Source organism: Mirounga angustirostris, unplaced genomic scaffold (assembly GCF_029215605.1).
Source record: "Mirounga angustirostris isolate CCGP_5_RB_7025 unplaced genomic scaffold, mMirAng1.0.hap1 SCAF_6, whole genome shotgun sequence".
Taxonomy (NCBI): domain Eukaryota; kingdom Metazoa; phylum Chordata; class Mammalia; order Carnivora; family Phocidae; genus Mirounga; species Mirounga angustirostris.
The window spans coordinates 140,528,101-140,638,946 of NW_026991714.1; the positions used below are offsets into that span (position 1 = coordinate 140,528,101).

The 110,846-nt window shown below is 36.1% G+C and overlaps 1 protein-coding gene and 2 pseudogenes across 1 annotated transcript; 2 read left to right on the forward strand and 1 right to left on the reverse strand.

The window, feature by feature from the left end:
• Positions 1-10,784: 10,784 nt before the first annotated feature.
• On the forward strand, positions 10,785-67,122 carry CCDC172 (coiled-coil domain containing 172). Its single transcript, XM_045876304.1, has 8 exons — positions 10,785-10,863; positions 11,247-11,332; positions 34,849-34,965; positions 36,133-36,298; positions 45,835-45,936; positions 46,285-46,387; positions 66,156-66,243; positions 67,087-67,122. Exons 1-8 carry the CDS (start codon positions 10,785-10,787, stop codon positions 67,120-67,122), a joined length of 777 nt encoding a protein of 258 aa, XP_045732260.1.
• LOC123847297 (U2 spliceosomal RNA) lies at positions 45,657-45,881 on the forward strand (annotated as a pseudogene).
• A 24,302-nt stretch (positions 67,123-91,424) lies between the features above and the next one.
• Positions 91,425-107,031, reverse strand: LOC123847119 (L-lactate dehydrogenase B chain-like; annotated as a pseudogene).
• Between the last annotated feature and the right edge of the window lie 3,815 nt (positions 107,032-110,846).

Sequence of the window (110,846 nt, forward strand, 5' to 3'; positions counted from 1 at the left end):
ACAGCTAGTTTTTACCTTCCCCTACCCTCATATTGAACATAATCTAGTGAAAGCACCTTCTTTTTCTTCCTTTATAGTACCATCATTAAAAAACAACATTTTTGCCAAATCATAATTTACCTGAAATATGATTCAACATGGCTCTGTAGCTAGGTTGTCATGCAATACCTGGGATGCTTATACTAAAAAATTACTCATTGTTTATCTGACATTCAGATTTAACCGGGCATCCTGTATTTTTATTTGCTAAATCTGGCAACCCTATTTATAGGCAGGAATACAGGCCTTTGCAATTCACCTGATCACTTAAGCTTGGATACAGTATATCACAACTGATATATTGAACTGAGTATTGGTTTCCAGCATTTCCTGGTTATTACAACAAACATTTAAATGTTCCTTGTTTACACCGAAAAGTTTATTTACACCAAAGTTTTGCATACATTCATTTTTCTCCTTTATTTATTCAATGCGGAGTTCCTAGGCATGGGAACTAGCCTGGCACCATTCCGGGAGCTGGGAATTGGTGGTGCACAAAACAAATGGGTGCTTCCTCATGAAGCCAACGTTCTATTGTGGCTCCTGGCTTTCCTTTCAGGACGTTTACTCCCATTGCATACCAGATACTCTGATATACAAAGACCCATCACATATGGCTCCGCCCCCAAAAGCAGATAAACTATACTAGATTCGTTGTCCCTTGCTCATCTTAAAATTTCCCCCAGCCTCAAGTCAATCCCAAGTCGTTCCATGAACATTCAGTTACAGAAGAAATTTAAACTGTCATTTTTCACTTCCTTTGCCCTTCAGTATCCCAGATTGGGACACAGTTGACCCTGGAAGAGGGGGATATTACCTAGTGCCATCCTACCATCCATTTCTAAAATCCTGTCTTGTCCTCCCTGGGATCCATCCACTTGAAGGTCCTTGTTCTATCCTTTTCCTCTCCTGAGCCCTCACAGGAGATTCAGACAGATGAGTGGCATGCGCATTCTTCCTCTGTCTTCCTCACTCCTTCTTTGTGTACTTCCTCAACTCTTTTCTCCTTTTAACTATTTCATCCATTTGATACTGGTCACTACTAAACAAGAAAGGAAAATTAAAGGTTTGCCGTATTCTAGAAAGTTCTTGAGATATGGACCTAGCATAATTTTTTTTCTATATGAGTCAGGTTCTTTTCCCTGCATCTCACATTTTGACTGTGATGCACTTGGCTTTATTTTATGAGAGGTCTAGGTAGAGTATTATATACACTCAGGTATGATATTTAAAATGTATAACCACCATGGTAGACAAAATAATGGCCCCCAAAGATATTTGCATCCTAATCCCTGAAACCTGTGAGTTTGTCGCCTTATGTGGCAAAAGGGACTTTCAAGATGTGATCAAGTTAAGGATCTTGAGGTGGTGAGAGCATTTTGACTTATAAGCATCCTTATAAGAGAGTGGCAAAAATGTCAGAGAAGGAGAGAGATTTTAGGGGACTACAGTGCTGGCTTAAAGATGGAGGAAGGGGCAGGAGCCAAGGGTTGCAGATAACTTCTATAAGCCGGAAAAGGCAAGGAAACAAATTAGCCTCTAGAGCTTCCAGAAGGACCATGGATCCTTTGATTTTTGCCCAGTAAAACCCATTTTGGACCTATAACCTCCAGAACTGTAAGACAACAAATTTGTATTGTTTTAAGCCACTAAAGTTGTGGTGATTTGTTATAACATCAAGAAGACAATACACAGATAGACCCAGGCACTGCAAAATCAGAACTGACCCTGAGCAGGCTCCTTGAGGCTCTTTGTTAAGCTGAGTGTTACCTCTTTTTTGCCAGGTTGTAGGAGATCTGGATGGTCATGGAATTGGGACCTCCCAGTAGTGGGAGTTGGCCGTAGAAGGCTGGGGTGGTGGTTATTTATCAACCACTATGGGAGTATTTCAATATTTTTACAGTCACAATGGGTGTACTAATGGATTTCTGCTCATACACACTTATGCACAACTGAATCTGATGGATGTAGAGTGGATTCTGGCATGACTCTTGAATTTTTCTCCCCTAAAACCCTGATATTAACTCTTAATCAAAGTGGCCAAGGCAGTGATTCTAGTAGAATTCTATACTCATTTCTATGTGTCCTACACTGGGATTTTCCAGGGTGTGGATTGGGATGGCTCCTTCTTTCTCAGGAGCTTTTAAAAATGAAATTCTTAGTTGTTTGATTGTTTTCCCAACTTACTATCTGAACTTTCCATCTCTAAGTATTGAGAGGGTTCCCCCCCTTTCATCTCTCCTATTTTCTCCTTTCTTTAACCCTGCCTCTCCTCTCCCCATTTGAAAACAGGGGAAATCAGGGGAAAAGAGAGTCTGTGGCTTGCTCAAAGTCACCTAGCTAGGTATCAGCCACCCTGAGCATTAGACCTGGGTCAACACCCCATCCAGTGATGTGAAGTCACATCTCCACAAGGGAACAGTGCTTAGGGGTCACCCTCTTATTCTTAAATTGCATTCAGTCTCCTACAGATCTGCCTATGGCCTCCCCCTGCATTCTGAATACAATCTGAACTGCTTCCATTTCTTTCAGGGTCCTGCATGATGCAGCCCTGACCTCTTCACCAACCTGGTTTGTGCAGTGATCCCACTGGTCCTCTCCATTCTCAGACACCAGTTCTGTCCTGACATAGGGGCTTCGTGAGAGCCAGAATGTGTTGTCCATACTGTCCGTAGCAGGTGCTTGCCCCACAGTTATAGTTTACACTTAAACTTACTCTGTGTGCCTTGAGTTAATGAAGGTGTGTACTTTGTTGCTTGTTGCCCTGTAGGCTCCATGCATGCAGAAAGCTCATTCATCTTGCTCACTGTTGTAGCAGAGCCCATTACACAGTACTTCTGCAATGGACACTTTGTGGATGACGTTTGTGGTCATTTCTCATGGCCTCACCCTAAAGTCATCTCACCACTCTCAAGGCACGGAATTCCGAGGTTATCTTGTGAACCACCGATAAAAGCTGCCAACCAGATGCGGGGGGCCGAGTAAAAGGAAACACAAGGTGTCTGATCATTTATGTAAAATATCATAGCTGGCACTTAAAGGAAGTGGAAACTAGTTTTCTGACCTCTGCAGTAATCAGCTTACAACGTGAAGCAGGAGATTTGAATCCCCCTATCTACTTCTAGATGAGAATATTATGTCTCATTTACAGTTACAGCCTTCTGGACTGAAATATCATATTTTATGAGTAATAGCATCTGTAAGTAAGATAAAAGACATCACAAAAGAAAATGAAAGCATTTAAAATACAACAGTTACCGAAATAAAATCATCTTTAGGACATTCTTCTGACAAGTTCTCTTAGGGTTTATTAATTTCTTCTAAGAATATCACCATGAATCTTTTTTATGAGTGTTTGGATCCTGTGTGCACAATCTTTGCATTTATTCACTTGAGGCTAAGGCACAATAGAGTGCAGGATCTCAGCCTTTTCCTGCTTTTCTCTGTGTTAACATCTTGAAAAAGGAAATTGTAAAGGTAGATTATCAAAAGGTTTAAGAAACCTATTCATGTACACGTTTCATAAGTAGAATAATGAGATATAGCAGGAATGGAATTACAAGACCATCAAGTTTCAAATGATGATGTATATTACAACTTCAGTAATTCTAACATTTGCAATATCTCCTTACTTGTTTTCAGATATTTAAATTCCTTTCATTCTGTATGCATTCCCTTTAATTCTATTCCACAACTGCTTACTATTACCCATGAAATAATCAGCTTATTTCTGTTTAAAATGTTTCTTACTAAAAAAATTAAAAAATTTAAAAAATAAAATGTTTCTTACTGAGCTCTTTTATTTCAATGCTAATTAATTGTTTCCTTTAACCACCTTACAAAGTTTCCATATTCTATTATCAACACACTTGCAATGTCAAATAAAAGATAAGGTTTATGAGCCATGTAAACTATGATAAAACATTTTGAACTGTCTATGGCATCGTGAAGGGAAAATAATGGCAGTGTCTGACTTTTATAAGGTAATACTATTGTACGAAGCCCACTAAGTCATTTCAAACATTGGAAGCATAAAGTAATTTCATCCTGATAAATGAGCAATTTAGCAAATTGTTTTAAGAAGAAAAAGGATTTATGGTTCATCTACCTATATGTATATATGAGTATTACATTTTTTCAAACTTTCCAAAGAGTCGCTGTGAATAATTCATAGAAAGCAATAGAAATATTAAAATGTATCCCAAATTTCCAAATAGTCACTACGACTAATTTCCTGAAATTAATAGAAATCTTCATAGAAATTGTAATAAGAGAATATGTTAATTGTTGGTTTAAATTTGAACGTATTCAACAACTAGAGTCATTTATTTGCTGAGTAACCATGTACTTATTAGGTAGGCAAAGGCTATGTTAATGATGAAAACAAATAACTGGTAAGAAAAAAAAAAGCCTTAAATTTCTCTTTTTATTCTTTCTGTGTAATCCCAAACTACTTAAATTTATTGTCATGAAAACTACAACTTGATACAACCAGATTTTAAGGCCCTTGTTTATTCATCTTTGTAATTGAAAATTCGTATTTGCCTTACATACAGTGTCCACCCAATAAATATTTATTAAATAAACAAATGAATTATACAAGGTGAAGAAGAGTGGTTTCCAGGTTCTGTTTTATTTTTGTTTTCCAGAGCTGACAGGCTAACCTCCTGGGTCGGGGCACCTGGGGAAGCCTTTCTGGACCCTGTGCTGGGCTCCTGACTCTGACAGTGTGAAAATCCAAGTTCACCAGTTTCACTACAGCTTTTTAGTTACAAAGAGCTTGCTATTTCATGACTCCTAACGTGTTATTGGAATTTCTTCATGCAATATATTTCACAACCAAAACAAGTTTGCTTTTCTCAATCAATAATTAAGAAGTGACAGTTTACTTTCATTTCTATTATGGAAGTGTAAGACTGAGAATAAAATTGATACCTTTAAGTATTTATACTTATATATATGACTTTATCATATATATGTGTGTATTTGTATATATATGCATATGTACATATGCATGTGTGTTTTCTCTATATGTACCTATATTTATCTACCTCTCTCTTTTTCTCTTTATCTATCTATCTATCTATCTATCTATCTATCTATCTATCTATCTAATCTCCTTAATGGGGAAGGGCTCCTATAGTAGGTGAATTGCCCCAGGCCAGCTCTGAACCCCAGCTGTTATACCCTTTCTTCAAACTCTTGCTAGAAAGTTCAATATAGAAAAAAGATAAAAGAGGAGTTCTTTTAACTGAAGTAGTTGAAAGCCACTGGTGAACAAAAAAGATCTTTCATTGGAGCAGAAGGAATTAGGAAGGAGTTCTAAGCCTAGCTCTGACATTAATTGCCTGTGCCATGTTGGGGAAATCCATCAACCTCCATGGCCTCCGTGCTAACATCTATGAAATAAAAGGATTGTGCAAGATGTTTTCTGAAGTCTAAAATAAACACTAAACACTAAAATACATTGATTGTAATAGAAATAAATCAGCCACTTAAGTTTTTTTTTTTAAAAATCATAACTAGTTCCTGCAACTTAACTTTTAAAGTCTGTTATATGCATTGAATTTGTGTCCCCCCCAAAATACATTAAAATCCTAAATCTCTGGTAGCTCAGAATGTGACCTTATTTGGAAATAGGGTTATTACAGACGTTAATTATTTAAGATGAGGTCATACTGGTGTATGGTAGGCCTTTTATCCAATATGACTGGTGTCCTTATAAGAAGAGGAAAGAAAAAGACGCAGAGACAGACTAGGAGAACTCCAAGGGACAATGGAGGTAGAGATTGGAGTGTTGCATCTACAGATCAAGGAACAGCAAAAATTACCAGCAAGGACCAGCAGCTAGGAAGAGGTAAAGACCAGATTGTCCCTCAGAGCGCCCAGAAGGAACCAACCCTGCCAACATCTTGATTTCAGACTTCTGGCCTCCAGAACTGTGAGAGAATAAACTTTTGTTGTTCTAAATCACTGAGCTGTGATATTTTTGTTATAGCAGCTCTAGGAAACTAATATAAATATTAGGAATTGAATATAATACTTTGTATACAGATTTCATTTTTAGTTTTACATGTTAGACATACAGCTGGTTAAATAAGCATTTACAACGCATGATCCATTCTCAGTTATTTTTCCTTAAATCATGTTTGATTTTAATTGGTTAAACATAGATTGTGTTACTAATCCAAATTCCGTAAGTCAAAAAATATCTTCCGAAAAGATATTAACTTGTTGATGATAAGCATTTTTTTTTAGGAAATGTATCCGCTTTGAAATGAAACACAGCTGCTGAAACAGTCTTATTTTCTCCAGCCTCTAGTTTTTGGAGGCAGGAAATGAAGTAGTTAAGGATCTGCTTTAAGATTTTATCAGGGTTTAAATCCTGATTCTGCTACCATATGTGACCATGGACAAGTTACTTAGTTCTCTCTGCCTCACTTCTCCAATTGTAATGTGGAAAAAAGTAAAAGCATTGAACTTATAAGTTTACTGGGTTGGTTAAGAGAATTAAGATGTGTCAAGGTCTCAGACAGTGGATGGCATGTAGTAAGTTATTAATACATGTTAGCTGTTATTCTCTTCCTTTCTAGTGCTTCAAACCCACTGCCACAGATTGACTACAGGAGCAACTCTGACAGACCACTCACCTGCTGGAAAACATGACATGGTCCCCGTCACATATATGAAATTGTTAAAGACCGTCTAGATGTTGGCTTCATCTAACTTTCTGCTTTTTTTATTCCTTACTCGCTATCTATTGAAGTCACACCCTCCTTGAAAAGGTAGCTCATATTCTATCCCCTACTGGTAAGTCTCCCGGATCACCTACATCAGACTTATTCTTTCTCCCTCTGCCATATTCCCCTAGCACAAGGGTGAAGCTCTCATATACAGTCTGCTTAGGAGTATTTGTGCATGCTACATCCCATTTGATAGATGATGACCTCCAGGAGGACAGGGCTTGTACCTTTCAATTTTGTATCCTCCCTAGTACCTAGCAGAGATTTTTTTTTATACTTAGTAGATACTCAATAAATGGTTGTTAAACTTGGTTGAACCTACGTTTTGTTTTTCTTTTTGGCAGATGCCCTAAGAAAAACAAAATAAATGAATTACTTTTCTTCTTTTCATTGCAATATATATGCCCTGGGCTAGTGGGTATTTGCAAGCCTGGTTTAGAACCTAGGGAAGTCATCAATCTAAGAATGGAGAGGAAATGCATTTTAAATCACAAGAGCAATATAGCCTTATGTAAGGCCTTCTAGCAAAGCAATTATCAATGGCTCAATAACCCAGGTGCTAGAGTTATTATGAACAAAAGTTTGAGGTTGAGAGACAATGAGTGATCTTAACTTTTATATTCCATAGGTATGCAATTCAATGAAACATGTACAGATGGAAAGTTTAGATTTGAGAATCATGTGGGTATCATAATGCAAATAATTGGCTTTCTTTCTGAAGAACATCTGTTGAAACATCTGAAAGCAGTCGTTTATACTGATGCCAAAATGCTGAAAAATATAATAATTCTCCAATGAGGTTAGAAATATCCAGGGGAAGAAAAATAGTTTTTACGTAGTTCTGTTTTTATTAAATCCTGTTGTTGTTTCTCTAATATGGCACATAGGAGATGCTCAATAATATTTGTTGAGTGAATGTTGAATGAATAGCAGAGACTCATTAAACCGTTGTTGAATGAATCATTTTTTCAGACTTATAAGATACCGTTTTCCAAAAATGGTATGCCCTAGTTTTACCATGCCGTATACCATTTTTATTTGGCATGAATTGAAGTAATGCTACTCTTGCTCTGAATATTATAGAATGTAATCAGCATGTATATCTACAAGAATAAATATCTTACTGAAGAAAATATATGAATAAAGCTAGTATATGATAATAATATTTTAATATCCTAACATGTTACTTTTACTCCTTATTATAAAACATTTAAAATTTGGGGCGCCTGGGCGGCTCAGTTGGTTAAGCATCTGCCTTCAGCTCAGGTCATGATCCTGGGGTCCTGGAATGGAGCCCCACTGCGGGCTCCTTGCTCAGAGGGGAGCCCCCGCTCCTGCTCCCTCTCAAATAAAACAAAATCTAAAACAAAGCCAAAAAGAAAACACTTAAAATTTGAATTGTGAGCTTGCAAAATCATGTTTATTTCAACAAATAAAAGAAAAGGAAAAACCCTGCTAATGTCTATAGTGGTGATGCCTCTGAGAAGAATTGAACTTGGGATTTAAAAGCACCCAAATATTCTGTGATATGAAGACTGCAGAAGATGAAGAAGCCATTTCTCCCCATAACCCCATTCCAGAATTTCCAGCAGTTCTCTCTTGCATATGCCTGTGTGAGTGAGGCGACTGGGCTCCCGAAAGGCTGCCTAAATTCCACTCTGCCAAGTTTTCAGTACAGAAAGAACATGTTAAATAATAAATGTGAGTTTGAGTGTAACTAATAAAATTGGAATGTTAAAGAGCAGCATGCTTTTGAAAAGCAGCCTCCTTGTGAGGATGCCCCCTGTGCAAGTCCACGGGAAATAATTCTGAAGGGAGTGATATTAATTAGTAATATAATTTATCTTCTGGAAGCCCTTTCCTTTGATAGCGCCGTGGTACAGTTCATAAGCTTCCAAACAAATGCTCAAAGAAAATGGTTCAAACCACAATTTCAGTTTTGTTTTCCATCCTTGAATGGATAAAAGAGTCAAATTTATTTCAGTATATCTAAGTTTTACACATGCATCACATGATGGAGGATTATGAAGATATAAAAGTATATTCATGAAGAGTTTTCAATGAAATGGTAAAATGCTTATGATGTAATCAAAGGAAAACAGAGTGGTATCCAAAATTAAATTCATGGCCTCTGATCTCAGATTTCTTGGTTTCAGCTCTAGCTCTGCCATATACAAGGTGTATGTATACAAGGTAGGCTGCCTTGGGCAAGATACTTAACTTTCCTGCTCTCAGTTTTCTCATCTAATACTATAAAGGTAATAGTAAAAATCATTGTGTTCAGAATAGTGCCCAGCATATACTTAATAAATAACATTAATCATAATCGTTATTATCCACAATATTGTCAAACTTGTAAAAGAAAACTGCAAGGTGAGAAGGATTAGCTGGAAGGCAGTAGCCAAAATGTTATTAATACTTGCTTCTGAATGGTATGTTTATGGGTAATTCTTTTCTACAGCATTACACTTTTCTGTATGTATTGTTTTGTAATACAGTTTAAATACAGTTTAAAAATTAAGTTTTATGCATACATGGCTTGATGGAAACTGAGGTGGAAATTTGGAATAGGTTAAAACTTATAGCCCAATAAAAAAACAAACAAACAAAAACTTATAGCCCAATATACTACAGCATTAATGAAATATTAACACTCATACAGATGATGTGACAGACAGAATTCACATTTACTTTCTTTCAATTCTAGTACAATCTAACTAAAAATTATTTTTTAGGGGTGCCTAAGTGGCTCAGTCGGTTAAGCGTCTGCCTTCGGATCAGGTCATGATTCCAGGGTCCTGGGATCGAGCCCCACATCGGGATTCCTGCTCAGTGGGGAGCCTGCTTCTCACTCTCCCTCTGTCTGCCACTTTCTCTCTCTGTCAAATAAATAAACAAAGTCTAAAAAATATATGTATATATATATATTTTTTTTGAAGTTTAGCCAGTGTCAATTCTACATTCAGAAAAAAAGTCAAATGTTTATTATAATCTTACAATTTTGGCCTGCTAAAACTAAAAATGCTTTATTTTTTCATTTAAAAATCCCATGCAAAAGTCCCAAAGGTGCCTTTCATGTTTAAGCTTTAATTAGCAACCACTTTGGTCTCTGACACACATTGTGCAGATACTGAAGTGTTAATATCACTGAAGCTTGATTACAAAAGGCAATGATTAATTTTAAAGCAGACTAAAAAGATATGCCCTGATTACAAAAGAATGATTAGGACGGAATGTCAGACGTTGCACATTTATAGCAGTCTCTGCCACCGTCAAAGGATCAGACGTTGCAGTTTATATTTAGAATCACGAGTACTTGGTTCTTTATACTGCCGCGGGTTTGCGCCTCGGAGAAAGATCACCGCAAGTCCAAGCAAAGCCTTCAGACCTTTGGGGCCACGTGGCCAAAGCAAAGCGCCTGAATGCGCTTGGGCCCAACGGGGCGCCGTAGTTCAGTCCCCACCCGGCGAGGCCAGGCCCACGCACCGGCCGCAGCCCGCAGGAAGGCCTCCCGCCCGCGGTATTGTTAGCAAGTACGCGTTCTGCTGTGGGGCAGAGCATTATGAGGACCTTCTCCCTAGAGATAGAGGAGGTGGAGAGGAAAAGGCCAGCCCCGCGCTGGGGTGCTGCCCAGGCCGGCGCCGACGCCACGGCTCGCGGCCTCCATTTCTATTTGCCACCAGCACAGAAGGGAACCCCGAGAGGGCCTGGGTCCTCGAATGAGGGGAGCTGCGTTCCGCCAGCGAACGAAGGCGGAGTTTCTGTCCCGGGCAGAGAGAGGGTGCGAGGGGGGATAAACGGTTGGCTGGCTGGCTGTGGCTAGTGAACCGGGGAAACCAAGGCCGGGAGCCGGGCTGGCGCCCCGCCTGGCGCGTCCTGGGCGGAGGCCCATCCGGCGAGAGCCCTGCGCGGTCCTCCGTCCTCCCTGTGCCTTCCAGGGGCCGCGGACTCCGCCGCAGATCCTGAAGGGCGCCAGCCGATCCGCGGGAGCCCGGGCCTGAGATGAGTTTGGAGTCCTTGTTTCAGCACATCATCTTCTCGGAGCATCAGGCCGAGGAGAGTCGCCGCGTGATCCGAGAAGGTCGGTGCTTCTGTCGCCGTCTGCGGCCTCGGGCTCCTGGGGGGTGGGGGTGGGGGGTGCTCAGAGCGAAGGCAGCAGCCAAGGCGTGGGCAGAGCAGGGAGGGGGCTCTGCTGTCCACGTGCACAGACATGGGGACTTCAGAAAGTTAGAGATGGGGCGCCTGGGTGGCTCAGTCGGTTGAGCGACTGCCTTCGGCTCGGGTCATGATCCTGGAGTCCCAGGATCGAGTCCCGCATCGGGCTCCCTGCTCGGCGGGGAGTCTGCTTCCCCCTCTGACCCTCCCCCCTCTTGCGCGCTCTCTCTCTGTCTCTCTCAAATAAATAAAATAAAATCTTAAAAAAAAGAAAGTTAGAGATGTTGAAGGATTTCATTTGTATTCCAGTAAGGTCGGAGATAAACAGATGTCGTGAAGATATGAAGAAAGCAACCGAGGAGCTGAACGAAGAGAAAACCAAGTTAGAATCCAAGGTAGCTTGACATGCAGAGCATGCTCATTCTCACTTGAAAAAAATCTATTTGAACTTGGCTTTTTGAAGATATTTTACTATTTAACCAGTTGTCCTTCAAGTAGGAGGCACACTCCTGGGCGGGTTAGTGCAGTGCCATATTGCTGGGTAATATTTCAAACTCCAAATCCAAGGACACTCATTCTAATAGGCACTTGTCCTAAAGAAACCAGTTTAAGTAATAATGAATGGATTGTCCATGTTGTGGGATGGTTAACTTTTTTTTTTTTTTTTAAGATTTTATTTATTTATTTGACAGAGAGAGAGAGACAGACAGTGAGAGAGGGAACACAAGCAGGGGGAGTGGGAGAGGGAGAAGCAGGCTTCCCGCAGAGCAGGGAGCCCGATGCGGGGCTCGATCCCAGGACCCTGGGATCATGACCTGAGCCGAAGGCAGACGCTTAAGGACTGAGCCACCCAGGCGCCCCGAGGGATGGTTAACTTTTTAAAAGAGCCCGATGTCACTGGAAAAAATAATTGTTCAATAAGTAGTTGGTGCAGGCTATACGTTTTGAATAGTAAATAATTCAAGAAGTGTGCTGCGTGATGTAACAATTGGAATGTAACTTTCCAACGAGTCTCTGCCTTTTGGTTTTTTTTTTCAATTCTCTACCACATTTTGGACATTTCTTTCATCCCAAAGTAGAATTTTTTCACTAGCATCTTTCTTTTCTGCATCATTTGAAAAGTTATGTTATTTTAAGTAGAAGCAAGGAAATCCGATGGCTTCTTGAAGGAGGATTTTGAAGGGTGGGTAGAATTCTGGAAAGGCAGAAATAAGTAATAGGAGAAAAGTTATTTGGGGCAGAGAGAGGATATGAACAAAAGGGAAATATGCCCAAGGCATATTGGGAGAGAAATCTAGTCAGAGCAGAGGGCTGATTTCTGGGAATAGGAGGAAACCATTCCAGGCTTTTGATCAGGGAGTAGTGTGATAAAAGTGGTTTTAGGAAGATTTCTCTGAGCCCTGGGAGGAAGGGAGCTAAGAACATCATCCAAGTATGCCCTAATGAAGGCCTTGCCTAGGGGGGAAGGGGGGACGACAGTCATTCAAAAATATTTATTCAATACCTAGAGATAAACTAAGCAAGCTGTGTGCAATGGGAAATCTGTTTGAGGATGTCTGCTTAAAAAAATGTCTATTTTAACTTCCTAGTGTGAGGAATTTCTAGTTTTCTTTGTGAACAAAAGTAATCATAGATCCCTTCTCTACTTGGTGAGTTTCTGCTCTTCTTTCAAGTCTTACCCAAATGTCACCTGTGAAGCCCACCGTTGGACAGCTTGGAGAATTTTTTTTATTATAGTTCAGGGCACCATGTTACAATTAAACAAGAGTACTTACTTGCATTTGTGTTTGTATCCCTCACTGTTTTGGGGGCAACACATCTGGAATTTTTTTCTTAACCATCTTTTGTTTCCACAGCTTGTAGCCAGTGCCTAGCACCTAGTTTACTTTGGTGTTTGAATAAATTAAAGAGTACTAATAGTAAGATAATAGGGAGAGTGCTGTCTTATAAAATAGAATTTTGGACTGTTACTCAATGAGACCCTAGGTCCTGTTTTGCTTGTGAGTAGCAGATAAAGTAGCTGCTAACACTATAAACTAATGGGAAGGGCAGAGCATTAAGAACGTCATGATGTAGCTTTCTTTTTCTTTAAAAAGAATTGAGATACTTTAAGGATTGGTAACTGGAAGCTAATAGAAGTAATAGGCAAAACATACAATTAGGTAATGCTTAGCTGACACTTACTGAGCACTTACTGTATGCCGGGCACTATTCTAAATGCTTCACCCATATTAAGTCCTTTACCCCTGCCAGGAATCCTGTGATGAGGCACCATTATTAATCTCCTTTTATGGGTGAGGAAACATGACTTGCCCATGATATATAATTAAAAACAATTAGGCTACCATAATGAAAGTAACAATTGAGTAATGACAGCATATTTTATTAAAACAGATTTCTTGAGCTCATCTTAGATTTTTTTCTTCACGAAATCCACATATAATAATGTATCTGAAGCTTTTGCAGTTAGTTTAGGGCAGTTTTTAAAAGGTCACTTATGTAAGTTTTTATACAAAATGTATTTTTCCCGGATTGGTGAAGATATTGACCTGACAGATAACAAATGTTAAAAAAAATTTGCTCTTTATATGTCTTCTTTGAAAAAAAATAGGTTTACTCTTTGTACTATTTTCTTTTTTAGCAGCCTGTTTTGTTGAAAGTGGAAATGTAATTTGTTGCTAAATACACATACATAAAAAATGTTGACTCAAATATTTATACTTGAGAAAAGACAGAGCAAGTCCTTAACATTGTTTAGAAACATCTGCTGAAATTACTAATTAATATAGGCTCTTAAATGTGCATTGTTTTTTGATCAGCTTATATACATGGGTATCTTACTAATAAAATTAACATATGAGGTTCACAGTTCATACAATACTAATTTGTAATTGAAATAATTTGATTTATAATATAGTCAAAATGGTGTGTGTGTGTATGTGTATGGATAAAGATTTTAAAAGTGGGACCACAATTATAACGTAAATGACTAATGGGAACAACTGAAGAAGTAATCATAAATTGATTTCTTGTATCTTTTATTCTCAGAGTTAATTATATGTCTGCCAATAACAATGAAAATATATTTACTTGAATATTTGACTTGGCATTTATTGACCAATTTATCAAGTGGAAGCAGCATCGGGAGAAACTAGAACATAATTTGAATAGGCCAGTGCTTGAGCTATTTGTACAGTGATACATTCAGACAATATTTGGGGCATTTACTTTGGAAGTTGCTTGTGTTCAAAAAATGTATTTAGGAAGTACAGTACTCATTTTTTTTTCTGTTCTGTAAAACCCAGGTAGCATGTAATTAGAACTTGAATGATAGCATTTGCCTTTCAGGGCTCGATGAGCCCTTTAAAATATATGGTTGCAAAAGTCTCAGATTATATAGTATGAGTACTTTGTGCATTGGAGAGCTACAGTATGGCTGGTTAGGTTTGGTAATATGAAAACAGAAAGACAAGAACATGCCCTGGATTTGCATTAATGCTTACCAAAATACCCAAAGCTTCTGATAGTCAAGGAAAGGCTTTATAGTATTGATGACAGAGCAAATCCAAAATTAAGAACCCACAGAACATTTGTAGCTTCTTCTAAGCATCTAAAAGTTTTTTTTTTCTGTTTTAAAAATAGTATACAGTTAAAATTTGGGCATTTAATCTGTAAAAACATATAAAACCTAACATAATACCATACTGTCTCAAAAGAAAGTAAATGGAAGAAAGCTATTTTGTTTAATTTTTCTTCTCCCAATTTTACCTTATTATGTAAACATTATAACAATAATAAAATAATATGGCATGAATTTTTTTAAAAAAATTCATTATATTGAAATAAACAAGTAACTTAAGGTGGCTTTTATTTCAAAATGTGCACATTCCTTTTTTTTTTTTTTTTTTTTTAGTTGATAAAAACCCTCCCAGTTAGGGACCCTCCTAGTTAGGAACCCTCCCAGACCAGCAGACAAAGTCGTATCTGTTCGTACACTATTACCTAATTAGGGAAAGAACAAAATCACAAATTATTATCATATATAATATTGAAATGGAGTTTTGTTATGGAGATTTTTCTTTTTGTAAAAGTTGCATCAAGAAAAATTTATATCCATCTTTAATTTTATTAATTGTTACTTAAAACCATAAATAAAAGGACATTATTTCTTCGCTCAAACATTGTTTAAATAGCAGTACACGTGAATTATTTAATCCCAATTTTAGAAAATAACATGGAAATTCTGTTTATCACAATTTTACACATTCCTATATATAGGTTCATTAATTGTGACCAGGACGCTTTCGGGGGTAGTTACACTTAGTTGTTTGCACTGTCTCTGACTTTTTTACATGAAAGTCTTTTAAGCAAAATCCCTCCTGTCCTAAACATGTACAGCTGATTTTTAAAAAATTGCAGTGTAGAATTTTGGTATATTGTCTCTTACATTCACTTTGATCATATGTACAATTCCATAGCCAATCATATTATTGAGTCTGGAGTCCATTCTACAGAGGACTTTTCATTTATTTATTTATTTATTTATTTATTTATTTATTTATTTATTTATTTATTTATTTTTAAGATTTTATTTATTTATTTGACAGAGAGAGACACAGCGAGAGAGGGAACACAAGCAGGGGGAGCGGGAGAGGGAAAAGCAGGCTTCCTGCTGAGCAAGGAGCCCGATGCGGGGCTCCATCCCAGGACCCTGGGATCATGACCTGAGCCAAAGGCAGACGCCTAACAACAGAGCCACCCAGGCACCCCAGAGGACTTTTCTTTTATACTCAAAGTACTTGCTAGAGGTTTGGTGGATGTTTTTTTCACTCCCCAATGCTACTTCCAAAACATTTTTCTCCCTCCTTATGGTAGCTCATGCTATGTTCTACCATCATTTACCCATTTCTCTTTTCTGTTATCCTACTAATTCACTGGGTACTCTCCCTTGCTCTTAGAATTGGTACCTGGTCCCAGGTCCCACTGTTCTCTTATTTATCTGGATCTTGAGTCCATTTCTGTCTTTCTCGATTATTACTTGCCTATGTATTCATTTCCCTCTTTATTCTTAGATTTCATCATTGGTCATTCCACTCTTCCTCCTGATTCCTCGCTCCTTTTTTTTCACTTCCCTGGCAAGACTCCAAGTGAACCAATTACCTGCTACTATGTCAGCACTCAGGCAGTTCCAGGGGAGATTGGATCCAGTATTCACTAACGTGAGCCTCAGCTCCAACTGAGACTTCTACATTGCCTGGAAATACTACTACATTCCTTACTCTCTGTAATGACTATTTCAGCCTTCACTCTTCTACATTTTAGCCTCTCTTCTGAACTACTTAGCTCTCAGGAGGTAATTTTGCCTTTTGTTTCAGAGAAAATAGAAAACATCCACCAGGAAATTTTTTATTTTCCCACCTGCCTATCTTCAAACCTGCCTGTGTGAAGACCCATCTCCCCTTTCTTCCTGCTTTCTTGAAAGATGTCCTTCCTCCTGAAAAAGGATAGTTCTAGGTATACTTCAAATCCCATCATCTCCTGTATCGTCATTATCATTATCATCATCATTGTTATGCATGTTAGTGGGAAGGGGCCTATAGAGAGAGGTTGAAGACAAAGACGAGAGAGAAAATATAATCAAGAGTTAAAAGTCCCTGAGGAGGTGGAAGGAGGATGGGTGGGATCCAGAGCCTAAAGTAAGAACTAGCCTTCGACAAGAGGAGAGATACCTCTTCTGTTGTAAAAACTGAAAGTAAGGGGCACCTTGGGTGGCTGAGTCAGTTAAGCGTCTGCCTTTGGCTCAGGTCATGATCCCAGTGTCCTGGGATCCAGCCCTGCATTGGGCTCCCTGCTCAGCGGGTAGTCTGCTTGTCCCTCTCCTTCTGCCCCTGCCCCTACTTATGCTCTCTCCCTTGACCTCCCAAATAAATAAATAAAATCTTAAAAAAAAAACCCAAACCCTAAAAGTAATAGTATTGACCAAATCATTACTATATATCAGGCCTCATGCTAAGCGTTTTACAAACCTTAGCTCAATTAACTCTCACAAGAACCCTGTGAGATTGGTAGAATTATTCCATTATTCATTTGAGAAAATTGAGACTCAGAGAAATTAAGTACCTTGCACGAGGTCACATTAAATGGCAAGTAATAGATGGAAGATTTGAACGTATATGGGGTTAACTAGAGAGTCTCACTTTTTTTTTTTTTTTTAAGATTTTATTTATTTGAGAGAGAGAGAACACGAGCAGGGGGAGGGACAGAGGGAGAAGCAGACTCCCTACTGAGCAGAGAGCCTGATGCCAGGCTGGATCCCAGGACCCTGAGATCATGACCTGAGCTGATGCAGACACTTAACCGACTCAGCCACCCAGGTACCCCCGAGAGCCCTCACTCTTAACTGCTGTAGTAGAGTGTAAAGAACAGAATGAGGAAAGGATGAGGATATAGGAAAGTTTGGAGACAGTGACAAGAAACGAAAGGCATGGTTCACTAAAAGCCACCTAGCTTTGTTAGTTCAACAATTTTGATTAGTATATGTCTTATGTGTTTAATGAAATTATTAATAAAAATGTTTTATTTCTTTGTTCCTCTGCTTTTACAGTTGGGTGGCCTTATGCGAGCAAGGTAACACCGTGAGTTTGCAGAAGCTTCCCTGTAATCATAAGGGCTACTCATTGGTACAGATCTATTTTAGTCAGGTAGCAGGTTAGCCGCTGAGGGTTGAGACCAGTCAGAAGTACCACCCTTTCCTTAGAAGGTTCTATCAGTTTAGGGTGCTTTTGGTTGCAAATAATAGAAATTCAGTTCAAAATGACTTAAACATATTGAGAAACAATTGACTTATATATTCGAAAACCCAACCTTTGATTCAACAGTTATATCAGTTGGAATTGCATCAGGTTGCTTATAACAAAAATGTAACCATAGTGGCTTTACCAAATAAGGGGTTATTTTTTTCTATGTAACAGAAAGTATGGAGGTAGGAAATCCACAGCCATTTATTAAAATTGCTCAAGGAAATCGTGAAAGACCCCAGTACATTCTTTCTATTCCACTATCCTTAGCTTGTGGCTTTCATCCTTACAGTCACAGTACTGCTCCATCCGCAGGCATCATATTTGAATTCCAGCTGGAAGAAGAGGAGAGCATAAAAATCAAAAGACTTCTCATGTGGCTTTATCATTGTTTTGATGGAAGGGAAGTCCTCTCTAAGGACTTAGTGCTGCATCTTAAGGATTAGAATTTTTCACATGGTCAACCTTGGAAAATGGATCCTGGGAATGTAAATACTTTTTAGCTGGATGCATTACTGCTCTGAATAAAATTGGGATTTTATTAATAAAGAAGAATGGCCGAATGCTGGTTGTCCTTTTGTTCCCCTAAAAGTAAGTAACAACTCCCCTAAAAGTAAGTAACAACAACTGCTTTCTACTTCTAAATCAGGGAGAGAGAGAGAGAAGGAAGTTTGTAGACGCTTTCTCTGAAAAGCAAGGAAATTATCCTCATCGGATACCTTCTTCCATCTCATTTCCACAAATTGTAACATGTGACTATCCCTGAACCAGTAACTGTGGTCAAAGGTAGTAAATTCTTCCAAATTCAGTGAGCTGTCTAGGGATGGTACAAGTTTCCAAAAACTAATAGCTAACCAAAGAAAGGAGGAATACATGTTTGAGAGGCAACCACAGTGTCTACAACAAATATTTTAGTGGTTAAAGCCAGAATGACCATGTAGAGAGTCCCTGTCATTGGTTGAAGTATGTAAGGTTAATTATGTTTATCATTTAATCTTAGTATGATTTATCATATATGAAAGAATATAATGCAAGGTTTTCCCTTGTAAGTTACCCCTCAGGCAAGCAAGAGTTGTTTTATGTTAGAGTCCTTAAGAAGCCTTTATGTTATTACATGCACTTAAAATTCCTTTATTTTGAACAAGAGCTCGATGATAGTTTGAGATGCTTGAAGGAATCACCAGATTGAATTGATTTTTAAAAAGTAGACAAAGACATTTAACAGATTGCTAAATCTGGGAGTATGACCTCAGAATTCTAAGTGCTAAATGTCATTGTGAAAAAGCCACTTAATAATACCCCCCCCCAAAATCCACAAATCTCTAAAACATAGTATTGTGATAAAAAAGTAACCTATAGAAAGTACATAAGTATATACCATTTAAAAACACACAAAACATCTATGAGGGATTATAAATATATAGTGAACTATAATGACATGCATGGAATGATAAGTAGCAACATCAAGTAGTGATTATCTCTGATGGGGGGTGGAAGATAAATGTAATCAGGGAAGGGTATACAGGTCACTTTAGCTGTACACATAATGTTTAATTTCTTAAGCTGGGGGTGGGGACATAGCTGTTATGTGACTTTTAAAAATAAAGATACATTTTGAAAGTTACAAAGCAATGTTTTTTAGTCTATTCAGAAAGTTACGTAGCCATCACTAATTACAGAACATCTTCATCACCCCAAAAAGAAACCCTATGCCCATAGCAGTTCCCCTCCATCCCCCTCAAACTCCACCAGCCCAAAGTCACCACTAATCTACTTCTGTCTCCAGACATTGCATTTAAGTGGAATTTTATGATAGATGGCCTTTCTGACTGGCTTCTTTCACTGAGCATGTTTTCAAGGTTCATCCATATTGTAGCATGTATTCCTTTCTATGGCTGAATAATATTCCATTGTACGGATATACCTAATTTGTTTATCCATTCAACAGTTAATAGACATTGGGTTGTTTCCACATTTTAGCTATTATGAATAATGTCACTATGAATATTTGTCTACAAGTTTTTGTATGAACATACATTTTCAATTCTCCTGGGTATTCCATCCAGGAGTGGAATTTCTGGGGCATATGGTATGGATAGGTTTAACTTTTTGAGGAAATTCCAGACTGTTTGCAGAGTAGCTGTACCATCTTACTTGTCACCAGCAGTATCCCAGGGCTCCAATTTCTCTATAGCCTCACCAACACTAGTTATTTTGGGTTTTTTTATTTGTTTTGTTTTTGTGTTGTAGCCATCTTAGTGGATGTGAGACAGTATTTGGTTTATACTTTGGTTTTGGTTTATATTTCAAGTTCCTTAGTGACATTAATGCTGAACATCTTTTCAGGTGCTTATTGGCCATTTGGCACCATCTATTCTTAAGATGAGCTGCTGGATTAATGGTCGTGTCCATGGTTCCACTTCTTTTATTGGAGGGCACTGGTCTCTGAGAAGTAGTGATCTCTCTTCATACTGATAGAACTGAAATAATTACATTTCTAAATGAAGTGAAAAATATGACATATAGCATCTATTGAACTCCTTTTTCTCAACTTTGTTTTCATGATCTTAAGAAAATCCAAAGAATATCTCATGGTAATAGCAGTTTAGAGCAAATCCTGTAACAGTATGCCAGATAGCCTTTCTATTTGCAAGTCCTTATAAATCACAAAAGTTGCACACTTCCTGGCTTGGGTCCACAAAGTGGAAAATCTACTGCACTGTTTCTAATTGTATAAAATCTACACCAGTGTGCCTATTTCTTCTCTTCTCTTTTTTTTTCTCTTTTCTCTTTCCTTTTCTTTCCTACTCTCTTTCCTACTCTAAGTAAATTGTTTAGCCTGAAATGTTAGAAATGTTCTCAACAGAAAAAAAAAAAAGCTTCCTTTCCAGGAACCGAGAGAAGGGTTCTCTAATTAAAGAACAGTAAGTTTGGGGCGCCTGGGTGGCTCAGTCATTGGGTGTCTGCCTTCGGCTCAGGTCTCGGTCCCAGGGTCCTGGGATCGGGCCCTGCATCGGGCCCCTGCTCGGCGGGAGGCCTGCTTCTCCCTCTGCCACTCCCCCTGCTTGTGTTCCCTCTCTCGCTATGTCTCTCTCTGTCAAATAAATAAATAAAATCTTTAAAAAAAAAAAAAGAACAGTAAGTTTGTGGCTCAGTGTGCAGAAAGCATGAGATTACATTTAGTTTGCTAACCTCCTAAGATTATACAGCACAAAAGATTGCCCTTTCAGAGTTTGCCTTTTTGCCTTTTGTGATTTCTTAGAAAGTCAATTAACTGTGTTCCTCATTTCTAAATATCTCCAATCACACATTGAATAATTATTCATTCAACAAACATTCATTAAACAACTTCTACATTGCACTGTGAATAAGTGGAAATAAATTACATAATGACTTTCTACCTTAATTTGAGAATTAGCATCAAACAGCTTCAAGTGTATAAACTTAACTGTAAACTCAAAATTCTTGATGTTCTCCTTTCTAAAAAAAGTTTGTAATAACTTTTGATGTTTTCTCTGTGGTTCTATAAAGAAAAACTTTTCATATTTGTCACAAGTAATTAAAGCACAAAAATAGATGAGGGCACCAGATATCCTTAGAGTACAGCACTGGGCATTTTCGTGGGGGTGGTCTATTTTTCTAAGGGTGTTTGCCTTTGCAGTGGGTTCTGCTGTTCTTGAATATGCCAACTATTCTTTGACTTTGGGGCTTTTGCACTTGCTGTCTCCTCTGCCTGAAATGCTTCTTCCCTCAGCTAGGGATGTTTTGTGCACACTCATTTCTTTTAGGTCTCTTTCAGCAGGGTGGCCAACCATTCCACTGGAATGTGAGCCTTTACGTCAAGACATGCAAATCCTGGTGGTTGGTTACCTGAGGTTGCAGTTGCCACTTGAGAACTATGGTTTTTAAAGAGTGATCTGCAACCATAGGCATCCCCAGGACTCTTTCAGGAGGTCTGTGAACTATTTTCTTAATGATGCAAAGGCATTATTCGCTATTTTCACTGTGCTTGCATGCACATTGATGTAAGTAAAGGCAATGAAGAGTAAAACTTTTGGTGCCTTCGCACAAATCAAGGCAGTAGCATCCAACTGTACTAGTAGTCACTGCATTCTTCACTGCCATAAACTTACAGTAAAAAACAAAACCCACCAGCTTCACTATATGCCTTGGTTGTTTTGAAGTTGACCATTGTGTATATGAGTTTTTAATACTGCATGTGATGAAATGGGAAGTTCACATAAAGCACTTCTGTGTTCCAGAATACAATGATTGTCTCAAGGGAAAGTACTTATGTGATTGAGTTACAAAATGAACTGACTCTTTTTTTTTTTTTTTTCTAGAACACCATTTTTACTTGAACAACTGACAGACTGTAGTTATTTAAACTTGAGTACTTGGCAAAATTTTCTCAAAAATGAAGTGACCCTGACATTTAAAGGCACACAACTGATAGTAGTAGTAATATTTTGACAATGATAATATTCAACCTTTCAAACAAAAGTTAGAATTTTGGAAGACTCATATCTGTCACTATAAACTTGACAGTATTTTTCCCAATACTTAAAGATTTTTCTGATGAATTTGTTGATGACATTAATGAATGTTATTTTTTAGTATCGTATTGTGAAATGTATTAACGTTTGGAGGATCTGAATAGTTCAGTGAAGCGATAGTTCCCGAATGACCAGCACATAATGTTATGAAACCATGCATGGATAAAAGATCCTCTGAAAGCACCATAGACCAATAGGTTTTATAGTAACAGAAGGTGAAAAGTTCACTGAAATAGTTTCAGATTCCACATTGCAACTAACCTTTAAGGAACTATCATTCATATGATATGATATGAGAACATCAAGAATTTTGAGTTTACAGTTAAGTTTATACACTTGAAGCTGTTTGATGCTAATTCTCAACATTCATATGATCAAGCATACCCACAATCATTTGAAAAGGGTATTAAAATATATTGTGTGAGGCCAGATTTTCTGCATATACTTCAAACAAAAAACGTATGGAAAAAGATTGAGTAAAGAAGCAGATGTGAGAATCCAGTTGTCTTCTATTAAGCCAGACATTAAAAATATTTGCAAAAAAATGTAAATGCAACTCTTCTTATTATTTTTTGTGGGGGGGAATACTATTTTTTCATAAATATATATTTTTAAACATGCAATAAGTTTACTGTTATTCTTAATGAATTAAATGTTTCTTAAAATTTCTGTTTTAATATATTTGATACAGAAAATATTGATAGGTCTAGCTTACAAAAACAATCAAGCAAAAATGTCTTCAATAATTTTTTAAGACTGTGAAATCCTAAAGATGGAAAAGTCATGAGACCAAAAAGTTTAGTAATGGCTACTGGAGAGGATCCTCCATGACCTCCAGTATATAAAAAAGTATCACCCCATCCCATTTCTCTCTATTCACAATCCTTTATTTTGTAATACTACTGCCTCTTGACATATTTTATATCGATCTGTTTATTACTTGTCTCCCCCCAATGGAATGTAAGCTCCACAAGAAATACAAATTTATCTAGTTTGTTCACTACTGTTATTCCCAGTATCTAGAACAGTGCTTGAATTGTAGTGGGTGTTAAATAAATATTATTGAGTGAATAAATTAAAACATTTCTCATAGGATTCTGTTTTCTGTTCTCTTCTGTGAATTCTGCTTTTTTCATCTGATGGCTTTCTTATGTAATGGTGCATTTTCTTATGAGCTTTAAATTTTTCTATTGTGACCTTACCTTTAGCGGGGCTTATGTTTCCATGGGGTACCACATATTCCCTTAATAAAAAAGACGTCCCTGTGGAGCAGTTTCACCCCTGCTGCCAGGGCCTTAATTTCACTTGTTCAGAACCAGTTTTTATGTTAATTTCTGAGCTTAGGATTTCTGCAGTACATGAGTGAGAGATATAGAAATCTCATATCCATGAACCGTTCAAGCTTGGGGTTGGAGCTTCTTGGGGATGACTCCTTCTGCTCATGGCTCAATGGTGGCAGCTCATTTATATGCTGCTTCTCTAAACCAATGAATGGAGTTTTGTTATTCCTCTTGCACAGCTGGCACTTCTCAATTCCTGACTTTATCCAGTGAGCCCAGTTCCAGCACCCTCTGGTCTTGACTTTCGGTCTGATGTGGGCATTTAAAACCCTAGCCCCTAACACCTGTACCCAATCTCAAGGATATCCCTTGGGCTTGAAATCTAGCACACCATTTTTACCCTGAGTCACCTCTCTGTTTTTGGCATGACAATTTCCCATTCTTACTTTCAGGTTGGCTATGTCAATGATATCTTATTTTAAAGGTAGTTCTATTTTATATAGCATTTCTCTGTATTTGAGTAGAAAGTGGGTCCTTCCCACATTTGTTTAGACTGCCATATTAAACAGAATTCTTAACTTTTAATTCTTTAACTTTAAAATTTTTTAATGCTTCAACTTGCTCATTCTTGGGTTCTTATTTCTTTTTTATCTTTTGGTCAATCTGTATAATTGTTCAAGTAAATTTTCAGGGAAAATATGTGCATGATGGATTTTCTAAGCCATTAAGATCTTAAATTTCTTTCTATTGTTTTCACACTTGAATGAAAATGTGTCTGTATACAGAATTCTTGGCTCATACCTGTTTTTAGAAAATTATGTCGATCTAACACTACTGATTTTTTAAAAGTTTTTATTTAAATTCCAGTTAGTTAAAATATAGTGTAATATTAGTTTCAGGTGTACAGTTTAGTGATTCAGTACTTACATACACACCCAGTGATTGTCACAGTAAGTGGCACTACTGATTTTTGAAATCTATTAATGCAGAAGAGAAATATTGAAATCAGCCTGGTTTTTATTTTTTTATTTTTCTTTTTAAAGATTTTATTTATTTATTTGAGATAGAGCGTGCACATGTGCGCACAAGCGGGGGTGGGGGAGAGGTGGGAGAGGCAGATGGAGAGGGAGAAGCAGACTCCCCAACTGAACAGGGAGCCCGATGTGGGGCTTGATCCCAGGACCCTGGGATCATGACCGGAGCCAAAGGCAGACGCTTAACTGACTGAGCCACCCAGGTGCCCCTCAGCCTGCTTTTTAAAAATCCTCTTTAGGTAGCCTGTTTTCACTTTTCTTCCCTGGTTGGTTGTGCAGATTTCTTCATTCTTATAATTCCAAATCTGTTCACAGATGTACCTATTAGTTTTGTTTAGACCATGGGTGAGCCTCCCATTTTAACCTCAACTATTACTTGTGATTTCTTTTCTGAGTACCCCTATTCCTTATAAGATAAGATCTTTGTTCTTTGTTCTCTGAACCCGTGATCTTCTCAGCAGCCTTGGAGAACTCTTTATACTTTACATTACTGAGTCCATCTTTTGCAGTGTTGGTTCTGTTATTTAATACTCTAAATTTAAAAGCTGTGTTGGGCTCTTACTTTTCTTTTTTGTATTTCTTTCATTTCCTGTCTTCCTTTTTATCTCAGCTTTTTTTTTTTTTATCTTACTCTCTTATGTCCTGACTTGCTCTTGTTTTTTGGGGGACGTACCTTTGCACTCTCTTGAGGACATCACATAATTGATAAAATTTATCTCTTTGTACCCTGTAGCTGTAATATATTACAGAGATTTATAGTACTCTTTCTCTGTAAACTTTTGGGTAATTATTTTTTTATCTTCCATCACAGTATTTTTTTTTTTTGGGTGGGGTTTATGCTGTTGTTATGTGAGAACTGTCCAAACTTACAGCTTGCCAACAGATACAGTATATACATTGTTCTTTGTCTCATTCTTGTTTGCTCGACTTCTTAAAGAATGAACTGTCTTCCTAAAGCTAAAGCTGCTGGTTGACAAGTTGTTGTGAATATCCCCCATCCGGTTTCTTGTAGTATACTTGACTGAGGTATGATCTTTTCATGCTCATGTGCCAAGTTTTCTTATTATGAGGAGGAAAATTATATTTTAAAGAATCGGTGACATTTTATAGTTCTTCCATTAAAAGCAGTACATGAAAAATCACTACCTGCAGCATTCCATTGTTTCATATCCTGACAGAAGAGGAAGATGTAGTGATAGCTAAGATAAAGTACTGCCTCCTGAATTGTCAAATAGCATAGAAGTCACCTTATTTCAAAGTATCTCCCGAGTGAGTCAGATTAAGAAGTATCATTACAAATGTTCTTGGCCTATCAGTATTTGTGCATTACTGCTCTTTCCCTAATCAGATTAGTATCTAACTGCATCAGCAGTTCTTTGGAAATGGGAGTTTTATTTGAGGAAAAGGGGAAGAGTAATTTTGGAGTATGGGGTTATTTTGAGAAGGTTAGATTTAGGTTGGCTATGGAACCCGTAACACCAGATGGATTCAAAAAAGGTGAATGGAAGAGGTCAAAAGCAAACTGGCTACAGCTGTGCCTGTGATCTTGATGTTGCTGAGAACAATTCGTAGAGCCTTTGGTACTTATGTGGTCTTATGAATTGTTATTGCCTGAGTTAATATCTCAAGATAAGGTGAAGGTTGCCTACCTCAGCTTCTTTGATTCAGGCTAGTTTCGTGGCTTTAAATATAGTCCAGTTTTTCCTCGTTAAAATTCTAATTAATTCCTCCCAAGAGAAGACAGAAAAGAGGAAAGAATGAGAGATCTGTAACTGCCACCTTAGGAAAACGGATGAGATTGTTCCTCTAAAATGGTCGTCTTCTCTTCATTATGAGCTCCTTTTCCTCTCCATCTTTATTAGGAGCACTTACTTATGTTGCTACTGGAAGAGTAGGTTATATTCTCAGGAAATATAAGGGACTCCTATCATTATTTTTGATGAACATGCAGCAGACATTTTTTTTTTCTGAATTGAACTAGCTTTGTTTTAATTCTTCATAAAAGTAGTATGTGTTTATTGCAAATTATTCCAAAAATAGGAATAGGTCAAATACAGAGTGAAAACTATCCATAGTTCCACTGTATAGTTAATATTTTCATAGGTCTTCTTTAAGAATTATTTAAGTGAATGTATTTTTTTCTGAAATCATTTGCTTTTTTTCCATTTACTGTATCCCACATATATCAGTAAATACATATCTAAATAAGCAGTTTTTAATGATTGCATAGTATTCCACTCAATGGCTGTATCATATTTTAGTTAACTACTTTCCTACTGATAAATATTTACTACTACTATTAATAAATTACTATGATTAATATCACTGTGATGACAATCTTGCACATGCATCTTGGTGCACTTAGTTTTTTTAGGATAAAGTCCTGGGAATCAAATTGTTCTATCAATAGTTATATACTGTTAAGGCTTTTGATAATTTCCAAATTGTCCTCCAGAAAAGTTGTTCCAGTTTATTTTCCCATGATTTCACTACTCTTATAATTGAAATTATCAATTCTTTTGGCAAATATAAGAAAAAGTGGCATCTTTTTATAGTTTTAATTTGAGCTTTCTGTTTACTTATATTTTTATTTTTTTTCACTGATTGCTAATATTTCTGTGTGTTTTACCTATTCATATCCTTTCCTTGCCTTTTTCTTATTGACATCTAGCTTTTTATATGTTACAGATATTACCCTTTCTTTGTCATTTGTTGCAAATTTTATTATTTGTAGGTTGGCTTTTTATGACATATTTTATTTAGTCCAAGTTTAGAATGTTTGTGTTGCTAGAATTTTAATCTTTTTATTTGTTTGTTCCTGAAATCCATCTCAGGCTTGGGAAAGCCTATTCCACTCCAAGGTTTTAAACAGTGTGTTTTTCCAGTACTTTTCCAGTGTTTTTTTTTCTTAAATATCTTAAATAAAAATGACTCTTCCTCCATTTTTGCTTGGGCAGATGTCACATGATCTCCATTGACCAAAAGCACCATCTTTATGATACAGTAATGCATATATATTTGTTTCTAGATAGTCTATACACTTCTATTAATCTGTTTGTTTTGGCACCAGGATCATATTTACTTAATTATATTAGCTACTAAATATCTTTGAATCTCTGGGACGACAGTTTCTTTTTTAGAATTTTCCTGATTCTTTTCAGGTTTTTTGTTATTCTAGATAAATTTAAAATCATTTTGTCAAATTCTAACAAATAAAACTATTGGGGTTTTAGTTAAGACTGTACTACATTCATGTGATGATTTGGGAAGAATTGGTGTATTTCCATCTCTGAATCTTTACATTCAAGGACAAAGCATATCTTTCTATTTATTGGATCTCTTATGTTCTTCAGTAGAGGTTTTTTTTCATATAGGTCTCATATTTTTTAAGCTTATTTGTGTATTCTTAATTTGGTTACTGTTATGAATGAGATCTTTTCCATGCTTTTTCTATTAATTTTTGGTAACTAGAAAAGATACTTAGTTTTTTATATTTGTTACTAACCTTTTTACTGATTCTTTTTTATTTCTAACAGTTTTTCAGTAGATTTATTTGGATTTATTAGGTATGTAACAGTAGCATTTGCCTAAACAAATGAAAGAGAGTTGTGTACTAGCTTTTTTTTTGATAGTTGTATCTATTATTCCTTTTTCTTGCCATATTGCATTAATACAAACTTCCAGAACAAACTTAAATAGCAGTGGTCTTATCTGGCATCCTAATAACCTCCAATGAAAAGATGAGAGATGAGCAAAGACTTGACTGAGGTAAAGGAATGAACCAGAAGGAATCTGGGAAAAGAGATTCTCAGGCAGAGAGAACAGCCAGTACAAAGGTCATAGGAGGGAGTGCACCTGGTAGGTCCGAGGAATAACAAAGAGGCCAGTGTGGCTGGAGAAAGTAAATGAAGAGGAGAGTAGTAGAAGATAAGGTTGGACAGTGAATAAGGGAGTGCAGATCATGAAAAGTCTTATGAGCCATTGTAAGGATTAATATTTCCTGATACTGAAGCTTCCTACATTAGGATTCCTGTGTCATAATGAGTTTTCTTTTAAGTACTACATCTGGGTGTTACACACAACTGATAAATTGTTGAACATTACATCTGAGACTAATGATGTACTGTATGTTGGCTAATTGAATTTAAATTTAAAAAAAGAAATACATTTATAAAAAACAGATCTTTTTCTTTTACAAAACCTTAATATCTGTTGTTGATACAATATCCACTGATGTATTCTAGCATTTAAAATGTCTTTTATTATAGTCATAACACATTCTTTCCCCCAATTGCTATGAGCTTAAAATGTGAAATCTACATAACTCTCTTATGTAAAGTTGCCTTACACTGTGGGGTAGATCATTTAATCAGCAAAATGTCAGTTCCTAAAGTCTGAGAATATTTTAAACAACAGCAACCACAACAAAGGGTAGCTTTGTACTTTGCTTACTTGGACCTAAGCATTAATTTAGAATTCTCAGTCATTTTCAATTTTCAAGTTCTTCTGGTAGAAAAATACCTAAAGACACCCAGGCAGCAAGAATAGTGAAGAGTCACAAATCATGGCTATGCTGAAAACTGACCTAGTTGACCAGATAAGTCAGCTCACTGGGAAAACTATAAGCTCTGTTGAAAAATCAAATATCCCAAGAGGAATAAAACAGGGAAAGAAAAAAATCTTTATTGCTGAGGGAAGCAGAATTAACCAGAGTGTTGGCACTGCTATAAATTAAAATTTTCCAAAACAGCAATATTTTCTGACAAAGCTTGGCTAGTTGATTCTAGAATATAACTTTAAGGCTGCATGCAAATATTTTCTCTTCATCTGTAGTCAGAGGAAGAAGAGAGATGAGAAAGGGAAATTTGTATTACTGCTACTAGGAACCTTCTACCCTTTTCTTTTTGTTGTTATAGCCCCTTGATATTCCTGGGTAACTTAGGATATAGAGTTAGTAGTCTCTAAAGTGTTGATTTATGAAAGATGTCCAAGCTACCATGCATATAAGATAGTGCCTCAATTCAAACCTGACTGGCAAAGATACGTTCAAAAATATTTTGGGAGGTGGTTCAAGATGGCAGCATAGGAATATCTGAACTCATTTCCCACATACACACCAAATCTACAGCTACATTTGGAAAAATACCCTCTGAAAAAGACCTGAAAACTAGCTGAAAAATTCCTCCACAACAAAGGATAACATACAGGGCCACACTGAGATGGGTGGGAGAGGCAGAGACGTAGTCTCAGCAGAACCCACTTCCTACCTTGGCACAGCAAGCCATAATCAGGAGGGAGCTCACAAATATGGAGCCTCTCCCTGAGATCTCAGCACACCAGCGTCAGGCACACCAGTCCTTGGGACTTAATAGGGGAGAAATGAACCCTCAAAACATCTGGCTTTGAAAATCAGTGGTGCTTATTACATCCAGGAGATCCAAAGTGCTGTAGGGAACTAAGGTTCTGCTCTTAAAAGGCTCATAGGTAGACTCATTTGCCCCAGAACTAGTGCAAAAGCAGCAGTTTGAAAAGCACCTAGACTACATATATGTGAAGGAGAAACTTATTTGCTAATTATAAAGCATCTGTCAGAGGGACAGGGGCCTATTGGGACTGTCTCTAGAGATGGAGCTACAGATCGGTGCCATTTTTGTGCTCTTCCTCCACCTTGTTCCATTTTACTGACTTGCTAGCACCATTTTTGCACTCTCCCTTTATCTTGCTAGCAGTGGCTGGCACATGCACACAGTCACAGCACTCTCCAGGAGAGCTGCCCTGCTAATGCCAGGGAATGTGCCCCACTCTCCCGCTGCCTTCTTAAAGCTGGTGGACATACACACACACACAAAAATCTGATTTAAAAATGGGTGGAGGATCTGAATAAATATTTTTCCAAAGAAGACATACAGATGGCCCACAGGCACATGGAAATATGCTCAACATTACTAATCGTCAGGGAAATGCAAATCAATACCACAATGAGATATCATCTCATATCTGTTAAGATGGCTATAATCAAAAAGACAAGAAATAACAAGTGTTGGCAAGAATGTGGTAAAAAGGGAACCCTCTTGCCCTATTGGTAGGAATGTAAATGGTGCAACTACTATGGAAAATAGTATGGAGGTTCCTCAAAAAATTAAAAACAGAACTACCATATGATCCAGCAATTCCACTTCTGGGTATTTATCCAAAGAAAATGGGAACACGAATTCAAAAAGGTATGTGTACCCCTAGGTTCATTGCAACACTATTTATGATAGCCAAGATATGGAAACAACCTAAGTATCCATCAGTGGATGAATGGATAAAGAAGTTGTAGGTAAATATATATTGGAATACCACTCAGCCATAAAAAAAGAATAAAATCTTGCCATTTGCAACAACATGGATGGACTTTGAGGGTATTATGCTAAATGAAATAAATCAGATAAAGACAAATACCATATAATTTCACTTATATGTAGAATCTAAAAAAACAAAACATACTGACAAAGGAAAACCAAACTAACAGATACAAATAATAGATTGGTAGTTACCAGTTGGGAGGAGTTTGGGGGGTGGGCAAAATGGGTGAAGAGGATCAAAGGGTACAATCTTCCAGTTATAAAATAAATAAGTGCTTGGGTCATAATACATAGCATGGTGCCCATAGTCAGTGATATTGAAAGTTGCTAAGAGAATAAATCTTAAAAAATTCTCCTTACAAGAAAAAAAGAAAAGATTTTATAATTTTGGTGACAATTGGTAACTTGACTTGCTGTGGTGATCATTTGTCAGTGTATATAAATATCAAATCATTTTGTTGTACACTGAAAACTAACATAATGTTGTATGTCGATTATACCTTAGTTAAAATTATTTTTAAGTCTCAGTTATACATTTCTTCTAGTATCTTTCCAATTCTGATCCCCACCCATCATTTTTACATCAAAAGAGATGTTTCTCATGATAATTTATTCTGTGAAATGTCCTTGTCTTGTGATCATAGCAATATGTTCGGGGTTGTATCTGAAATTATTTACCTAAATTTTACACATCAGTAGGTCTGGTTTTCAAACACAAGAGTGTGAATAATAGTTTAAGGAATTGGTTGTGATAACAAAAAGAACAAAAGGAATAATGAGAAACACATTCTGCAAATAGGTGGCCATGAAAAGCTATTTCAGCTTTTTTAAGGGTAACAACTTACACTTGGCAGAGAGGACCTGGGAAGATCCAAAAGTCTTTGTCCTTTCAGTTTCATTAAAATATGAAAGACCTCTATTAATAATAGACCCATGTAGCTTCTGCAACCCTAACTTGCTGCTGTCTTCACCATGTGAATCATCATATTGTGGGCATCTGCTCTTACTGACTTGAGCTTTCCCAAACTCCTGCCTCTTTTTCTATTATGCTTTTTCCTTTATTTGCCAATTCCGTTTTATGTTAAATGTTTTCATCACAGATCCTAAGTGAATTTAAAAATTAGTGTTACTGTAATTTTTCTGTAGTTACTGACTCTGGACCTTTTTAAGGTTGATTTAAAGAGGAAAATGTGGAAGTAAAAGATAAAGACAGAATATAAGACAGAAAGTGGGAATGATGAGGAGAAGCAGACCAATAATAATAAAAACAACAACAACAAAGAAGCAGAAAAGACCTCAAAATGATAATTCCCATAGAAGTTTAGGGGAAGAGGAAATTTACACATATACCTTTCTTATAAAGCTTTTGAATAGTTCTCTGCTTTTCATTTGGGGTATATAGGTTTCATTTTTCAGATTATGGTAAAATATTCCAATTAAATGACAACTTGTCTAATAGTTCTCTTTAATTATTTTCTTTTTTAGGAAAGAGAACAGTGGTAATTTTAGGTCTTAGTTGGTGATAGCTGGAATGGGACACCTTAATTTTTTATTTCTTACCATAAGGCTTTTCTGAACCTGAATAATAAATTTAGTTATGACTTATTTAAAAAAATTTTTAGCCTGATAAGTACTATTTTCTTCATTTCTGGGTTTCAACATAGGTCTTTCACAACAGATCAGTGGTGGAAACAATTAGAATTCAGGAATTTTGATTCATATGCGACATACCTTATTGGATTAAACCCAAATTGATCCAGCCCAATATTTGGTCTCAAAGCAGTTTTACAGGCATTCATGGTTGCTGTCCAGAATAACAGCTCTGAGAATTAGGTATATACTGCAAGCAGCCTTCTCTCATTAAGTTCTGGTAATTTTTCTGTTTCTCAAACTTACCTACTTTCATCTTCTGCTTTTATCAGAGACTAAAGTCCCTTTTAGTTCCAGAAATATCTCTGTTACTTTGAAATAGTTCTATTCCTAATTTAGGAGAAAAGAAGTCAGAAGAGCTGGATTTTAGTCCTGAGTTTGCCTATACTTAATTATTTTACCTTTGTTAATGGATTTCACTTCTTTGGAACTCATTTTATTCTTATTTATATGATAAATACTAAATAGCTCTGAAGTATTTTCTTATTCTAAATAAATGTGATAGAATTCATGATCATACTCTTGTTTGCTGTTGTTACCATTTTCTATATGATTTCATAGATCTGGCCATATTTCTAATTTCTGTCTTCTTAGTAAAATAACTAACTGCCCCATTCTTCCTTCCCTCAACTTTAAAAGTATTTTCTGAGTTTCTTTGGTCCTGAAAATTGTATCTCTTTCATCACTCTCTATTGATGTCTTTCTTAAGATAGAGTTGATGAGAACAGCACCAAGGACTGAAGGTGTGAGCAGATGTGCCATGATATTATATATATATATGCAAGACCATATTTTCTTTTTTATTTCCATTACTTTTTTTTTCTGTTACTTTTTTAATGCCAATATTTCCAGGACTTTTTAGCCGTATCGTTTCAAAATATCTTTCAGGCCAACCCTTTGCCTCTGGACTAGACTATTCTTAAGCTCTTTACTATTCAGTATCTTCTGGGACAGAGATTTCACACCCTGTCTCTCACCTTCAGGAAGTTCTTATGGCTAACATAAATCTTACTTTCTGCAATTTAAATTGAATTTATTTTCTTTTTCTTTTCACTGTGGAGATGGGAACAGCCCCAAACTAAAAGTGATGCTTTCTTATGAGGGCCAGTACTGAATATAGAGGAAAGATTATTCCCAGTCTGACATCAGTTTTAGCTTTTATATATTAAAGCTTCCTGACTTTCATTTCAATATTCATGGTCTCAGGAGATGCTATTCTTTATGGCCCAAATGAAATAATAGTTACATATCCAATATTAATGTTTATTATGTATTTTGCTAACTAGAACCAAATGAGGTACTAAAATAAAAAATGAGTTCTGGGATGGGGTGGCTGGGTGATAGACATTGGGGAGGGTATGTGCTATGGTGAGCGCTGTGAATTGTGTACGACTGTTGAATCACAGACCTGTACCTCTGAAACAAATGCTACATTATATGTTAAAAAAAAAAAAAAGGAAGAAGAAGCAGAAAGGGAAGAATGAAAAGGGAAAATCGGAGAGGCAGACGAACCATGAGAGACTATGGATTCTGAGAAACAAACTGAGGGTTCTAGAGGGGAGGGGGGTGGGAGGATGGGTTAGCCTGGTGATGGGTATTAAAGAGGGCACGTTCTGCATGGAGCACTGGGTGTTATACGCAAACAATGAATCATGGAACACTACATCAGAAACTAATGATGTAATGTATGGTGATTAACATAACACAATAATAAAAAATAAATTTAAAAAAAGCATTTGAGGTCTTTAGCACATTTGTGTTTTTCTTAGTATAACTATAGTCATGGGATGGGGTTTTTGCCTATGGTTTGTAGATTTTATCTAATTTTATTAGTCATACTGTATACATGTTTAATTCATCCATATCTTCCTTATAAGTGATGAGAATAGAAACTTGTTCTTTAAATGAGGCTGTCTTGAAGCAGAGTTTAATATGTGTAGTCAAAAAGCTTTTGATACCTAAGCTAAGAAATGTGTTGGGTACTGTGAAGAAAAAAGAAAACACACTTTCTGCCATTGAGGGACCTATCTTATTGGGGGAAAATATTATAAAACTTGTGATGGTGAAACACTTATAAAATAATATATGATAGTACATATAAAATAAGATGTGTAATGTGGATTTTATTTTTCATTTAAGGTTAATACAGAAAATATCTTATACTATGTAGATCTGTTCTGTTAGCTAAGGCACCCTGAGTGTTTAACTAATTGTTTCATTCTGATTTCTGTTTTTTTCTCTTTAAAGGTTCAGCAGTTTTCTGAAAAAGCCTTCCTCTTACAGCTTTGGAAAATTCATGAAAATGCCTTAGAAAGACAGTGTAGTGAAATTACAAACCAGAGGAATATGCTTCTCCAAACCTTTGTAAGCCTCCAGCTACTTAGAAATATCTATTATACTAACTGTATTGAAAATATTTAGATATACTTAGGTGTACTGTTAGAAAATTATCTGTATGCATATTGGCAGATAGTCCTGTTCAGATATGGAAAAGTATTAAGTGCTATTTAAAACCAGTTGGTAGAGTAATATAGTTAGAAAGAATTCTATTGGCAGGGATGCAATACAGAAATTATTTGCAATTGTAATAAGCATAAAAAACCCCAGTGAAACTGATTTGAATTGCTCAGGCTTTGAGACCTTGGTTTTAATGCTTTTGAAAGACAGAGAGGTTCATACATAAGGCATATTTATGGATCTTGGTGAAGAGACAGATTTTGTTTATCTTTTTATCTTAAGTCAGAACCAACAAACTTAGTAGTTTTAAATGACAGGGCCAGTTTAGGAATGTGACTTATAATTAATTGACATTTCAAAGAAAATACATGTAAAAATATTAAAAATATTTATCTGAAGTCAGAACCAACAGACTTTGTGCTTATACATAACATGTCTAGTTTCTCAGTGTAGTTCACTATTAATTGACATTTCTGAGAAAAAATAGAAAAATACAGTAATATTTAGGTTCTGTCATTGTGCAGAGTTTTTGGAAATTCTTCTATCTTCTTCATGTTGATGTTTCATAAAATGTGAACTATTTTGTAGAACTGAATTGGAAATAAATATATAATTTTACCTCCTTTGTCTATATTTTAAAAGGTTTCCTTGGATTTCCTTGTTTGTTTTTTCTATAGCAGTGATTCCTTTGAGTGTAGATTTTCATTTTCACATTTGCACATTTAATTATTTTACCCAATCTTATACTGCAATGACAGAATGGCACCCATATATGGCTATAAGTTAATACATAAATAAACACAGATATAATGACGAGTAGTAGAATTTCTATCTCAATAATACTCCCAAAACATTAAGGATAAAACTTTCATGTGGAAATAGTTGGTTATTAGTATATAATAGCTTCACTTTTTTATTAATATTGCTGGAGGAATAAAGCATTTTTGTGATAACACCAGGAAGTATAATTTTATATTTTTGTTGTTAATAATTCCAAATGATTGCATTTTAAATCACTAAAGAAAAATATTATTACAACTAACATCTATATTTGATCTTTTGTTTGTTTTCCAGGGGGCTACAAAGAAAAGAGTGAGAGAGGAGGAAGAAAAATTTATTAAGGAAATTACAGACTTCAATAATGAGTATGAAGTAACAAAGAAAAGAAAGCTTTTGATAAAAGAAAATGTCAAGATTGAAATATCTGACTTAGAAAACCAGGCGAACATTTTGAAGAGGGGTATGAGTATATAGTGCCACCTCATTTATCTGTCATTAATGAAAATAACTTATTTTGAGCCACTGAATTTTCCAGAAATTTAACTTTTTCATAAGTAAATTGGTTATTGCATACTATTCTTTTGCATTTATCTTAATTATCCTAATGGAAATGTATCTTTTATTGTGAGCAGTCTCAAGTTCTTTAGAAGTAGGTGTGACATGAGCATTTAGTCATTCATTCAATAAACAAATATCTGTTACTCTGTTATGTGATAGGCATTATTCTGGGTCATGGGGATATAAAACTAAAAAGTGGAGGAATCAAATATGTAAGCAGGTATTTATAGTACAATGTGATAGAAGCTATAATAGGGGTAGGACTGGTACGATGATCCTCATTTTACCATCAATACAATTTAAACTAGGAAACAAGGTTACACAGTGGGGTGGGGAGAATTTCATTTCAGGAAACCTAGCATGCAGGTTATTGCAATCTGTGATAAGATCCTGAACTAAAGACATTGCCAAAGAGAAGACAGGGTAAATTAAAGAGATGTTTAGGAATAATGATAGGACTCTATCACTGATTAATGTGAACAAAAATAGAGAAAGTTAGGAATGACTTCCAGTTTCCATATGTCAGAAATTGGGTAGAATATGGTACCAGGAGGAAGAGCAGAGGTAGAGAAGCCTGTTGGAACTATAGCCTATTCTGGACAAAATGATTGAGTTTTGTTTCAGGTATTTTTAGTTGGAGATGTCTATGGAATATATAGGGGAAGATGCCCAGGTGGCAGGGGAAGATTTGGTTGTGAAGCTGGTAAGAGAGATCAGAGCCAGAGCATTAGGTTTGGGACTGAATCTAGAGGAGTTGGTGACATCATTCAGAGAAAACATATAGAGGGAACGTAGATGAGGAATGAAGACCAAAGCCAGAAACTGGGAAAGCATTACATTTAAGGAAAGAAAGAAAAAGAATGGGACAGAGTAGTCAAAGAAGGCAAGATAAGAACCAGCAGAGAGTAATATTTTAGAAACTAGAAGCAAAATATGTATTCCTCAAATTAGTGGAAAACAAAATAGGATATCAATTTGATAATCAGAAGATGTCAAGTGCAGTAGCATAGAGTAGAGCAGTAGTAATAGATAGGAGTCAATGGGAGTCGAAGTAGAGAATGAAAATATAAATGACATTAAATGGAAAATTAGTTTTTAATGGAAGCCTTTCTAAAATGTACTGTTACTTTGATGCCTTTAGTAAATGGAGAATAATAAACACATTTAACTTTTTTATTGACTTGGAGCTATCCATATGAATAATTTATTGTTTTGCTTTGCATATGACAACTTTACTGTAATAGTTATAGTAATAGTAATAGTATATGACACTGTAATAGTAATGACAAAATTACTATTTTAAGTAATATTTATCAGGCTTATACTATATAACAACCACCATCCTAAAGATTATAATTGCTAATATCATGTTGATTTCATTTAAATCTTAATTTTACCATTTGATAGTTGTGTGATTTGGGGCAAGATGCTAAACTTTTCTTTGGCTCAGTTTCCCCATCTGTAAAGATGGGGGTTAGTAGCCATGACCTTAACAAAGGTTGTTGTGAGGATTCAATGAAATAATACTGAAGCACATAGAATGCTGCCTGCCACATAATGAAACCCTCAAAAAATGTGAGGATTATACTTTTTAGTCTCATTTTATAGATGAAGGAAATAAGGTTCTCAGAGGTAAATTACTTTGGGTAGAGAGTGTAGGACAGAGGCACACATCTGGAAAGCTTTAAAAAATATTAAATGCTTGAGTCCCATTCAAGACCTCTTGAATCAGAATCTGTGGGAGAAGATAGGGAACATAACTTTCTAAAAATCCCTTAGGTGATATTGATGTGTACTTTCAATAACAAGTTAGAATACAAAGTTAAATAGGTACATACTTTAAAACTAATTTCTGCAAAAAATCATGGATATCACCACTTCTATCCAACATAGTATTAGAAATTTTAGCCAAATCAGTTAGGCAAGAAAAAGAAATAAAAGGCATCTACATTGGAAAGAAAAAAGTAAAATTGTCTCTGTGCCCAGATGATAATGCTCTTATTTGTAGAACACCTAAGGATACACAAAAAACTGCTAGGACTAATAAATAAATACAGCAAAGTTGCAGTATACAAAATCAACACACAAAAATAAGTTGCATTTCTATGTATGAGCAATAAGTGATCCAAAAAGGAAAAAAAAAATTCCATTTATAATAGTAATAAAAAGAATAAAATACTTCAGAATAAATTTAACCAAGGAGGTAAAAGACTTGTACATTGAAAACCATATAAAACATTACTTAAAGAAATTAAAGAAGACCCAAATAAGTGGAAAGACATCCCATGTTCATGGATTGGAAAAATTGATATTGTTAAGATGGCATTATTACCCAAAATGATGTATAGATTCAATGTAATCTCTATCAAAATCCAACAGCATTTTTTTCATGAATTGAAAAACCCATCCTAAAATTCATATAGGATCCCAAAGGATCCCAAAGAGCCAGATCTATTTTGGAAAAGAACAAAGTTGGAGGACTCAACATTGCCTGATTTCAAAACATACTAAAATGCCACAGTAATCAAAATTGTGTGGTACTAGAATAAGGATAGACATATAGAAAATCAGGATAAAATAGAGATCTTAAATATAAATCCTCGTGTATGTGGTCAAATGATTTTTTATAAGAGTGCCAAGACTATTCAATGGGAAAGGATAGTCTTTTCAACATACAGAGCTGGGAAAACTGGATACCACCCTTACCTTACACAATATATAAAAATTAGCTAAGTCTTAAACTTAAGTAAAATAACAAAGCTCTTAGAAGAAATCCTATAAGAAACACTTCATCATATTGGATTTGGAGATGATTTCGTGGATATCAAAAACACAGGCAACAAAAGAAAAAATAGATAAATTGTATTTCATTAAAATTAAGATCTTTTGGGGCACCTGGGTGGCTCAGTCGTTAAGCATCTGCCTTCAGCTTGGGTCATGATCCCAGGGTCCTGGGATCGAGCCCCATATCAGGCTCCCTGTTCCGCGGGAGGCCTGCTTCTCCCCTCTCCACACCCCCTGCTTGTGTTCCCTCTCTCGCTGTGTCTCTCTCAGATAAATAAATAAAATCTTTAAAAAAAAAAATTAAGATCTTTTGTATATCAGAGGACACTATCAAGAGAGTAAAAACACAACTCACAGAGAGAATGAGTTGTGTTTTTTATGGAAAAAATATTTGCAAATCATATCTTTGATAAGGGATTAATATCCAGAGTATTTTTTTAAGTAGTCTCTGCACCCAATTTAGGGCTTGAACTCATACCCCCAAGGTCAAGAGTCATATGCTCTACTGACTGAGCCAGCCAGGTGCTTCTAATGTCCAGAATATAGAAGAACTACAACTCAACACCAAAAAAATAAACAATTAAAAAATGGGCAAAGGACCTGAGTAAACATTTCTCCAAAGATATGGCCAATAAGCACACAAAAAGGTGCTCCACATCACTAGTCTTTAGAGAAATGGAAATCAAAACCACAAAGAGATACTACTTAACACCCATTAGAATGGCTATTATATCAAAAAAAATCCACAGTCTCCACAAAATGATATTCACAATGTTCGAGATGCAATTCAAAATTACTTGACTTCTGAAGAATCAGTGAAATGTGACCTAGTGTCAAAAGAAAACCATGAGATGCCAAACCCACAGTGATCTAGATATTGGAATTATGAAATACTTTATAGCAGCTATTATTGAGCTATGCTCAGTGAGTTAAGGAAGATGCACTTGCAATAGATGAAAAGATAGGTAATTTCAGTGGAGAAATAGAAAATGTAAAAAAAATAAAAGCATATTAGAACTGAAAAATACATTATCTGAAATAAAAATGTCACTGAATAAGCTTAATAACAGAATGGAACTGATAGGAGATCCAGTGAACATGAAGTGATAGGAAATCCAGTGAACATGAAGATAGATCGATAGAAATTGCCCAATCTGAAAGAGATGAGAAATTAAAATAAAATGAAACAAAAAACTAGAAACTTAGGAACCTGTAGGACAATTTTAAAAGGTCTGACATTCAAGTAATTGGAGTCTCTGAAGGAGAGGAAAGAGAATTGGCAGAAAATATATTTGAAGAAATGGCAGAAAATTTCTTAAATTTTCTAAAAGACATTAATTTGCAGATTCAAGAAGTTCAGCAAACCCAAATAGGGTAAATTCAAAGAAATCCGTGCCTAGCCACTTAGTAGTCACACTTAAAAAGTCAAAGAGAAAGAGAAAATCTTGAAAACAGGAAACAGTAACTCTAATGACTATGTACCTGTAGCTAGAAATGATAAAAGTCAAGAAGACAGTGGAATAACATCTTGGAAGTGTTGAAAGAAAATTTTCCCTATCCAGTGAAAATATCCTTCAAAAATGAAGTTAAAAAAAGACATTTTCAGATAAATAAAAATTAGGAGATTCCATTGCCATCATGCCTGAAAGACAAGAAATGCTAAAGGAAGTCCTCCAAGTAGAAGCAAAAATAATACCAGAGAGAAACTTGGATCATATTTAATGAATTAAAATAAGCAGAAATGGCAAATACATGGATAATTATAAATACTATTTTTTTCTCTTAACTTTAGAAGACACATATGATTGTTTAAAGCAAATAACATATTGTCTTGTAGAATTTATAATGTATACAGAGGCAATTTGTATACATGCATACCATATGCATATATGACAGCTATCACATAAAGGGCTGGAAAAGAGGACTGGTAAATGGATCTATACAGTCCTATATAACTCTCAGAAAACCAGGAATAGAAGGGAACTTTCTCAACCAGATAAAGAACTTGTTTGAAAAGCCTACAGCTAATATTATACTTAATGGTGAAATATCGAATACCAGTATCATTCGAAATGGTGACATATTAAATACTTACCCCGCAAAGATTGAGAATAAGGCAATGATGCTTAGTCTTATCACTTCCATTCAATACAGCTCTGGATGTCCTAGCCATTTTAACCTTTTCAATGAGACAAAATAAAATTGCCTCTATTTACAGATTACATGATTGTTTCCTTAGAAAATTATAAGGAATTTACAAAACAATTACTAAAATTAATAATCAATATGGTAAGGTTATAGGATACAAGGTATATATTTAAAAATCAGTTGAGGGGCACCTGGGTGGCTCAGTTGCTTAAGTGTCTGATTCTTGATTTCGGCTCAGGTCATGATCTCAGGTCTGCCCAGCGTGGAGCATGCTTAAGATTCTCTCTTTCCCTCTCCCTATACCCCTCCCCCTCCACTATCTCTCTCTAAAGAAAAAAAGAAAATCAGTTGAATTCTTATATACTAACAGCAAACAATAGAAAAATGGAATAAAAATGCCATTTAAACAGCATCAAAAAACAAAATAGAAACAAATATAACAAAAGACATGAGGGACTTCTACACTATAAGCTACAGAGCATTGCTGAGAGAAATTAAGGAAGACCTAAATAAATAGATCTATCATGTTCATGGATTAGAAAATTCAATTTTGTTAATAGATCGGGTCTCTTCAAATTTATCATAGTTTCAACAGAATCTCAGTAAAAATCCCATTAAGTTTTAGTAAGCCTTGACAAGCTGATTCTAATACTTATATGGAAATGTAAATCACTTAGAACAGCCAAAATTTTTTAAAAAAACAAAATTTAGAGATTAATACTCCCTGATTTCAAATTTTGTTGAAAAGCTATAGTAATCAAGACAGTGTGTCACTGGCTTAAAAATAGGTATATAGGTACCACTGGAATGAAAGAGTCCATAAGGTCAATTGATGTCAACAAAGGTAACAAGGCAATTCAGTCGGGAAAGGAAAGTCTTTTCAGTAAATGCTGCTGGAACAATTGGACATCCACTGCAAAACAATGATTCTTAAATCTTACTTCACACCATATTAAACATTAACTCAGAATGGACATACACCTAAACATAAAAGCTAACATCATGAAACTCTTAGAAGAAAACATAATAGGAAATCTTTGCCATCTTGAGATAGGCAATGATTTCTTAGATGGGACACAGAAACATGAACCATAAAAGAAAGAAAAAAAATACATTGGATTTCAAATAAATTAAGAAAAAACACTATTAAGAAAAATCAAAAGAGGGGCACCTGGGTGGCTCAGTCGGTTAGGCATCTGCCTTCGGCTTGGGTCATGGTCCCGGGGTCCTGGAATCGAGTCCTGCATCTGGCTCCCTGCTCAGTGGGAAGCCTGCTTCTCCCTCTTCCTCTGCCTTTGCTCCTGCTCTCTCTCTCTCAAATAAATCTTTAAAAAAAAAAAGAAAAGAAAGAAAATCAAAAGACAAACCACAGACTTGGAGAAAATATTTGTAATACATATATCTGCCAGTGTACTATTATCTAGAATATAATGAACTCTTACAACTTAATAATAAGAAGGCATCAAAACTGGTTCTAAAAGGGGAAAAAGATTTGAACTTCACAAAAGGGCATATACTAATGAGCAATGAACATATGAAAAGATACTCAATATCTTTAGTCATCAGGAAAATACAAATTAAAACCACAATGCAATATCACTGTACATGCCTTTAATTAAAATTAAAAAGACTGGTCATATGAAATGTTGGCAAGAATGTGGAGCATCTGAAATTCATATGGTACTGATGGGAATGTAAAATAAATGGTACAACCACTTTGGAAATTGTTTTGCAGTTTCTTAAAACATTAAACATACATTTACCATATGACGCAGCCATTCTACAACTAGATACACCAGAGAAGTGAAATTTAGGTCCACATTAAGTTTTTAGTAACTTTATTCACAGTAGCCAAAAACTGAACATAACTTTTAAATGTCCAGTAAGAGGTAAATGGATAAATAAAATTGGTGTATTCCATGCAGTGGAATACTCAGAGATAAAAAATAACAGATCTGCTCACAGACAACATGGTGCCTGAAAGAAGCTAGACACAAAAGAACACATACTACATACAATGCAAACTGTATGGGACATCAATGATTTGGTGCCTGAAAGAAGCCAGACACGAAAGAACACATACTACATACAATGCAAATTGTATGGGACAACAAGCAGGCAAGTGACAACAAGCTGATCAGTGTGGTTGCCTGGGTCAGAATGAATAAAGTGCAAAGGGGCAAAGGAAGCTTTTGGGATTGATAGAAATACACAGTTTCTTGATTGTGGTGGTGCTTTCACGAGTATATGTGAGAGCCAAAACTCATAGATTCGTATGCTATTAAGTGGTTGGATATAGTTCATGTAAATTATTCCTCCAAAAAAGTGATAAAGAAAACATCCTTGATACCACACATACTGTAGGAGACCTCTATTTTGTATCCTTTCTTCCAGAAATATGGATTTATTTTAATAGATTTGCTTCCATACTACCTGGTACTGTTGGTCTTTGTACTTTCACAAAGCCCATCTCTACATATATCAGAACATTTTTATATGAAACTTTAAACTGTAATGGCAGGACTTTGTTTAATGCTCTGTCTCCAATAGTATGACAGAGATAATTATGAATCGATGACTGCTGCAAAAGGAGAAGTATAAAATGAAGTGAAAACATATAATAAGGGAACTTAACCTGGACTAGGAGTGAAGGAAATTCTCCCCGAACAAGTGACTTTCAGATTGAGGTCTGAAGGGTAGCAGGAATTAACCAAATGGCAGATCTGAGTGTAAATGTCAGAAAATTGGGTATATAAGTCAAGAGCTCCGAGGAAGATTTGGGCTGGAGCTGTTAAATTCAGGAGTCACCCAGGAAAAATGAATTGAAAGAAAATAATAGAACCCTGAGGAACACCAGGGTTTTCAAAGCAAGAAGAAAAAGTCCAGTGAAGAGTGTGAAAGGTAGACAGGACACATTACTGTGTGGAAGGGAAATCACCTCGGGGAGAGAGCGTTTGACGGAGTGATCAGCCCATGTTAAATGCTGCCAAATTGTCAACCATGAAGACTAAGAAGCAGCCATGGGTGGTCCCTTGTGATCTTTAGGGAAAGCAACAGATGGAAGTAGGAAAAAAGGAAGGACAGAGGGCAGGTTGTAATGGGTTGAGTAGAGAGACCAGAGGAAATGGTGATCATAAGCGCCCACAAGCCCTTTAAGCGAAGTTTCTCTGGATGAGACAGTCCAGTAACCCAGGGGGATATGAAGTCAGGGGAGGGCTTTTAGTGGTTTATGTGTTGTCCTTTTTTCATTTCTGTTTTTTGAGACAGGAGATATTTGAACATATTAAATGATGATTGATCAGAGCCCATGGAGAAGTAGAGTTGAAAATTCAAGAGAGAAGTAAAGTTCCCAGAGAAGATAGGAAATGGTGCACCGGTGGAGGGACTGGTGGTGATTTCAGAAGAAAACAAAACAAAATAAAAATAAAATCAGGAAACAACCTACATGACCATCAATAGGGGCCTCTAATTATCTGAGTATATATCTCCCTATATTTTTGTGACTATATTTGCCTGGTAAAATCTACTAATGAAACTACTAGGTCAGAGGAAAATATTAAGAGAGTTAATGCCAAATTAGACTCCTTAAAGCACTGAATTAATTAATTTTCCTACCAACTCTATGGGAGAGTGCCTGTTTTCTTATATTATTATTCTATACCATTACCAATCTGGGTATTATCATTAATCTTTACCAATCTGACAAGCAAAAATATTATTTTTATTGTTGGTTTAATTCACATTTCTTTGATTTTGCGTGATGTTGAATTTACTTCTCTGAATTTATTGATCACTTAAATTTCTTTTTATTTTCCTGTGAACAATCTGTTCATATTCTTTGTTCATCTTTCTACATTTTTGTTCCTACTGATTTATATGAGTTTTGTAAATTAAGGAAGTTAGCTAGTTATGTAGTGTCGTGTGTTATAAATTTTGTGTCCTACTTTATTGTATACCTTTTGAAAAATTAGGAGATGAATCTTAAAGGATGAATTGGAGTTTGCTGTGGGGATAAGGAGAGGAAAGATATTTTAGGTAGAAGAAGCAATATTAGCAGTATTGTGGAAGTTTGTAGCCATATAGTGAGTACTATGCAATGTCATTTTAAACATGCTTTACTTATGAAGGATAGTTTTCTTATTATCTCATTGGGAAGCTTGTTTTACTTAGTGATGTTACATTATTTTGAATTCTCTCTAGGTAGTCTAACCATCAATTAACTAATTCTTTTGTACCTCGTTGTTTCTTAATGAATCCTAGTCAGTTTATTAGAAACAGTTTCTAGATAGCCAAAGGAAGCCTGCTGGGGCTTAAAATTGACTATATGAATCGCTTCTCAGCCTTTTGGCTAAGATCAAGTATAGTATCTGTTTTTATCAGTTTAAAATTGACCATGTGCTGCTTAAATTTTTACTACACACACACACAAAGTTAATAATCGCTGACATATTCAAGGCAAAGCCAAAGTGGTTAAAATGTGGCTTTTATTTGTCTATTTGTTTCTAGAAATGAAGTCAATGGAACATGAGAGTGGCCAGTTAAGTGAACTTCAAAAACAAAAGAGTGAATTAGTACAAGAATTACTTACTGTGCAGAGAAAACTTAAAGGTATTATCTTTATGAGCTAGTTTATTTTGCTGATGAATATAGTTACATACACATAACAGGGTTGTATTATTATTTCAAATTGCACTAACTTACTGGTACAGTGTTATTATTGGTATAAAGAAGAAATAGGTAAAACACTAAAATAAACGGTGTTAGATCTGGTAGTTTTAATGTCATAAATTTTGTCGAGATCTTTTTTATGCCTTTAATTGCTATATTAAAGTAGAAAAATACAAATCATGAGTACATACATTTTACATAAAGCACCAAAAATTAGAATATTGTTCTTATGAATGAATAAAGTTAACTCTTTATTTTTTTGAAGACTGTAAGCATTTTCTTGTTTAGTTTTTGAAGATAAAAAGAATGAAGCCATTTGTACTACCAAATACCTAGAGGCAGAAAAAGTAAAAATCAATGAAAAGCCTCAAAATGATGCTGAATGCTTAAGGTAAGAATTCCCTATTCTATTTTGGTGTAAAATCTGCTAATTTTTCAAGTTGTCAAAGCTATTTCAGCATAAAGCTAAATGTGTAGTTTTTTTAAGTTCCAGATAAAGATGTTAATTCCTTTTATTTGTATTGTGAAGTATGTTAATGAGAAAACGCTTCACTGGCTAAAAAGTGCTACGTGTAAGTTTCGCAGTGCATCGGGTTGATAATACTGAAATCAATTTTTTCTTTTACCTCATGGACTCAGTGTTATTCACATCCCAATAGATTAAGACAAAGTATTGGTTCCACAACTGTCCTTTCTGTTATTCCTAACTTTTTTTAAGATAGATTTCTTTTTTTTCCTTTTTTTCTTTCTTTCTCTTTCTTTCTTTCTTTCTTTCTTTCTTTCTTTCTTTCTTTCTTTCTTTCTTTCTTTCTTCCTTCCTTCCTTCCTTCCTTCCTTCCTTCCTTCCTTCCTTCCTTCCTTTCTTTCTTTCTTCCTTTCTTCCTTTCTTCCTTTCTCTGAGAGAGAGAGCACACAGAGGGAGAGGGGGAGGGAGAGCCTACTGCCCGCTGAGCAGGGAGCCCAATGTGGGGCTGGATCCCAGGACCCTGGGATCATGACCTGAGCCGAAGGCAGACATTTAACCGACTGAGCCACCCAGGCACCCCCTAACTTTTTTTTAATGGTTGAAATTATTTTTTATTGTTTCAGATTTCAGGGGGGAAAAAAATCACAACCTACTATTTTACTTGAAATGTATTACTATTTGTTTTATGCTGAAAGAATGAAATGTATTTTCTGTATGGGAAATTGAGCTGCTTTTTATGTATTTGGATAATGAAAGGATGGCTGGTGTTTGAAACCACATAGTCATACACACAAGGAGAAAACCTTCAGTTTGTTAATTTTACTATTGTTTATTAATAATTCAATGTTCTATTTGCTGGCTTAATTTCAAAGAAGTTCATCTACTTTCTGGGCTACATATAAGGAAAGAAACCTCATTACCGAATCTATGAGAAGCAAATGAAGCCTTCTTTTACATAAATCATATAGAAATATGCCCACTCGAGCTGAACAAATGCTTCATACTAGCAGTGTATTGCTTTAGGCCATAATTTTAGTAGATTATGAGAAAATATTTGCAATTTAATTTTATGTTAAGTTTTATAAGCATGAAATATCAATCTCTTGGGTGATATGTGTGATGAAGAATGAGTTTCTGTAATGACAGTCTGCTTATTGATTTTTTTACGCTTTTAAAAATGATAATACCCATTGGTATCATTATGGTTAGTAGTATAAGGGCTTCTGATGTGAACTCCGGTTTTGTGGGTTTATCACTCAGTCATAAAAATTTGCCCTGGGTTAAAATTAAACACACAAAGTCTCTTAGAGAGTGTTTTTTCCTTCACAGATGGTGACAGAAGAAATTTGAATAGAAAGAAACATTCGTCTATATACATTGTCCTTTTTTTGCATTTTAGCAGTTATCAAATGAAATGTCAATATTTACCAGTTCCCACTTTAAATTATTTGATATGTGTAGTTTAGTTTGCTTACTGGTATGTTCCATAAAAGTAATTTCAAGTATAAAGAACTAAGTCAAAGTACCGAATATAAAGATTTTTGGAAATAGGGCCACAAGCCTTATAATTAGTGCAATAACAAGAAGCTAATAATGGCAAGAAACGATATGACATTTATTCAGTATCATGAAGGCCAAAATTAAGTTGGTTTTATCCCTAAATTTTGGAATATTATTTTCCATCTGTGTGTTCAAATGTATACTAAATTCTGTTGCCTTTTTCTTAAATTTTCAGGTTTAACTGCTATTGGTATAGATAGCAGGGTGCCCATTTTTATAGCAGGGTTTCTCAAACTTGGCACTATTGACATTTTGGCCCATGTCGTTCTTGGTTGCAAGAGGGGAGTCCTGTGCAATTTAAGACATTTAGCAGCATCTCTGGCCTCTAAACTCTAGATGCCGGTAGCACCTCCCACCCCCAGCTTTGACAACCAAAAATGTCTCCAGACATTGCCAAATGTCCCCTGGGCAGAGCGGGGTGGGCAAAATTGTCCCCAGTTGAGAACCAGTTTTATTTTAAGCTTATTATAATTGTACTTCTACTTTTATTAAACTTTAACCAGTTAAGAAAGCAATTACAAAAAAATTAATATTAGTTTATTTCTATGAGTTTATTGTTTCTACTTCTAGTAATTAGAAAATTTTATACTGTCTATATTATTGGAATTCTTTCATAATGATTATGGTTTTCTTTTTTAAATTAATCTGCCGTGTTCAGATTATTTGTTGGACTCTATCTTGATGCCATCCTTTAGTGTAGAGAACCAGTACTTACATTCACAGTGGTTTAATGGTTTCTGCTTTAGGTAATCATTTCCTCTTTATAAATACCAAGAAGCTTACTTATTTAAAAGATTCTATTTTGAAGATTGTGGGATCATTAATTAAACATATTAAGGTAGCTAACTTGTAGACTATTGCTATGATTAACACTTAAGTCAAAGGTTGGGTTAATTCATTTTTTTTTATGTGCCAAGCATTTTATTTGTTTATTTATACACACACTGCAGTTTATATTCACTATATTACTTAAACCTCAGATATGGTAGTCTTCAATCCACATGTTATAGATGAGGAAATACGGCCTTAAAAAGTGCAATGATCTCTAGAATCATCCAGAGTTGCCTTTTTTTTAACTTTTTTTTATTATGTTATGTTAATCACCATACATTACATCATTAGTTTTTGTTGTAGTGTTCCATGATTCATTGTTTGCATATAACACCCAGTGCTCCATGCAGAACGTGCCCTCTTTAATACCCATCACCAGGCTAACCCATCCTCACACCCCTCTCCCCTCTAGAACCCTCAGTTTGTTTTTCAGAGTCCATAGTCTCTCATGGTTCGTCTCCCCCTCCAATTTCCCCCCCTTCATTCTTCCCCTCCTGCTATCTTCTTTTTTTTTTTTTAAACACATAATGTATTATTTGCTTCAGAGGTACAGATCTGTGATTCAACAATCTTGCACAATTCACAGTGCTCACCATAGCACATACCCTCCCCAATGTCTATCACGCAGCCACCCCATCCCTCCCACCCCCCACCACTCCAGCAACCCTGTTTGTTTCCTGAGATTAAGAATTCCTCAAATCAGTGAGGTCATATGATACATGTCTTTCTCTGATTGACTTACTTCGCTCAGCATAATACCTTCCAGTTCCATCTACGTCATTGCAAATGGCAAGATTTTGGGGTTTTTTTGATGGCTGCATAATATTCCATTATATATATATATATATATATATATATATATATATATATATATATATATATATATATATATACCACATCTTCTTTATCCATTCATCTGTCGATGGACATCTTGGCTCTTTCCACAGTTTGGCTATTGTGGACATTGCTGCTATAAACATTGGGGTGCATGTACCCCTTCGGATCCCTACATTTGTATCTTTGGGGTAAATACCCAGTAGTGCATTGCTGGATCGTATGGTAGCTCTATTTTCAACTTTTTGAAGAACCTCCATACTGTTTTCCAGAGTGGCTGCACCAGCTTGCATTCCCACCAACAGTGTAGGAGGGTTCCCCTTTCTCCGCATCCCCGCCAACATCTGTCATTTCCTAACTTGTTAATTTTAGCCATTCTGACTTGTGTGAGGTGATATCTCATTGAGGTTTTGATTTGGATTTCCCTGATGCCGAGTGATATTGAGCACTTTTTCATGTGTCTGTTGGCCATTTGGATGTTCAAAAGTTGGGTTAATTCATAAGAAGTTCCCATGAGGTTGTATAACTATGACTGATCTAGTTTTTTCATATAGTTCAGGGAGGATAGAAATGATAAACCTTGGGTTCTTGAGAAGCAGTAAGCATAGAGGTTAAGATTACAAACTCCTTAAAATCCCAGCTCTGCTATTTACTAGGTTACTAACCTTGTACAAGCAATTTAACTTGTCTATCCTCAGTCTCCACAACTATAAAATGAGGTTCATAATAGCATCTACCTCACAAGATTATAGTAAAAATTAAATGACTTAATATATATAAAGCCCTTAGAACAGTGCTTGGAACATAGTAAATGCTCTAAAATTAGATATAATTATAATTATATGATTACTTATGATTGAATTTTTATTTCATATTATCCATGAGGATTTCATGACTTTCAAGCTTCTTTATCATTTTTCCCTTCCACGTGCCTTTTTTTTTTATTTAAATTCAGTTAATTAATATATAATGTATTATTAGTTTCAGAGGTAGAGTTCAGTGATTCATCAGTCTTATATAAAACCCAGTGCTCATTACATCACATGCCCTCCTTAATGTCCATCACCCAGTTACCCCATTCCCCCCACCCTTCTCCCCTCCAGCAACCCTCAGTTTGTTTCCTATGACTAAGAGTATCTTATGGTTTGTCTCCCTCTCTGCTTTCGTCTTGTTTTATTTTCCCCTCCCTCCCCCATGATCTTGTTTTGTTTCTTAAATTCCACATATGAGTGAGATCATATGATAATTGTCTTTCTCTGACTGACTTGTTTGCTCAGCATAATACCCTCTAGTTCCATCCATGTCATTGCAAATGGCAAGATTTCATTTTTTTGGTAGCTGAGTACTGCTCCATTGTATATAGATATATACCACATCTTTATCCATTCATCTGTTGTTGGACGTCTGGGCTCTTTCCCTAGTTTGGCTGTTGTGAACATTTCTGCTATAAACATTGGGGTGCATGTGCCCTTTCAGATCACTACATTTGTATCTTTGGGGTAAATACCTAGTAGTGCAATTGCTGAGTCATAGGGTAGCTCTATTTTCAACCCTTTGAGGAACCTCCATTCTGTTTTCCAGAGTGGCTGCACAAGGTTGCATTCTCCACCAACAGTGTAAGAGGGTTCCCTTTTCTCTGCATGCTCGCCAACATCTGTCATTTCCTGACTTGTTGATTTTAGCCATTCTGACCGATATGAGGTAGTATCTCATTGTGTTTTCGACTTATATTTCTCTGATGCCAAGTGATGTTGAACATTTTTTCCTGTGTCTGTTGGCCATTTGTATGTCTTCTTTGGAGAAATGTCTGTTCGGGTCTTCTGCTCATTTCTTGATTGGATTATTTGTTCTTTGAGTATTGAGTTTGATAAGTTCTTTATAGATTTTGGATACTAGCCCTTTATATGATAAGACATTTGCAAATATCTTCTCCCATTCTGTTGGTCGTCATTTAGTTTTGTCGACTGTTTCCTTTGCTGTGCAAAAACTTTTTATCTTGATGAAGTCCCAATAGTTCATTTTTGCCCTTGCCTCTGGAGACGTGTCTAGCCAGAAGTTGCTGCAGCTGAGGTCAAAGAGGTTGCTGCCTGTGTCCTCCTCTAGGATTTTTATGGATTCCTGTCTCATATTTAGGTCTTTCATCCATTTTGATTCTATTTTTGTGTATGGTATAAGGAAATGGTCCAGTTTCATTCTTCTGCAGGTGGCTGTCCAATTTTCCCAATACCATTTGTTGAAAAGACTGTCTTTTTTCCATTGGGTATTCTTTCCTGCTTTGTCGAAGATTAGTTGACTATAGAGTTGAGGGTCCATTTCTGGGTTGTCTGTTCTGTTCCATTGATCTATGTGTCTGTTTTGTGCCAGTACCTTACTGTCTTAATGATGACAGCTTTGTAATAGAGCTTGAAGTCTGGGATTGTGATGCCACCAGCTTTGGTTTTCTTTTTCAACATTCCTTTGGCTATTCAGAGTCTTTTCTGGTTCCATACAAATTTTAGGATTATTTGTTCCAGCTCTGTGAAAAAGGTTGATGGTATTTTGATAGGGATTACACTGAATATATAGATTGCCCTAGGTATCATCGACATTTTCACAATATTTGTTCTTCCAATCCATGAACATGGAATGTTTTTCCATTTCTTTGTGTCTTCCTCAATTTCTTTCATGAGTGTTCTATACTTTTCTGAGTACAGATCCTTTGCCTCTTTGGTTAGTTTTATTCCTAGTTATCTTATGGTTTTTGGTGCAATTATAAATGGGATTGACTCCTTAATTTCTCTTTCTTCTGTCTCATTGTTAGTGTATAGAAATGCAACTGATTTCTGTGCATTGATTTTATATCCTGAGACTTTGCTGAATTCCTATATGAGTTCTAGCAATTTAGAGTGTAGTCTTTTGGGTTTTCCACATAGAGTATCATGTCATCTGCGAAGAGTGAGAGTTTGAATTCTTCTTTGATGATTCAGATGCCTTTTATTTTTGTTGTTGTTATCTGATTGCTGAGGCTAGGACTGCCAGTACTATGTTGAACAACAATGGTGATAGTGGACATCTCTGCCATGTTCCTGACCTTAGGGGAAAAGCTCTGTTTTTCCCCACTGAGAATGATATTCGCTGTGGGCTTTTCATAGATGGCTTTTATGATATTGAGGTATATTCCCTCTATCCCTATACTGTGAAGAGTTTTAATCAAGAATCGGGATGCTGTACTTTGTCAAATGCTTTTTCTGCATCTATTGTCCTTTCTTTTTTTAATGTAGTGTATTACATTGATTGATTTGCTGATGTTGAACAACCCTGCAGCCCAGGAATAAATCCTACTTGTCCGTGGTGGATCCTATTGGCTAGTATCTTGGTGAGAAGTTTTGCATCTGTTCATCAGGGATATTGGTCTGTAATACTCCTTTCTGCTGGGGTCTTTTTCTGGTTTTGGGATCAAGGTAATGCTGGCTTCATAGAAAGAGTTTGGAAGTTTTCCTTCTATTTTTTGAAACAGCTTCAGAAGAATAGGTATTACTTCTTCTTTAAATGTTTGGTAGAATTCCTCTGGGAAGCCTTCTGGCCGTGGACTCTTGTTTATTGGGAGATTTTTGATTACTGGTTCAATTTCCTTGCTGGTTATAAGTCTGTTCAGGTTTTCTCTTTCTTCTGATTTCAGTTTTGGTAATTTATATATCTCTAGGAATGCATCCATTTCTTCCAGATTGCCTAATTTGTTGGCATATAGTTATGCATAATATGTTCTTATAATTTGTTTGTATTTCTTCAATGTTGCTTGTGATCTCCTTTCATTCATGATTTTGTTTATCTGGTTCCTTTCTCTTTTCTTTTTTTTTTTTTTAATTTATTTATTTGACAGAGAGAGAGAAGCGAGAGAGGGAATACAAACAGGGGGAGTGGGAGAGGGAGAAGCAGGCTTCCCGCCGAGCAGGGAGCCCGATGCGGGGCTCGATCCCAGGACCCTGGGATCATGACCTGAGCCGAAGGCAGCTGCTTAACAACTGAGCCACCCAGGTGCCCCTCCTTTCTCTTTTCTTTTTGATAAGTCTGTCCAGGGGTTTAATAATCTTATTAATTCTTTCAAAGAACCAGCTCCTAGTTTCATTGATCTGTTCCACTATTCTTTTCGTTTCTATTTCATTGACTTCTGCTCTAATCTTTATTAATTCTCTTCTCATGCTGGATTTAGGCTTTATTTGCTGGTCTTTTTCCAGCTCCTTTAGGTGTAAAGTTAGGATGTATATATGAGACCTTTCTTTTTTCTTGAGAAAGGCTTGTATTGCTATATACTTCCCTCTTAGGACCACCTTTGCTACAACCCAAAGATTTTGAACAGTTGTGTTTATTTTCATTTGTTTCCATGAAAATTTTTTTAATTCTTTAATTTCCTGGTTGACCCATTCATTCTTTAGTAGCATTCTCTTTAACCTCCATGTATTTGAGTTCTTTCCAACTTTCCTCTTGTGATTGAGTTCAAGTTTCAAAGCACTGTGGTCTGAAAATGTGCAGGGAATGATCCTAAACTTTTGGTACCAGTTGAGACCTGATATGTGACCCAGTATGTGATATAATCTGGAGAATGTTCCATGTGCCCTCGAGAAGAATGTGTATTCTGTTGCTTTAGGGGATAGAATGTTCTGAATATATCTGTGAAGTCCATCTGGTCCAGTGTGTCATCCAAAGCCTTTGTTTCCTTGTTGATCTTCTGCTTAGATAATCTGTCCATTGCAGTGAGTGGGGTGTTAAAGTCCCCTACTATTATTGTATTAATATCAATGTCTTTAAGTTTGTTATTAAATGGTTTATATAACTGGCTGCTTCCATGTTAGGGACATAAATATTTACTGTGGTTAGATATTCTTGTTGGATTATGGTATAATCCCTTTCGTTACCATATAGTGTCCTTTCTCATCTCTTATTACAGTCTTTGGTTTGAAATCTAATCCCAACTTTCTTTTGATGTCCATGAGCATGATAAATGGTTTTCTACCCCCCTCACTTCAATCTGGAGGTATCTTTGGGTCTAAAATGAGTCTCTTGCAGACAACATATCGATGGATCTTGCTTTTTTATCCAATCTGATACCCTGTGTCTTTTGATTGGGGCATTTAGCCCATTTACATTCAGAGTTAACTATTGAAAGATATAAATTTAGTGCCATTATATTACCTATAAAGTCACTGTTTCTGTATATTGTCTCTGTTCCTTTCTGGTCTATGTTACTTTTGGGCTCTCTCTTTGCTTAAAGGATTCCCTTTAATATTGCAGGGCTGGTTTAGTGATCACAAATTCTTTCAGTTTCTATTTGTCCTGGAAGTTTTTATCTCTCCTTCTATTTTGAATGACAGCCTAACTGGATAAATTATTCTTTGCTGCATATTTTTCTCATTTAGCACCCTGAATATATCATGCCAGTGCTTACTGGCCTCCCAGGTCTCTGTGGATAGGTCTGCTGCCAGTCTAATGTTTCTACCCTTGTAGGTTACAGACCTCTTGTCCCAAGCTGCTTTCAGGATTTTCTCTTTGTCTCTGAGATTTGCAAGTTTCACTATTATATGTCAAGGTGTTGACTTATTTTTATTGATTTTGAGTGGGGTTCTCTTTGCCTCCTGGACTTGAATGCCTGTTTCCTTCCCCAGATTAGAGAGGTTCTTTGCTATAATTTACTCCAATATACCTTCTGCCCCACCTTCTTCTAGGATCCCAATTATTTCTAATATTGTTTCACTTTATGGTATCACTTATCTCTCGAATTCTCCCTTCGTAATCCAGTAGTTGTTTATTTCTCTTTTTCTCAGTTTATTTATTCTCCATCATTTGTCTTCTGTATCACTAATTCTCTCTTCTGCCTCATTTATTCTAGCAGTTAGAGCCTCCATTTTTGATTGCATCCCATTAATAGCCTTTTTTTATTTCAACTTGATTAGATTTTAGTTCTTTTATTTCTCCAGAAAGGGATTCTGTAGTGTCTTATATGCTTTTTTCAAGCCCAGCTAGCATCTTTATAATCATTATTCTGAACTCTAGTTCTGATATCTTACTTATATCTATACTGATTAGATCCCTGGCCATCAGTACTGCCTCTTGTTCTCTTTTATGAAGTGAGTTTTTCTCTCTTGTTATTCTGCCCAGAGAAGAATAGTTGAATGAGAGAACAAAATACTAAAATGGCAACAATGACCCCAGAGAAATATACACTAAACAAATCGTAAGAGACCTTAAATTTTTTAAAAAAAGAATATAATCAGACAGGTGAACAGAACAGAGCAATGCACTGGATCCTGTGTGTATTTAGGTCTGTTTGTTAGAAAACTAGATCCCAAAATTGTAAAGAAAAAAGACTTATATATGTACAAAAATAAAATTAAATACAATAAAAGGATAGAATGTAACTGTAAAAATGAAAATTAAAAAAGACTAGCAGAAAGTGGTCGCTTATCTATTTGTAGAATTGCAGCAATTCTTTTCTTAGATCTCTAGTTGAGTTCGTAGGTGTTCAGAATGATTTGATAGCTATCTAGCTGAATTCCTGGGACCAGACAAAACTAAGGTCTCCTACTTCTTCACCATCTTGGACTCCTTCCACCAATCTTTTAAATGCATGGGATCCCTAAAGGTTAATCACTGAATCTTCTTTCTTTATACTCTTTATGGGCTACCTCATATGCTCTAATGGTTTTAGTTATCACATATAGATAGTTTCCAAATATTTGTCCTAAATCCCTCTTTCCTAAGCTCCAGTCCTGAATTCCCAACAGTTTAATATAAACATAGATCTGAAGTGATGTTGCCCTGATTAAATAAGCAAAAAAGCAAAAACAAAAATCTTATCCGAGGCTCACAGGTCTTGTCTAGGCCAAACCACTCTGAACACACCCAATCTCATCTAATCTCAGAAGCTAAGCAGGGTCGGGCCTGGTTAGTACTTGGGTGGGAGAATTCAAAGGTCTTCATAATCTGTGCCCTTCCACTATCTCTCTGCATTTTTATCACATACCCTAAACTACTAGTGCATCAGAATACTATTTATAGAATTCTAAATATGCCACAGGACCTCATACCTCTATCTTTCTTTCTTCTCCATGAGCTAAAATCTAACTTAGTCCTTAAGGCCCAGCTCACATGTCACTTTTTATGGGTTTTGCTCAAATCTAAAAGGTAGCAGGCATCTTTGATGTATTTACAGAACTTGTCATTCTCACCCCACCCTAATCCATTACTAAGTTTTATTGCTTTTGCCTGCAAAATATTTCCTGAATCCTTCCAATTCTCTCTCCCCATTGCTAACATCCTAGTTCTAGCTACCACCCTCTCTAACCTGGATCACAGTAACAATCTGTCTTCTTCTCCCTGTTCCTCCACTTTTGCACCAGCCAATCCATTGTAAATTGAATCATGTCATCGAAATCATTCAATGGCTTCATAACACACATAATAAAACTTAACGTCTTTAGTATGGCCCTGTCACATTATGGCCTCTGACCACCTCCCTTGTTGTTATTTTCACCTGAGGGCCCCTCTTCACTCTGCTCCCTCAAGCACTCCAAGTTTTTTTCCACTTACAGACCTCTTTCTCTGCCTTTCCTTCTCTTCAAATAATCTGTTAGCCCCTCTGCCTGCCTGTCTCCTACCTACATGGATCATACCCTATCCTTTAGATCTCAATTGAAATGTTTCCCCAGAGAAGCCCTCCCTTACCCTGTGATCTAAATTTATTTTTATTTTTTTAATAACACCCTATATTTTTCCTTTATAGCACAGATTCTATTTTGTAATTACATACTTACGTACTTTATTTTGCTAGTTTCTGTCTCTGCCATGTGCTCAACAAGAGGAGAGATCTTGTCTACTTGGTTTACCAGTGTATATTCATGGTCTAAGACATTGGTACAGAGCTTGGCATATAGTAGGTGTTAAATAAATAAATGAATAAATGAATGTAATAAATTATGAAAGTTTTCCTCTACTATTCCCTTCTCTGTGTTCATAAGAGAGTATGTTTATAATTCTGTTATATCATTAATCATATTCTATGATAGTTTTTTGTGTCAATCGATCCCACTCAGCTAGAAAGTCCCCCTACTTCCTGTTCATTTTTCTATCAGTCTCATATCTAGCACAGTCAAGGGCACATGGTGTTCAATAAATATTTGTTCTACATATTGTTGATTGAGTCTACATATAATTTTATTTTGACTACAAAGAAGATACAAGTCCTTCACATATTTTCTGTGTTGTTTGCAAAGATGTGGTATATTCTCACCACTGGGATAGCCCGATGGAATTCTTTTTCCGCTCCTGATTTTTTCTTCCATGTGGAAAAAGCTTTATAGGTGTAATCCTCCCAGCCTTTCCCCAACACCCTCCTTTCTTTTCAGAAGGTGGGGAGGAGTGACTCAATCTGGTGAGTTTGGAAGGATAAACTTGAGCCCAGCCCCTTTTCTTTCCCTATTTCTTTAGAAGCTGGCCTGCCTCAGAGAGTGTATGTTCCTCTCTGCTCCTTTATCCCTTAAGTTTTAAAGTGCTAGGAATCCAAAAGAGAAAGATTGTTGCATCCAATTGTGCCTATAATGTGTGCGTTAAGTTAGTCTAATTCTGGGGTTCAATATTAGTACGCCCTTTGCTTGTAGATATAAGCCACATTCTCCAGTATCTGCTATATTCATAGTAAATGTGATATCTTCTGCTTTCCTTATTTCTCAACTGGGCAGGAAAGAAGATTGTTATATATTGGGCCCTTTCAAACTCCCAACACCTATTATTTTTGTATTATTGCCCAACACCAGGGTCACCAAAATACAGCTCTTGATCATGACTTTTTATTTGCTCCAAAGAGTGACATACCAGACAACTTGAAACATTTCAGGCATTTTCCTTACCCATGAAACTTCTTTCTAGAATGCTTTTACATTTTTTATAACCACTATTTGTGCCTATTCAATACCAACAGGAAGTTTATTTCAGAAATGAAGCTGCAAAGTCAACAGCATGGGATTTTCCTTCTGAACATTTGAAGATAGTGTGGTTTTGTGAAGAGGTATTTGCAATGGAAACTGCACAAAAGTTAATACTCACCTCCTACTGAGAGACTCTAAATGCATTTATATGAAGTAGTAAGTCAGTGCTATTGCCTTTTCAGTGAAAAAGTCATCCAGTTAAGTTGGTTGTAGAGATCGCACTGATGGTCCTTCAATTTATAAGAAGGCATAAATACATGATGGTATTGAAACACTCCCAACCTCTCTAAAAGATACACAGATAAATATGTATATTTACACACATTTACATTTTTTATTTTACCAAATGTATATAGGTGTTTTTAAATTATGAGACTAGGCTATGTTGACTGAATTCAAAATTCAAACACTATGAAAATGTAAAACATCAAAGTCTCCTCTCCTATTACCTTATGCCAGAAACGCCATGTAACCATTGTTAAAAGTTTGACATGTATCTTTTCAGAGTTTATATATGTGTGTGTGTGTGTGTGAGAGCACACATACGAGCTGTGTGTGTGTTTAGCATAAAATGGGATCAGACTTACTGGTCTGTAATTTGCTTTTTACTTAACAAAATATTATAGACACTTCCCATGTTCATTTGTGCTGATCAACTTCATTCCCTTTTAATGCCAATGTAGGGAAATGCCGCATTGATGTAGCCTTTCTCCCACTGACGGATATATAAGAGTTTCTAAATTTTCATAATTGAAAACATTTTATACATGTATCTTTAAATACGTGTGGGAGTGTTTCTATAACAGTATTTAGAACAAGCATTATTTAGTAAAGTAATAAGAATTGTTATACCGGCTGCACTGAGGAAATAGTGCCCAGGTACTTTGCAGTACTCTGTACTATCAACAAGAATGAACTCAAACTGAGTAAGTGTAATAAGATCTCAGCATTAAAGTTTCTGGAATATACTAGTCAAATAATTATATACCTGTAGCCAATCCATGCCATCTCTCTCTTTTTTTTACCATTTATAAAATATGAAAATCCCCATTTAATTCCGGGATTATTCTTAGCTATGTATTTTGTTGAATATTTCTGTTGACTCTGCATCTTTTCTAGTAAAACTTCATCATTTATTCACTAACAGAAGTGTCTCTGTAGCATTGATTATGTAGCCTTCAAGCCAATAGAGATCTCCTGTGTTGTGAATTCTTGGCACATACTATAGTTATTAAAACTTCTAAGTAAATACAAGGGAAATTTTGATGACAGAATCAACTGATTATTTTTAAACGTTATATTCTGATGTAAATGTGACTATTTGTAAATGTCCCTAAACTTTGAAATCATTTTGTTTATTGTAGAAGCCATGTGTAATGTTAAAGTAATCATTTTCAAAAATCACTCATGTCTTTAATAGAAAACATTTTTTTTCCATTTTCATATGTTTACCTTTACAAACTACCCCTTTTGGTATAGGGGGGTAGGAAGATTAGAGGAAATATGTAGTTAAAGAAGATGCCTAATTCAACTCACCCAGGATTTGAAATAATGGAATTGCTGGCAGGGCCCATCCCTCTTTTACCTCCTTCTAAGCAGGAAAACACTAGCAAAAAGTAGAAAGAACTACTTAGTAAACCTCTGGTGTGATTAAGGAAACCAAAAAGGATAAAATTAATACACTTAACATATAAGATTTAAAATTCCATGTGTCAAAGAAGTTCAGCATCATGGAATGATAAACGGGGAGAAATTTATAGTAGTTATGACAAACAAGGATAACAGCTTGCCAAATAATCAACTGATAAAAAAATCAGTCAGGAGACACTAAAATCAATAGTGTTCATTCATGTATTTACCCACCAAACATGCATTGAATGCATATTTTGTATCTTACGTTATACAAGTTAGTAAGGATACCAAGACAAATAAGTCAAATGGTAAATCAGTTATACTGTTTATCTATTAAATGCAAATTAAAACCACTGATTATCATTTTTCTATCAAATTTTGAAAGAGATTCTTAAATGACCATATCAAAATTGGCAAGGGTGTGGTACAGAGATAATTCATACATTGCTGAGGCAGTATACATTGCCTATATCTTAAATGCAGTTTGATGTACATAAATCACTGTAAGCATCTTAAAAATGTTTATGCCATTTAACCTAAAAATTACACTTATAAGCTCTATCCGAAGGAAAATAATTCTAAGTACAGAGGAAACTTGATGCACAAAGGTGTTCATAGAAATGTTATTTATGGTGGAAAAAAAAATAGGGACAACTTAATTTCTATACTATACATGAATGATTAAGTTAATTCTGGTGTAGCCGCTTGGACTACAACATATTTCTCTTATATAGTATTAATAGCATATGTAATTAACTGAGGAAAATGTAAGTGATAACATTAAGCAAAAGAAAAAAAAACTAGGAAGTAAAATTACATAATCACCATTAATGGAAACAAAAGACTATGATGAAATATACCTAAATTTCAATATCATTTGAGTCTGTGTACTAGAACTTTGGGTGAAATTTTTCCTTCTTTCCACTGAAATAGTATTTGTGTACAGCTCTATAGCTCAAATGAGTTCTTTTACTAAGTTCTTTTAATAAAATATACCTAAATTTTATCATCATTTGAGTCTGTGTACTAGGACTTTGGGTGAAATTTTTCCTTCTTTCTACTTAAATAGTACTTGTGTCCAGTTCTGTAGCTAAAAAGAGTGTTCTTTCAGTAAAGGCTTTTCTATAGCACTTAGAAGTAACTGGAAAAAATTGGAATGTGCAGGAAATCATAAAAATACACGGAACATAAGTTTTGCAAGACTAACTAGCAGTATTGGCCCATCCTCGTCATTATTTGATGATTCAGAGAAAGGTAACAATAACCAAAGCAAACTGCTCTGAGTTACTGTGCAGCAGGTGAAGGAAGTCCTTCTTGACTCCTGTAGGCAATCAGTCTATGCACTGAAGCATGATATCTGCTTACCATTATATAGCTTTGGCTAGCTGCAAATGTATTAATATTCATACCATTATTAACTAGCCTCTTTTAAAGCTAGCAACAACAATTTTTTTTAAGTGCAGATCTAAATTCTACAGCTTGATTATATGCTGAATAGTGAAATACTTCCTATAATTCGCTCTAAATGCCCTCCTTAATTTCAGTAGTCTCTCATTCTCACCGTTAGCTAACTGAAAGGGAAAGTGGTCAACCACCCAGTTCTGATGGCATGAAAAATAAATGTTACAGAACCTGCAGTTCATTTAAAATGAAAAGGAGGAGGAGCAAGAATGGATGGTATGGTGGAAGAAAGATCGCTACCATTTTATTCAAAAAGATAAATATATTCAAATGAAGCCTGAAGTACATTGTATAGCTCTCCACAGTACATTGTAATTCTCCATTTAACTTTCTACTTACTCTTTAAAAATATTCATTACAAGGCTTTTTATGCTTGTGTAAACATCTAATGCTCAAAATTAATAACTTGTTCTATTTTTCCTACTTGAGCATTCCTTCAGAATTTTTATTTACTATTAAATTCATAAAAGTTCAGAACACAATGAAGTTCACATATACAGGGTATTATTTCCTCTTCCATCCCTACAATTATTATGTTTTTCTTCAATTATGTGTAAGTTGTAAAGTGTAATAATATAATGAGCACCTGTGAACTAAACTAGACTTAAAACCAATAACTTGCATTAGCCATGGGCTCCTCCTTTATTCCATACCCTTCCTTCCAGATGTAATTGCTGTCCTACGTTGTGTAACATTTTCTTGTGTATGTGTGATATTGCATTTAGTCCATTTCCCTATATATAATTTTCTTTGTTACATTGTGATTTATTTAAAATTATGCCATATATTTATATATATGATCTGTCTGCATATTGGTTATTTTTGTTTATTTTTTAGTTCTGTAAAAATGGTATGATACTGTTTTTGGATTGTTTCTAAGACTCATCCATGTTATTGAACGTAGATGTGTGAATATATCACAATTTTTTTTCCTTTTAATGCACATTTGGATTATTTCTAGTTTTTGTTTTCACAAACAATGCTCTTGTGATTATCCTGATACACATGTGTAAGAGTTTAGGTTATATGCCTGGTAGAATTGGTGTGTAAAGGCATATGAATTTTGAACTTTACAAGATAACAACATACTATTTTCCAAAATGATTAAACCAGTTCATATTTACTTTAGCAAATTATAAAAATTCCCATTGATCTCCATCTTCTTCAGTACTTTATTTTTAGACTTACTAAAACTTTTGCCAATCTCATGGATATAAGACAGTATTTTGTGGGCTAAATCTGTATTGCCCTGACTACCCATGAGATTGAGCTTCTTTCCATCTGTTTACAGATCGTGTGTTTCCTTTTCTGTAAAATGCCTCATAATTATTTTGCAACTGGGTTGTTTGGGTATTTGATTTTATTGACTTCTAGAAGTTTTTTATTTTTAGTTTTTTCATAATTCTGGATTTTGTTTTTTACACATTGGAGATCTCTTCTCCCAATTTATGAAGCTTTTTGTTTTTGTTTTGTTTTTGGGAGTTCCTTATACTGTTATGCTTTAGTAGAGTTCCTACTTTTAATATGGTTGAAATTATCTGTCATTTCTTGTTATGGTTAGCATTTTTGTGCCTTAAGAACTCTTTACTTACCTAAGATCAAAAGGATATTGTCCTGTATTTTCTCTAATAATTTGTAGGGTTTTCCTTTCACATTTGTCTTTAGTTTATATGGCATTGATTTTGTTTATATGTACAACAAGATCTATTTTCATTTTTTTGCACATGGATAACCAGTTGTCCCAGCAACATTTATTCAATGGTTTCTTCTTCCTCTAGTGATCTACAATGTCACATCTTGTATTAAATAATAATAATAATAATAGATCATGGATATAATTCATATTCTATTTTCTATTCTGTTTCATTGGTCAATTCGTTCATTACTACTCAGAACTACTAAATGCATACTATTCCATTTTAACTATTTAATTACTGTTACTTTATAATGAGTCATGATACAAGGTGGGACACCCCCCTTTGTCTTTTTTTTTGTCTTCTCAAGAGTATATTGTCTATACTTGGCCTTTTGCTTTTTACATACATTTCTGAATCAATTTATCATATCCATGAAAATCTGTTGTGATTTTGGTTACAATTGCATTTATTATTATAGTTACTTCTGAGAGACTTTATATCTTTATGAAACTGAGACTTCCCATCTATGAACTTAGGATATCTCAATTTGTCTTTTTAAATATCTTTCAATAAAACTTTATGATTTTCTGTTTATTGATCTTGCACATCTTTGATAAGTTTTAATTTTAGGTACTTTGTAGTTTTAGATGCTGTTGTAAATGGTGTGTTTATTTTAAATGACATGTTCTAATTGTTTATTGCTGGTGCATGAAAATATAACAGGTATTTGTATGTTGACTTTATGGCCACTATCTTTGCTAAACTCTGTTTCTTAAAAGAATTATTATAGAGGATTTAAAGCACATACAAAGGTAAAAAAGAAAAATATAATGAATCATATGTACTCATCGTGCAACTTTAACAGTTATCAGCTTATGGCCAATCTTGTTTCATCTCTATCTCTGCTTGTTTTTCTCCTGTATTACTTGAAGCAAATCATATATATCATACAATTATTTTATTATGTCTCTTAAAAAATAAGAACTTTCAAAAAACATAACTAGAGTCCATTATTACACATAAAATAATTAACATCAATTAACTTGTAATTTATTTGTTGAGGAAATTAAATTTTTTATCCTGTAGAGTTTCCCTCGATTTGGATTGATTTATGGTTGATTATATTCCCATTGTAGGGTTAAACATGTTTGTTTGACTTATATATTTTTTGTAAATTGGTAATTGGATCTAAAAACTTGATCAAATTTAGGTTGAATTTTTTTGGCAAAGCTATATCATAGATGGTGGTGTTTTTCCATCAGGAGGCCTAGTGCCTCTAGTTTTTGGGGTGTTAGTGGCCTTCAATGCTCAGTTCCTGGTGACTCTTCAATTATTTTTTATATTTTTTTCTGTGACCTAGACTAAATTATGCTTCAGAAGTGAACAACCCTAAGATGTCAGTGAATAATGAGTGTTTATTTCTCACTCACACTACATGCATGTTCACTGGGAGTTAGCCACACTTGTCATCTTCATTCTGCAACCAAGTGTAAAGGAGTAGCCTCTATGGCATTTAGTCATAGCCTTGTCAAGATTTGGAATTCCTTATTTTTCATTTTAGCTATTCTGGTGAGTTTGTAATAACATTTCATTGTGTTTTTCTTTTGTTTTTCCTTGATAACTAATTAAGTTGAGCATCTTTTCCTATTTTTGTTAGCCATTGTATATCTTTTGATCTGGTAGAGGTTTGTGTGTTTGGGAAGGGTATGCCCATTTTCCACTGTGTTGTCTTTTTCTTACTGACTCATAGTTCTTTGTGTATTATGGACATAAGCTATTGTTTATTGTCTCTGCTGACTTTTATTTATGGTGGTTTGCCTTCTTGGGTGCTTGGTGATTTCTGATTGTGAGCTCATGGTTTCCTCTTGATCTGTGAGAAGCCTGTAGGTCTAAATATGTTAAACTTTCCTTCAGAGAGGATTTTCTTTTGCCTCTGCTAGTATACAGGGAATGCCACTGACCTAGAACCCCTTTCAGACTTTCCTTAAGGGTTGGAGCTCAAAAGAGGTTCAAGTCTTCACCTTGTGGCTGGCCCAGTTGGCTTAGGTTTGTGAGATCAGTGTTGCTCCCTCAGGGCAGCCTCATCCGCCTCGCTGCCCTAGCTCTCTACCTCTCCAGCCACAGTTCATGGCTTTTGCTTAAGTTTTTCTTTTTGGAAGGAATATTAGCCCTAATGCTAGAAATAGAAGACCGTTTTTTCACTATTTTTTTACATTAAATATAGACATAAAATACTTTTTTAAATTTATGAATATTCAAAGGATTAAAGACTTAATTGGAAGAAAGAAATATTGATGTTGCTTTCTCACTCTAAAATTAAAATATATTTTAATTGCATATGTGTACTATAAAGTTAATGTTTAATTTTAGTTCAAGAAGAAATCTCAGAGGTCATTTTTTCCTGTAATTAAAATTTTTCAGGTGAAGTTTAGAGAGGCTAAATGATTTAGCCAAGGTTTTTCAGCTTGTTAGTGGCTAAGACTAAAACAGAGCTCCTCAGACAGTACTATATTTTTCCCCACTAAACTATGTTGCTCTTTTAATTAATCTAAAATTGCCTATTATTTATTTAGTCTGCCTTATTTTCTTTATGGAAGTTTTGTACATCTCAGAGTTTTATACAGTCTTTATAGAAGTATAGAGAATTAGAATTTCTTTCCAAATTCTTTAGTGTTAAAATTCTGTGATAGAAGCTACAAATCTGCCGCTATCCATATAATAAAAAAATTATTATAAAAGCTTATTGCTGAACTCATAGGGTGAATTTTTCCTTTAAAACAGACTTAAAGAAGAATTAGAACTTTATAAGGAAGATGACATACAAAGTGCTTGTGAAGCTCTCCAAACAGAAATAGAAGTTTTGGAGTTGGTAAGCCACCACTGATTCTTTAACTTCTGTTCAGCATTATTTTCCCTACTAGCAAGAATGGGTTTGCTGGGATACATATCACTGAATTAGTGGTTTGCCCTTCACATGGATATTCACTAGATACAAAAAATAAAACAGCAACAATGAACAAAACTAAGGTCAGGATATAAATCCCTGAAATGTTTTGAGTTCCTGGAGAGTTAGGTGCTACATAAAGCAAATTATATTCAAAGAGAATTATGTACAATTTCAAACTAAGTTAAAAAAAAATCCAAACCTGACCTCCCAACATTCTCTTGACTGAAACAGTTATTAGAGGATTAATGCACTGAAGGAGTTTAACTATCATAATGCTTAAAAGCTTTTTGTTTTTGATAGGCATAAATTATACTTTTATTATATTTGATCCTAAAACTTTCTTATTACAGATTTTTATGATCTCAAGAACTTCAGATTCAATTATCGGAAACTTATTTTCGGATTGTGCGGGAGCACTTTAAATTGCTTTTAACCTCTTACTTTGGTTGTTTATAAAATGAATGCAGTATTTGCCATGCTCCATTTTAATGGAAGAAATATATAGCTAGCTTTAAAATATGTTAAAATGTAATTTTAATTTAGTACATTACATTTGGTTCATATTTATTTTCTGTAAACATTTCTTGTTTAAAATGTCCCAATTGCTTATGTCAGGATTTATATTTTTTATAAAAACTTTCAAAAGTAAAATTTAGAAATACCCAGTTATTGTTATTGTTGTGTTAAATTTACATGAACTTTATGGAATTCCTTCATTAGGAATTTAATTTTCCTCATGAATAATTACTATATTTTTCTTTTCAGACATTGGCACAGAAAGATCTTCAGGAAAACAAATAACTTGTGGAGAGTTGACCAAAGCTATCCAAGGTTTGATGAAAGTATCTTAGAATCAAATCTTTGTGATAGATACACGAACGATGCCCATTACAACAGATTTTTGTGGAAAATGTGAAGTCCAGAATGTTCAAAGTTGTTGATATCTAGAATTGGTATATTAGCACTTTAAAAATGTAATTTTTTCTCTTGTTACTTGCTGGAACTTTAAAGCTCCTTATGGCGTTTGATTTTGTTTCTAAAGGAAGAAGAAAGGACAGGTAGATACTGTGTTCTCTGGCTTCTTATCTCCCCTGACCCTTAAGCTGATCTGTACTTTCTGATGTTGTTCATTTTTTGTTGCAGTTTACCTTGGGTCTAATCAAACCCTGGGAGAGAGAAATGATCAGATTATTGACCCAGTTTTGTCCCTGCCATTTCCACCAACAAAGATGTTCACTTCATTTTAATCCTTCTCTCATCAGTAAGATGTCTGTTGACAGAGGTCCTAGGAGGCCTTTCATCTGCAAAAGCCAGTTTTCTCCTCTTTTCTCTAGATGTGTCTGTGGAGTTAAGTCTGGGGCACCTGAGGCCTTCACCAGTCTTTGTGCCTGGCAGTTTTTTTCCTGATGCCAATGTTGGTAGAATGAAATAAGTCATCCACTTGGGGCTGTACATAATCTCCTGAGGGGCCTCAGGATTCATTTTCACTGAAACATGGCAACTAAAACTCATGTTTGTATCAAACCTTGGTATTTCCACCAAATTCACAACATCATGTAGCTTTCTGTGGTTTGCCATCCTGTCTAGGAAGATAGGTGTATTTTCACTAGTCTCTGTAAAAGTGTATTGAAACTGTCCACCAAGCCCCTAAATTGTGGTGGGTGTGAGGAAGGAGACAAAACCTGTTTGGGGATATATTTCAAAGTACTGAGTACAAAATGTTAGGATCATGTTTTATTTTGTGGTTATAGTTGAATGAGTTTAACATCAACTATGAAATGTTTACACACATCTTCTCTCTACTGATGATAAGGTGGTCTAGTTTCAGAGCAAGGTTTATTTTGGTATAGCTTTCTATATATGTTGTTTTACACTCTTATTTTGTAAAAATTAGTAAAGTCAAAACTCTCCTTTGAGATGTGTAGCAGTTGCCATCTGTCTAAATAATTTGCATTTTCAGAAGTGATTTCTTATTTTGATTCCTTAAATATTTGATAGTAAATTACTTTTGCCTAAGAAGAAAAAAATTAATGGTACCAGGGAATTACATTCTATTTTATATGCAAATATAGAGTAGGAAATGGTTATTGGGATTAGTCATGACTTCAGTTCTGTCTTATTTTAGTCCATTTATCTAAATTCTAAGTCTCATGAATATCTACTTATTAATATGCAGTTTGAGTTTACACATAAAGCTTTTTTCAATTACCAGTAATTTTTGTTCGTTACTGGTTTTGTAGCTAAATATTAATGTGAACTACAGATCTGCCACATATTTGCATAACTAACATGCAATAACGTATATAAAGAATAAAGTCTTTACAGATACAACTATCTTTTCATATGTGTATCATATAGGATACCAGTATTAAATATTCAGTAATGGAATCAGGATTCATATGAACTGAATTTGAGAAAAAAATGGAAGATTCAGCATCTTCATTATTTTAAAATGCATATATTTTAAAACTTAAACTAATTTTCAAACAATCACATGTATGATTATTTTAGCACTACATGGTAGAGTGATATAAAGCACTACCCATGTGATACCAAGTCAAAATAACTGGGACTACTAGAATCAATGTAATCAAAGGAACAGGTTCACTGGACAAAGGAAATACAACAATCAATAGAAGTCACAGTGTACTAAACTAAGCTGCACTGTCAATATAATATATCAGCAGTAGATTTGGGTCATTTTTAGTTTTTTTAAGACCATATTCATAAACCTCTTAAGTGGGAAAAATAACTGAAATTTCTGGGTAAAATGTGTCTCAGACTGACTATAATTATTTGGGAAGCAAGACTTTGGCTATACAGAAGGACAGTTTTTAAATGAATGCTCATTCATTAAGCAAATAATTCGCTAAATTTTCCTTATACTTAGTTATAGCCAAGGCTCAAACTAACCCAGAGTAAGAGTGTTCCAAGGTTCTGGGCATACCACCATAGTTCTTTATTGTGACGGAAGTTCTTCCAGAAGCAACTTTCTAATTCTCAGCTCTCTGTTGGGGATAATATGAGGATGTATACAGGTAGTTTGCGGCATACTTTTCCTGTTGATTAATGGCTCTATTTGGCTAGGGGAAAAACAGCAACAAAATTATAGGATGTGGAGTGTGACCACTAGACTAGAAATTCCTTTCTTCCTTCCCTGACTTGATTATTGAAATGGAAGGAAAAATCAAAGAAAAGGAAAAGCTTTAAGGTATATACAATCAATAAGATTTCTATACTACTCATTGTTTTGTCAATAGTAGTGTTTTCTCTTGTAAAAGAAACAAAAATTGAGGAGCACTTTGTCTGCCTTTTTTCTCCTTGGACCCTGAAAAACCATGATGAGATTGTTAAAAGTCCAAGATAAGTTTGAAGTCATAGAATTATAATGAATTGAAATCTAGAAATGTCTTAAAAGAGAGGCAATTGGGATTGGTAATTTGTTGTGGAGCGGAAATTATGCTGTGAAAAATCTACTGAGTCTCTCACCAGAAGGGTCGTTTAGCTGGCTGGCTGCAGATGGGAGGTTGCTTGGGACAGGCCTGTTCTAAGGGTACACTGAGGACAAAGTCCCTTTCTATTTCATACCAATCAATCATACATAACTGTGTCACATTATTATGAATAAGGCATTTATTTGCAGTCCAGAAAACAGTAGCAGTTCAGTGACATGATTGGAAATAAATATGATATGATTTTTAATCCTGGGTGTACAAGGGTAAGGTGTTCTGTCATTCAAATATTTATCTATAGCATAACATTTGAAATTTGAAGTTGTTCAATGTTCTAAAAAATATTTTAATATTTGATATTTAATATTTGAAACAGATCTTTTTTAGGTCAACTTTTATGTTTCTTCTTGACTCCTCTTCTCTCCTTTGTCATCCTGAAAAACTGAAGTGAAGCAAATACATTTGCCTTTCAGAGTCTAGTTCAGAACATTTTCTGTCAAGGGAATGTTTTTTCAGGATGTGAACTAAAAAAATGAAAAATATTTTTTGTCATTAGCCTGAAGCAGGGATTAAGTCTTGGAGTTTTGTGGCCCTTTTATCTTAAGACAACAGATTTTTTTTTTTTTTTAATGGAAGAGCGGGGCAGATGAAGTTATCTTTGAAAATGTTGGAGCTAAGAATGTACAGTTAGCTGCATTTATACTTTCTAAACATTACATTTTCAAGTTAAGTAAGTTTTTGCTTGGCCTGCTAATGATCTAATCACCATGCCTTAAGAGCTTTAATTTTTTGTTTATTTTACTGACATTTGACTAAAAGACAATATTGAGACAACACTGACTAATATATAAAGGAAATAATGTAATCATTCTCCCTGTTCTATAAGGGAGTATGGGAATTTCATTTGTTTATTTGTTGTTGTTCATTAAACTGATGGTCACATTCATTAAACATGAGGAAACATTTTGCAGGGTAATGCTAGTTGTAAGAACATATTTACTTTGATTGGAGGGGAAAAAAGGAAGCATTACAAAGAAAGCCATGACTGATGATAAAATGCTCTCCTAGCTGCTGCTATGAAAAGTATCAAGAGCAAAGCTGTCAGAATTGAAAGCTTATTTAAACAACTGCTTTTGATACATAGCACATTTATCTTTAAAAGACCTTTATGAGATTGACAGCACCAGAATTCAAATGTCTGGGAAATAAAGAGTAAGTAAAAATGTGAAATTAATAACAATGACTGATATAAGTAGCTGTGCAAAACAAGGCCCATAGAGGGGAGAGAAATGATTTTCTTTCTTTCTTACAACCAGAAAAGCTATACTACTCTATTAATTCTAAGTTAATTATTTTCATACTTGTAATAAATTGTCATCCTAATTAGTTGGTAAATAAAATCTTGTTAAAATAAAATCCTCTTAATCTACATTTAATAGATGCAAATACAATTACTTATGAATATTTCTGGATATGCCTTTGTGATTGCTGAGAGCAAGTATTTGCAAATTCAAATCACCATTAAATGGGGGTGGTTGTTGATAGTTTTTGTGGACTTTAGACAAGGAAACTTCTGGTTGGGAATGGGTGACATGGGAGTAATCCTAAGGTCAGTGTAATGTCAGCCTTAAATTCTGTTGTCAATTAAAATTTGTAAAATATCAAGGTTATATCTATAAAAACAATTTTACCCCCAATAAAATCAAAGCTTTTTATTGAGATTCTAGTTGGAGTCTAAGCATAGATCCCAGAGTTTGCAGGAAGAACTGAGATTTTGATTGATGATCTGATTTGTGTGAGGTCACAGAGGGCAGTGGGTCTCTTTATTTACAGTTTAATTGCTTGGGCTTCAGTTCCAACAACCTTAAAAATACATTGCTTTTGAAAATTTGCTTATAAAATCTTACATAACAGGTAAATATTAGAAGATAAGAGAAATTTGAGAATCATTTAAATCACCCTTTTGGTACCAGAAAACATTGATTAATCAGAATCAGTGCATGTAAATCATTAACTAAGAATATCTTTTACTCTCCATGAGGAGGAAAGGGCAAATCAGTACAAAACAGACTCAAGTATTATTGAAAATTCACCTCTTGGGTATCTCTTGAAATTAATACCTATTCATCCCACTTTATTACACTTTCTACAGATGTATTTTTGTTGGTGTTACCCTGAAGGTCATTGATAATTTAAGGTGATAACCTAAGGGATGGCACCTTAAAATATCAAATAATGAGAATTATATTCATTTTTCAGTGCTTGCTAAGGCAGGATTGTGAACTAATAGAAAACTTCCAGAAAGATCAACATATAAAAGAATCTCTGATTAACCTGAAATTAGTACTCTTGTTCATTTCTTTCTGTTCCCTTTCTATTCCATCCCCTTCCTTCCATCCATTCTTCCTTCCTTCCACCCATCCATCCATCTTGGCTACCTCTCAGAATTCATATCATGCCACTCTCCTTGAAAATTCCTCTCCAACCACACTGTTTTTCTGCTCTCTAAATAGGCCAGACTCACTCTGGCCTTGGGATCATTTCAGGAACTTTATTCTGCTCCTCCTCCTGATCTCTGTACAGCTGTTTGCTCTGTCATTCAAGTGTCAGCTGAAATGTCACCTCCTCAGAGAAGCCCTCCTTTAAACAGTTGCTCTAAAGTAATCACTTGGTCACATTGTCACACACTCAAGTTTAATGCTCTTCATACTACTTGTCATTTCTGATATCTTTCTTGTTTGTTTGGTTTTTTCATTTTCTATTTCTAACCACTGAAACACAAGTTCCATGAGAGCAGGGGTGTTGTTGGTCTTACATACCACTTTTTTTCTCAAAGCCTGAAACTGTTGGCATTTAGGAAGTGTTCAATAAATATATGTTGAAATACAGCTTGAATTAACTTGTTCATTTAGCCCATATTTATTAATTGAGGATTTAAGTATAAATTATTGATTCTCTAGTTAAAGAAACTGAGTTCATTTATTGTTGATTCTTTCTTGGTTGAATTACTCTATACCCTCATTTTTTACTCTTTCTGAGACTCTGTTTACTTAGCTAAAAATTGGCAGTAATAATGTTTGCTAATTTCAGAACCTACCTTTGTGGAACAACCAATAAAAGCACTGAAAGGAAACTAGAAGAAAATAATGATCCCATATCCCTTCATGGAGAAAGTTTGTGGGTCTCTCAGTGTTTACTTACAGCTTTCTATTATCAAGCTGTTGATTGGCAGGTAATGGCTTTGAATGCTTACTTTCCACCAGCTGCTAGAATAGGAAGTGAAAATTGTAAGTTGCTTGCAAGCTATGAATGTGCATTAGAGTAGCTTAAAAGCATTATTTCTCCTTGGTAATAGAAAATTTTGAAAATGCATTTGCTTCTGACTATGATTTATTTGGTCTTTCTGGTCTGAAATACAAAGTTTAAGCAATCCTGTTTTTATTCAGCACCATATTTAGAAAAATGTATGAGTGCCATCTGCTGGATTTCTTTGGTACCACCTTGGACAAGTTGAGATAAAAATGGAGGAAGTTTGGGAATGACAAATCCTTATAAACAAGTGAGATTTCCTTCCTTTCTCCTTTCTTTCCTTCCTTTATTCCCTCCTTCCCCATCTATGTAGATATAACTTTTAAATTTCTATATATAATTTCCAATCGTTCCATATATAATTTTCAAATATGATACCAATTTTCAAATTAATATCACATGTATCCAAGAGAAAATATAAAGTTAAAGGGCTGTAAAAGTGAAATTTTAGTAATATTACAGTTTCTACTTTTGCTAATGTTAAAAGAACCTAGTTGGTTTAATCAGGACCTTTTATTTATTTTTGAGTTAAAAAATATAAGACTTTTGCTCTGAGACCACATGAAAAGTTGGTGTAAAATCATATTCTTGATTATACAACTTCTTAGTTTGTTAACCTTGATTAGTGTTTGTCTTTAGTCTTCAAAGATTCACTCGTGAACTGTTGGTCCATCAAATCACGTGAAGTCATTCTACTTAAGATCTTTGGCAATTGACCTGCCAAGCACCTTTAATCACCAGATATGTGTTTTCTTTAAAGCTTGACTTTAAACTTCCTATCTCCTTATCATTTATCATCTACAGAATTCATGTTGTTTCATGAGTTAAGTGATTGAAATATTTTCTAGCACAGTTCTGCTGATGAAGGGAAATTGGGGTGAATCTCTGTTGACTCCAAGAATATCCTAATAGTTGGATATTTGACAGTATTTCATGTGTCCAATCCATCACCAAGTCTTGTTTCTACCTTCAAAATACATGCAGAATCTGGGAGCTCCTGTCATCACAGCATGGCTACCACCATGGCATAGGCTCCCGGATACTTCCTGCCTTTCTTTTATGTTTGATTTGTCTCTTAGCACTTATCCTACTATTTTTCTTATTTATCAATTTTGTCACATTCACTATCTTTCAGACTAGAATATAAGTGTCATGAAATTGTCTCTTTCACTGCTATCTCCCCAGTACATAGAACAGTGCCTGACACATAGTATGTATTCAAATAGCTTATTTCTTAAATGAATGACTTTACTTTGAGTGATTTTCCTCTTTCTCAAATAAAATATTTTATATATTATTTAGTAGGGATATATGCTTGGTGTTTCTGTCAACTCTAAATTGTAATGTCCAAGTATGTATAATCTCTGTCATTTACATGCATGCAGATTGACTATACATCTCTACATTTTAAGGTGAAAAATGAGCACCTACTGAGCAAGAAATCATAGTTGTGATATGGGACCAAAGGTGACTAAGATGAGGTCCTTTTGGTTACAGAACTTGCACTTCTACCTGAGGATTATTAAGGGGTTGTGGGGAATGGCAAAACAATTCAGACTCAGAGCTGCTAGATTTATTCTTCAGTGAAATAGGAGATGGGTTGCATTTTGTTGCATTTTGCTGATTTTTCTGAGGGGCATCGGTTAAACTTGGCAGTGATTCTTGAGGAGTTTGGTGTTTTTCCTGACCTGTGAACACTTGACTTGTGTGTGTTTTGGTGTTAGAGTCCAAATTCAGAATTCCATTTTTTATCTCTTATACTAGGTGCTTTACATAAACCAGCTCGAATCTTCACCACTATCTTAAAAGATGGGAATGTTGGTGATTGTTTTTTAGCCAAGAAACCAGAGGCTGCGAGCCTAAGCAAATTACCAAGATAATGCAGTGACAGTTTCCAAGCAGATTTGAACCCAGGACTACCTAAATTTAGTCCTCTCTAATAAATGCTATCTTTCCCAATTCAGAATACATAGGTACTAATTTGCCTGGGTTTAGAGATGCACCAAAGAGATTTTTTTTTTTTTCATAGATGCAGAGAGCACTTAACTAGGTACCAGGGATTCTTAAACTGCCTCTTCTCTCCAGTGGTGGCCACAGCTTCCTCCTTCCCAGCAAGTGTGGAGGTAACTGGAATAAGAATATTCCTTCCATATGAGGAATTCTTAATCGCAGGAAACAAACTGAGTGTTGTTGGAGTGGGGGGTGGGGTGGGAGGGATGGGGTGACTGGGTGATAGACACTGGAGAGGGTATGTGCTCTGGTAAGTGCTGTGAATTGTGCAAGACTGTTGAATCTTAGATCTGTACCTCTGAAACAAATAATGCAATATATGTTAAGAAAAAAAGAAGAAGAAGAAGGTAGCGGGAGGGGAAGAATGAAGCGGGGGAAATCAGAGGGGTAGGCGAACCATGAGAGACGATGGACTCTGAAAAACAAACAGGGTTCTAGAGGGGAGGGGGGTGGGAGGATGGATTGGCCTGGTGGTGGGTATTGAGGAGGGCACATTCTGCATGGAGTACTGGGTGTTGTGCACAAACAATGAATCATGGAACACTTCATCTAAAACTAATGATGTAATGTATGGGGATTAACATAAGAATTAAAAAAATAATAATAACATAATAAAATTTAAAAAAAGTAAAAAAAAAGAATATTCCTTCCTTTCAGATACTGCAGCAGTGTTTCTTTCTCTGCCAAGTGTCTCCCCGTACCATCAGGCAAATTGAGGATGCCATCTCTGCCCCACTGAACCTTTACTAAATGTGCATTATAGTATTATCCAGCAGTGATATAATTATTAGCCTCCTCTGGACTGTGAACTATATGAGGACAAGAATTTTCATTTATCTTTGCACGCTGAGCTCATATCAAAGATTCTTGCACATTGCAGGTACCCAGTAAATGTGGAAGACTTCATGTATATGATTAACTTCCACTTCACATACTTAGTGGGTTGATTAAGTTCTATAGATTGGCCTGGACCCTAATAATCTTCAGTAATCTTGGTGAGGGAAGGTGATTGCTAAGATTTAAACAACCTACTTCTCCTGAAACTAATATTACACTATATGTTAACTAACTGGGATTTAAATAAAAACTTGAAACAAATAAATAAATAAATAACTTAATATTAACTTTTGAACACTAGGTACCTACAATTATTTCTTTCTCAAATTCTCGTCCTGGTGATTCCTCCCCTCCAAAAAAAAAAAAATTCAAATTTGCTCTCAGTACAACCAATTACCATTTGCCATTCACAGTTGCAACTTGATATTGTTAAAAGGGAAGTTGGGGATACTCACTACTATGGGAACATTTTAAAAGGAATTGAGTAAGCATATGGAAAAAATAGCTGATGACAGACTACCAGAATTAAAGAATTTATGTATACATACAAACCAGTGGAAGAAGTTCTTCTTAGGGAAGGACATTTGGTTAATCTGTTCTGCAAGTGTAGAAAGCATCAGAGTTGGCCAGACTACAACAGTATTATGCAATGATGATGATGTGTGAAACAGACTACTTACACATGTTTAATTCAGTTCTGATTTCTGTTTTCATAAAACCTCATTAATTAAGCTTAACTGGGAATACACTTATTTGAAACCGAAAAATGGAGTCAGTTTTTGTTCTAACAAAAACTGGTAACAGTTTCATTTTTACTGTGCACACTGTTGAGTGAAGGCTGACTGGCTGGCTTTAGAGAGTAAGATAAGACTGATGATGAGTTTACATATGTGGCCATGCCGGTTGTGTTAATTTCCCATTGCTGCTGACAAATTACCACAAATTGAGTGGTTTAAAATAACACACATTTGTTATCTTACAGTTCTGGAGGTCAGAAGTGTGATAGGGGTCTCACCGGACTGAAAGCAAGATGTCATCAACTCTGCATTTCTTTTGGAGGCTCTAGGGTAGAATCTATCGATTCTTGCCTCTTCTAGTTTCTGGGGCTGCTTACATTCTTTGGCATGTGGCCCCTTCCTCCATCTTCCTCCATCCAGCCCATCAAGCCAGGTTGTTCTCACGTTGAGTCTCCCTGGTCTCCCTCTTCTGCCCTCCTCTTCAACTTATAAGGACCTTGTAATTTTGAGGCCCACCTGGACAAACTAGGCTTATCTCCTCATTTCAAGGTCAGCTAATTAAAGATTTCACTCCATCTACAACCTTAGTTTCTCTTTGCTGTGTAACTTACATATTCACAGGTTTTGGAGATTAGGATGTGGACCTCTTTGGAAGTGGGTATTACTCTGCCTAGCACATCAGTGAAATATTTGTGCTCTCTAAGACAGGCTAAGCTTTCTTCTCTATTGTACAGCACATTTTGTGTTTGGTTTCCTAGTAAGTCCTTTTAAATTGAATGAAAAATTTAGTATTAGTTAATGACATTTTGCTTTTTATGATTCTGTAGCCTATCTCCTGGCCTGCAATCAAGTGCAAACATAATGTCATTGAGTTATTTCTCTCCTTCCCAGCAAAGTGGGTCCCGTAGTCCTGTAACAAAGATGTTTCGTGGGCAGTTCTAAGTAGTTTTTTCTTTATCTCCTTCATCTTCTTCTTATCCTCAATGTTAACATCTTTGCCTTTCCTTTCTGAGTTTCTTCCAAACACATTTTTATAATTTTTTTCCTCTTATTTTCCACTTCTACTCTTATTGTCCAGTCTTACCTTGTTTATCTGTTTTCCTGGGTTACTTTCACTCATGGATAATAAAAGAAGTTCGGTCCCCTTTTTTAGGTTTTAAAATGTGACCTTAGTCCCTCACTGAATCTCTCTTCTCTGGTAAAAATCTTCATTTGGAAGACTCCCCAAAGAGCATAAAACTTCAGAGTGACCTTTATAAACTAAAGCTAAAATATCCACCCTCAAAGTATCCTTCAGGAAAACCACTTTGTTGGTTCAAATGTGTAGAATCTGTTTTTATTTAAAAAGAAAATACTGCAAAGTAATGACAAGGAACAAAGTGTGTGTGTCTCTGAAGGCTTTTCTGTCCTGTTGATTTCCCACGGCAGAAATCTGTCTAGTGACTTACCAGACATCTCTATAATAATCTTGAATGAACTTGTTCTTGTGTATTATTCATAGAGCTATTAAATATATTATAACCATCTTCAATTTAATGACTATTAAAGTTTTGCTCTGGTGGGTGCTGTATGGGTCACACCAACACAAAATAAGATGTGGTCCAAATCTGTAAAAAAAACTTAATTCAAGAACACTGTGTTGCCTTATGAAATCAGCTTTGTGTTCAAGATAAATATTTTTATTTGCTTTTAACTCACCCAATTTCAAAAGTGGTCATGTGGTAGCTTTAGAATCCTCTTCTGGCTCTGCCCTTCCTATTTGGCCTTGGGCAAGTTACTTAATTCTTTTGGAATTCAGTTACCTAACTGGTAATAAAAGAGTAAAATAATATCCATTGTGTTGGGTTGTTGTAAAGATTCTATGAGAGAGAATATATAAAGGAACTAGCATAATTCTGACATTATGTATAAAAATCCTAGTCATTTCTTTTTAAAGATTTTATTTATTTATTTGACAGAGAGAGACACAGCGAGAGAGGGAACACGAGCAGGGGGAGTGGGAGAGGGAGAAGCAGGCTTCCTGCGGAACAGGGAGCCCGATGCGGGGCTCGATCCCAGGACTCTGGGATCATGACCTGAGCCGAAGGCAGGCGCTTAACCGGCTGAGCCACCCAGGCGCCCCCAAATCCTAGTCATTTTAATTGTTGTTGGGCAGAAGACAGTATGGAACAGATAGTGTACCTTAGCATGGTCTTAATGTTTTTAGTGTTGTTCTTTATATGCAAAGATGAACTTTCTGGTTCATATACTTGGATTTCTTGCTTTGAGTCACCACAATTTCCTATGTTTGGCTTGTATCCCAGACCCATGACACACTTGGCTATGGGAGAGGTGCAGTCTGAAGCTGTGAAACAGATTGTCCTATGCAAACATAGTTTACATCTTTTGCCAAGTCTGAAACAACTGAACTGACCAGTCTAGCAGAACTTTTGGGGATGGTTCAATTTGCTTTTGTTGTTTTTATATTCTGAGATATAATTAATCTAGGAATATCATTTGTTGGATACTAAAGACTTTTCTAACTTCCAGTTGAAGGCAGCGGATTGAACACAAATTTTTACCTCTGCTTCTTCCCCCAAACTCTACTAATATGATAGTAAAATGATTTTTTTTTTGAAAGCCTAAAGAACAAAGAGAAAATGATATAGAAGAGTTGATAGTAGTATGATTTTGGAAGCTGGAAGTAGATGGATGATTGGGAGATGACTTAGCAAACTTGAGAAAGTGGATCCCAAAATGGCAGAAAAAAAGATGAAAACCACCTTGATTTGCCCCTAAAGAATTCTCAAAACACTTGGAAACTGGCAATACTATGTACCACTGGAAGTAGAAGTGAAGGTGGGATTGAAAACAAAGGGATTGGTTGGATGTGTGTTTAAGAAACACTGAGATCCTCAGGTCCTAGTCCCCATTCAGGCTGAGCACAGCAGCCTCCCAGCTCTGGCATGAGATTTTAGGCTTATTTTCTGGGAACTATAAAACAGAAGGTCTCAGGACAGAGGGTACTGGGCACTGCTGAGGATAGAGTACAATTACTGAAAACAGAGGGATTAAGAAAAGCTTACATTCTAAATGTTGTAAGCCCAACACTTTAAACTAGGCCTTGATTTGGGCAATGAAATTTATATCCTCTAGGCCAGCCAATATTCTCAATGTATGGTCCCAGGACCAGCAGCATCAATATCGTCTAGGAACTTGTTAGAAATGCAAATTTTAGGGCTCTCTCTCAGAAACTGTATAGGTGGGGCCCAGCAATCTGTGTTTTAACAAGATGTCTAGGTGATTCTGATGTACACTCAAGTTTGAGAACCATACCACTCCAAACAAAAGATTGGAATATCCTTCTCTGAGGAATTTCACAAGTTCAACAGAAAAGACTTAAGGAAAGAAATTTTTCAATGAAACAGTCCAGCCAGATGACCTTGGAGTGAAACTCACAGTTGACAAGTGCCACCCATGTGTCCAGAAAGTTAATTTAATTTAATTTTTTAAAAGATTTTATTTATTTACTTATAAGAGACAGAGAGAGAGAGGCAGAGGGAGAAGCAGGCTCCCCGCTGAGCAGAGAGCCCAATGTGAGACTCGATCCCAGGATCCTGGGATCATGACCTGAACCGAAGGCAGATGCTTAACCATCTGAGCCACCCTAATTTAATTTAATTTTTTGAGAGAGAGCAAGAGGGCAAGTAGGGGTGGAAAAGGAACAGAGGGAGAGGGAGAGAGAATCTTAAGCAAGCTCCATGCCCAGCACAGAGCCCAAAGCAAGGCTGGATCTCACAACTCTGAGATCATGACCTAAGCCGAAATCAAGAGTCAGAAACTTAACTGACAGAGCCACCTAGGTACCCCAAATAAATTTTAAAACATTTTACAGCCTCATTCTTAAATAGAAGCAGTCAATATCCACAAGACATTTCTTTAACAAGAAGAGGGCCTATCCAAACAAATAGGGGGAAAGCAACTTGGAAGAGATTACTCAGGGAGATGAAAGCTTTTAAAAAGTATTTGATATCCTCAGAGAGATAGGAGAAGATATTTGCCATTATAAGATACAAAATAAATGAAATTTAAAATGTTAGCAGGAGGTTTTTTTTTAATGAAAGAGCAAAAAGATAAAATAGAGCTATTAAATATAACCATCTTCAATTTTCTCTCCCAGAAAGTAGAGAGAAAAAAAAGAAGAAGAAGAAAATAGGAAAGAAAGATAAGAGTCAAGAATCAGTTCATTTTGTTCAATATCTGAAGAATAGGGGTTTGGAAAGAGAGCAGAAAAAAAAAAGGAAATTTTTCAAGAATTAAAGGACCTGAGTTTTTAGATGGAAAGAATCCATTAAGGGCGTAGTGGAATCATTCAACCTGCTGTCCAACTGACATCATCACAAAATTTCAGAATATGAAGGACAAAGATAAGATCCTATGAAGTTGCAAAGTGAAAAATAGGTCACCTCTAAGGGATCAGGAGTCAGAATGCTTTGAACTTAACAGCAATACTTGGATGACTGATCTAACAATTGGTTTACCAATTCAGAAGAGAGGTAGTGAGAATCTTATAGATACGGGGAAGATAAATCCCAGGATCATAGCTGTGCACCAGGCCTAGAGAGCAACCAATCCAAATGAAAATACCTCCAGAGATGTATTCCCAAAATGGAATTGCTACAATACCTGATATGTTGGAAATATTGAGAGGAATTTTAAACAACTTGGATAGAGTTTTGGTCAGTGATAAGTACATAGAAAACTAAGCAAATAAACCACAAGAATATCATTAACTCCAGGGAAAACAAAAAGTTGTGCAAGGAAGTATAAGTAATACTAATCATAATACTAGATAGCTCAGCTGTGGATATTTTGATAATCATATTAAGCACTGACTATTGATCTAACCAAAAGTATAACACAATGTTGGAAGGATAGGAGTGGGAAGAAGTGTGTTTGTGATGGTGGCAGATGTTTTGTGAGAAAGAAGACTAAATTCATATCTTTCATGTGGGAAATCAGTAAATAGTGCCAAAACTGAAAAAATAAGCAACAGCAGCATGTTAGTGACATGAAGGCAAATTAAAAAAATGAACAGCCAAAAGAGTTGAAATTATTACTTGGGAGCACACGTGATGGGAAGAAAAGGGGAGCAGGCATGGTGATATTGATAGTCTACATTAATACAAATGATTTTTGTAAAACTATATTTTGGAACGTTTGCTTTGTTTATTGACCATAACTCTAAACATGACATGCAAAGTAGATCTTTATTTTAATATAAATCATAAGTACATGGTGTGCTAGTAAACCAGCTCACTGAGGCATTGGGGGTGGGAGGAGCCCTGATTTGTAATGTACCGTTGTAAAGGCTTCTACCGTGGCTAATTTCAAGATAACAGTAACTTAACAGCTGGCTCACAAAGTTCCTAAAATTTAATAATCGACTCATACAAGGCAATATAAATCAGCTTATAATGACTTCAATAAAAGTACATGTTTTCGTTTTTGTTTTTAAAGGAAAAAATCCTCTCTGGCTTGCGTAAAAGTATAATGTTGATATGTGAAACATATTTTTCTTTGCAGTTGTTTTTTCTTTAAATTTAAATCACTTTTTAAGATGTAATTCATATGCAATAAAATGCACAGATTTTAAGTGGATTTTGATAAGTTTTGACAAAGATAAACACCCATGTAATCACTACCCAAAGCAAGGGATAGAACAATTTCATTTATAGTTATTGACTGGATGTAATCAGTAATTTTAGTAATATTGGATATTGGGTATGGGGCCTTAATGGTGGGACTACAGAATTCAGGCTATGGTGATCCACCATGGGATGTCTTTTATTTTTTTCCAGGCAAAAATTTAATAACTGGCAAAAATTTGGGACTACTAAATGGAGAATCAGTGAGATGATCAACCCTTTATTAATTAGGTTTTATATAATAAGTTTCTATCTTTGAAAGCTCTGTTTTAATGTACATTGGAGCAAATTAACTAATTTAACTGGGAATCCATAAGGTCTCATCTATCAAGCCAGTTTATAAGTGCCAAAAACTTACTTTAATTTTCATTCATTTTTCACTATGTTAGAGCATCCATACCCAATATGGGATATTTTAGGAAAATGGGTACTATGACTATAGGAAATTTAACAAGGCTACAGTTAAAGTGAGGCATACCTATTTTTCCCTTATATTATATTTAGTTACCTTCTTAGGATTATAGGGAGCATGATGCTTACATTTAGTGGGATCTCCAGGTATAACTAAAATTTTGAGCACTAGTATTAAGCCTATGAACCTCTGTTAATTAGAGCATTTCAGCAAATGCTGAAGTTAATTTATAACCTAGGTTATAGAGATACAAAAGCCTATTGGTGCCTTATTAATGTTTTTGTTATATAAATTTTTTAGCATATAAATTTTGGATTTCCAATTAAGAAAAAGAAAGGTGTGCCAGATAGAAGACTGTCTAAAGCAGAGCTATGTTAGGAAACAGAAAGGAAGCTTGGTGCGTATAGAAAAGTTGCAATATTAAAATTACACGGGACAAGTTGAGAAGATTTACTTCAATAGATGTGTAATTTGATCATGCAGAAAAGGTAGTGAAATCACGTCGTCATAAGTTGGCAGTGCTCTAGTCATAATGTATGCTGTTTGAATATAGTACAGATTATGCAAATCTTCTGGTTATACATTAACAATAGGAATTGTTTCCTGGTGCATGTCAAGAAGAATGACATCATAATGGTTGGTTTAAGGATTGATTCTAATAGCTGAACATAGATATAATAAATGAGTTCTGTAACACTGCCTTGAATCTTTCTGTTCAGAACATGAACAAAAGACATAACCTTCTTTGAACAAAACTGGACAAATCATTCCTTTATTATGTACCATGATTCTTTTTTTTTTTTTAGATTTTATTTATTTATTTGAGAGAGAGAGAGAGAGAAAGCACATGAGAGGGGGGAGGGTCAGAGGGAGAAGCAGACTCCCTGCCAAGCAGGGAGCCCGATGCGGGACTCGATCCCAGGACTCCGGGATCATGACCTGAGCTGAAGGCAGTCGCTTAACCAACTGAGCCACCCAGGTGCCCCTATGTACCATGATTCTTATGTATGACAATTTGAGAGGTGAAGAGGAGCCTTCAGATAAGTGCCTTAAGAGGCATGAAATATCTTGCATCTATGGGCTGCTGAGAACAGGAATATATATATATGTTCCCCCATTTTTAAGAAAAGTTAAATTAAGCTGTCTAAAAGTTAATTTCCTCCTTCACTTAATGCTATTTATTCCTTTGACCTGACACCTTATCTTGTGTTTTCTGCCTGTTACTTTTGTACACATTTTAATAGTTATTTATTGAGTGCTGAGTTAGTTGGGACACTTTTACTTGTAAAAGATCAGATATCCAACGCAAACTAGCTTCAAAAAACAGAGTGTGCGGTCTTGCTTAAGTAGTTAAGTCCTGGAATACATATTGGCCTTCCTTCCGCACAGCCAGATCCAAGGGCTTTAACAAAGTAATTAGACCAGTCTCTCTCTCCACCACTAGGTCTATTTTTCAGTCTTCTAGCTTCATCTTCAGGTAAACTCTGCCTACATGGTGTCAGAGATGGCTACGAGCAGCTTCAGGCTTTTATCATCAGTGTAGCTATCCCCCATGGAAAGAGTGCTCCTCCTGTACTAGTTCTAGCAGGTCTCTGAACTGGCTCTCATTGACCTGCATGGACAAGGTCCCTGTGCCTGGAAACACTCTCTCTGGTTCTGATTGGCCAGGCCAGGCTGAGGGGCGGGGCAAGAAATGAGGTCAGCCGAACGCAAACCACTGGGAAAAGAGAAGCATATTTCTCCAGAAGAAAGCGGAAGTGTTGTTACCACAAGGAGGAAGAATGAATGATGGGCATTACCAGCAAAAGTACTTTCTCTATTCCAAGCACTCTGAATGTCCACTTATTCTTAAGGGTTCAGTTCAGGTGTCATTTTTAAAAATTTTTTTATTGTTATGTTAATCACCACACATTACATCATTAGTTTTTTTTTTATTCTTATGTTAATCCCCACACATTACATCATTAGTTTTAGATGAAGTGTTCCATGATTCATTGTTTGTGCATAACACCCAGTGCTCCATGCAGAATGTGCCCTCCTCAATACCCACCACCAGGCTAACCCATCCTCCCACCCCCCTCCCCTGGTTCAGGTGTCATTTTATCTATAAAGCCTTTCTGGACCCTTTGCAATATAGGCAGAAATGATCCTTTAACTTTCATTTAGTTTTTACATTTACCTATGTTATAAAACATAATTTTGGCTCAGTTATAATTAATAATTTTGTCTTTCTTTTTCCTCCAGGCTCTTTGAGGACAGAGATCATATTTTATTTTTGTTTGAATCCCATTTATTCATTCATTTAGTCAGCAAATATTTATAGAGTACGATGTACCAGACATGACGCTGATGCTAGCAAGATGGTGGAGTTCAATATACACTTTGTCCCTGCACTAACAAAGCTTATTCTAATGGGAAAGAAAAAAATTACAAAGTATGTGTTAAATTTTGTGATACAAGTGTTAAGAGCATCATGGTAATATACATGGAGGGAATGAAGGAGTTAGCATGATGAAGAATGATGTGGAGATGGGAGGTGACTGTTTCAGGAAGAGGGAAGGGCTGTATGAGCGTCTCGAGGTAACAGATGATACCATGAGTACTCAAGAAACTGAATCTCATACAATATAGAAATAGCATAGGCCAGATCTTGGAATGCATTTGGCTGTTTCAGCTTTTAAAATCCTTGGATTTTACTTTAAGGACAATGACTCTTTCCCCTGAGGGTGCTCTCACTCTCTCTGTCTCTCTCTCTCTTTCTCAAATGAATAAATAAAAAATCTTTAAAAAAAAATTGATGATTATGCCAGGCTCAGTGCTAGGTACTAAAAATACAAGAGTGGGAAAACACTTTTAATAAGTGGTTAATAGATGTTTGTTGAATAAATGAGTCATCACATGAACTGCTTTTGTTAAAAATTTAGATGAGGTTGCTTGAAGATGGGATAAAATATATAAGGACACACATCATTGTAAGGCTAATACTCACCCAGCTTTCTACTTTTCCTAGTGGCTGAACAATCTCAGTGATGGAAAATTGGTTTGGGCTTAATTAATCTGGGCCAGAGGAAGGTATCAATGTTAGGTAAAGGACTTCTTAGTAGAGCATACAGCAGTAATTAGAGTCTCTCACTTGAAAAGCCTTATTTCCAAGTGTAGTTAACTGTCAGTTCTCTCTCTCAATTTCCTCATGGAAACTACCACTTTTTTCATCTAGGTTCACCTAGAGCCTGTGATTCTTTTTTAAAAGTGTCCATCTTATCTAATAACACCTGCAGAAATTGTTTATATCATTGAAGACTGTCTGATGAAGCTGAGCAAGATAGCCCACTAAAATCTTTTCCTGTGGCAGAAGGTGCACAGGGAATATAGCAAATTACCTCAACATTTCTTCATTTCTTATCCAGGGTATGTTACTTCTCATCCAGGGAGCATGAGACAGAGACTACGAGGCTGATGACACCTGTCACACCTTGTTCCACTGTTTGTTCTCAAGGATGAGGCAGAAGAATTTAAATTATTTTCTGATGCTTGTCATGCAAAATGATATTGATGTCGTAGTGTGAGTTGGATTATATTAATTAAAACTCAATTTCCTGTAGAAGTTTTAAATTTAGCTAGTTTGTTACAGAATATGGGAGTAAGAAAGCGGTAGTTCTCCATGATTATTCTATGGGGGAGAAGTCTGATGTAAGTCAGAAGTGTAGAGAAAATGAAGCATTTAGCTTCCTAATGGACTTTAGTAGTACTGTCAACAAGGTAGTCTCCTAGCATCAACCAGTCACATGACAGGATTAATAATAATAGTTCTGTGCATTGGATATCTGCTCTACACTGTGCCCAACACTTTATAAGCATTCATCTATTTCTAACACTTAAAAAACACCCAACACACACACGCACAGACACATGCACACACAAAACTAGGAGAATGAATTTGCAGCAGGTGATAAGTGGAGTGTTAACATGAATAATGCAGAGAGAACCTCAAAAAATTAATAAAGAAAACTGGGCAAAGGATATCAATAATTAATAGAAAAAGATACAGGGGCAGCTATTCATACAAAAAGATGCTTAAGCTCATTTATAATTAAATGCATACAAAAACGAGATAAATTTCTTTAGGAAATTGGCAAAAATTAAACAAAAGGATGATGCCAGTATTGGTGAAATTAGGAGGAAAAAGCATACTCTTACATTACAATATTTTTGGAGACTCTATCAACATTTTAATTTCATGGTTTATAACCTAGAAGTTACTACCAAGTACCAGCATGGGTTGTGTGATGTTTGTAAACAAGAATACAAGGTTGTAAATCAAAACCTCTATGAGATACCACCTCACACCAGTCAGAATGGCTAAAATTAACAAGTCAGGAAATGACAGATGTTGGCAGGGATGCGGAGAAAGGGGAACCCTCCTACACTGTTGGTGGGAATGCAAGCTGGTGCAGCCACTCTGGAAAACAGTATGGAGGTTCCTCAAAAAGTTGAAAATAGAGCTACCGTACAACCTAGCAATTGCACTACTGGGTATTTACCCCAAAGATACAAATGTAGGGATCCGAAGGGGTACGTGCACCCCGATGTTTATAGCAGCAATGTCTGCAATAGCCAAACTGTGGAAAGAGCCAAGATGTCCATCAACAGATGAATGGATAAAGAAGAGGTGGTATATATATACAATGGAATATTATGCAGCCATCAAAAGGAATGAGATCTTGCCATTTGCAACGATGTGGATGGAACTGGAGGGTGTTATGCTGAGCGAAATAAGTCAATCAGAGAAAGACATGCATCATATGACATCACTGATATGAGGAATTCTTAATCTCAGGAAACAAACAGGGTTGCTGGAGTGGGGGGTGGGGTGGGAGGGATGTGGTGGCTGGGTGATAGACATCGTGGAGGGTATGTGCTATGGTGAGCACTGTGAAGTGTGCAAGACTGTTGAATCACAGATCTGTACCTCTGAAACAAATAATGCAGTATATGTTAAGAAAAAAAAAAGAAGAAGATAGCAGGAGGGGAAGAATGAAGGGGGGGAATCAGAGGGGGAGACAAACCATGAGAGACAATGGACTCTGAAAAACAAACTGAGGGTTCTAGAGGGGAGGTGAGTGGGAGGATGGGTTAGCCTGGTGATGGGTATTAAAGAGGGCACGTTCTGCATGGAGCACTGGGTGTTATGCACAAACAATGAATCATGGAACACTACATCAAAAACTAATGATGTAATATATGGTGATTAACATAACAATAGAAAAATTTTTTAAATACAAGGTTGTAGTTTTGAAAATTTGGAAATGGCTTAAATATGGAATTAAGGGCATATTATGCAACTATTAAAAATTGAGGAATATTTATATATTATCACTTTTGGAAAATGTCGATGATATATTGTTAAGCAAAAAAGGCAATCTAGACAATACAGTACAATAACATTTTAAAAACCTGTAATGTGATACTTTGAAAGACAAGTAGAATTGATACACCCCAACAAATGTAATCAAGAAAGAGGAAACACAAGTTACTGATATCGGGAATACAAAGGGAACCCTACTACAAATTCTGTAGACATTATAAGAATGATGTGAATATTACAAACTTCTTTATGCCAATCAATTTTGCAACATAAAATAGACAAATTTCTTGAAATACATAAATTACCAAAACTTACATAATAATAGAGCATCCAAATAGCCCCATATCTATTAAATAAATTGAATTTGTAATCATAAACCTTCCTACAAAGAAAACTATAGCACCAGATATCTTCATTAGTGAATTCTACCCAACACTGGAGGAAGAAATAAAACCAGTCCTCACAAATTCTTTCAAAAGGTGGAATAGGAGACAATATTTCTTACTTTGTTTTATGAGGCTAGAATAACCCTGAGACCTATCAATGATATTACAAGAAAAGTAAATTATAGATCAATAACTTTCATGAACATAACACAAAAATTGTAACAGCCTATTAATATACACAAAGGATAACTTATCATGGTGAAGTGGGGTTTATTCCACAAATACAAGGTTGATTTAACACTTGAAAACCAAGCCAATGGGATACACCACTTAACAGAATAAAGGAAAAAACTCACAATAGATGCAGAAAAAACATTTGGCAAAGTTCAGTACTCCATCATGATGAAACCTCACAGCAAACCAGGATGACAGCCTCCTCTGTTTGGTAAAGGGCATTACAAAACAACAGCTCACATCATACTTAATGGTGAAATGTTAAATCCTTTCCTCTGAGATTGGCAACAGGGCAAGGATGCTTGCTTTCACCATTTGTATTCAACAGGGTAAGAGGTTCTTGCTGGTGCATTGAGGCAAGAAGAAGAAACAAAAGACATCTAAATTGGAAAAAAAGTTGTAAAATACTCATTATTTACAGACAGCATCAGTGAGTATTTGAAAAATTCTATGGAATCATCCCAAAGTATAGTAGAACTAACAAGTGAATTTAGCATGAATACAAGATACACAGGCAATATTCAAAAATTTTATTCTGTATACAAGCAATGAGAATTTAAAATTAAATTTCAAAAGATACTAAATGCATCAAAAAACATCAAATACCTTGGAATATACCTTACAGATATCTTACAAAAGATGTACAAGACATCTACATTGAAAAGTGCGAAATGTTACTTAAAGAAATTACAGAATGCCTAAATAAGTGGAGAGATATGTTCATGGATTGGAAGGCTCATTAACATCTGGATGTCAGTTCTCTCCAAATAAGTCCATACACTCAATGAAATTCCTATTAAAATACCAGAAGGATTTTGTGAAGAAATACACAACCTGATTCTAAAATTTACATAGAAATACAAAGGACCCAGAATATCCAAAACAATCTTGAAAAAAAAAAAGCACTATTGGTAAAATTACACTGCCCGATTTCAAGACTTACTTCTTAAAGCTTAGATCAAGACACTGTGATATTGGCATAAAGATAAACATATAGATCAAGAGAACAGAATAAAGAGGCTAGAAATTGTTTTACATATATATGATTAGTTGATTTTTTTTGCCTCGGTACCAAGGCAATCCAGTGGGGCAAAGGAAATTGTTTTTAAACAAATATTGCTGGAAAAACTAGATATCCATATAGAAAAAAATACACTTAAACCCCTCTCTCATTACATATACAAAACTTAATTTGAGATGGATTATAGACTGAAATGTAAAACCCAGAACCTGGAACCTTGTAGAAAGAAAACATAGGTGAATATTTTAGCCACTTGGGGATAGGCAGAGTTTTTTGGATAGGGCACAAAAAGTGCTAACCATTACAAAACAAAACAAAACAAAACAAAAAAACTAAGTTTTCATCAAAATTAAAAATTTCTGTCATCAAGGGGCATCTGGGTGGCTCAGTTGTTAAGCGTCTGCATTTGGCTCTCAGGTCATGATCCCAGGGCCCTGGATCGAGCCCCACATCGGGCTCTCTGCTCGGTGGGGAACCTGCTTCTCCCTCTCCCACTCCCTCTGCTTGTGTTCCCTCTCTCGCTGTCTCTCTCCCTGTCAAATAAATAAATAAAATCTTTTAAAAATTTTTTCTGTCATCAAAAGGTGTTATTTAAAAAATAAAAAAACAAGCTACAGACTGGGAAAGATACTTGAAGCTCAACTCTGACAGAACTTGTATCCAGAATATAAAAAGAATTCCTATAAATTAATATTAAAAATGAACCAAGAAAAAATGATAAGCTAGACTTTATTAAAATTACAAACTACTCTGTGAAAGACAACGTCAAGAGAATGAGAAGACAAGCCACAGACTGAGAGAAAATATTTGCAAAAGAAACATCTATTAAATATATAAAATATACAAAGGACTCTTAAATCTTAACAGTAAGAAAACAACCCAAATAAAAAATGAGTCAAAGACCTTAAAAGAAGAAGAATACCCAAAAGAATATATACAGGTGGCAAGTAAGCATATAAAAAGTTGCTTCACAACATAGAAGAGTTAGTGTTTAAAAATTTATTTATTTATTTGAGAGAGAGGAGAGAGCCGAGCGGTGGGAAAGGGCAGAGGGAGAGGGAGAGAGAGTCTTAAGCTGACTCCACGCTGAGCATGGAGCCTGACGTCGGGCTCTATGCAGGGCTTGATCCCACAACCCTGAGATCAGGGCCCTGAGATCACAACCCGAGGGGAAACCAAGAGTGGGATGCTCAACTGACTGCACCACCCAAGCACCCCTAGAGGAGTTAGTGTTTAATGGGTACAGGGTCTTATTTGGGGGATATTAAATTCTTTGGGTGGATGGGGCTGATGGCTGCACAACAGCGTGAATGTATTTAATGCCACTGAACTGTACTTCAAAATGGTTAGAATGGTAAATTTTATGTTATTTACACTTCACTACAATAAAAAAAAACTCATTGAACACTGAAGACTTGTATATTTTATTGAATGTTAAATGTACCTTAATTTATTTATTTTATGATAGTTAATTTTATTTGTTAAGGGCTCATATTACAAACATTAAACCAAGTGTAGCTTCGATTCTGTGATCCCAGATTCACGTATTTAGGAAGATAAAAGCAAACTATGATCCATGTATATGGATGAAAAACTAAAGGCTCACAGTTAATCACATTGTAGTTTTAAATTTCACAGCCTAGGAGCCAAAAGTCACAGGTGTTTTTGGTCTTTCTGGATGTTCCACAAGGTAACTCCTGAGCTGAGTAACCTCATTACCCTTCAGCTTCTGGTTGATAACACTGGTTAATCCCCAAGCAGTCAGGATACACAGAAGGCTCAGGAAGATTTCATTCTCGATGCCATGCATTCCCTTCACCATTGTTGACACTGGACGAATCCCAGATAGATTTTTCAACAAGGATTCAATGAGATCAGCCACACTTAATCCAATAGCCCAGTTGGTATATCCTTTTAGCTTGATGACTTCGTAGGCACTTTCAACCACCATCTTAGGCACTTCCAATTTTCACTGTCATTGTCTGTCCCCATTTCTGGATTCAGTTCCTGGAGAGAAACACCTGCCACATTCACTCCACTGCACACAGCCACACTTGAGTTGCCATGTTCTCCCAAAATCCATCCACGGCAGCTGCTGGGATGAATGCCTAGTTTTGCAGCCATAAGATAGTGACATCTAGCAGAATCCATATTACACCCACTTCCATTCACACAAAATATGCCTCAATTTAAAATATTTTTAAAAGAGAGAAAAAGTGCTGAATAAACGAAATGAATAAGCAAACCAAAACTAATGCCAAGACTTTAAATTGCTCGAAATAATTCAGCTAAACTGAATATGCAAGTAAGGCTGAGAAATACTTTAATGGTTCTGGTATCATTTAGTTCTTTGGGGGAAACATTTTCCAGTTGGCCATTCCAGAGCTGTTGGCCCACAAGCACACTGTACTCTGTATTTCAAAGTTGGATTCCTCAATCTCCATGGCAGAGAAGAGCCCTGGTAACTCCACAGTTCTTTACGAAGACCCATTTGTTTAAACAAATGATTTGTTAAAAAATGAAAAGTAGGTACAACAGGTAGAGCAGCCTTTAGGATTGCGTTGTGAATTCTCAGAGTTTACTTGGAGATAACTGAAGCCAGGTGGGGCACCGTCCCCTTGTCTTCACTGGGCACGCTCTGATTTTTAATATGGGACATGCGATGCGAAACCCAGTGAGTCTTAATGGCAATCTTCTTCAGATAATCTTTGTTATCTACATCATTCTTTCTGCCTGACCATTTGCTGGAGGCAAACATGAGGGCAGTTCAAATAACCTCTTTGTTCACAGCCTGCCTAATACCAACCAAGACAAACTGATTCATTCCCTCAGACTCTGAGGCAGAAACTAACCCTATCTAGTGATCAGTCTATAGTTGCAAGTAACTATAATCGTGGCATCAAGGTCTGTTTTGTTGCTGGTGGCCCTGAGCCAAAGATAATTATTTTATTTTTTCGACCTTTGGTGGCACTCCTCTGTAGGCTGTTGTGCAAATTGGGGAAGTGTGGATTATACTGATGTATTTCTGTCAGCTGAGGTTTTTTTCCTCCCTTGTAAATCTCCAGCACTGGGTTCTCATACAGCCTTCCTGGTCTCCTTTCTATTTGGAAAAACAAACAAACAAAAATCCCCAACTCACTGGACACTGTCCTGGCCACTAAGGGACATATCCCTGAGCCTGGGGGTTCTCTTCTGGATACCTCCTCTCTATCAAGGCACTGACGCCTGACTCCATGTGAGTAAGGCTGAGATTCTCCTTGTGATTCCCGTCAGAAAGTTCAAGTCCTGTTTATCCAACCAGCCGTTTCCTACTCCCACCAGGCTTCCTCCTCGGAGCCCAGAAAACAGCTTGAAATTGATGTAAATTATATAGACATAATTGCAGACGTAATTCTAGAACTTCTTGACTCTGAGATAGGATCAAGGGCTTCCTTTATTTGGAAGACATTGTCCCTTAAGAATGCACATTTACTTCCTCAGCACCATCTGATTTCTTAATGTGAAGCCAAAGAAATTGTGGTTTGTGTTTGTTATGTTCTGGCACAAATTCAGAACTCAGTACCCGCTTGATATTCCAGAAAGCATCTCTATGCTGGTGAATTTAATATCATGGAACAACATTTTTCTAGTGGGCTATAAAATAATTCTGCAGTAATTCACATTTATTGAACAAAAATATGGTAAAAACTGAGTGCCTTGTAAGCACTAAATATGGGTGCTTAGGTTCTTATTTGATGGATCATTGGCGGCCTCTCAGAATATTCCTGTGGCTTTAGGTTTCAAACCTTTTTGTAGGGACTTGGAATAGCCTACTGGGGTTGTCTTTCACTAGTCTGATACCCCCCTTTTTTTTCTTTAATTGTTTTTGGGTTTTCCCCTTTAAAACAAAAGATACACATTTTAGGTTGTTTTTTTTTTTAAGATTTTATTGAATTATTTGACAGAGAGAAAGCACACACCAGAGGGGAGAGGGGCAAAGGGAGAAGGAGAAGCAGACTCCCCGCTGAGCAGGGAGCCTGATGTGGGGTTTGATCCCAGAACCCTGGGATCCTGACCTGAGCCAAAGGCAGGTGCTTAACCAACTGAGCCACCCAGGCACCCCTATATTTTAGTTTTTAAGTAAATTGGTGTAATGTCTGATTCCAGATAGAATTATACAGCTTCTTTCTATAAGCTCCCAGATTATATTTTAGAAAATTGGTCAATAGCTGAGGCCATATTATCAGTTTACTGTACGTGGATTTTTAATGGTGTGAATCACTTCTTTCCCAAGACAGCTGTCCCCCTGTCTGGGTTGCTGTTGCCCTTTTCTGCACTGTCTCTAACTATATCAGAAACAGTGCTCATCAGTGCAACAGACCATGCGAGGAAGTATTCACTGTTGATTGACTCCCAAGAACTACAAGGACATCACCAAGTCATGACCATTTCTAAGGGCTACTGCTCATGTTTCCCTGCCCTGAAGCCTAGGCCCTAGTGTCGACTGCCTGCGTAAGAACCTTTTATGGTTGAGATCACATGTATATTCATATCCAGTTATAGACTTTATTATAACATTACTAAGTCTTTATTAAGGTCAAATTATCTCAAAGTTGCACTTCCTGAGATGTACATACTGTATCCTTGAATTTATCAGATAAAGTTTAGATACTACATAGTCAAATCCAGATTTGGCTTGTCTCCTTGCATTCTGACACACGCATGTTGACACGTGTATTTCCTGCATTTTGTTGACTCTGTAGGCAACGGCTTTCTGCCTGGTAATATGGACAGCATTAGTATCAGGTTATGTTTCTTTACTTATTGTGGTGTTTGTTATGTGGTCTCTCTGGCTGGGGATTTTAATTGGGTGCAGTTCAGTTAGAAATTAACTTGGGAGGATTTATTGGTAATTCCACATTAGATTTTCGTCCTATGTTGTCTAAGAAATTCAAAAAATTTTAATGGTGAAATAGATATACTGGTCTTTGCCATAAGCAACATAGTTCTTGATTCTTTTTTCGAAGGGATAATCTCTGAGCAATGTCGGATGTGTGGCTCTAATAATCAGTAGTATTACTCTAAGTGAGGCAGTAATGATGGAAGGTCTTACTCAGATACATGAGCTGATCCATAAACTGCCCAGGGACATCTATTTCTTTTATGCAAAGGAAAACCATCAAGGAAACCTTGGGACATATACTGATCAACGTCAAACTCGTCAGTGTGTCCCAAAGTGTTCATTTTAAAGCAAAAGATCCATTTGAGTAACCGGATGGAGACCAGGAATATTGAGAATGAGTTAGTTAATTGTGCTTTTTCTTGTCCTGTTTCTTTTCAACAGAGTCTCACCTCTGTCTCCAGAAAATAAAAGATAAGCCAATTTTTCCATGTAGCTCTTTACCTGGTGAAAAGCAGTTCTAACCCTGCCTCATTCTAAAATATTATCATAAGCAACACAGGAATTGAAAAGGAACAAAAATTCTAATAATTGATTAAAATGGTCTTTGATATGTAAAATTTTTGTTAGTTTCTAATCCAATGGTATTTCTTTCATTCCTACTATCCTGTGATCAATCATAAACCAACCCAGCCTTTCAGATTTCAATAGATGAATACAAATTTTTGAGGGGCTTCCACTAATTATTTTCTATATTTAAAATAATCAGTAACAATGACTACTCTTACTCTTTTTGGGTGCTTACCCTACAGTCCTAGCCAATGAGATGTTGTCTTCATTTATCTTTTAAAGGGACTTACGGCTGTGGCTACACATAGAATTTTAACCATTGACCTTTCACCCATTCATTAATTCTTTCAGCACTCTTGCTAAACTCTTCCTACTTCTCTTGCACCATGCATGCTAGGTGCTGGGGGTAAAAAGAAGACTAAAACAGGGTTCTGTCCTTGAAGAACTCACAGTGTAATGGGGAAGCTAAACTTGTGCACAACTTCAGTTTTTACCAATTAGGAGCTTACAACTGAAAGGTGGGGAGAACACATTATCTTTTTTTTTGAAAATTGGCTGGATTTGGTTTAATTCCCTGCCTTCCTCTACTGCCCTTTCCCCCCTATCACCCCCACAAGGGAAAAAAAAATGAGAGTAAAATCTCTTTTGAAAAAGTCCCTCAATGGCAGCTGTGGAAAATGATATTGTTTGCTAGCGTAATAGAGAAGGAGAAAGAATGTTCCATTCTAGGTCCACACTTGATTTTGTAGTCAAAGGGAGCTAGCCAGTGAGAGCTATTAAAATTCATATTAAAGCAACCAGATATTTTCATCCTGTTCTTAAATGATGGAAGCACATTTGCTTAGAATTAGTTATTTTATATTTTATTCTCATATTTCATAAACAAATATAAGTGCAAAATGGACAGATAAACTGGATGATATGGACTAGAAACTCAAACTTTTCATTTGTGAGAATTGATGGTTGGAAAGATAATGTGAATATTTAAAACGATTTAAAATCTAACTACTTCCATGTGTCATTCTTTATTTAAAACAAAGATATGTCTGTGTAGATTTTTAGTTTTGTGTAGTTACGATAGCAGAAGTTAATGTAAGATAAGAGGACCCCATAGGCTATATAACATAATATTCTTTTTCAAGAAAAAGAAAAAAGAAAGAATCTTAGCAACAGTAGCTACGCAACACGTTAAAGATGATTTTGAAGAAAAGAGACTAGTTCATTGTTGTATGAAAGACAAAAAAATTTCAGAATACTATTATTTAAGATCAGTGTGTTATATATTGATAATACATTGCTGTTTTATTCATTTGATATTTACCTTAACTAAAAGTCTAAGTTTATCCTCCAGGTTAATGAAAGAGAAAAGGATTCCACTAGAATAAAATATCATTTTAAAAGATGTTTAGAAATATCCACATTTCTCTAGAGCATAACATCCTAAAGGTGTAATTTTCATATTTTCTTGAGATTAGGCTGGCTGAGTTCTTATATTTTTTTTACACAATTAAAATGTAGATGTTATTTTTCATTTTCATGTATTAATAGTTTGCAATCAGTTGAATACAAGATTCTCAGTTAAGAAAAAATATAGTATCAAAGTTATCCTGGTTATAGTTGATATTTCTTCTTAGAAAGCCTGTGAAGCCTAGTTTATTTTTATTTTAAGATGAGAAATTTCATTACAATGATGGCCCCTTTAAAACAAATTTGCTTTGTTAAAAGCAGGTAGGATCACATTCCTTATAAACGTTCATCATTGTAAAAAGTACTAAAATCTTTACCAGTAATGTGTTAAATTTTTTTAGGAATTTGAAGAAACTTATGTATCCCATATGTTTACTAATTCATGTGGAACTTTCAAGAAAATGTATGGAGTTGGTTCCATAGGTGATACTTGTCTCCATTTTATGTGAGAAAAAAATCAGTTTTTAAGCATGTTGCCTGGGACCAATGACCTGTTGAAGATACCACGAATAGAACTGGGAGGTTGGTTCCCTGACCTGCAGGGTAGATCCCTCTGTTCATCTGAATACTTTGATTGGTTTCAATATGCAAGTTTGGGGATAGTAGTTGTAAAGAGAAAACATTGGTCTGCATGATAGAAGGAGAAAAAGTTGGGGTTCCTGGGACAATTCAGGAGGGAGGGTGTAAAGAGATGAGGAAAGGGCAAAGAAGGGGCCAGAGAACTGGGAAGAAGCGGTGACCTTCCTTGGGTTTCTTCAATCTTCAATAATTTCTACTAAGTTTCCAAAATGCTTAGTGTTACTATTTTTTGTGAAAACAGAATTTTCCATAATCTTGATCTTCCCTGAGTACTCATTAACCCATATTCAATATTTAGGGATATGTTGCTACTTGCGAGCACTGCCCCTTAGTGCTGGGGACACAGTGATGGTGAGGCTTCCTCCTCGCCCTTGTGGAGGTTATGATCTACTACAAGGTCAGCAATCCATAGCCTGCAGGCCAAATATGGCTCACAAACTAAGAATGATTTTTAAACGATTGAAAAAAATCAAAAGAAGAGTAATGTTTCATGACATGTGAAAATTGTATGAAATTCACATTTCAATGCCATTAATAAAGTTTCATTGTAACATAACTGGGCTCATTTTTTTATGGACTATTTATGGCTGATTTTGCACCAAAAGACAGAGTTAGGTTACTTGTGACAGAGTACATCTGGCCCAAAATGTCTAAAATATTTACTATCTCGCTCTTCACAGCTAAAGTTTTCCAAACCTAGTATATAAAATTGATGTTAAATAAGAGATTATAATTAAGTATAGTTTATTATAATGGAGAATATTTAGGATTATATAGACCATATAGCTTGCCAAACAACTCAGACATAAAGAGTAATATTAGTTATCTGTACTAATCAGATGGAGTCAGGACTATTTGCTTGTTACAGAACCCACCCTAAACCAGCCTATGCCAAAATATATATATATATATACTGGTTAATTAACTAGGAAGACCAAGGAAAATTCTGGCTTTAAAAATGGCTGGCTTCGGGCGCCTGGGTGGCTCAGTCGGTTAAGCGGCTGCCTTCGGCTCAGGTCATGATCCTGGAGTCCCGGGATCGAGTCCCGCATCGGGCTCCCTGCTCAGCTTGGGGTCTGCTTCTCCGTCTGACCCTCTTCCCTCTCGTGCTCTCTGTCTCTCATTCTCTCTCTCTCAAATAAATAAATAAAATCTTAAAAAAAAAATAAAAATAAAAATGGCTGGCTTCAGCAGTTCAAATGATATTATGACCGATTTATTTATCTCCTTTCTTCATGTTTTTGGCTCTGATATCTTTCTCTATGTTAGCATCATTTGAGGTAGACTCTCTTTGTGTTGTGACAAAAATGACCATAAATAATTCTAGACGTCATGTACTTTCTGGTTGTGAGCCCCAAGAAAAGCGAGTAGTTCAACATTTAAATAAAGACCCAGAGAGGATTCTGACTGGACTGGCTTGGGTCATGTGCCCATTCCTAAACCTCAGACCAGTGGCTATGCTGCATCACATGACCTCCTGTCATTGATGGCGGATGCAGGTCCGTGTGATCGACATCCCTACCAGTAGAAAGAACCTGCTGGGATAACAAAAATAAGAGATTCACACTATGAGCTGACATTTATAATTCTTTTTTTGCAAATGTTTGAGTTGGTGGGGAATATATAGCATTCCAATCATAGTGGTGGATATAATCTCATAAAAGAAAAGTTGTATGAAAAGATCTTAATACTTTATTACAGAAGTTGCATACTGATTGCCTATGGGACTGTTTTGGCTTTCTGAACTATTCTGTCTAGTCTACTGACCTGTAGTTTCTTTTCTTCTTTTTTAATTGAGCCAATAATTTTCATCTTTTCCTTTAAAAAATCAATTATGGCAAAACTAGATCTGCATTCTTGCATGAAGATAATTAGTTACCTTTTTTTATATATATAATAGAGCAGCAGCAACTATTCCCTTAGATGGAACATTTGGTCTCTAATTAGCCACAATCACCATCACTCCCTATTGCTTCTCTAATGTTAAAGCTGATTTCAGTTGCCACTTTTGTTTGTTTCTTCTAGAATAAAGAATTATTTCTCTATATGCCTATCTCTGCTGAATGTGGGGAAAAGATGCTTGATTTAGACTCAATGGAAAAGATCATCTTTCTTTGATGAAGTGAAGAATAGTCTTCCATATATAACACACAAATAAAAGATATCCCTATTGAAAGAACCACAACATAAGAGGTTGTGAAATATGAAATAAACCGTCTGAAACAAATCATAACATTTATTACTGGTATATGGAGAAGATGAGAAATGAAAAACTTAACCTGAGACTAGGACTGAAATGTCAATGATTGTTTTTGAATATGAATAAAATATCTGATGCTCCTATAAATGAGGTTACATATTAAGTGAAAAAAATTACCCAGACAACAAAAACTTTTATAAAGGATGGCAAGTTTATAAAAGAGCATCATAGAGTACAGCAGAAATTATGTGTTCTGCACAGAGACAAGCATTTGTAAATTGAAGTCTTACTGGAAGTACTGTTGACCAGAATATTGAAGTTATGTCTTAGCTCTTGCAGAAAAGTTGTATAAAAAAAGTTAAATTGGTTGCAGCATTTTTTACTGCAGATGATGAGAGCACAGCTTTAAATAATATCACATCATCAGATACACTGAATTGGTGATACTGACAAGAATACTTATGTGTCAGAAGATGACAGGCTGTGATTGGACTCAGCAAATGACTGATCTTTGTCTGCAAGAAAATTTGCAAAATGTAAGGCAGTTGGTCAAAATCAGTCAGTGTGATTCAGTCTTACAATGGACAATGTTAATGTGAAAACTTAAATTTAGGAAGGAAACATTCCCCAAGACATAGAATTTAGGTCTCTTGGTTACAATCATTTTCTAGGAATTGCTTTGTGCCAAAGAATTTAAAATGCAACATACCATGAATGTGCCGTAATTAATACTGTGAACTGGGTAATGTTACACAGCATAAAACCCAGATATCCAAGGGCTTCTTTTTATAAATTAGATGGCTCCTATTGTGGCCTGTTGCAGTACATGGACTTACGTGGCTGAGTGCTAATATTTTTGGACGCTTTTATGTCATTTGCCACTCTACTCAGTCTCTAACAATGAAAAGTGGATCAAAGTCTTGGCCTTTTGATGCTAGAACCTATCAATTTTGAATAGTTCTCTTCAAAGACATTCACCACGTTCATCAGCTACACAAATGTATGATTCAATTTGCTCACTTGAAGTGAAATTGTGTCTTTAAGGAACTAATTTGGCAAGGCATAATCTGGCCCATTATCCTGCACTGAAATCACTCTCCTGACATGAAAGTCATGGCTTGAACTACATTACCAAAGCTGTGGAGTTGAAAATGGAATTCCAAAAAGGTTCTCTGATTTTACACTTTATGAAAATAAAGAAACATTGAAACATTAGAAAGTTTACCTTTGTAATTTGAGATTGATAATATGAAAACAAGAGCTACAAACGGAAGCCATTGAACTGCAAAGCAATAACTGAGAGTTAAGTACAGTGGTATCGGGATGCCAGAACTGAACCAAGACATCTCCAGACGCAAGCACTGTGTAAAGAGATGAAACTGAGTAAATCAAAGTATTACACCTAACTGAAGGATTTGTGGTTTAGGCTTACATGGTCTGATGGTGATATCTTATGTTTCCATGATAAGTCCAGAAGCAACAAATTATGAAAGAGAACTTAAGTAAGGAAATATTTCTATTTTTCAATGTTTTTTATTTTAAAATTTCAAATACCTCTAAAAATATCACACATACCTGTTCATACTATATTCAGGAAAAATAATGTAAATTTGGTTTTTTCCAACACTTCTCTCACATCTCATTAACCTCACTTGTTTCTGTGATTAGCTGGCCTCTGGAGGCATTTGAATGAGCCCTTCCCCCACACCCCCGCCTTGACCTAAGCCTCTGTATGATGCCCAATCATCCTTTGATGGAAGGCTATATTAAAGAAAGTAACCTTTATGGTATCTATAAACAGAGATTCCAAATAGCAAGAATTTGTCAGAGTGTGTCCAGCACTATCTAGGGGAAAAATGTACCCAACCAGGGACCTCAAGGATATTGTTACTGTGGAGATAGACGCACTGATCATTTTCTAGATAGATAACAGGAGCCATAAATATCATTCAACTACCTATCCTTGATCAGATGTTGTGCTCACTAAGCAACAGCAATATTATCGACCTGGTCTGCGGGAGAGAGCGAGGCACCAGAGTATCTTTTCTCTTCAAAAGTGCATTTTTCTCCTACACATTTATAAGTTTGCTTTCCGGTTTACATAGCAGCCTCTTGTCAGTTTGGGTAGCTAAATTAGTTGCTAGAGCCTTATCACCCTTGGGCATAAGAACAGAGTATTTGTATCTTGACCTATAAACAACACACCAGATCCTGCTACTTAATTATTTATAACTCAGTGCTCTAAAAAATGGTTGGACCATACCCAGTACCATTTAACTGAATTTATGTATGAGGATTTAGGAACAACAGTGAGAGTCTTCCTTACCACAATCATTTAGAAATCAAATTACTCTTTTACTAATGCTTTTTTTTTTTTAAATTTAACCTGATCCAGATCCAGTGGCTTTATATTTTGAAAATTTTACCAGTAGGCTAGTGGAATATGAATTTACTGTTAACAGAAGTCACATTAAAGAAGAGTAGGCTGAGCCTGCAGGGCTCCTAACCATAGTCTGTAGAAGCTAACACTTCACTATATGAGGCAAAGACAAAGGGGTTAATGGCCCTGATATGCTTTTCCACAATAAATTAATTTATGTGGGTTTACATTCTTCTCAGAGGCAAATCGGCATTCTCTGACATGCACCCATTAATATAAGTTATGAGACAAAGTATTTTAATTGTATATCACGCCACATAAGGCTTTATAACTTGTACCAAGTCTGTCAATATCAAAGTCAATAAAAGTTGAGTGACTGTGAAATAAGATTCTGAACAATTAATCTTAAAGCTAAAACAGTATGAAGAGTGAATGGAAATTATAAATGTATGTAAGATTATTATTTTAGTCCCATTTTTCTGGTTTGTATTATATAAAGTAATTAAGTTTTCCTTTAAAAAAATCCATCATGATTATATTAGAAAAAATGTTTGTATTTGCCTTTTAGAAATAGTTTTAAATATGCTCTATTGACTGTTTCTAACTGATTGAATTCTCAGACATATTTTAAGTAAATTAATTAAGAATGTTTGTTTTAAGAACTAATGTTGGGAAAAATACTATACAATAGAGATACATTTCTACAAGAAAAACATCTGAGATATGAGAGGAACAGAAAATCAGACAATCTTGTTTTTTAAAAAATCCTTACTATAGTGAGTCTAATAAAACCACAAAGCATTTGTTGGAAATGATCTTGAAGGTCATGTAGTTTAATTTCCTTCCGAATGTATAAATCTCTCTTACGTCACCCCAAACAGTCATGCAGCCTCTCCTTGAACATTGCCACTGACATTGGATTTATTACCTTTCTACTCAGTTCATAAATTTTACCTTCTATCTGGTTTTAGGGTTTTTTATGTACATGTCATATGATTTCTACTAGACTATAGTCTCCTTGAGGGCAGATTCAATACTTAAATCCCTAATATCCTGTTTATAACAAGTGCTTTCCCTGTAATACGGTTCTCAAATATATTATTGAAGTAATCAATTAAGGAGTTCCTACTTGGGGACAATGTCTACTTATTAGAAAGTTCCCCTTTAAAGTGAGCTCTTCTGTTCTGTCAGCTGATCCTGTTTCTTTAGAGACCCAGCCCAAAGGTGGGATTTCATGCTTATGGTAGAGATTAAAAGTATTTGGCTCCTTGTTATTGCTTCCCTTATCCTCTTCTACAATGGGGGGAAAAAGCTGATTTCGGTTCCTGTTCTTTTAAAATAACAGTGGTGTTAATTTTCCTTATGCCACTGCAAGGTCTAAGGTTTGACTAAACCTAAATCAATCCCTTTATTCATCAAGACATACTGAGTCTTTGGGGGTTTTTCAGTTGAAATTCAAGTCATTCGTTCTTCATTCTTAAAATTACTTAATGATAGGGTGCCTGGGTGGCTCAGTTGTTAAGCGTCTGCCTTCGGCTCAGGTCATGGTCCCAGGGTCCTGGGATCGAGTCCCGCATCCGGCTCCCTGCTTGGCGGGAAACCTGCTTCTCCCTCTCCCACTCCCCCTGCTTGTGTTCCTGCTCTCGCTATCTCTCTCTCTGTCAAATAAATAAATAAAATCTTTAAAAAAAAATTACTTAATGATATCCTGCCCCAAGAGCTCCTTTCTGGGTGGTGCCAAAAGTCACGCCACCTGACGATGATAAACACTGAGTCAGCGTGGATGGCAAGAAATAATCACACTTTAGGATGGTTTTTATGGTCAAAGCATGACTGTGAGAGGAAGACAAATTTGTCAAGTTTTTTTTTTTTTTCTCACAAGACGAGCTTACTCAAGGATCTATGAATGTGCTCCTTACAATTCAAAGCTTAGACTGCTTTAGATCTGCCAAGGACCTTAGATCACAAAGTTCAAATTCTTCATTTTATAGACAAGGAAATTAAACTCAGAAAGTGTCTATTGGCCTAGATCATAGCTAGCTAGTGTCCGTATCAGAAGTAGAGACCAAGACTGTTCATTTCTATGTATCCCTCTGTGTCCCGAGAGCCTTCTCACACAACTCTCTTCAGATGTCAAGTTGAGTTGTCTTTTCTATATCATGTACTGTCGTGTAAAGCTTAAAGTCTGCCAGAGGGAAATAAGTGCTTTGGTTACGATGTGTTTTGTGATTTATCACATAGGAGCTTAGGGATATGTATTCAATAAACCTCAAACAGCAGCATGTCATTCTGTCTATAACAACCCCAATACCGGGTCTCCTGTAAAAGAGAAAACCCAATTGTCTTCAAGTTACCCCCAAGTCATCTTTTCCTCAGAAAATTTAAATTCATTAAGATGGCAACTAGACATTGTGGAAATATGCATAAATAAATAATATTGAGCAATTTAATGAAATAATCAAGATTTAGCCCAATTAGAGATAAATGATCATCAGTACCAAAGTTGAATTCTTGCAACTATTTGTTGTGGGAATATATACATTTGTTGTATTAGGATACATCTACCTATTTTAGTATATCAAAGAGAACAATACATAACGGTAATCCTTGGATTTCAGAGGATGGAAACCAGACCTGCAGTTGATTTTTTTTAAAAGCCTACATGTACTAGAAAACATGAAGAATGGAATGAATAAACTCATAGAGTTGTTTCCTTTCCATAAGTTGTTGAAGGCTATAATAGAAATTTGGACCATCGACAAGAATTCTATTTTTTTATATGTTTAGCAAAATCAAGACGAGTCCATTCAATATTTATTTAGACTACTTCTTTCCTTCATTCTTTCACTCATTTATTTACTCACGTATCTGTTCTAGAAGTACTGAGTGTTCACCAAGTGGCAGGCCCCTTGCCTGGTACCGAGGAACACAAAGATGACTATGAGGCATTGATTTCCTTAGCTTTAAGGAGAGGTCAGGTGAGACAGTCCAACATGTCACTCATTATAATAAATAGCATCAAAATTAGACATGTGTCTAAAGTATGGGGGAGCCCAGAGTAAGTGATAATTTCCAGTTTAAAGGTTGAGATTGCTTTTACAGAGTCGGTAATACCTGAGGTGGATCTGGAGGAAAGACTAGGATTTTACCCTGTAGAGGAGGGAGGGGAATAGTGTTGCAAAAATAGTTCAAATGAAAGTGCAGAGGCAAAGGCTTGATGAGCTTGAGCTTGTTGCAGTGCCGTAAGTGGTTCTGCTTGATGGGCACTTAGAGTGAGGCGTGGTGGGAGAAACCCAAGGGGGGGGGGGGTGTGAGAAAGGCCGTGCATCACATGCTGACGAGCTCAGGCTTTATCTCATAGACAAGCAGAGGAATAAAATGATCAGATCTGTGTTTTAGCAAAAAACTATACTAATCAGGTATCATAACAAGCATGCAAATATATATCCTTGGCCTTGAATTTAGTACATTACAATGTACCTCATTACAATTTAATAATGGGGATGAAAAAATAAATGAGATTTTTTTAAGTTATAAGAAGGATAAAAATAATTATTTGCATTTTTCGCAATAACCAAGACATGGAAACAACCTAAGTGTCCATCAGTGGATAAATGAATAAAGAAATTGTGGTACACACACCCATGCATACACGCAACGGCATATTATTTAGCCATAAAAAAGAATGAAACCTTGCCATTTGCAGCAACATGGGTGGGCCTCGGGGGCATTATGCTTAAGTGAAATAAGTCAGAGAAAGACAAATACCATATGATCTCTTTTATATGGGGAATCAAGAAAAAAAGAAAAAATCAAGTTCATGGATACAGAGAACAGACTGGTGGTTGCCAGAGGTGGGGGGTGGGAGAAATGGGTGAAGGGGGATCAAAGGTGAACAGACAAAAGAAAAAAAATTAAAAATGGAGTAATAAAATTAAAAGCTATAAGAATAAAAATAATACAAGTTAAGTGGGTATTCAGAAATGAGAAAGCTTATATGACTGAGGGGAATCGGGAGAAATATTCAGGAAAGAGACTGTCACACTTGAACTGGGCCTTGAATTATGAGGGGTGTTTAGTATGTAAAGAAGGGTGGGAAAGGGCCATTGAGGTTAAAGAACCAGCAGGAACCCAAACCTCAGCAAGTTGACAAGAGCAATGAGTATAGAGGGGTGTGGACTTGAAGGCTCAAAAGCTAAATTGAGGAGAGGACAAGGAGGTCCTTTATCCAAGGCAAGTAGTTTGAGCTTCATTCAACAGAGACATTTGGGGGGAATGTGATCAGAGTTATGATTCAAGATGGTTGGTCTGTAAATAACACCTAGGATAAACGGATAGGGAAAGAGGAGCAAAATTTCAGGCAAGAGATGGAGACCTGAGCAGGGATCATGACAGTGAGTCTCACAGGAAATGAACAAAGGAGACACCATAGAAGAAGAATCAATAGGGCCCTGGAGAGCATCAGAGATGCTGTGGATGTTTCCAGCTCATGACTCAAATAGCAGCTCCTACAATAGGAACTGGGGAGGTGTGAGGAAGAGCTCTGCGGAGAGGAGAGTTTCTTATAACTTGGATGGGATGACTTTATGATTTGTTTAAAACATCCAGCTAGAAATATCCAGAAGACAGTTGGTATTGCTGGGTCCAGAAGCTTCGGAAAGAGGATGGAGGGAAGTTTCTCACATAGAGACAAAAGGTGAAGTCATAGGAGGGAAGGCTCTTGCCACAGATGGAAATATCTAGGAATCTACAGTGTAAGGAAAGGAGAAGAATGTTGGGGAGTAATGGTATTTGAGGAATAAGAAAAAAAATTGAAAAGCCACCGGCAATGGAACCAGAGAATCCATAAAAATAGGTGGGAAAACAGGCTATTTCAGGGAACTGGAAAGTGGGATGTGTGTTTCCAGAGCCGGGAAGAAGGGAATACAGCAGAGAGGACAGGGAGGACCGACCATTTGGGAGGCTACAGTGAGACAATGCGGTGTTTAGGAGTTTTACTGCATTCAAACCCTAGCTCAATTTTCATAATTATCTTGGGGTTTACTTTTTTAACCTCTTTAACTTCAACTTTCTTACCTGAATAAAAACTGGAATAAACTATCAACCTTGTAGGGTACTTGTGAGAACAAAAGAGGCTCATATTACTTACCTCATGCATCTCTGGGAAAGCGGGGCAGACACCCATGCTGGTCTAAAAAATGACTAGAGAGAGAAGACACTGGCTTGGGGGCTTTATGGTGCTTAGGAGGTGGGGCTGAGGCGAGGGCTCCCACAAGCATGTGCACGGGATTCCCTGTTTGGACTTGCCACTCATGCCAAAAAAAAGGAAGACTCAGCTTTCTTATCAGGTTAGCAGATATAAGGCAGAAAGGAAGGAGGTTAGGGTGAGGCTTGAAACCTGTCAGCAGCCAAGCATCAAACAGCAGAGTCAGGCACTTACAAAGTGTTTCCTAAATTTCTCCCTCAGCTGAGCCCCAGAAATGCCCAAGGCCACTCCAGCACCACCGTACAAGGCGAAAGGTGATGGAAAGGGAGCCAGAGTAGACAGAGACATAGGCAAATGGGATCTAAATACCTTAGCAAGGTGAAACAGCTGTGACTCCCCCTGCCAGGGCCCTGAGAGTACTTGTCCTACTCGTAGGGAGCCCAGAAACTCGTGGGAAGTCCTTTCACAGATGAGCATTTGAGTTGTTTTAAAATGTGTTTGGCTGGATTTACACTAATCTACTTAAGCTCTGGTTTTCCTTGTGATGGGTGGAAGTATATGACAGAAAAACCTGTTGCTCATGGAACGAGAACATCCCAGGAACACGTTCAGTCCCTCCTGAAGCAAATCAGGTCTCCTCCCTCTGCTTTCTAACCTATAAGTCACCTTCCTGTTCCCTGTCCTTGGGCATGCTTGTTCTCTTCCTGCCATCCTCACCCAATAGTCATCCCTCTCCTCACCATATCTAGCTACTTCATCACGCCTCCTAATGAACCTGTTTCCCATGACTCTCTCTCTCTCTCTCCCTGCGGTTCATTTCTGTTGGGCCCACATTTCCTTCGTAATTACACAAGCTGTCCACATACAGATTTCCTGTTGTCACCATGCACCCACAGAAGGCAGACTTACCCATGGATGACCCTCCTTTCCAGTCCTGCCTTCCTCCTGGGCTGGTTTGGACAAGTAGCATTTGTTACGTACCACCCCACCCATAACAGGAGACTGGGTTGGACCTAAGAAGATAGTTAATTGTTGTTACAGCTGCCATTTACTGCGTGCTGGATGCCTCATGTAGGCCAAGCTCTTTATGCGCATTTGCTCATTCCATCTTCCCAAGAACACTGCAACATCCCTTGAGTGTGGTAGTCATTCCACAATGTATGTATAGCAAATCATCACACTGTACACTTTAAACATATACAATTTTATTTGTCAATTAATAAAGAAAGCTAAGGGGAGGAAGGGAAGGAAAGAAATGAATAGTTTAGATAAAGGAGAAAAGGCAAACTTATTAACATTCAAATAAAGTTGGTGCAGGTAAGTTATGGGACTTAATTTTTTAACCAGTGTGCACAGGGAATCTGAGGCTCAGAGAGGTTAAGTTGCCAGCAATCACACAGTGGAAGAGGTCCTGGCTGGCCATTAACCCAGATCCAGCTCTGAAGTCCAGGCTCTAAATCACCATGCTACTCTATTCCTTCTAGAGTCTGCTTCTAGAACTTAGGCTTTTTCAAACTGTGTTGAAGTCTCATACGTGAACCGCTAATATAAATCCTCCTAACCTCTCCTTCCCTTGCCTCTTTGACAGTGGTATTTTTTTCCATATATTCCAATTTCTTTCCTGAATGTGGGAAAATTTAATTTTAAATTTTCAAGTGTAATTTTAATACACATCCTAATATATATAGTACATTACTATTATGCAAAGTGTACTACTACTTCGAAACTTCAAGTAGCCTTCTAGAGTTAACTTGTAATTATAATGAATTGTGTTGATGCAATGTATATTTTTACTGTGTATAATTTAACAAGTATGTGATGACTCTCTAATTACAGTCTAGAGTTCACAAAGTAATAGTTTGCAATATTTCCTTGGTAGAGGTTATTCTTTCACATGAGATGCTTGTTTTATGTCTGCCTACAAGTGGTGTATTATTACAAAATGTGCATACAAATAAAGCCTTACTACAGAGATAGACTCCTCCAGGAAGCATCATCTGTTTTAGAAACACATTTCTAAAAATTTGCAGAAAAATTACATTCCTTAAACCAATCAAGCTAAACAAATTCATTAAAATATTTTTGTCCTTTCAAGCATGGTAAGAATTATTCTGATGATGCTCATGAGAGAAAATGTGTTATTCAAGAATAAAGCAGGAAAAAAAGGGAGTAGATCTGCAAAACAAACTGAAGACCTTCCTATATCATTGCATCCTTCAAGAGCTAAGTCGAAGAATAGACATGGTAAGAAAGGAAACCCTGTTGGCTCTACCGTCAGACTGTATCCTGAGTCGATCCACTTCCCACCACCTCTCTTGGCACCCTCTTGGTCCAAACCATCATCATCTCTCCCCTGGATTACTGAAATAGCCTCCTATCTAGGAGGCTGGCCCCACTCCCAAAGTGCAATATGACGCCCAGCCTCTCCCGCCCACCCACGCCCCCGTGCGGTCAGTCCCCGTCCTGACACCCTCCCCACCAAGGCCCCCTGGGAACAGGGAGCTCGGGCCAATAACCCCGCCTCCAGCCCCCGCCCAAGAGGGCCCCCGCCCCACCAGCTCCCCACAACCCCCACCAGCCCCCTCCAGAGAGTTTACTACAAAAATAAAAGGACCAGAACGGAAAGGAGGGGGGGGGGAAGTGCTTCAGCCCTTGCCCTACTTCAACCTCGTGGTAGCAGAGCTGCCGGAAAGACCCTGTTACAACCACAGTCAGACCAGGTCTCCTCGGCTCAGAGCCCTCCCTCCAATGGCTTCCTTTTTCCTGAGACGAAAAGCAGCAGTTGTTACAATGACCAATAAAGCCTTACCCACTCTGGCCCCCAAGTGCTTCTGTGACTTCATCCCCTACTCTTCTTCCTCTGTTCTTGCCATAGTGACCTTTTTGCTCTTCCTCAAAGACAGGAGGACCACCTGTTCCTCTCTCTGGAGTGTCACATAGTTACCTCCCTCACCTCCACCAGTAGTCTTTGCTCAAACATCACCTTTCTCAGTGAGACCTCCCTGGACAATTCAAACTTAATAGCAACCCTCTCCTCCAAACAAATCCCAGATTCCCCAATCTGCTTTATTCTGCTTTCTCCCCCGCCCCATAGTATTTGAACCACCTTTCCCCATACTCTATAAGTCACCAGTATCTGATGATCGTTAAATAAAATTGTTAAAGTATAATGAGTCTTCCACTCTTAGAATCATATTCTATCTAGAGTAAGAATTTCTATCTTACTTGTTTACTGTGTTTATTGGCTGCCTTCCCCATTGTCCTATTCAAGAGGGCAGAGTCTTTATTGTCTTTTATTCATGGATGTATCACTAGAAACTCGAATTTTGCCTGGCATGTAGTAGCCACTTAAGTATTTGGTTTGCTGAGATTACTTAGGTATTTGTCTTTGTACTTCACTCTTTCTTTGCTTCACCAAAATGGCCATGACGAAATCCTGGCCTCCTTGAAATCTTGGATAATTTAAAATGCCATGCATTAAGAAATAGTCTAAAAAGTGATTTTTTAAATTACAGCCATATTCTTCAGGGTTCTGACATTAATATTGAAATATCCGTCGTGACATCTTTAAAGGTTCTCTGCTGTACTAAATCCTAAAAATAATTTATCATGTCGGGGACAAAATTAATTAAATTATTCTCTATTCTTGAATCAAGAATTCAACTGATTTGCCGTTTTTCCTCATTTTGGTGTGCCATAGGGCTGGCACATATAAGTGGAGCTTTGATTTCATGATGAACTTTTAAGAGCTACTGTTAACTGCTCTATGTGACGTTTTTTTGGGCAGAACGGCC

Bases quoted from the DNA above. Each gene is read 5' to 3' on its own strand.
- CCDC172 (XM_045876304.1), top strand. From the start codon at position 10,785: ATGAGTTTGGAGTCCTTGTTTCAGCACATCATCTTCTCGGAGCATCAG. The intron at 34,966-36,132 runs GTAAGCCTCCAG...TTTGTTTTCCAG, and splicing joins ATATGCTTCTCCAAACCTTT to GGGGCTACAAAGAAAAGAGT. The intron at 66,244-67,086 runs GTAAGCCACCAC...TTTTCTTTTCAG, and splicing joins AAATAGAAGTTTTGGAGTTG to ACATTGGCACAGAAAGATCT.